General features: G+C 39.6%; 2 protein-coding genes and 3 long non-coding RNA genes across 5 annotated transcripts; 2 read left to right on the forward strand and 3 right to left on the reverse strand.

The window, feature by feature from the left end:
* Positions 1–2,840: 2,840 nt before the first annotated feature.
* Positions 2,841–38,499, reverse strand: LOC120745034 (basement membrane-specific heparan sulfate proteoglycan core protein-like). The gene is made up of 19 exons (XM_040049641.1): positions 38,203–38,499; positions 37,885–37,917; positions 25,826–26,086; positions 24,673–24,939; positions 21,812–22,084; positions 21,426–21,686; positions 20,955–21,227; positions 20,585–20,845; positions 19,340–19,612; positions 19,113–19,196; positions 14,913–15,089; positions 13,143–13,442; positions 12,420–12,680; positions 6,503–6,757; positions 6,172–6,291; positions 6,013–6,037; positions 5,811–5,887; positions 3,944–4,006; positions 2,841–3,830 (listed from the first exon to the last, which is right to left on the reverse strand). The coding sequence occupies exons 1-19, from the start codon at positions 38,237–38,239 to the stop codon at positions 3,706–3,708; spliced, it is 3,426 nt and encodes a 1,141-aa protein (XP_039905575.1). The 5' UTR covers positions 38,240–38,499; the 3' UTR covers positions 2,841–3,705.
* Positions 38,500–43,086: 4,587 nt separating this feature from the next.
* On the forward strand, positions 43,087–69,534 carry LOC120745038. Its single transcript, XR_005698545.1, has 4 exons — positions 43,087–43,097; positions 45,962–45,973; positions 49,732–49,737; positions 69,438–69,534. It is a non-coding gene; the product is annotated as an uncharacterized LOC120745038 (long non-coding RNA).
* On the reverse strand, positions 43,288–76,377 carry LOC120745035 (obscurin-like). Its single transcript, XM_040049642.1, has 14 exons — positions 76,310–76,377; positions 75,978–76,010; positions 72,002–72,274; positions 69,488–69,754; positions 47,600–47,884; positions 46,938–47,228; positions 46,184–46,441; positions 45,683–45,931; positions 45,400–45,519; positions 45,086–45,148; positions 44,946–45,005; positions 44,555–44,617; positions 44,284–44,346; positions 43,288–44,172 (listed from the first exon to the last, which is right to left on the reverse strand). Exons 1-14 carry the CDS (start codon positions 76,344–76,346, stop codon positions 44,165–44,167), a joined length of 2,070 nt encoding a protein of 689 aa, XP_039905576.1. The 5' UTR covers positions 76,347–76,377; the 3' UTR covers positions 43,288–44,164.
* Positions 76,378–88,576: 12,199 nt separating this feature from the next.
* LOC120745037 lies at positions 88,577–92,044 on the forward strand. Its single transcript, XR_005698544.1, has 3 exons — positions 88,577–88,859; positions 90,498–90,653; positions 91,083–92,044. It is a non-coding gene; the product is annotated as an uncharacterized LOC120745037 (long non-coding RNA).
* Positions 92,045–98,878: 6,834 nt separating this feature from the next.
* LOC120745036 lies at positions 98,879–131,305 on the reverse strand. The gene is made up of 3 exons (XR_005698543.1): positions 131,236–131,305; positions 125,159–131,071; positions 98,879–99,037 (listed from the first exon to the last, which is right to left on the reverse strand). It is a non-coding gene; the product is annotated as an uncharacterized LOC120745036 (long non-coding RNA).
* Between the last annotated feature and the right edge of the window lie 12,874 nt (positions 131,306–144,179).

The raw sequence follows: 144,179 nt of genomic DNA on the forward strand, positions 1-144,179 counted from the left end.
GTGTCCCGTCCCCCGCCTCATGTATTGACTCGTGTGCGGTCTCATCTAGCGATATGTGGCCCTGACAGGAGCTTCCCTGTCGTATGAGGCAGGTTATGGTGCGGTGTGGAGGGGACCGACGTCCCCTCCAAGTTTAGTAGTATATATAGATGCATTAGTAAGATATATATATCGAATGATAACAGATATCATATATCATTACACAAATATAATACAGTATATTTATATACAACACATATTGATATCTATATATACTACACTATATATTATCCATATATATACTATCTATATATATTATATACACACACCAACACAACTATTCTATATATCACTATATATATATATATATATATATATATATATATATATATATATACTATATATATATATAAATAAATAAAATGTTCTTCCTCCCCCCCCCCCCATTTTTTGCACGTCGAGGAGCGTGTCAGGCTACATTTCACTGTGTGTTATACTTGTATAACTGTGCATGTGACAAATAAAGAACCTTGAACCTTGAACCTGTTCAAAGATGGTCGCTCACAGTGGATATAAATGGCTTCTTTCACTCCTCTTTCAAACCATCTGTCCTCTCTGTCCAAAATGTGAACACTGGCATCCTCGAAAGAGTGACCTTTAACCTTTAGATGCAGATGGACAGCTGAGTCTTGTCCCGTGGAGGTGGCTCTTGTATGTTGTGCCATGCGCTTATGAAGTGGCTGTTTGGTCTCTCCAATGTAGAGGTCTGGGCATTTCTCGCTGCACTGCACAGCATACACCACATTGTTAAGTTTCTGTTTAGGAGTTTTGTCTTTGGGATGAACCAGTTTCTGTCTGAGTGCATTGCTGGGTCTGAAGTAAACTTGAAGAAGCTTCTCGGATGAGAGGTGAAACATCTTCAAGCAACTTAAAGAAGTCCAGATGCTTTCCTTTCCAAGCTCCTTAGACTACAAAGACCTGGATAACTGAGAACCTTCACAGACAGTTCAATATGTAACTTTTTTACACTGACAGAAAGGGGAGTTTCACTGGTCTGGTCCGCTTAAGATCAAAGTAAGCTGTATGTGGCCCGCGATGTAAAATAAGTTTGTCACCCCTAGTATGTATGAGTTAATGTACAATAGGGCTGCCAAGATTAGTCGACTAGTAGCGATTACGTCGACTATCAAAATTATCGACAGCTAATTAAATAGTCAATGCGTCGTTTGAAGCTTTGAAAGATCCTGAAAGACGCAGGAATAAGTAGTAGGTTTTAAGAGTGTAATAATGGACTGAAACAGAAGATGGCAGCTGCCGTTAAACCCCGAAGAAGAAGAAGCAGCCTCCGGTATTGTAGCTATGTCCAAATTCAGGGGCCGCATCCTTCGGTGGCCAATTACGTTACAGCGACACGACGAAGGCTGTCCAAATTCAAAGACTCCTCCAAATGCGTCCTCCGTTTCCCCAGATTTGAAGGATGGGTCGGGTGTAAAACCTTCGTGGCCCAACCTATCCCAGGATTCATAGCGCGGCCCAGCCAATTCCAGTTTCCAACAATGGCGGTGTCATTGCAAGGTAGGTATCACCGACAGAATTTGTTTCCCCTGTGTCGGGAGCACACGCTGGGCTGTCCAAATCGCGGACAAACCGTATCCCACATTGTTGATTTTTAGTCCACACATACTTCTTATAATGAATAACTACTGAAATTTTATAGATATTAGGTCTTTATACAGTAACGTTACAGTGGGATACAAATAATATCAGGATGATCCTGCCACAATTTGTTCCCCCTGTGTAAATCACAGACAAACAGTGTCCCGCATTCTTGATTTTTAGCTCCCAAACACTTCTTATTATGATGTATTACTCCTAAAACTTTGGAGGCTTTAGCTCTTTATACGGTAAAGTTACATGGGATAAAAATAATTATCAGGCAAAATGTTCTTGGTTTGTTCAAATAATCCTGTCCGATTCCACGTGAAAACAATAAATATAGAATTTTCTGTTGGAACCCTCAAACTGAATGGTAATGTAACAATACTAATTTTTCACTTTTTCAAAAAATGAAAACATAATTTCTTCCTGCGTGCTTCCGATGCAGGGGAAACAAATTCTGTCGGGGATACCTACTTTGGCACAACACTGGCAGGAACAGCGAACTGCTGGCACATTGTTTGCAAACCCACCGCGGTCTTTCGCTACTCAGGTTAAACATGAAAAATAAGTCACTTAGATAACTTAAAAATGTTATTGTTTGGCTTTTTTCAGTGTTTTATTTGTTCCTCAGTAAATCCGTTTGGCAGAGATTAAAGTTCTAGTTTTCACATAGCTGAATAAACGTCAAACAGAAAACTGATTAAACAGAAGTGTGAATGGTCGAGAATTTACTCCAGTGTCCTGTTATATTTTAGATAGCCAAGGAGCAGACGGCTGAGTTTATTAAACTCCACCGAGACAATCTGCAAATTTCATTAAAAGTTTAATAAACTATCACCTTGTCTTTATTTTTAGTTAGCACATACATACAACACTTCAAGCTGTAAGCTAATTATAGTTATATGAGAGCAGATGCATGCTGGTTGCAATAAGCTGTACGTTTTATGTCCAATGGATGCATGATCTGATTAGTCAACTAATCGCAAAAATAATCGTGACTAGTCAACTATCAAAATAATCGTTTGTGGCAGCCCTAATGTACAACCTGCAAACATAACGCAAAAACATAATAGTCCCTCCTAGATCTGAGGACATAATGTTAAGAATATGAATAGAATAAAGGGGAGAAAGCCATTTAACATGGGATGAATACAGCAGGTACAATAAGTATTGAACGTGTCAACAATTTTTGAACTAAATATATTTCTAAAGTTATTATTGGCATTAAATTCTCACCACATGTCATAATAACCCATCCAACCTACATGCAAAGAAATCAAACTGTAGACGTCCATAAATTATGTGTAATAATGAGAAATGACACACGGAAAAGTACTGAACATGGTTACTAATATTTAATTAAAATTAATCAAAAAGCCTTTCGTGATGACAGCTTCAAAATGACTTCTGTATGGAGAAACTAGTCGCATGCATTGCTCAGGTTTGATTTTGATCCATTTTTTCCACACAAACAGTCTTCTAATCCCAAAGACTTTATAGTCCCCTTTTATGAACTCTGAGCTTTAGTTCTTTCCATAGATTTTTAGTTGGACTTTGGTCAGTGCTCACTGGAACTTTCAGTATTTTACGAATTCTTCTGTAATCAATGTCATCAGTATCTCTTGCAACATTAAGGTTTCAAAAGTCTTAAGAGACCTCAATGGTTCAACCCATAATAGGTATGGCACCTTGGCAATGAGACACGTTTTTATAGTACATCAGTTGGGACTGAACCAACTGATATTAATTTTCAATAAGAGACAGGATTGCTTTCTGATTACTGATACATTACAGCTGGTGTCATAACTTTTTGCTCCACTCTTTCGCCTTGTGTCCAATACTTTTTCCCTGTGTCATTTCTCATTTTTCCACGTAACTTAATTTCTGGACATCTATGATTTATTTTCTTTGCATGTGGGGATTGGCTGGGTTGTTCCTGACATCAGATGAGAATTTCATCTCAATGGTACCTTTAGAAATATATTTACTTATAAAACTAGTGACTTTAATAGTTATTTTACAATTACTTATCAACTACTGTGATTTCTAGTAATAGTATGACGTGGTTTAGCTTGGTAACTGACTAGCAGACATGAAACTACATGCAAGAAAGAGACTTGTGACTATACCTGTAGCTCCCGCCTTCACCTCAGAGTAAATGGTATGCTCCTCCTGTGATTTATGATGCTTCCCTGTTTAGATAATCATATAGAAAAAATAGAAAAAAATGTTTTTTTGTTTGTTTTTTAAATTGCAAAAATATTTCTATATTCTAAACTATATTCAATTTGTTCAACATACTCACTCTTATTTCCAACATTTTTAAGCTCAATCACAGAGTAGGTAACATCATGTATCTCATCTGCATCTGAAATCCCAATATATCACATGGAATTAGTCAAGTTAAAAGGTTGTGTGCTTTTCAAAATATATATCATGTCATTTTCTCTGTCTTCCACATGAGCGATTGATTAATAGAGGTTAGCATTATTTAAATAAAACAGCAAGATAGAATCAAAATAACCATGTTAAAGCATTAAGCATTACTATTATAATATTTTTAAAGGTGAGTGCAAAGATGGAAAATCCTTAAGCCTTTTTTCGGTTTGGTTAATAATGTAAAAACAAAGATTATTGATATTCTCATACATCGAACTCATAATGATGCTTTAATGCGTGTTTTTAATATATGGAGTGATAACATTCGTAAATTCTGTAAAGAATACAATCATGTATGTAGAAATCTGGTTTAACAGGTTTCTGAAAGAAAAAGTTTCAGTCTTTCAGTTTTGTTTTTTTTTTCTCATTTTTAAATAATTTCTTTTTAAAACAGCTGACCAACACCTGAATGAAAGAAGTACAAGGGTTAATTGATATACCTTTATTAGTCCCACAAGGGGAAATTTCATAAGGCTGCCGACCTACTGCACGCAATGGCGGCGCCATCTTACCCTCCGACCATACATATATTACACAAAACATCACATGGGGAAGACAGGTCAGAGAGGTATAACAATGGAAAATGCACCACATGAGGAAAGATAAAGAGAAAAAAATAACTCCCCCCAGACTGAGATCCAACAGGGAGATCAGTTTGAGAACAGAAAAAAACACCTCTGCACATAGCACATGAAAAAACTCTTAATACACCAAAGAAACACATGACAAGCATGTGGGGGGATGAGTGTGTGCATATCAGTGTATATGTGTGTGTGTGCATGTCCAGAGTTCAGCTGAGACAGTGTCCTTCTCCCTGTTTGGCTAAGTAAACAGTCTTCCAGCCAACCCAGGTGGCCTTGCATGGAATGGGAAGGAACAGACTAAACACAGTCGTTATCGGGGAGTTTTTGTTCGGCTCCAGCCTTGAGACCGCAGCTGGCGCCGAAGGGGTATCCGCATGAAGTGATGGTGCTTTTTACTTTAGTGCGAACAGCTCATATGAATTTCAAAGCAGTTCTACAGTCCAACACTGGTCTCTCAATCTCCCATTGGAGAGCCGCGAGCTTCGCCATACTTGCGTTCTGTGATGTTGTCATTTCTTGTGCTCAAGGAGCCGATTCTGAGAACTCACGGCAGTGTGCCTCCCCGAGATGTCATCCAATTTGCGCCCAGAGATGTTATTCCGAGCCAGCCCTTCGGAGATGTAATCCAGTCTGCAGTCAGAGATCTTATTCTGAGTATTCACAGCAGCCGTAGCCTCTCCAAGATCTTATCCGTGCTGACTCAATGAGCCCATTTTGAGAAACTCACGCCTCTCCCATCGTTCCAATCCCAGCGAGCAGCCTTGTGGGGGTTTGAACAGCCGGTTCCGCTTTCTTAATTCTTCGATAAGTCAGGGCCAAGCCAGCTCCGATCAGCCAGAACCCTGTTATCATGGTTCCAAATAGGTAGATATCTTCAGCACTCAGGCTCACCCGAGCTCAGACTTCTCGTTGAGAAAGGGGTGTCAATTGCATTTAGGGACCAGTTGATCCAATCCATAATTCCTCTTTTAGGTTTTAGAGAACAGACTGTGAGAGAGTGTTCCAGGGAAAAGTAATACAAAAAACACGAGACTAGACAAGGACATAAGAGGCTAAGCAGGGAAGCTAAGGGAGAGGAGGAGGAGGAGAGGAGAAAAGTGCGACCGCCTTTGTCAAGAGCAAGAGCAGAAAAGTTAATGGAAAACTGACCATGTTGAAGAGAGTTGTGTTCATGAATTTCACTCTGGTTGGCCCCTTGATCTGTGGTGGTCCCTGAACTGTATGGCCTAATGAAAAAAAAACAAATACATGCAAACAACCTGATGAAAACATACATTGCAAGATAACAATACAGTACATTTAATACAGTAAAGCATATAATAAATCAAATTAAATAAACCAAAATGCGAACCTGATCTGTTTATTACCATTTGAATCTGTAAAAAAGACAATAGTTTGCCTGTTAAAATAATTTGTTTCATGGCTATTTTTCTTAAAAATCATAAATAAAGTGATAATGAGCTTTACATTTAAATTATTTAAGAGTTTGTAGCAAGGGAAAAAGTCTCACCCTTCATCTTTCTATAGCGATATAAGGAGAGCAGAAGAATAATAAGGAAAGAGATTCCACAAACCAATCCAAGAATCAACCACACAGGAAATGAAGAGCTTTCGGGACTTAACACAGCTACTGTAATAAAAAAAAAAAGAAGAAGAAGAAGAATTAAAAATTATTCAATTACTAAAATTCTACATTACAAAAGTAGAACCAGGTAACTTTAAAACAACAAATTCTGTATGGACAACACATAACTATATTCTATTATAACTGTACTAAATCATACTGAAATATCAAAATGGTTTACAAAAGAACATAGATGAAATGTTTTGATCCTGCTCACCTTTAACTGACATCCAGCTCTGTGCTGACTCTCTTCCTGAGTACTGACACTTGTAGAAACCTTCATCAGACTTTGACACTGCAGAGATCTTCAGCTCCCCTCGGGTATCATTTTGAATAAGTTCGTCATTGTGATAGAAAAACACACTGGAAAGTGTTCTTTGTGTTTTTGTCTTCTCTGTGCAGCTCAGACTCACAGACATTCCCTCAGTCACAGGATGAACAGGACTCATCAGAACAGGACCATAATATTTATCTGGAAAATAATCAAACAATATCTTTTTCAGTCAGATCAGTTAATGCGGGTTTTGAGAAAAGAAAAGCTTATGTACAATAACAAGAACACATTTCCCAAATGCTTTTTAATATAGGTTTGATTTCTGATCATTAATCATTAAAAACTATTTTATGTTAAAATCTTTACCTCATAAACAGCTGTGATACCAGTACACAGTGAATATCAAGCAAGTACATTAATTTACAGTAAGTAAAGTGGTATCACTTTATAGTTAAAGCTATATACTATTAAGCATTAGTATTGTTTTAGTTAAGACTTAATCACTTTTAAAGCACTACGAAAGCACTATTCTGTCATGGTCCTGGGTCGGTGACCCAGCGCTTTTAGTTTGTTATCATTTTCTAGATGATGATTGTTTAAGTTCTACGTGTTATATTCGGTCTGCCTCTGAGTCTGCGTCTGTATCTGTCTGTCTATGGTGTCACCCCATCTGTTTGTGAATCTGTCTGTTTAGTTCAATGTCTTGTGTGGTTCCATGTGTCTGAGTTTCCTGTTTTATTGTGAAGGTCCGTGTCGTATGTGAGTGTGATCAGTTTACGTTTCCCCTGTCCCGTCAGCCCAGATTCCTCCCAGCTGTGTTGCCCTCCTGTCTCTCATCCCCTGATTACTGGTGTGTGTATTTAAGCCCTGTGTGTTCTCCTGCCTGTTGCCGGTTCGTCTGTGTTACTCGGTGTCCTGCTCGTGTTACTCGGTGTCCTGCTCGTGTTACTCGGTGTCCTGCTCGTGTTACTCGGTGTCCTGCTCGTGTTACTCGGTGTCCTGCTCGTGTTACTCGGTGTCCTGCTCGTGTTACTCGGTGTCCTGCTCGTCTCTCTGCCTCGCATCCCTTTTTGTATCTTCTCAGGTTTGTCATTTAGCTTTCCCAGTTCAGGTCTTTAGTTTTGTCTTCCCTCTTGCCTGTTTTGCCTTCTCACCACTGTGTAAATAAATCATCACCAGCGTTATCATCTACTGCCTGCGTTTTGGGTCCTTTTTCCCTTCAATACCACACGGCTCGTCTCAGCAGCCGTGACAGTACGAACCGGCCAAACATGGACCCAGTGGCATTCGCACCTTCCAAGGAGCTTCGGGAGGAATTAACCGATTCAGTTTCCAGATGGACTAATCTGTGGTTAGAGCATGAGGGGGAGGAATTTCGTCATGCTCTGGAGGCCCGAATACAGCGGCTAGTTTCCAATCACCTCTGGCTGCTGGATTCACTTCACCCACTCCTACAGGACTTCATCCTCAACACGCTTCATCTTCACCCTCCAACTGCGACAGCTGACCTGCCTGGCTTACCGGAAGATTCTCTCCCCAGTCCACCAGAGGACTCTCAGCCGGACACAATGCCGCCCGATCAGTCGGCTTCCCACTCCTTCCGGGCAAAACGGCGGTCACGCCGCCGTCATCCTTCGCTTGCCAAACCAGCTCTCGGGGTCAGTGAGAGTGACTGTTTCATGTACATGCAGCACCCCAGTGGCCAGCTTACACCAGCCCAGGCTTTTTACAAAGCACTGGGAATCATCCTCATTCCACCCAGCCCATCCACCCCACAGCAGGAACAGCCACTTCAGAGCTGCCTCATATCACCGTCAGCTTCCCCGGCCGCTCTCGCCCCTTCTCCCAGGCGGAAGCGACGTCCGCACGGCCGTCAGTTACCGGCGGATTCCGTGAGTCAGGAGCGCAGTGTTTTTTCTGCTCCATCTGAGCGTGCATTCATGAACACTCTGTCAGTTATTCCTGAGTCTAGTAATTCAATGCCAGTTAACTCTGGGTTATCCAAATGTGAAAAGAGTAATTCAGAAACTGTTAATTCTTTGTCTGATACTCCAAGGTCCGTTAACACCTGCTCTGAGGCTCTAGAGGACTGCTTTCATTTTGCCTCTTCCGAGTCGTGTGTTATGCCAACCCGGACTTTTAAACCGAAATCTGGAAATAAGAAAGACTATCTACCAGAAGCTCAGTTAGCCGCCCGGCCAGAAGCTCAGTTAGCCGCCCGGCCAGAAGCTCAGTTAGCCGCCCGGCCAGAAGCTCAGTTAGCCGCCCGGCCAGAAGCTCAGTTAGCCGCCCGGCCAGAAGCTCAGTTAGCCGCCCGGCCAGAAGCTCAGTTAGCCGCCCGGCCAGAAGCTCAGTCTCCCACTCCACCACCATTGTCATCACAACCATTATGTCAGTCACCCTCAGTCCAGCCTCCTGTTCAGCAGTCGCTAGCCCGGCATCCTGTGTCAGTTGCTCCACCTGTAGAACAATACAAGTCAATTCAACCCAAAAAACACCGTTCCTCGCCCGTCCATTCCAAGCAGAGGGACACATCTAATAATGTCAACATTCCTCAAAGGCTGGCCAGTTCTGAGACTGAGGTGCACTCCAGGGCCTCCCCAGAAGCTGGGTTTCAGCCCCCAGCAGACTCCGGACCCCTGGAGGTTAAGAAGCCAGCTGAGGACCGCACCCGGCTGTCGCTGCCTGAGCAGAGTCGATGCTCTAGGCAGCTGCAGCCTGCTATGTGTTTGCCAGAGGCCACCGTGCCTGCTGGTCCTGTTCTGTCCCTGCCAGAGGCCCGTGTGCCTGCTGGTCCTGTTCTGTCCCTGCCAGAGGCCCGTGTGCCTGCTGGTTCTGATCTGTTCCTCCCAGAGGTCCCCGCACCTGCTGGTTTTGTCCTGTGTGTTCCAGGGGCCCCTGTGCCCACTGGTCCTGAGACTGTTCTCGCTAGAGGGCCCGAGGAGCCCGTCCAGCCTTCGGCCTCGTCAGCTGGAGGGCCCGAGGAGCCCGTCCAGCCTCCTGCTTCGTCAGCTGGGGGGCCCGAGGAGCCCGTCCAGCCTTCGGCCTCGTCAGCTGGGGGGCCCGAGGAGCCCGTCCAGCCTCCTGCTTCGTCAGCTGGGGGGCCCGAGGAGCCCGTCCAGCCTTCTGCCTCGTCAGCTGGGGGGCCCGAGGAGCTCGTCCAGCCATCAGCTGCAGTCTCATCGCCCGCTGCAGTCTCATCATCCTCGCCCGCTGCAGTCTCATCATCCTCGCCCGCTGCAGTCTCATCATCCTCGCCCGCTGCAGTCTCATCATCAGCATCATCATCTTCGTCTGGTCCAGCCTCCGCGTCAGCATCCTCATCAGCTGCTTCGCCTGGTCCAGCTCCAGCATCCTCATCAGCTGCTTCGCCTGGTCCAGCTTCAGCTTCAACATCCTCATCAGCTGCTTCGCCTGGCCCAGCTTCAGCATCCTCATCAGCTGCTTCGCCTGGTCCAGCTTCAGCTTCAACATCTTCATCAGCTGCTTCGCCTGGCCCAGCTTCAGCATCCTCATCAGCTGCAGCCTCGCCTGGTCCAGCCTCTGCTTCTGCTTCAGCCTCGCCTGGTCCAGCCTCCGCTTCGCCTGGGGCTGCAGGGGCCACGCAGCCTTCAGGTCCCCTACTACCACCTCCACATCGTTGGGCATCTCCGCCACCGTGGACGCCCTCCTGAATGCCGCCACTGCCTTCCGCGTGGCCGGCCTCCGGACTTGTTTCCACGCCGCTGTTGCCGTCCGCACGGTCGGCCCCCAGAACTGTTTCCACGCCACTACCTACTGCGTGGCCAGCATCCGGACCTGCCCCGCTGCCATTCGCATGGCCCCTCCTGACCTTGACCATTTGGGCCTTTTTGGACTCTGTCCCTCCGTCCTGGGCCCCCTCCGCCCGCCCTGGTCGGGTCCTTTTCTGTTTTGTTTTGGTCGGTTTTTGTGTTTCTGCTGGGCTGTCTGGAGCCAGCCCTTGAGGGAGGGGGGGGGGGTACTGTCATGGTCCTGGGTCGGTGACCCAGCACTTTTAGTTTGTTATCATTTTCTAGATGATGATTGTTTAGGTTCTGTGTTATATTCGGTCTGCCTCTGAGTCTGCGTCTGTATCTGTCTGTCTATGGTGTCACCCCATCTGTTTGTGAATCTGTCTGTTTAGTTCAATGTCTTGTCTGGTTTCATATGTCTGAGTTTCCTGTTTTATTGTGAAGGTCCGTGTCGTATGTGAGTGTGATCAGTTTACGTTTCCCCTGTCCCGTCAGCCCAGATTCCTCCCAGCTGTGTTGCCCTCTTGTCTCTCATCCCCTGATTACTGGTGTGTGTATTTAAGCCCTGTGTGTTTTCCTGCCTGTTGCCGGTTCGTCTGTGTTCCTCCGTGTCAGTCTGTGTTACTCGGTGTCCTGCTCGTCTCTCTGCCTCTCATCCCTTTTTGTATCATCTCAGGTTTGTCATTTAGCTTTCCCAGTTCAGGTCTTTAGTTTTGTCTTCCCTCTTGCCTGTTTTGCCTTCTCACCACTGTGTAAATAAATCATCACCAGCGTTATCATCTACTGCCTGCGTTTTGGGTCCTTTTTCCCTTCAATACCACACGGCTCGTCTCAGCAGCCGTGACATATTCCTTCATATTACTTTTATTGCACAAAAGTAGGAGAACACGATGGTAAAGTGGATCCAGGATAGAAACATGCATCAAGCTGCTAATACAACTTCAGCTCTTTGCAAGTACCTGCACAGACAGCATGCTAAGACTATAAAATGTTATGAGTAGAATAACTAATTACTTTCTTCTGTACATAACTAAGTAATGTACTACATTACTTTAGAAAATTGTCTAATGTAATGTGTATGTGTAGTGCCATCAGCGTTAATCTTGTTAAAATGACGTTAACGCCATAACTGCATTAACGCAGCAAATCTCCGTTAGCAAGTTAGCGCGGATCTGTTAGGATGCCTTGGTCATTGACCCAGAGTATTGAGTTTTCATTATTATTGTACTTTTTGATTTTTGCCTTTATTTATCATTTCTAGTCTTTTGGTTTCTTTGCCAGAGTTATGCCTTCTGGTTTCTGTTCTGTTCCATAGTTGCTGTATCCCCGTGTCAAGTCTGCATCTTTGTGTTGTTTCCTGTTTTACTTTGAAGGTCCATGTCTTATGTTAATGTATCTGGTTTTGCTTCCCCTGTTTCGTTAGGCCTGATTTGCCCCAGCTGTGTTTCCCTCCTGTTACCCATTCCCTGATTGTTCCCTCTCTGTATTTAAGCCCTTTGTTTCTCTGTGTCCGTGTTGCGATCTCCTTTATCCACCCTCATATATGCTGTGTGTTCTATCTACCCGTATAAGTTATTTGGATTCTTTGTTTTGTTCTGTTTGAGTTCCATATTAAAGCTGTTTTTTGAGTTCACGTCTGTCTCCGGAGTCTGCACTTTGGGTCCTTTTCCTGCCTGCACACAGCCGTTTCATAACAGGATTGCCCCGTGCATGGGGCTGCACGGAGTCAACATGTTAGCGCGGTTTGCTCTTTAAAAATGCTGTCAAATATGTTATATATGAGCTTGCTAGGAGGACTAAACCATTTATGTCCGTGTTTATAAATGGTATGCTAAGAGGAGTAAAGCCGTATAAATGATTAGTTAAATATTATTTATTACTAGTGCTTAATAGTATGTAGATATTATAAAAGGATAGTGGAAAATTATCTTGAAAATATAAAACACTCATTGACTTTTGGCACTGGGTAAAATTTTGATTCAGGTTGTTTTCAAACGATGGCGTGAATGTCGTGAACCAAAAATGAACATTTTATCCATTTTCCCACAGAGAATTAGGTAAAATTCAAGAGTATTGTTGGATAAGTTTCCACTCATGTAATAACATACTCTGTACAGTGATGTTGACTGCACTGCTGAACTCTCCTGATCCAGACTCACACCAGTACACTGCAGTATCTGACTTTGATGTGTTGATGTTACATGTGGATCCAGTCATTCTCCTACAGTCAGAGTACAGTCGGCCGTCCTCAGAGAACTTCCTCACTCTCCACTCAGTGAAGTTTCCCTCACAGGTCAGTGAGACAGAGTCAGAGGTGAAGTGTTGCACTCTGTCAGGACTCACTGTGAGAGAGGCTTCTGAATGAACATCTGGAAACAACATGCAGTGAAGAGACAAAGATGTTAGGGTCAGAGATGTTAGCATTCAAAATATCACACTGCAAATGTCCCTTGCCTATGCAAATCCTACGTTTTTTTTTAAGAAGGGCAATGTTAAATATACACAGACATTTAATTATCATGAGAGAATTTAGATTCTAATCAGCTGAATGTGGCGGGGCATGGTCTGTGGTGCTGCTGCAGGGGAGATGGGCACAACTGCACGGCATCTGCAATCATGCCTCACTGGCTTAAAAGTTTGTACAGACTGTTTAATAATGTTGTTGTTGGAGTGTGTGGATGCAAGCTGGAAAGCTGCATGTATGCTGGGAAGCGTGAAAACGTAGTGGGGTCTGCCGTGGATTTATTACACTGAATTTTGGTGAAAAATTGGTGAATAACAGTTATGTCATACCATCAGTTTATTGAAATGAAAGAGAGACTCAAACAGACCTGCAGACCAGACAAACTTTGGTTGACTGTGATCAGTGTGATACTCTGGGTCTCCTCTTCCAGCTCTGCACACATATCCTGCTGTGTGTGTCTGTCCATGAATGATGTAGGAGTTGTTTGCAGTCCTATTGCCATCAGGTAGCAGCTCATAACTGGAGGATTTCTGTGATAGATCAGGAACAGCTTTATACCAGTAGAAGCTCCATCCTGCAGACGGATGTTCAACCTCACAGTTCAGAGTTACTGAGGCTCCAGGACTCAGCCATGATGGAGACACAGTGAGGACAGGACGGGGTTTATCTGTTCAACAAAGATTTTCTCTCAATGTTTCGTCTCTTAACTCTGAATTCAATGTCACTAAAATGTTGACTCACAAATATTTATGATGAACTTTAAGAGTGAGACTATCTAAACATGTCAAATATCTCAACATGTACTAATAAAAAATAAGTAATTGTCATGTGTGGCTGAAGCAGGCAGGGGGAAGCACAAAGGATGAACTAAAGGCAGCAAATTTATTGCTGGGAAAAAATGTCCAAAACATAAACTCACAAAAACACAAACTAAACTTAGAAAAATGAAAACGAAAAATAAAAACACCTGGAAATGAAAACTAACACCAGGAAACTAGAAACACCGTGAGATTTACACACATGAGGTACAACACAACAAAGGGAAAAGGAAAGCACAGGGCTTAAATATACAAAGGAGTAATGAGGGAATGCGAAACATGAGGGAAACAGAGCTGTGACTAATCAGACACAACAAGACAAGGGGAAGCAAAACTAGACACACTAACATAAGACATAGGGGAGGCTGTAGCTCAGGAGGTAGAGCATGGCATCTACTGATTGGAAGGTTAGTAGTTTGATCTCTGGCTCCTCAAGTCTGCATGCCAAGTGTCCTTGGGCAAGATACTAAATCAAAGTTGCTCTTTGATGCATCCATTGGAATACGAATGTGTGTGAATGTTAGTAAGGAAGCACTAAAAAAAGCTTAGAAGAAAGTGCTTGTGTGAATGTTATATGTTTAGAGTACTCCGGGAGAGTAGAAAAGCACTGTATAAGAATGAGTCTATTTAACATTTTACATGGGAACTAACATAAACATGAACCCAGAACACAAAACACTAGACAAGGAACACAAGGGAGTCACAGAGAAAAAAAACCTAAAGGCTAGAAAATCACAGAGGTGCAAAAATAATAACTAAGAAATGTGAAATACAAAAGCCAAAACCATGAAAAAGAATAAACAAAACCTAACCAAGACCCTGACAGTAATAAGTAATCTAAATGGAGACCATAACAGCAAGAGCCCAAGTTTAAACAACATTAGTTCATTTTACAGTTTTCAAGTGCAGTCAGACTGTTTGAAAATTTTTTAAACAGTCTGACTAAGGCTAAACAGGCTAAACAAAATACTGAGAGTGGCCAGTGGTACCCCTCAGCCTACTAGTAGATCCACCTATGTTATCAATTTGCAAAATCCTATGTCGTTCTTCAGTTATCGCATTCACAAACTTGTGTGTCCCCATTACAATCCGCATTGACTGTAAAACCTGGACTAACTCCATTATAATACCTTTTCTGTAATCCACATATGCAGCCACATGATAAAAAAGTTTAATTCTACTTAAAAGTATTTGCAGATGTTTCAGATGTTTGCCAACTGAAAGGAAAACTATTTACTGTGCAGCACTAGGACCGCTACAAAGTTGTATCAAAAAGAAGTGTTCTTTTAACTCTTATAGATGAAACATCTCCAACTTACACAATACAGTCAGTGTGATGATATCACTCCACTCTGAGAAGAAATAGTCCCTTCTGCCCCGGCAGCTGTATCCTCCACTGTCAGACTCAGTAGCTCTGATGATTCTGTATTCATTGGATGTTGGAGGTGTGTTTAACTTGGCTGCTCTCCATTCATACGTCCACTGAGCTCCTTCACCTCCCTGAATCTCACATCTGACAGTGACTGTCTCACCGCTGTATATCTGAGTCCAGGATGGCTGCAGGGTCACAGTGGGCTTACTGGGAACTGTTCACAGGAAAATATCCAGTTAGACACAAATAGAAACATGAAGATAGAAAAAATTAGATGGAATAAATTCTTATATTTGTCAGGAGGTGTCTCTCATTTCAGGGAACCCTCATGTGACCCTCGTGAAAAAACCCCATTTGGGTCCCTTTGGATTTTTGATTCTCAATATATCAGTCATTTTAAAGACTAGTTGCATGAAACTTGGCCAGGATGTGTGTTTTAGAATTATTTTTAAAATTCATTGATCCCTTCCATGGTGTGGTGCATAGTAACGGAGATTCACATAAGTGTTACCTCCTGTTACCCTTGTACCATTTTGGGCCCCATTGACTCCCATTATAATCACATATTTTCGATATACTGTAATCCTGACATGTGATAATGCTTTTCTCGTGAATACCTAATGGATCTAAGCCTCTGCCTTCAAAATAAAGGAAAAATAGGTTTTGGATCAAATGAGCACAATATTAGGCACAGCACCACCATAGACATTTTCAGTGGTTTTGAATGCAGGACATGGTTATCTTACCTTGCAATATACATAGTAATAATACAGCTAACCACCATAAAACAGTCTTGATGTAGTGGAACTGATATAAGAGAGTGGTGTGAATGTGATTAAGAATATATATATACTGTGTGTGTGTGTGTGTGTGTGTGTGTGTGTGTGTGTGTGTGTGTGTGTGTGTGTGTGTGTGTGTGTGTCGGTCGCAAACAAAACGGCCCGTAGAGCCGCCTCCTTGAAGTGAACAACGGGAGCCTACTCCGTTTTTTTTTTTCCTTTCTCTAAGCCTCTCTCACTGTTTTTTTGCTTCACTCTGCACATGAGCCTTGTGTTTGCTCTGAGCAGCGAGGGGATGGGTGCAAAAGCAGCCACGTGTTTGTTGAGCAGAGGAGGGAGGGGCGGTAGTTGCACTCCCAGTGGCACATCAACGGAGCCAGAGGGAGAGAGAGATCCTTCTCTATCTTATTGGATTCAAGTGCACATTTGAAGTCTGTGAGAATAGTTCGCAGCCTGGTCTTGCTAGTCATTACCAGCAGGACAGACGCCACGAAATGCACAGACGCGCGCACGCACAACAGAAGCGCACGGTCAATTTAGGGGAGGCTTGGAAGCAGCGCTCATCGTGCAAACAGCGCATTATTATCGTAACTGCTGCAAATGGTAGGATATGTCCTGTCTGCAAAATCCATCCATCTAGAGCAGGGGTCAGCAACCTTTAACACCCAAAGAGCCATTTGGACCCAGTTTCCACGCAAAAGAAAACACTGGGAGCCGCAAATACTTGTTGACATCTAAAATGAAGATAACATTGTATATATAGTTTTTTACCTTTATGCTTTGTGTGAAAAACTAAGGTGTGTTGCTTAAATCCATGAAGTGCTACAGAGAAACTTACATTTTATTTATGTAATGAACACATTTTGAACTCTTAAAGAAATATAACAAAAGGAAAGACACCCAGCTGAACTAAAATGATCCATGTAGCAAACAAAAACTGGTGAGCCGCCAGCCTTATATCACCTTTGGGCTTTTGGAGCCTTGACCTGACTTTTAAAAAATAATTGGAAAAAAGCACTATGCTGCTAAAAGATGAAAAATAGGTATTTGCAAAATTCTGCCTAAATATGTATTTTACCTGGTCAATGTGTGTGGCGGGGCGTGGTCTGAAGCGCTGCTGCAGGGGAGGCGGACGCACCTGAGCGGCACCCGCAATCACGCCTCGCCGCCTTAACGTCTGTGCTCTCTATGCTGTTGTTGGTGTGTGTCGGGCTGTGAGCTGAAAAGCTATAGCCGGCTGTATGCGTACAGCAACCGTGTGTGAAAAGTGGTCAATAAAGAGATGCTGAAAAGCGTGTTCATGCAAACATCGTCGGGTCTGCCGTGGTATGTTTACAATGGGACTTCTTGTCCTGAACCTCTCTGCACAGCGTCTGCAAATCGGGGCTGTACGAAGTCATTTTCATCTTTACGCAGGACTGTAAGCTGTCATCTGTGAGGCGTGAGCGGTGTTTGTTTTTAACATAGTTCACGGTGGAGAACAGCTGCCGACATAATGTGGATCCGAAGATCCATAATTGGCCTACCTGGGGTTAAAAGTCTCGATAAATGCATGTCGTTTCAGCGGGTATACCGGCTTCCGCGAGTGTGACGCTTATTTTGAGAGACGAAAAATAATAGGATATAATTGTATTTTTATATTTCAAGATCACAATAATCTTACAATTTAGAACTACAAGTTAAAAAAGAACTAACATAAATAAAATACACTTCAATTAAATACTTCTAATTTATTTTCCCAAACCACGCGGAGCCACAAAGACTAATGAGCCGCATGCGGCTCCGGAGCCGCAGGTTGACGACCCCTGATCTAGAGGTTCGTGCTATAAAATGTAAATTACATCTTTGTTGAGTTTGTTGGGGAGTTTGTTCAGTTCAGTTCAGTTTGTTTTTTGGAATAAAGTGTTATTGTTCCAAAAATAATAATGCATCCAAATTAATGTTCTTCTCAATTATTGACCTATTCAAGGCTGTAATAACCTCATGCCAAATAATCTATTTTGCAACTAATTTTTTGAAAATATTGCAGATTATAGGTTTGTCCCATAAAAAACAGGGGTCATTATGACAATAAGGGCATAAAAACATAGAATTATGTTTAAAATATATATATATATATATATATATATACCTGTGGTTAGGTCTGAAGTTGTTAAAAAGCCTTGAATTGAAAAAAATGAAAAATGAATTCATATATGATATCGTCATATCACCTGTTGTCTGGGAACCCGTTTGAGTCCCGAGGGTAAACAGTGGGTGTAAATTTTAAAAAACTCATATTGCTCCAAAAATAATAATGCATCCAAATCAATGTTGTTATGAATTATTTACCTATTCAAGGCTGTAATAGCTTCATACCAAATATTCTCATTTACAACTAATTTTTGGAAAATATTGCATATTATGGGTTTTTCCTCCCCCCCCAAAAAAAACAGGGGTCTTTATGACAATGAAGCCATAAAAACCTAAAAAATATTTAAAAAAATATTGAAAAACTTTATATCTATGGTTAGGTCTGAAGTTGTTTAAAAGACTTGAAAAAAATGAAGAATTAATTCATATATGATATTGCTATATCACCTGTTGTCTGGGGAACTGTTTGGGTCTCAAGGGTAAAGGATGGGTATGAATTTTGAGGGATGCTCAAGGTTAATAAACTCACAGTTGTTGAATAAAGTTGTTACCACAGAACACATAATGACCTCTTACTCTGGCAGAAATAAAATAATTAAACTCACGTGTTTCTTTAACTGTGACGTCACTGCTGTCCTCTGTGTAGTAAACTGGATCTCCTCTCCCTCCTCTGCAGTGGTACAGACCTCCTTGTGAGACACTAATAACTCTGTTTGCTTCATTTCCTCTCATGAGCTGAGCTTTAGAAGAGACTGAATCACGTCTGAACCAGTCAAACTTCCAGCCAGCAGAGCCCTCCACAGAGCAGCTCAGTGTCACACTGCCCCCTGCTGGTATGACTGAACTTTGTGCTGTCAGTGTGGCTCTGGGTTTACTTGCTGTTGAGTTTACAGGTAAAAGTGCATTGTATTTTTAAGTGTTTCAAGAAAAATAATGCAAATCTAATTAATTAATTAACTAACCAATTAATTAATTAATTAATAACAAAATAAAAAGAGCATTAAACAGATGTAAACATGAAAACATTAAATGTCAGCATGAATCATGGTCCAACTCACATGAAACTGTCAGTCTGAAGGCATCACTCCATCCTGTGAAGAGATAGTCACTGCTACCCCAACATGAGTAGTATCCACTGTGGGACACTGAAACTCTGCTGATCCTGTATTCACTGGATGTTGGAGGGCTGTTTGTGTTGCGTGGTGCCCATTCATATTTCCACACCTTTCCTTCACCTCCCTGAATCTCACATCTGAGAGTGATTGTCTCACCAGTGAATATCTGAGACCAGCTGTGCTGCAGTTTGACAACAGCCCAAACTGTTCAACAAACAAACAAAAACACACATTTAAAAACAACTCCAACAGAGAACAAAAAAAACCAAAAACATAGATATAAAGTTTTTTTTTTCTAATTTAATCGTGAATGTTTTTTTTTTTCCAGAGCAAAAGTCAACCCTCACCTTGTTTGTAAATTGTAATTGGAGTGCTGTCCTCTGTGTAGTAAACTGGATCTCCTCTCCCTCCTCTGCAGTGGTACAGACCTCCTTGTGAGACACTAATAACTCTGTTTGCTTCATTTTCTCTTATGAGCTGGATTTGAGAAGAGACTGAATCACGTCTGAACCAGTCAAACTTCCAGCCAGCAGAGCCCTCCACAGAGCAGCTCAGTGTCACACTGCCCCCTGCTGGTATGACTGAACTTTGTGCTGTCAGTGTGGCTCTGGGTTTACTTGCTGTTGAAGTTACAGGAAAGACAAATATTAGATTGTCACTCGCATATCGGTTCTTCCACTCTCACCGCGGTCAGCTGATTTCAGTTCGTGCCAAAGGAGGAAATTGGTTATGCAGTCTCCATCGTGAATATGGACATTAGTTTTATAATTATTGCACAAAGGATGAGAGCGATGATAAAGTGGAGACTGTTCTAGGACAGAAACAACTGCATTAACTTAATTAACTGTTAACACAACATCGGCTCTTCAAAGCACCTGCACAGACAGCATGCTAACGCTAAGCTAGCCAAGAACCTAGAGTGACGTTAAAGCTGAGTGAATGCTGACCCCAGACCAGCACTGTGAGAAATTAGCCGTCATTTACAGTGAAGCTACTGCTTAACGTCAACAGGTAACAAACTGATGAGCAGTCAGGCTGCAGCTCTGTTTCTACCTGTTCATGTTTCTACAGCAGAATCACCATGACAACCACTTTAAACTCTCTTTGTGCTGGTTTTGTGTAAGAACTTTTTTGCTTTACTTTTTTTGAGTAATGATCCCAACACTGATTCCAACAAAGAGGGGAAATACCTCCAACATGCACAAACATTTGACCACACAGCTTCTAATCTGCATGAATGTCTTTGATATTCTGCTTAGAGATGGTGGCGACTCTCAAAGTGGAGCCAATGAGAATCAATAAATTCTTATCAATTCCCATCCCTACCTGCATGTGACACATTAGACTGTCTAACAAACTAGAGATTTCTCTGATTTATCATTCTCTTATCAAACTGTCATCTCTGTACGTTCCTCTTTAAATTGCTGATATTTTAAGAGCCTCCATGGTGTCTCTCCTTTCTGTTTGCACAGTGAGAAAAACTGTTGTCCTGAGCTGCCTGCAGACAGCTGGATCATTGTTGGAGTTTTCCTGTTAAGACAGATGTAAACATGAAAACATGAAATGTCAGCATGAATCATGGTCCAACTCACATGAAACTGTCAGTCTGAAGGCATCACTCCATCCTGTTAAGAGATAGTCACTGCTACCCCGACATCTGTAGTCTCCACTGTGGGACACTGAAACTCTGCTGATCCTGTATTCACTGGATGTTGGAGGGCTGTTTGTGTTGGGTGCTGTCCATTCATATTTCCACACCTTTCCTTCACCTCCCTGAATCTCACATCTGAGAGTGATTGTGTCACCAGTGAATATCTGAGACCAGCTGTGCTGCAGCTTCACAGCAGCCAGAACTGTTCAATAAACAAACAAAAACACACATTTAAAAACAACCCCAACAGAGAACAAAAAAAAAATAGATATAAAGTTGTTGTTTTGTTCAGAGCAAAAGTAAACCCTCACCTTGTTTGTAAATTGTAACTGGAGTGCTGTCCTCTGTGTAGTAAACTGGATCTCCTCTCCCTCCTCTGCAGTGGTACAGACCTCCTTGTGAGACACTAATAACTCTGTTTGCTTCATTTTCTCTCATGAGCTGAGCTTTAGAAGAGACTGAATCACGTCTGAACCAGTCAAACTTCCAGCCAGCAGAGCCCTCCACAGAGCAGCTCAGTGTCACACTGCCCCCTGCTGGTATGATTGAACGTTGTGGTGTCAGTGTGGCTCTGGGTTTACTTGCTGTTGAAGAAACAGGAAAACATACATCATGTTATCATTTACTTCGTGGAAAATAACAATAAGAAAATTAATTAATTAACAAGAGAATAAATATTCAAACTTCAAATACCAGTTCAGTTTTGAATGAACACCAATGAGTAGTAGACAGATGTGAACATGAAAACATTAAATGTCAGCATGAATCATGGTCCAACTCACATGAAACTGTCAGTCTGAAGGCATCACTCCATCCTGTGAAGAGATAGTCACTGCTACCCCGACATCTGTAGTCTCCACTGTGGGACACTGAAACTCTGCTGATCCTGTATTCACTGGATGTTGGAGGGCTGTTTGTGTTGGGTGCTGTCCATTCATATTTCCACACCTTTCCTTCACCTCCCTGAATCTCACATCTGAGAGTGATTGTGTCACCAGTGAATATCTGAGACCAGCTGTGCTGCAGATTCACAGCAGCCAAAACTGTTCAACAAACAAATAAACAGAAACAAATCATGTGGGAGCAAAAATACATTTAAATATATTAAGTCTTACTTTAATTTAAACATGAATTTGTTGCATTTCAGAAAAAAACTATAAACATTCACCTTGTTTCTGAATTGTAACTGCAGCACTGTCCTCTGTGGAGAAAACTGGATCTCCTCTCCCTCCTCTGCAGTAATAGATGCCTCCTTCTGAAATACTGATAGTGCGCTCTGATGTTCCAGCTCCTATTTTCTGAGCTCCAGAAAACTCTGAATCACGTCTGAACCAGTCAAACTTCCAGCCAGCAGAGCCCTCCACAGAGCAGCTCAGTTTCACACTGCCCCCTGCTGGTATGACTGAACTGTGTGCTGTCAGTGTGGCTCTGGGTTTACTTGCTGTTGAGTTTACAAAACAGTAAAACATTAAAATCATTATTTTGTCTCAGGGTGAAACACTTTTCACATTTTAAACATTTTTTAAATTCATAAATTTGAATACTTGGTTATTAATAAATTCAGCTCATAAAGAGCAAGATCAATATCAAAGAGCTGTTTCTGGTAGGCACATATCTGTAGTTATTAGTAAAACTGCTGATGCTCTGATCAAATGCTGATTATCAACTTTTTACAGATGTGGTATCCTTGCTGAAGTAAAAGTACAAAAATCCGTATTAAAATATACTATACTACTACTATTACTACTAAACTATATAATTGTTGAGTCCTTAAATTGAACACCACAGCTGGAACCAATTTGCTGTAGCTAAATCATGACAAAATTTATTAACTGATTTAAATTTTATCCAACCATTCTCTCCCTCTTACCCTTCTGCTTATATTATTTAAAACTAAATGGTGTTTACAGTAAATTATTTGTCTTTGTGTCGTGCATTTTTTATGAATAAATCAAGAAATCCATCAATTCAAAACCCCAGCAGCTGTCTATAGAAATTTGTGAGTGTCCACTAAAATAAATATAAAAGTGTTCTAACATCTCACCTGTTTGTTTTTATTAAGGCATACATGTACATTATTTTTATTAAAAGAGATTTTGCTACTGAGGTTAAACATGATATATAAGTCACTTAGATCACTTCTAAATGTTAATGTTTGGTTTATTTCCGTGTTTTATTTGTTCCCGAGTAAATCGGTTTGGCTGAGATTAAAGTTAAGCTTCATAACATATTATTAATCACAGTTAAATTAAGAGGGGACGGCAGTAAAAACTCCGGACCTCTGACATCATCAAGTACGCTGGTGTTCCAATTGTACAAATCGCAAGTCTGTTCTCCTGTGCATTCTCGGCGAGTCCGGACTTGCCGAGAATGCACAGGAGAACGCGAGTATGGACTCGCGTTTATTTCTCCTACACTTTACTGCTCATTGTGTCAGATGTTTAGTTACTCTTCGGGCTCGTTTAGCAGTAATGATACTTATAATATATGTAGAAACTCTGGAAGCCACTGAATTGGAGACTCGGTTACACCCGTAGCTAGCCAGGCCCCTGTAGCCGGTGCAGCCGAGGTAGCGTAGGCCACGCTAGCTGTTCCCCGGCAGACCCCAAGCAGCTGGGTAAAGAGGACAGCTGGTAGATGGTGAGGAGGAAGCATAATCTTAAACAGAAGCTCCAGGTACACCACCAACCTGTTCACCTGTCTAATTGTTTTCCCCACTCGGCGACACACCCGCTGGGGATCAAACTCTGGTAATTGGCAATTCTGTTCTCAGACATGTGAAGCTAGAGACGCCAGCAACCATAGTCAATTATCTTCCAGGGGCCAGAGCAGGCGACATTGAGGGAAATTTAAAACTGCTGGCTAAGGGTAAATGCAAATTCAGTAAAATCATAATTCACGTCAGCAGTAATGACACCCGGTTACGCCAATCGGAGGTCACTCAAATCAATATTGAATTGGTGTGCAACTTTGCCAAAACAATGTCAGACTCTGTAACATTATCTGGTCCCCTCCCCAATCAGACCAGGAGTGACATGTTTAGCCGCATGTTCTCCTTAAATTGCTGTCTGTCTGAGTGGTGTCCAAAAAAAGATGTGGGCTTCATAGTTTTTCCTTCCCACTGTCGCCAAAGTGCTTGCCCATAGGAGGTCATATGATTGCTGGGTTTTTTCTCTGAATGTATTATTGTAGGCCTACCTTGCAATATTAAGCACCTTGAGGCGACTGTTGTTGTGATTTGGTGCTATATAAATAAAACTGAACTGAATTGAATTCAATTGAATAGAACATGGTATATCATGTTGAGGTGGAAACTAGCGAGTTAACTTCCTGCTAACTTCCAACTCCGTTAAATTTCATAAATTCTGTTTTCATGGATGGCTGGATGTTAAACTTAATTGTTACACCTGGTAGGGCAGCCACACTGATCATTTTATTAAAGATAAAAGAATGTAATCAGTTTGTAACTCTCAGTGATGCTGCAGTATTCTTTTGACTTTGGGACATGAAGCTGAAGTTGGACCCGGAAACGACTAATTACGTCAGACTTAAAGACTGGATAAAAGAGTTGTTCTGTGCTACACATCAGTAATTTGCAGTCTTGGTTATCTGTTGATTTATCAAAAGTGACATTTGTCAGTGTGGCTCTAAATTTACCTGCTGCGTTTAGAGGAAAAAGAAAAACATTGTAATCATAATTTTGTCTCAGGACAAAATGATTATCAACCTTTAAAGTTTAACAGCAAACAGAAATTAATGTTTACTGTATTTGACACATTAGACTGTTTAACAAGCTAAAGATTTCACTGATTTATCATTCTCTTATCAAACTGTCATCTCTGTACATTCCTCTTCAAATTGCTGATAATTTAAGAGCCTCCATGGTGTCTCTCCTTTCTGTTTGCACAGTAAGAAAAACTGTTGTCCTGAGCTGCCTGCAGACAGCTGGATCATTGTTGGAGTTTTCCTGTTAAGACAGATGTAAACATGAAAACATTAAATGTCAGCATGAATCATGGTCCAACTCACATGAAACTGTCAGTCTGAAGGCAGCACTCCATCCTGTTAAGAGATAGTCACTGCTACCCCGACATCTGTAGTCTCCACTGTGGGACACTGAAACTCTGCTGATCCTGTATTCACTGGATGTTGGAGGGCTGTTTGTGTTGGGTGCTGTCCATTCATATTTCCACACCTTTCCTTCACCTCCCTGAATCTCACATCTGAGAGTGATTGTCTCACCAGTGAATATCTGAGACCAGCTGTGCTGCAGTTTCACTTCGATCCTGTTACGAACTAAGAAAGAAAAACATCACCATTTCCAGCAGCAACTTTTTAAATAATTATGTGAAAGAATGATTTGTTGTGCAGCAATCTTTAAAAATAATTCAAATATTAATATTTGGATTAATTCAGTGTGCAGACTCTCAGCTGTTTAAGTACTTTAACATTCTGATAAGCTATTGCTGACTCTGTGATGGTCCCTCTGCAAGGTGATTGCAAATTGTAAAAGACAAATGGTTTCTATGGAAGAGGATTAGGGCCACCGGGGAAAAAAGAAAAGTGGGTACGTCTTTTTTTTTCTTCTTTTCCAGAATTCTTAGAAAAACTGAGTTTAATTTGAGAATTCTGACTTTTTTCTCAAAATTCTGAGATTAAAGTCAGAATTCTGACTTTAATCTGGCTATTCTGACTTTTTTTCCTCAGAATTCTGACTTTGTTTCTCAGAATTCAGGAAAAGAAGAAAAAAAACCGACATACCCACTTTTCATTTTTTTCCGGTGGCCCTAATCCTCTTCCGTAGTTTTCCATAACACTTATTATTATATATTATTTTATTAACTTAAGATCTGATGCAGGGATCTATAATGAATATGTTATTTTTATGTTTTATTGTATTTTATTGATTTATTTACTTTTCTGTTCAGATCAATACATGTATACATTGTTAATTCAATGATTACACTGGATGATATATGATTTAATGTTTTTTCAGTAACAAGAAAAGGTGTATAAATACTTTATGCAATCTTTCTACACATATAACAAATGTTTAAAAAATATACTGAACAAGAATAAGACAGAAAACTTAACTCCTCCATCTGTGCCTGTACAGACACAGTTTCAAACTGAGCTCTTCAAAACTTTGTTGTTTTATTCCAAATGAAATGTTTAAACTCACCAGTTTCCTGAACCGTGACTGAGTCACTTTCTATTACGGTGACATTTTTCCCTTCAGCTCTACAGGTGTAGTTTCCTCCTTCAGAGACAGAGATCACTCTGTCTGATTTATCAGTTATTATGGACTTCTTTTCAGATGAGGTTTGTCTGAACCATTCATATTTTAAGTCTGCAGATTCATTTACATCACAAGTCAGTGTCAAACTGCCCCCTGCTGGTAGGGTTCTGTTGACTGCTGTCAAAGTGGCCTTCCCTCCAAATTCTGCAAGTTAGAAATGCAACAAAATACAACATTATTTTCCTGTTTAATATAAAATGTGAATAACGTTATATTACTTTTTCAGTGTCAGTGATGGGAGGCATATCCATGAAGGGACAAACAGAACTCTAAAGGCCAGGCAACAGACCCTGTGTGGGTGCACCTTGTCTTGGTTCCCGTCTGGTGCACGACAGTGATTGACTTCCTGTAGTGAGCCTATACAGGCAGTTCCTGGAGGATGAAGGAATTGATTGCCACCCAATCGATGGAATCACATGATCTAAATTCAGTCGATCGAATGCTAGGTTGCATGTCAGACTGTCAAGGAGCTCAGTAAGAGAACCTGCATTGGGACTGGAGTCCCACGGGATGCAAAGTAGTTATGTAAGTAAGTAAAATTTTATTTATATAGCACCTTACAAAACAAACATCACAAACTGCTTCACAAGGCATTTAAAAGAAAACAGACAAAAAAATTAACCAACGCAATTTCAAAAAGATGAGTTTTTAGTTGTTTTTAAAAAGAGACTACTTAGTCCACAGATCTTAAACTCAGAGGAAGAGTGTTCCACAGTCTGGGAGCCACTGTGGCAAAAGCTCTGTCTCCCTTAGTTCTCAGCCTTGTATGGTGTATAACAAGTAGGCCCTGATCACATGACCTCAGGGACATAGGTGTTACAGGCCTTCTATGCTTTCTGTTTTATACAGAAAAGTAGAAACAGGAGACGGAAGTTGCATTTGGTCTACAGGCTCTTCCTTGTCTGTTTTATTAAACAGAATTTCACACCATCCTTTTCTGTTCGTTTAGACAGACACATTCCTCTTGTAACAAAAAACATCACATTCAATCAGATTCACAGGTTAAACCCATTGATTAACTTGTTTTTCTCACAAGTATACATCTACAAAATAATTGTCTTATATCAGCCTCCTTATTTACAATACATCTGTAACTAAGTTCTGCTGCTGTCAAGCTTCAACAATATTTCTGAGCAGTAATGCCAACACTGCAATTAACCTGCTTATCAGTCCCATTGTAAACTCTTTATGCCTTAACAGATTCAACCTTAAATTGCATTGGCAAACAATAAACAAACATTCCCCCTTTTGCCCACAAAGCAGTATACATTAGACTACTTACGTTTAACAACATGAGTAAGAAATGGGTTATGTTAAAATAATCTTTATCAACTTTAAACCTTCCAGTAACATCAGGATAAGAGAGGTGTGTCTCAGAGCTACATTTGTAACAAAATAAAACATATGTAATAAGACCAGCTACCTTTTTACACTACAGGTGGAATTGCAAGTTCCATTACAAATGGGGGGAGAGTTTGCATCCTTTTAATTCCAACATTTGTGGTCTTTAACCCTTTAAGACCTACCATAGAACAAATCCGCCAGAGCTTATCTTTATATTTTACATGCTGTAGTGCCATTTTTTGGGAGCATTTCAAGTGTCTATACATCAATACAACCGTTATAGCCCAAATTTTAATAATATGTATGCATTAAGTTCATAGTAACTACATAAATTGCAAAAAAGTACAATAAAGTACAAAAAAATTGAAAATCATTTTTGTTTGTTTTTTTACATATATTTCTAGTTAACCCTTTAAGACCTACCATAGAACCAAGTCCGCCAGAGCTTATATTATATTTTTACATGCTGTAGTGTCATTTTTGGGAGCATTTCAAGTTGCTATACATCAATACAACCGTTATAGCCCAAATTTTAATAATATGTATTCATTAAGTGCATAGTAATTACATAAATTGCAAAAAAGTGCAATAAACTACAAAAAAATTGAAAATCATTTTTGCTTTTTTAACATATATTTCTAGTTAGAGAAATTTAAGAGGCTTATCCCTCAAAACTGTAAATACAAAAAAGTTGCACAAAATAGTTTCCTACCACAGGAAATTTATTTTGAGTGTCTTCATAGTTTTATTTTTGAAATACACCAATTTTTATATACTGCAGGAAAAACGAAAATAAATATTATATGCATATGCTGCAAAAAAGCAGCATATGCATCAAAATAAACTATTTCCAGCAGTGCAATATGAGTCCTAAGCATCCCAGAAACGACACAGAAAGTCATAAAGTCAAAGATAACTTTTAAAAGCACCAGTATAGGCCCTGAGGCCCTGATGGTAAAAAAAAAACTACATTTCCGCGAAAATGACGTCACTTCCGGTTTCGGGCAGGTAATGGCGGACATGCAAAAGTTCGCGCTGACGTCTATTCCAACGTAGGAAGTGTTATGAACAGCTGATCGGATCGGCAAAGCTGTTTCTGGAATATTATGTTTCTGTTGCTGCAAGTGCTTTTTATGCAATTTTTGCAAAGCTATACAGTGGGGCAAGAAAGTATTTAGTCAGCCACCGATTGTGCAAGTTCCCCCACCTAAAATGATGACATAGGTCAGTAATTTGCACCAGAGGTACACGTCAACTGTGAGAGACAGAATGTGAAAAAAAAATCCATGAATTCACATGGTAGGATTTGTAAAGAATTTATTCGTAAATCAGGGTGGAAAATAAGTATTCGGTCAATAACAAAAATACAACTCAATACTTTGTAACATAACCTTTGTTGGCAATAACAGAGGTCAAACGTTTACTATAGGTCTTTACCAGGTTTGCACACACAGTAGCTGGTATTTTGGCCCATTCCTCCATGCAGATCTTCTCGAGAGCAGTGATGTTTTGGGGCTGTCGCCGAGCAACACGGACTTTCAACTCCCGCCACAGATTTTCTATGGGGTTGAGGTCTGGAGACTGGCTAGGCCACTCCAGGACTTTCAAATGCTTCTTACGGAGCCACTCCTTTGTTGCCCGGGCGGTGTGTTTTGGATCATTGTCATGTTGGAAGACCCAGCCTCGTTTCATCTTCAAAGTTCTCACTGATGGAAGGAGGTTTTGGCTCAAAATCTCACGATACATGGCCCCATTCATTCTGTCCTTAACACGGATCAGTCGTCCTGTCCCCTTGGCAGAAAAACAGCCCCATAGCATGATGTTTCCACCCCCATGCTTCACAGTAGGTATGGTGTTCTTGGGATGCAACTCAGTATTCTTCTTCCTCCAAACACGACGAGTTGAGTTTATACCAAAAAGTTCTACTTTGGTTTCATCTGACCACATGACATTCTCCCAATCCTCTGCTGTATCATCCATGTGCTCTCTGGCAAACTTCAGACGGGCCTGGACATGCACTGGCTTCAGCAGCGGAACACGTCTGGCACTGCGGGATTTGATTCCCTGCCGTTGTAGTGTGTTACTGATGGTGACCTTTGTTACTTTGGTCCCAGCTCTCTGCAGGTCATTCACCAGGTCCCCCCGTGTGGTTCTGGGATCTTTGCTCACCGTTCTCATGATCATTTTGACCCCACGGGATGAGATCTTGCGTGGAGCCCCAGATCGAGGGAGATTATCAGTGGTCTTGTATGTCTTCCATTTTCTGATGATTGCTCCCACAGTTGATTTTTTCACACCAAGCTGCTTGCCTATTGTAGATTCACTCTTCCCAGTCTGGTGCAGGTCTACAATACTTTTCCTGGTGTCCTTCGAAAGCTCTTTGGTCTTGGCCATGGCGGAGTTTGGAGTCTGACTGTTTGAGGCTGTGGACAGGTGTCTTTTATACAGATGATGAGTTCAAACAGGTGCCATTCATACAGGTAACGAGTGGGGGACAGAAAAGCGTCTTACAGAAGACGTTACAGGTCTGTGAGAGCCAGAGATTTTCCATGTTTAAGGTGACCAAATACTTATTTTCCACCCTGATTTACGAATAAATTCTTTACAAATCCTACCATGTGAATTCATGGATTTTTTTTTCACATTCTGTCTCTCACAGTTGAAGTGTACCTCTGGTGCAAATTACTGACCTCTGTCATCATTTTAAGTGGGGGAACTTGCACAATCGGTGGCTGACTAAATACTTTTTTGCCCCACTGTATGTGGATGGAAACCGTGACCTAGGACAAGCTGATGGCATAAGATGTAAGTACAACTCCTCTGGTTTCATATGCAAAAAAAAATTATTGTGCTAGCTTACGTGGTTCCTGGTTCTACAGGGATTTAAAAATAGTTACGGAAAACAGAGCGTGCCCACTCCGACCGGCTTTAAAGGGTTAAACTAAGTCAGAAAAAGGTTTCTTTCCTTTATATGCGCATCGCAGTTAGCTAACTCGAACTACTAACCTGTTTTATACAGAAAAGTAGAGACAGGAGGCCATGTCTCAATATGCACACTTGTGTGTTCTCGTGCACTTGTGATACTTCATCAGTCGCAGACCAAGTACTGTTTCAATTCAAAGTACTCATCAAGCCAAGTACGCTCAAAATTCACGGATGTGTCCTTGCTCCTCCCGTTTTATTGAGCATACATCAGTGGTGACTTGTGTGGACCTGGTGCAGCTAAATATCCCAGAATGCATTTCATCCAAAACTCAAATGCGGCAATGGTGGAGGAGAGTGGCTAAAAAGTTTGAAATACTACTGTTTCTGGGAAACAAAATAAACTGGTCGGTCAGAGCTGTCAATATATTTTGAGTTTCACACGTCATATCCGCTGATGTAAAATTATTTAAACAGCTGAATTAAATCTAACATTAAAATATTTAAATTCAATACAAAACATTTTCACTGGGAGCAAAAACGACATGTTAATACATTGAGATTCTGAAGGCTGCTCCAAAAATGATCAGATTATATTTTAAATATTTGTTCCATTATCTTCCAAACCCCACCAGTTGTCTATTGTAATTTTTGACTAAAATAAATATAAAAGTGTTCTAACATCTCAACTGTTTGTTTCTATTCAGGCATACGTGTATACTATTTTTATTCATAGAGAGATTAAGCTTGTGTTTTAGTCATGTAGTGACTGTGCTTAACTGTATGAAGCCTAATAGACATTATGAAACAGATGATACATAAAAGCAAATTTTGCCAAAGTGCGTAAGATACTTTTCTAAATTATCTTTTTTTTCTTAACAAATGTACTACATCATGTAAAAATTTTTTTCATGTTTGCACTCCCGTGCAAACTTACAAAGTCCGGACTAGCAAGAACGCGAGTATGGACTTGTGTTCTCTACTTGAGAATTGAGAAACAGCCTCCGCTATGAGTTGCTTTTGGGCTGCAGGCTTTTCTTTGTCTGAGGTACGAGAGCGTTGCAATGGCCTATTGCACTCATAGCTACTTCCCCCTTGTGGCGATCCCATGCAATTACATCTTCATCACTTTAACTTAAAAGGGCAATACCACAATGCCTTTTACATTACTAAATATTTACAACTGATTACTTGTAGGTATCACATAGGATTGTAGAAGTTCAATAATGTAAGCTAATGCTTGTCCAAGAAGAGCAGTCAGAACCTGAATCTTAAAATGGACTGAATTCAGTAGGGAGCCAATGCAGCTGTATTAGCAACAGTGTCACGTGTGATTACTTAGATCAGGGGTGTCAAACGTACGGCCCCCGGGCCGGATCAGGCCCACAAACGGGTTTAATCCGGCCCGTGAGATGATTTTGTAAAGTATAAAATTTGAGCAGCAATTTTTCAATAAAGAAACTGCTGTTCCAATTGTGTCCATTGGATGGCGCAATAGCAATTGTGAGCTACTTTGTTTTGCCCGCGAAATTGAAACCTGATGTGCTTTGGCACCCTCATTGCCCCAATATGTCTCTGTAAAAAAAGAGAAAAGTGGATGCAGAGTGCAGAGTGTTCCAAGAAAAATGGTCATCCTCCTATTTATTCACGGAAGTGAATGGGAAAGCTGTATGTTTGGTGTGTTCCCAGCATGTTGCAGTGCTGAAAGAATATAACCTCCGTCACCACTATGTGAGTCTTCATGCCGACAAATATGACAACTTTCAAGGACAGCGGAGAAGAGAGAAGGTGAATGAACTGTTGGCGGGTCTGAAGAAACAGCAGTCTGTGTTTACTCACAGCCGAGACATCAGTGATGCTGCAGTGAAAGCTAGCTACCTCATTGCTAACGAAATTGCACTAGCTTCAAAACCATTTAGTGAGGGTGAATTTGTAAAAACATGTATGATGAAGGCATCGGAGATTGTGTGCCCTGAAAAGCGCCAGTCCTTTGCAAATATCAGCCTGACAAGAAACACAGTTGCCGACAGGATTTCTGACCTTTCAGCGGATTTGGACAGCCAGTTGAAGCAAAAAATAAAGTAATTTATTGTGTTTTCAGTTGCAATTGATGAAGGCACGGACATTACAGATGTTGCACAACTGGCAATTTTCATCCGCGGAGTTGATGACACATTGACCGTCACCGAGGAGTTCATGGAGTTAGTACCGATGACAGATTCAATGACCGCAGCTGATATTTTCACCGCACTCGTCGTCGCACTGGACAGGGTCGGAGTGGACTGGTCCCGCGCTGTCAGCCTGGCTACAGATGGTGCGCCCTCAATGATCGGGAAGAAAGCAGGCGTTGTAAAAAAGTTCAGAGATAAAGTGCAATCTGCAAATGGAGGGCGTGGTTTTTGGACTTTTCACTGTGTGTTGCAAGTCACTGAAAATTGATAACGTTATGAAGGTGGTCATCCAAACTGTTAATTTCATCCGATCCAGAAGCCTCAATCACCGTCAGTTTGACAGTCTTCTCAGAGAGAAAGACCACATCTATGTCCTGCCATACCACACTGAGGTAAGATGGTTCAGCCGAGGTGCTGTGCTGAGGCGTTTCTTTGATTTACGAGAAGAAATTGAACAGTTTATGGAAGAAAAGGGCAAACCAGTGTTAGAATTTCATTCCGCAGAATGGATGCAGCACCTTGCATTTATGGTGGATGTTACAGAGCACCTGAATAACTTGAACAAACAGCTGCAAGTTGTCACGCAGTATTATGACAGCATACGTTCTTTCAAGTTGAAGCTGTTATTGTGGGAGACGCAGCTCGCTGGTGGTGATGCAGCTCACTTCCAAAGTGTGGCAGATATGAAGCGGTTTAAAGATAAAATAACGGGACTGTTACTAGAGTTTGAGCAACGATTCCAGATTTTTGGTGAACTGGAGAAAGACTTCAAAGTTTTTTGCTCGCCGTTCACCGTGAATCCCTTTGATCTGCCCGTCCGGATCCAACTTGAAATAATAGACTTGCAGTGTGACTCGGATTTGAAGGGCAAATTTGCCGCAGCTGGCTTGAACACATTCTATCAGAATCTCTTGCCAGGTTACCCCAACTTGACATCCCTCGCTGCGAAACTGTTGTGCATGTTCGGAACCACATATCTTTGTGAGCAAGTTTTCTCTGTAATGAGCATAAATAAAACAAAACTGCGCTCAAGGCTCATGCACAGGCACTTGAATCACATCCTGAAGTTAGTTGCCGCTCAGGATGTGAAGCCTGATATTGATGAGCTGGTGAAAGCTAAAAGATGCCAGGTATCAGGAGTCAAATAAACTATGCAACCTCACTGAAAGTGCTGCATGAGACACCCTGATGTAGTTCTGTGATCTGTGATATACTTCTGTGAATCACTGAGGCACTGTGTGTTTGTGTGTTCTTTGTCCTCAGAATTTTCAAATAACTTGAGATGTTTTATGATTAATAGCTATGTTGTGCCTGTACTATTTTGAACATACTGTCCACAGACACTAGCTTTATTGTTATATTGATCGTATTAAAACAAAGAAAACAATCTGAAGTTGTTGTTTTTAAGTTGTATATACAATGATTTGTATATAGAGGTATTTTGTAATTAATAGCTATGTTGTGCTTTTGGACACACTGTCCTCAGCCTCCAGCTTTATGTTTATATACTTTTATCTTGATGTGAGACTGTTTCTAATTGATTATATTTGATTTATATATTTAACCTATTCTGTGGTTCTTGTACTTGTTTGGGGAACAGGATTTCATTATTTTTATCTACATTACTGCCTGCGAAGTGACACCCTGATATAGTTCTGTGATCTGTGAAACAGTTTTGTGAATCACTGAGGCACTGTGTGTTTGTGTGTTCTTTGTCCTCAGAATTTTCAAATAACTTGAGATGTTTTATGATTAATAGCTATGTTGTGCCTGTACTATTTTGAACATACTGTCCACAGGCACTAGCTTTATTTTTATGTTGATCGTATTAAAACAAAGAAAACAATCTGAGGTTGTTGTTTTTAAGTTATATATACAATGATTTTACCAGTCCGGCCCACTTGAGAATAGACTTTTCTCCATGTGGCCCCTGAACTAAAATGAGTTTGACACCCCTGACTTAGATGATTTGGTCAGAAGCCTTGCTGGAGTGTTTTGAACAACCTGCAGACATTCCAGGGAGTTTTTGCTCAGACATATAAACAGTAAATTATAATTGTCCAAATGTGATGAAATGAATGCATGTATAACAATCTCTAGTACAGTGCGAGATACAATAGGATTTAATTTACCAATGTTTCTTAAGTGATAAAAGCAAGACTGAATCAGAGATTTTACATGAACATCCAAAGTGAGAGCAGAGTCAAAAGTTACCCCAAGCCTTCTGATAGACGATTTCACAAATGTTGCAAGGGGACCAAGAGCTTTCATTATCTTAGGTACAAATCTGTCAGGAGCACATAGATGGACTTCAGTTTTTCTTTCATTACGTTGAGAAAGTTGTCAGTCATCCAACCTTTAATAGAGTCTAAGCACTTATTCAGAATCTGCAGCTTGGAAACATCTTGGGGCCTAAAAGAAACGTATAACTGAATGTCATCTGCATAGCAGTGATAGCAAATGTCCTCAAAATATGCTGAAGAGGAAGTAGATATATTAGAAACAATAAAGGCCCCACAGAACCTTTTGGCACACCATAGTGGGACATTACCTGTACTTAGAAACCACCACAGAAAAGCATTGTTCAGACAAATGAGGAGAACCACTCCAAGGCAGATCCAGTTACACCGACCCAATATTTCAGCCTTTCAAACAAAATGTGGTGGTCAAATATATCAAAGACCGACGTGAGGTCCACCATCAGCAAAAGAGAACATTTTCCTGCATTGTTTTGCATTAAAATGTCACTGGAAACAGCATGAAGGGCCCTTTCAGTACAGTGAGCTCTACGAAAGCCAGACTGAAGTATGTCAAGAATGCTGTGTTTGTCCAAAACTGCTGTAAGCTGCTTAGCCACAACATTTTCGAATATCTTAGCAATAAACGGCAATTTTGAGATCAGTCTGTAACAGCTAGAGAAGGGTCTAATTTTGGTTTTTTAAAGGGGGGTGTATGGCAACATTTTTAAAATAAGCAGGGACTTTGCCAGACACCAGTGGAGTGTTGATTATGGTGAGCACACAGGGACCAATAGAAAGCAAGACATTTTTGAATAAAGATGCAGGTAAAATGTTCAGTGAATAGAAGAATGCTTTCATAGAGTTCACTAATCTTACCAGCTCAGGTAGAGAAATAGGTGAAAAATGATCTAAAATAACAGGCCAGGACTTCCAGTCAGTGTGTGACCTGAGTAGACGCAGGAACGAACTGCTCTGGTGAATTTAACTCCACTTCAACCAGTTTCACCCCTCCAATTACCACCATTAAGTCGCTTACACTCGCAACTACTTTTCTTGTGTTTTGAACACTTTTTATGCTTTCCAATGGCTTTTAAGTGTGCAAAAAGCAAATAAAAAGGAGGACGCTCGCTTAACACTGAAGGCTATCACCACCCTGCTCCAGCAGCACCAAGATGAGTTAGCATCTGAATTTAAATCCTCATTTAACACCCTCGATTCAAAACTGGACCAAGTACGACAAGCCCTAGAGGAAAAGGTCGAGAGAGTTTCGTCCTTGGAGCTTGCAACTGAAGACCTGAGCCAACAAGTCGCTGACCTTGAAAGCACGTGTGCCGCTGTTCGTGAAGATAACAGCCAGCTAAAGAAATCAGTTACGGACCTGGAGAGCCGTAGTAGGCATCAGAACATCCACGTAACTCGTGAGTAACCACGTGAGTAACCACGTGAGTTATTGGGCAAAGAAATACTTCAACCTCCACTGGAGCTCAATAGAGCACACCGTTCCCACCTCGCCCGGTGATCATCCACCTGCACCGATACCAGATCAAGGACCTCATCATCCAAGAAGTTAGGAGGAGAGGGAAGTTTGACTACCGAGGTGTGCCCATCTAAATTGTGGAGAACTACAATCTCGAAGTCCTCAGTCAGCGGGCGCAGTACAAGGACATTATGTCAGAGCTCTACGGGCGAGGCCTGAGGCCGGCTCTCCTCTTCCCAGCACGGCTTTGCATAACACAGGCCAGCAGCGCCAGAAAGTTTTTCAGCTCCGTGGACGAGGCTCAACAGTACATTAAAAAACCTGAATACTGGTCAGTTTTTTAAAATCAGTATACTGAGTATCATTGTGATTATAAAAATAAATATACATTCGTATGTACTCAATCTCCACATCTTTAAAAAAAAAATGTATGTGCATTATATGTCTTGATTCATGCTCGATCATCCAGATATGTAAATCCCAAAAGGTTGATTCTGTTCATCTGGACACAGCGTTTTCAGTGGGAGCAACATTTCGTCACTCATCCAATTGAATTCTTCAGTCATATGCACATCATAGATGCATAAACGATGACATTTTTTGTAATTCTATTGAGAAGTTGGCAAAACAGTTTGTACAACTGTGTGACAGTACAAAGTGTGTGAAAGATGATACTTGAGCTTGGCTTAGTCCATCTCCTAACAATTAATTACAAGCATTCAAAACCAAAGACTAGTCTGCTTCCTTGTTCTTTTGTCCTATCTGAGCAAATGTCAAGCATAGTGTTGGAGCTCACCTCTCCAGGATTACAGACAATTTGACATTAATCAAACAACTGCAAACAATTTATTAAATCTTACTTTATTGACCCTTTTCTTTTCTTTAAAAATTTCAGGATGCGTGGTTCAGCCCTGGCAGAACTCATAGGCCAGCAACTGGATTTCTGGAGGAATGTCTAAGCAATGTCAGGAAAATGCTTTGTTCTAACAGGGAAATAAATTCAGCACCAAAGGAACCACAAGAAAATGTTCATCTTGCCTGGTACTAGAAGATAGATTTGTTTCTGCTTTTTTGCAGCAATCTAAAGGCCTGTTGATGGCTGCTTCGAAGCATTTTTTGTTTTTGATGCAAGTTACCCAAAGCCATGTGCCCAGGAATTACTTCACACTGTCATCATCCTGGAAATAGACGAATCCCAGGACATGAATCAAATACGATCAAATTAATGAGGTGTCCTTTAGCTATGATGTAAGTCTAAAATGTTGCTCACGAAGGTGCATGAAATGATCTGAGAGAGAGATTCCCTCTTGCCACTTTTCCAAAGTGTTGATGCATGTTAAGTACTGAAAAAATCATAAATTCTTCAGTTTTTTAAAGTTAAGAGTTTTTACATGTAATTTGTTCTAAAACATAGCTGACTTTACATAGCATGTCTTCATGTGTATTAACATGTACATCTATGAAGCGCCTTGAGGCGACTTTTGTTGTGATTTGGCGCTATATAAATAAAATTGAATTGAATTGAATGTGCTGTAACACACACACACACACACACACACACACACACACACACACTATCACAGTAACCTATTTGTCTCAGTTACTAGTATCTTTAGAAACATACTGCCTGATAATTTAAGTTCTTGGTTGTGTTCTGTTTCTGGGTTTTGGTTCAAGTGTGACAAAAAAGTATAAAAATGAAGAGTAATTTTGAGTGCTACAGAAGATAGAAGATCAATACTGTTAATATTCAATAAAGAGGAACAAAAGAAAAAAAACACATCTTACCTTCAGCATTTCCATAGAAGAGTGTACTGAGCCCTAAAATCAAGATTGAAACATCATTAAAGTGACAGAAAATCATCTCATTATGAACTAAAACATTTATAAAAAGGTGAATTTTCAGATGACACAGCTCATGCTCATTCTCCATTTTCTTTGCTTTCTAGACTTTAAACTGGTAGTGTAAAACAATTGAACACAATGTAGCATCAAATTCTTAGACAAAGTTGTTCCCCCACTCAAAAACTCTAATTTACACAAATGAAAAACAGTTTTTTATTTAATCAGTGCCATATAAACAGTTACAATTAGTTATGTACTTACAGAATAACTCCAGCACGCAGAGCAAAGAGCGCCTCATCCTCACATCCAGCTCTGCTGCACTCTGATGCACAGCTAAGCTTTAAGTGTTTCGGTTTTCAAAAATAATTAAGCAGAAGAAAGAGATGCTGTGCTTAATATAGATGAGACCGTAACTTCTTCTTCTCAGTGGCTTCCATGCTTCCTTCCCTTTTACTCTGAGCTCAAACATCTGCTGTAACTTCAACCGCAGCAGAGTTTGCATTTCCTGTCTGTTCAGAATATACAAGCATGTTTCTTGTGTTGTTCCCTTTCTCTGTGTTATTAAAAAAAACTGTTCTCAGGCAACATTTTCATCCAGGTTATAGATTTACTTCTTTCTTTTTTTGAAACTCAGATTTTTGCCGTGACCCATGGATTGTTGTCATACTTATTTGTGGCTGAATGGCAGCATGCTATTTGACTCTGACAGTCCTGAGAGGGTTCATGCAAAACATGCTCTGGCCTAGCTGAAATGAACACACTTGGTTTGGTCTTATCTGACTAAAGAATGCTCCCATTACGCTGCAGAAAAAGATTTTGACTTTTTGCTCAACTCTTTTTTTTTTTTTTTTTTTTGGCATTATTACAATGGAAAACATCCTTTCACTTCTGCTTTGATATGTAAATGTTTTCATCTTGTGATTGGATTTTGGTTAGAAGGTGGTTGTGACCGGATTATTCATGTGGCTGAACTGAACCACTGATTTTTTTCACTGACCAGAGAGCAAAGATATCACACATATATTGCTATAAATTGCATAGCTACAGCTTCTGTTATAAATTTGGTGGGAAAATACACCAAATAAAATGCAAAAACACAATACTCAATATGTTTGTGTTGAAAACTACATTTTGTCAACTGAATCTATTGAAGAGCAAAGAAGCCGATTGCCATGCTTCTTTGCTATTCTACCATGTACCATGTGTTCACGTGTTCCTTGTTTGCACTTCTAAGGTAGTTTCTAGTACCAGGTTCTCGACTCTAAAGCAGCCACCAAAAATCAGGATTTATGTGTAACAACTTCTGGTTCCAGCACTATTATAATAATTGAAGTTTATTGAATAGTATGTTTTTCTAAATTATATAGAAGCAATAACTTTAAAAACTGAATACATGTTGAGAAATATATAAAGCAAAGCAAAAACCATGTATTGCCTCATTATGCTAAACGGTTCACTTAGACTGAATTTCCTGGTAACACAAAAAGAGATGTAATAGCAGATCTCACTGTACAATGATCTATCTCTACTATCAATTAAGTGTTCTCTGGAAGGCTGCACACATTCAGCTTAAATTTTTCTTCCTCATTTTAGTTGAGTAGACCAGAGGAAAAATGGCAAAGTCACTGTGTTTTTAACTTAGGAGATACACAGATAAGCCTGTAGCTGTCAGTGCCTGTGACAATTACTTTAAGTTGCACTTGAATTTATTTTCACAGGCATAATAACTCTGTGAAAGGCCTGTACCAAATAAGCACATTCATTTATAAAATTCCTCAGCCAACAATTATGTTCAGTGGAATAAGTGGTAGCAAAGTTTCAGTCCGTGGTAGTTGGGTGTGGTTTGTGGTTCAGCTGCAGGGAAGGGGTGGTGCAGTGGGTTCAGGGGGAATGCCAGAGGAGGCTGAACGGAGAACTGCCAGGCATCTAATTCTGTCCATCCTGGTTTACACAATAGTATACCCGGACTGTGGTGTGTGTGACTTCTGGAGTGAAACAGACAGAATAACATTTGTATAAACACAGTTAACTATATAAAATTGGAAAGCAAAACTATAAACTGTGAGAACTGTGGACAACAGTGTGAGACTGTGTGTACAGTGGGAGATGTGCTACAAACAGATTGGACCTGATTATAATCACAAGCCAAAGAAAGCTTATTCACCACAACAGTGATTCATTACTGACTATGCTTAAATAAACACCTAACTTTCTACTAAGCACATATCAGAGTCAATAATTACAATGTGTAATTATGTCTGAGCAGCACAATAACAATGTGCTGAACTACATGGCTCAAACCAAAGAAGTCAACTTTTGCCAAACTACCACATTACAGACAGAAAGCCAACTGCAACACAAATCTAAACTGCAAAAAACAAGTCCTCATTTATTACACCCTGGCCCATTGGCTCCAACAAGAGAGGGAGACTGACCGAGGTGATAACTAAGTAAGAATAGATTACTGACAATATAAATAAAGAGAACACATTTGTCAGTAGGTCAGTCGTTTAAAGCATGGATGGATATGTGGCTGTCACGGTTCTGGGTCCGTTGGACCCAGTATTTTGAGTTTATTATGTTTTGGTTTATTTTTGCATTATGGATTGTTTTCTGATGTTCTGGTGCTTTGTTTATTATTATCATTATAGATCTGTTTCTGTTCTTGGTGAGGGATCAGTTCTTTGGTTTTGGGTTCTCATGTGTGTTGCAGTTTCTGTTCAGTGTCTAGTCTGTCTCTCAGTGTCATGTCTGCATCTGGTTTAGTAATTCTTGTTTCCTGTCTTATTGTGAAAGTCTTTGTCTTATGCTAGTGTGTGCAGCTTAGCTCCCCCGTCTCGTTAGCCCTGATCTCCCCCAGCTGTGTCTCCCTTCTGTTGCCCATTCCCTCATTACTACCCTGTGTATATAAGCCCTGTGTTTTCCCATGCTTGGTGTCGCGTCGTACCATCAGATTATGCCTGTGTGTTTCTGTTCGCCATATTCCATGTTCACTTCATGTTTTGCTTTCGTACCAGCAATAAAGCTGAGGTCTTTGAGTTTCAAGTTAGTGTCTGAGTCCTGCGTTTGGATCCTCCTCTCCGCCTGCCCGCACACAGAGCCCTGACAGTGGCAGTGTATAAATACCAAATAACTCAAGAAATCATGCTGCAGTTAAGCACGATCAAGTAAGGATGTGGATGCCAAAGTCAGGACAGAGAGAAGCCTTCATAGGCTTATACATTATTATACTATTCACAAAAATTACAGTTTATTGTTTAACTGTTTAAAGTGAGATATTTAACTATTTCATCTTACTATCTTGTTCAAGTACTTGCACAGTCTCTATGTCTTGGACACAGGGTTTAGATTTTCATAGGATTTTTATGGTTAATCTAGTTTTGTATTTTTTATAATCTTTGTATAATGGTACTATGTTCTGTATTATTGATATATGCTGATAGACAATAGTTTTTGGCTTTCCTTATCCATTTGTTAGCTTTAGTTCCTTGACTCATTTAGCTAAAAGTTTGTTTATCACTTTTTATATTCCCATTCTGTCCCTCCAGTCTTGTCTCCTTGTTTGTTTATCTTGCATCTCTGTGTAAAGCCTATGTGTCTTAGTCTAATATGTCTTGCCGGGATCTCATCTTGTCTTACTGCCCTCTTTACTGTGTCCAAATTCAGGTGTAGCGTGCTTCACATTTGTAGGCAATTATGTCACCGCGACGCAACAAAGCCTGTCCAAATTCGATGGGGCCAACAAATGCGTCCTCCTTTTCCCTGGATTTGACGGGGAGTGCATCCTTCGTGGCCCAGCCTTTCGCAGAATTCATAGCCTGGCCCAGCCAATTCCAGTTTCCAGCGATGGCGGTCTTTTGTTACTCAAGTTAAACATTATATATAAGCAGGGGTGCACATAAGTGGTCTGCAGGTGCGCATTCGCTGTCAAAATAAAAGACACACTCCAGATAAGATGTTGCAACGAGCGTTTGCGTCCATATAAAAGGCACTGTTTTTGTCCGCTAGAGTGGAATTTTCACGCCATATTCCGCACCACATCTCTGTGCGTTCATTGTTTGTTTGAAGCCAGCTCACCTCCTGCAACCACTTTTCCGAGAATACGCGCTTCTTTTGTGGCTCGGACTCCTTCTGACATTTCTTTGGAGGTGGAGGAACACCAAAGTAATTGCTTAAAGGAGCTGGCTTCTTCAACATCTTTAAGAGTTCTAAACAAATGTCTGTCCTCCTCCAGAAAATCTTATGTACGCAAACGCGTGTTTCAACTTCTTATCTGGTGCGCATCTTTTATTTTGACATCGAATGCGCAGCTGTGGACCAGCTGGTGACGGAAAACCTCCGGCCTACCCGGCCAGCATGCTACCTCTGAATTTGGACACAACACTTTTTTGTAGAGTGCTTTGTGTTTAGTTCTTCGTCCCCTGTCTCGTCATCTGTATTTAGTTTCAGCCTTCCTCCCCTATGTTGCATATCCCCTCATTATCCTGTGTCTACATATTGCCAGTCTTCCTTGCCCTTTGTCGTGTTCTCATTTATGGTTGTGTCTGTCCTTGTGTGTTTGGTCAGAAGAGGTTTGGTTTCAGATTATTTATTTATTTATTATTTATTATTACAACTAATTTGATTAACTGTTGACAGTATCTTGAGTAGGCATAAAAGGAGAATATTTAAGTGGCAGAGTTTCACCAACTTGCAACAAACTATATCTACAAAATGTGGAACGATTCCAGAGTGATAATTGATCATTTTCCTCAGCTTGAAATTGTGAAGACTGTGAATGTCTCATTATAACAATACATGTTTTTTTTTTTTTTTTTAAATTGAGAGGCTGTAGAAACTTCTGCATACAAGGACAAGACTGAAATCTGGCATGAAAATCACAGTATGATTGTATTAACAGGAAATTTTCCAGGTTAAAAGTAGAGACACCTCATATAAGATAGACTCAGTTTGCATTTCACTGTGGTGTTCTTTTTTGTCCTTTTCAAACACAAATTCAAAATGATACTTCACTGACTTAAATGCTATTCTTGCTGGCATAATAATAGCTGAGCTATCTGACACAACCTGCAATCCAGCTGCCAGAAAGTAGGGGAGGGAGGGAAACATACAGATTTTCCAAAGACTGATTTTTGCTGTTGGTGATGTTTGAGTTTGTTTTTTGGCAACAATAGAAATGGGGAAATACATTTAAATGTAACCTGCTGTTTATGGTATATTATTTGTTGTTTATATACTGCCTATACAAGTTTCAATAGCTATTCAGCAGGGTGGCTTTGACATTTAAAGGTTTGAAAATAAAAATAAAAACTTGAAACATGGGGAAAATATTATTTATTTTTTTCGTATTTATTTTAAACAGACTCATACAGGCTGTTTCAGTGTGAGGAATTTCAGTTTTACGACATGTCACATTTTTTGTTGCTTTTTTTCCAACTTCCATGTCTCAGCACCACAATGACCACAATTATTTGTCATTGCTTTTCACAGTGTCTTGCATACTTAAATGTAACAGTGATAATTATCAAAGTGATTTTTCCACTGTGCTTTTTGCCTGAACTCCTTGTTTACTCTCTGCTGTGTGCTGATACCATGAAAAAAGACATCTCATAAACAGAAGGCTTTTCGCTGAAACCACATGCTTAGTTTCCCCATTTTGGGGAAATCATGAGGCTTTTCAGTTGATAAAAATAAGCCAGAGGCAAAATAGAAAGTAACCAATAGAGGTCTTTTACACCCAAAAGAGTAGCAAATAAAAACATTTATTTTATTCACAATATATAAAATGACTCTAAAAAGAGCTAAAAGATAAATCCCTCTCAAATAGAATAACAAAAGATGATAAAAAATAAGACAGGACAAACAAAATAACTAAAGTAAAATGGACAGAGCAAGCTTGAAGTCCAGCAGTATCCTGTTTTCATAGCAACAAAAGTCATGGCAAACAACTCTGACTTTAAGTTGCGCTGTATAAGAAACTAAATATATGATCACACATTTCAAACTATTTATTTATTTATTTTGCAGCTGTTTGAACAGGATACATTCAAAGTTTTATACAAAACCTTTAACGATGAATATATATATATTTTTTTTAAAAAGTGTATTTTAAAAATATATAATCTTCATAAAAATGAGAGCATAGATTTAAATTAAAAAATATCAGAGGAGCAAGAGTGGCTTCATAAAAAGCTTCTTCTTGGCTTTGCTGCTACAGCTCTCCTCACTGACCTGTAAGACAAGCACAAAAAGACAAAGTGATTTCCAACATGTAAAGATATTATGAGCTGAAGACATTTAATAATGTGAAGAATAAATCAGCCTGCATGGCAGCAGAATTACTGAGAGAGCTTCCTGATGTGACTTCAGAATAAACTGCTGCATCAGCTGCAGGACTTGATGTTCCTGTGAATGAAGAGAAGATCATTGAAAACAATAATATCATTAACCAGGAGGAAACTGGATGTCTCCACTAATGCAAAGAGTAAGATAGATTTTATAATCCAAGTAATGAATACATAAATATAAATATTAAAACAAACAGATTTACATTTTAAGAGCAGATAAACATGATGAACAATATTCAGTGGAGATGATGGCAGACTTTGCTCACCTTTGTTTTTCTTGGCTTTTTCTTTTTTGGGCTGTTTGACCTCAGCATACATCAGACTGTCCTCTAAAAGAGACGTCAGAGCTCAGGACACATTTGTTCAGCACAGATATGATACAAACATGTTGGATACATATGGACTTTAAACTTTTTACAACTACAGTGAAAGAAATGAGAGTGAAATCATTTGTTGCCTGTGACACTTCAGCTTTGCATGTGTGTGTTTTGTGATTGAGGTCTGGGTCAGAATCTGTGGATGCTGTGATTCAGTAAAGCTGAAACACTGATTAGTAAGTGAATAACTAAACTCCATGTTGACCTATAATTACCTGCAATATAATGATGTGATGACACATTCAAGTACAAACACTGAATGAGACTGTTGTGACTGTACCTGCAGCTCCCGTCTTCACCTCAGAGTAAATAACACAGTCCTCTGGTTTGTGATGCTTCCCTGTTAAGATGATCAGATTAATTCACAAAAGAAAATAATTAATACAATTTTTTCCCCCACACAATGTGTGCTTTGCATACTCCTCTTTTCAAAATCTTTAAGCTTAATGAGAGAATATGTGACATCTTGGGTTTCATCTGTAACTGCAATAAAAAAAGAAAAGAAAAAGAAAAAGTTAAATGTTTATAAACATATCACGAGATAGTCTTCTTAAATCTCACACCTTTTTCATCTCTAGGTGTTGCGTGCTTTTCAAACTGGAGTACACCAATTTCACTGTATTCAACTTGTGTGATTACATAAAGATAACAGTAGTATTAGTATATGTATGAATAATTAAAGTGTATGTAGTAAATAAACTCTCTAATACAGAGCGAAAAGTAGAGGCTCTTACACTTGGACTGTCTGCAGCGATACAACAAGAGCAGGAGAATAATAATGAGAGAGACTCCACAAACCAGTCCAACTATCAACCACACAGGAGATGAAGAGCTGTCAGCTCCTGACACAGTTACTGTGACACAAAACAGAAATTAATTATTAATAAATTATAATCTTATGAATAAATACATTTATAAAATAGAGCCGAGTGACTTTGAGAACTAAATCAGACAATCTAATGTTCCTTCTCAGTCATAGGTTTATAAAAATCCATCGCATGTTTTGATCCTGCTCACCTTTAACTGACATCCAGCTCTGTGCTGACTCTCTTCCTGAGTACTGACACTTGTAGAAACCTTCATCAGACTTTGACACTGCAGAGATCTTCAGCTCCCCTCGGGGATCATTTTGAAGAAGTTTGTCATTGTGATAGAAAAACACATTGGAAAGTATTTTTTGTGTTCTCAAACTGCAGCTCAGACTAACAGAAGCTCCCTCAGTCACAGGATGAACAGGACTCACCAGGATAGGAACATTACCATCATCTGTGACACAATCACACACAATTGTTTCAGTCACATCAGCTGGTGCACACTTTGAGAAAAAGCTGACAAACAATAATAAGAACAGATTGTACAAATGTTCATCATGAAGATCTGATCTTGTATATTTAAAAACTTGCTGTATGTGTTTTATTTTTCCCACATGAAATGACTTCACATACAGCAAAGCTGGGACAAATGTTCATGTGACATTTAAATCATTCAGATCCAAGAAGTAAATGTATAATAACATACTCTGTACAGTGATGTTGACTGCACTGCTGAACTCTCCTGATCCAGACTCACACCAGTACACTGCAGTATCTGACTTTGATGTGTTGATGTCACATGTGGATCCAGTCATTCTCCTACAGTCAGAGAGTCGGCCGTCCTCAGAGAACTTCCTCACTCTCCACTCAGTGAAGTTTCCCTCACAGGTCAGTGAGACAGAGTCAGAGGTGAAGTGTTGCACTCTGTCAGGACTCACTGTGAGAGACGCTGCTGAGCGAACATCTGAAAACAACATGCAGTGAAGACACAAAGCTCACAGATGTTAGGATTTTTTTTAATTTTTTTTTAATGGCAACGATTATAATCTCCTTATCTGTCAGTGTTTTCCTCATATTTGTCAGAGCCGTTAACTAGTTAGCATTCTCTGTTGATCTTTTTTCTTTAAATTTCGTATTTTTGGCTGTTTTATCTGTACATGCACTTTTATCTAAGTGAAAATAATTACAATTAATAAACACAAAGTTTCTTACTTTTTTTGATAGTGACAGTGTAGAGAGACAGGAAAGCAGGGAGAGTGAAGGGGGAAGACAAGCAGCAAAGGGACACAGGTCGGACTGCTGCCTAGCCATACGGCATATAGGGTCACCTACCTATTTCACTGAGCTAAACATTAAACAAGTTTTAAATAAAGACTTTAATCACAGTCAGAAATGAAAAGATTCAATTCTCCTTTGGAGGTAAACAACAGCTGCACTGGTTACAAGAGAATCAAACTGACCTGCAGACCAGACAAACTTTGGTTGACTGTGATCAGTGTGATACTCTGGGTCTCCTCTTCCAGCTCTGCACACATATCCTGCTGTGTGTGTCTGTCCATGAATGATGCAGGAGTTGTTTGCAGTCCCACTGCCATCAGGTAGCAGCTCATAACTGGAGGATTTCTCTGATAGATCAGGAACAGCTTTATACCAGTAGAAGCTCCATCCTGCAGACGGATGTTCAACCTCACAGTTCAGAGTTACTGAGGCTCCAGGACTCAGCCATGATGGAGACACAGTGAGGACAGATCCTGTTGGAAAGTAATGAATATTATTTCGTCAGGCTCACTCTCCATTTTTTCTCAATGCTTTTCTCAGTGGTTTTTTTCCCCAATATGTTTTCCTTTTTTATGTTCTGTTAATCTGATATTGTGATATTTAAGTGGGTTTTATGTTTCATATTTGTATTCTTGTGAAAATTAATATATTTTACTTGACTAGAGAGCACTTTTAGTCAGTTCCCATGGACTCTACATTTTACATGACTGTTCATGTTCAACAATTTCCAATAAGAGCATTATTACAATGCCAAAGAGGTTACCATGAAATATAATTTTGTTTTTCCTTCATAGTAATCCTCAGTCATCAATCTATTTAACATTGTTGGTGAATACAAACTCACCAGTTTTCCCAATCCTGACTGACTGGCTGTCCTCTGTGTAGTAAACTGGGTTTCCTCTTCCTCCTCTGCACCTGTAGAGTCCTTCCTGTGAGACACTGATTTGTCCATCTGAGTGGAAAACTGCATCTTGTGTGGTCAGGGCTTCAGAGGATTTCTCATCTCTGTACCAGTAGTATTTCCATCCAGATGATGATGATGATGGGTTCACAGAGCAGTTCAGTGTCACACTGCCCCCTACTGGTATGATTAAACTTTGTGCTGTCAGTTTGGCTCTGGGTTTACTTGCTGTTGAGGTGACAGGAAAAAGTACATCAGTACATCACAAAATACAAATGTTGCACAAACAAATTGCTTTTAGATATTTTCTGTCCTGTGTTGGATTTTTCCTGCCTTGTGAATAGCATCTGATGCAGACCCATGTATTTATTTATATATTTGTATAATAATAATAATAATAATAATAATAATAATAATAATAATAATAATAATAATAAGAAGAAGAAGAAGAAGAAAGTTACCATTAATAGTCAGAGTTCACAGATAGTAACTTTCACATTTAGCTCAAAAGTGCAGCTTTCCAAGTCTTAATGCAAATTTGCATCAGACAAACGTTTTAAAAGAAGGCCCTTTCCAGTCTGAATCTGTCATTCTTATCCATTTTAGATCGTACTGTTGTACAAATGCATTGTGATGCAGACCCAGTTTTCTGTTCCATTACAGAGCCTATAACACCTTCAGACAGACCTGGATCAGTGTCACAGTTATCTGGGTTGAGACACTGATATAGATGATTTTCAGTGAAAACATGTTGAGATTCTGAATTAATGTAAAAGCACTTAATAAGTACACAAAATGGCAAACTAATATTGAATTCTGATTTTCACGCTTTTAAAAACACAAACTACTGCAGATTAACTGGCTCCACTCTGAGGTTTGATTTTGTGAATGAGGAAATGAAACCCAGTGTTAGTCAGCTGGTTCAACTGGAGCAGAAGAGGATGAGTCAGGGAGAAACTCTGAGTTTGTTAAAGAAAACCTGTCAGAAGCCTGTTACCATGGTAACTTGGTAACCTAACTCAGAGTTAGGGTAAGTTAACTGTCTTTCTGGAACAGAAACCCAGGGTCTCGCAGCTTACAGAGAATGTTGTTAGCACAGATCACATAATGATCCATTTCAGTTTAACATAAAACTAAAAATTCAACTCAGACCACTCTAGAAACAGAACAAACAGATTCAGGTCTTTCAGTTTGTCACTTTTGGAAATTACCGGTTTCAGTAATGGTGACTTCATTGCTCTCTTCTGTGTAGTAAACTGGATCTCCTCTCCCTCCTCTGCAGCGGTACAGACCTCCTTGTGAGACACTAATAACTCTGTTTGTTTCACCTTCTCTTATGAGCTGGATTTCAGAGGAGACTGAATCACTTCTGAACCAATAAACATTCCAGCCAGCAGAGCCCTCCACAGAGCAGTTCAGTGTCACACTGCCCCCTGCTGGTATGATTGAACTTTGTGCTGTCAGTGTGGCTCTGGCATTTACTTGCTGTTGAGGTTACAGGAAAAGAGAAATATCAGATTTTCACTCGGTTCAGGAAGAACTTTGTTATAGAAATAATAATAACAACTTATTTTTAAAAGTGCCTTTCAAACACCTAACGACACTTAACAATAGAATAAAACACATAAGAGAACAATGACAAAACGAAGAACAACTTCGAGACAGAGAGATTCCCACAGCCTGGGAGCAGATCAACTGAAAGCTCTGGTTTCCATGGTGCTGAGATGGAAAGAAGGCACAACAAGTTGGATGTGAGCAGGCAGAAGAGGTGGTGCTTATCAGGTTAGAAAGTTAGGGAGGAGCGAGGTTATGACGGGCCTTGAAGGTGAGCAGAAGAATTTTGTTTACTATTCGGAATTTCACAGGGAGCCAGTGAAGTTTGTGAAGAACAGGAGTGATGGTAGGAGGGGGTACTGGTAATAATGCGGGCAGTGGAGTTTTGAACCAGTTGAAGCATATGGAGGGATTTTTGGGAGAGATGCAAGAGAGAATTACAACAGTCAATGTGGGAGGTAATGAGAGTGTGGACAAGACTGGGTGGAAAGAGAAGGACATAATCGATTAATGTTGCATAGATGTAAGTAGGCAGAATGAGTGAGATTATTGATGTGAGATTTATAGGATAATAAACTGTCTAGGAGGACACCAAGGCTCTTAACCTGAGGTGAAGGGAAAAATGTGGAGTCATCAATAGTGAGTGAGAATAAGTGCGTCAGAGATGCCAAGAGAGGAAAGTCTGTTTAGAAGGATGGCGTGAGAGAATAGTGTCGAAGGCTGAGCTCACATCCAAAAGGACAAGAATGTTGAGAAGACCAGAGTCAGCTCTGAGTATTCTGAGAAAAGATCACACTTTACACATTCACTCAGTCATTTAGCTTCTAGCACCAAATAGAAAACATTTACTTGCATGTGACACATGTCTTCATGCAAAAACTACAGATTCCCTCTGATTTATTCTTCATCTATTCAAAGACAAATGCTTACACAAACAAATTACTTTTAGATGTTTTGTGTCCTCTCTACATTTTCCTTTAATAACACTCAAAGGTAACATGACACTGAATGGTGTCTGTTATTTCTGTGGGGGCTGGATCATATTTACACAGAGCCTACTCTCCCTTTGCCTTTGTCATATGGAAATGACAGTAACATCACATAAAATACAAAAACAGTATTTCACACACTGTTTGAAAACAGGGAGATTCAGAACACTGTAGGTACTATTTCTGTTATTCTAGGGTCTTTACCTTACTGACTGTTAACTGAACTGAATTGATTTAAGTGGTCTATGAATAGACGAAGAATAAATCAGAGGGAATCTGTAGTGTAGTTTTGTATGAAGACACTCAGTCTAATGTGCCAGAAGCACCAAACAAATCACTGAGTGAATGTGTGATAATTTCTATGACAAAATTCTTCTTACAGCAAATGTTCACATAAAAATATTCAGTTACAAATCCAAATAGAAGCATAAAAACTTTGTTGCTTGTATTTATTTATCTGTGTGTTATGTGTTTTATTTATTTCCCCACAACTAAAGAAAATACCGAAACGACACTGCACAGAAAAGTTAAATATGTAATATTTATGAGCCTGTTCAAAATGGAATTTAATTGGTTCTGGACGTTTAAAGTGTTCCAACATTTTAACATAATGAAAATTTGTATTTAATATTATTTGTTATCTGTCCATCTCATGTATAGTCTTTTTTCCTGACAATTTTGGCAACTGCATCAGATTTTAGTATTTTAAAATGTTATATAAACTGTTAAAAAATGTGTTAAGAAATCATTTAGAGTGGTACAGGAGGTGTGAATCTGGAAAGAAATATCATGCATATTCTATAAATGCAAAGCAAAGAAAAATAAATTTCTCACCGTCAGCATTTATGTAGAAGAGTGTACTGAGCACTAAAATAAAGATTGAAACATCAGAATCAAACTGTCAGAAAATCAAACAAGACGAGCAATGAAAGCAATAAAAACAACCATGTATCCAACATAATGCTCCACATTAAACTGAGCAAAGGCACCAGCAACGTTTTCCTTAAGAATCATAAAATTAAACCGTTTTAACCAGTTATAGACTATAATGCTCACAGATTAGAAGCTTTTTTTTAATTAACTAGTGCCATTCAAACAAAGCTAGAAATGTACTTACACAATAATAAGCCCGTTATGCAGTGCAAAGTGTATCCCATCTTCACATCTAGCCGTGCCCCACTTGGATCCTCGCCAATCTCAATCTGACTGTTTACTTAATATAAATTATATTTATTATAAATAAAAAATGCAGAATGATGAGAAGCTGCATTTAATACAGACAAGAGCAGAGCTCTCAGCTTCTTCTTCTGGCTGTGGCCTCTCTGTGCTTCCTTTTTTTATACAAACCTCACACAGCTTCTGTAGCTTTGACCACAGCAGTTGTGTGACGTGTTTGCATTTCCTGTCTATTGTAAGCATAAACATTTGTTTCTTGTGTTGTTATATTTCTCTATTTTTGTGTTGCCAGCTGACATATTTCTTGTCTGACCTGACACTTTTTTTTCCTAACACTGATAGATTAGTATGAAGTTTTCTCTCTCTGTTTCAGAGTTGGATTGACCTCATATTTACATTGTCCTTGGGTTCATTTTTATGAGTATGGCGTATTATTGATGTACCACCTGATTTGCTGTTAGTCGTTCACAAAATGCTTCTTCTTTTTTCCATCTTTCTGAAATGTGTCAATCAAATATTTCAGTCATTTGGAATAACAATAACAATAGCACCTTTGCTAGACTGAGTTTCTACTTTGGAGCCTGTATTTTCAGTGAAATATGCAAATATGTATGCTTATATTGTGTTTCACTGTGAGCTCAGGTATTATCATGCAGTACTGTAGTGAACAAAGCTCCCTTAACCTCAGCATAGATCTGTAAATCTTATCATGTTGTGGTTGAGTTCCTGTTTTAAATTTGTTTGTCACCCCAATCGCAGGAAATAACAATTTGTGTGGTTGAACTGAAACAGCAGACTTTCATATTTCACAAACTTAAGGCAACATTTAAATTCATAGTTCAATTTCTAATTTCTAGTTTAACTTATTGAAGGAACATATGGCATTAAGACATAAAATCTAAAGACAGCCTGAAAATGACATGAAAAAAGTCCAAAAAACGTTACAATTGGCAGATGTTTACACACTTTTATATACATCGGCATGACTGTGATGGTAATTTTGTCCTTTTAATGGTTTATGTGAACTGTTCTTATTCCAGGGTGAAATTGTACAGCATATATCTTTCATGACTAAAAAACAGGAACTTGGTGCACATGTATGACTTCTTGATTAGAGACAATCCAAGATTCAAATATTTGCATCACAATGGTAAACATGGCTCTGTCCCAGCTTTGTGAGAAATTCGAAACAAGTCAATATTTTTTTTCTAAAAAATGGTACATTTAAGATGCTTTCTACATTTTATTTTGAACATATGGATTTATGAGATTTGCAAATTACAGCATTATGGTTTTTTTTTCTCAATTCTATTTTAACCAGTGTGCTGACATTTTAAGAACTGTGTTTGTATTTTGAAGCTAAGAGTTGTACACTAACAGGAATGTGACACAACATGAATGTGAAAGCAGTTTTATGTTTACATAAAAGCATTTCAATCAATCATCAATATTGTGAAAATAATTTTGACCATAATCATGCAACCCTAATAAATGAGAAGACAATTCATATAACATGTTTTTAATAAAACTACTTGCATGCGGGAATGGTTGGTTAGAGTTGTTTCATGTGTGCAGCAGTCGAGCTCTCTCTGATAACAGTCATCACTCTGAAGCAAGTTATCTGATTTTTTTTTGCCTAGTGAAGAGATGGTACAGATAAGCTTGTAGGTATGTGGTAACTTACAGTTATACCACACAAAAATATTAGCACATTAGTTTATTTGGGTGATACTGAGTGTAATTCTTACCATCTTATCATGGTTTCAAAACTTGTGAATCTGAAAGGACAATAATGTGCAACAAGGGTCTATTTTCATGTTCATAAATTATTCAGCGATGCTTCTTGTTTTGATTTCATTAGTTCAATTAATATTTTTTTAATAATAATGTAAACAATGAGAACAAAGCATAAAGAAATATATTTTTTTTACTATTGCTAGAATACTATACCTATACCTTTATTTTTTTTAAATAAAACAAATTCTGATTGAGTTTAGATATTAGTTTCGATTAAATTATTTATGTTATTTACAGTTTTATTTCCTAATCATACTACTCAATCTCTTTTTTGGGACCTTTGTCCAAACTCAAATAAAAAAACTAGTCTTTGTGGTTTCAGAGCTGCAGCATCATTGTCCTGTTTAAAAGTAGTTTAAAAGTAGAGACACTTCATGTCAGCCAGGCTCAGTTTACATTTCACAGTCAGTTGTTTTTGTCCTTTATAAATATAAATTCAGAAAAATCATTAATATTATTCAAGTACAGGCAAATCATATACAAATGTGCACAAAAAGCAAAGTCAAATTTCCACTCTGCTCTTGGCTTGCGTTCCTTGTTAACTCTCTGCTGTGTGCTGATAACATAAAGCATGACATCTGCTGAACGGAAGACTTTTGACTTGAACCACAAGCTGCATTTCCTCTTTCCTTGGTGGCCCGCCCAGAAATCTTAAAGTAGATAAAAACAAACCTGTGACAAAAAAACAAAACAAAACAAAATAAAACACAAAACAAAACACGTAAGTTCTACATGTAAGTCTTAAAGGCTAGTCGGGCCAATATAGAATTTTTTTTATTCCTTCTTGGAATTTATTAGATTTTTTTTTGTTTGAAAAATGTTTTCAAAGTCTTACATTTGTCAGAAATTGTACAACATTCTCAATTTTCAAAGAAGTTTATTCAAAGACATCAACATATGTCAAAAACAATCTGCTGGGCTTCATTCAAGAGCTTTAAAGTTACCAAATCTTCTACTGATGTTTTTGTTGAGTGTGCGAGTTGATATCAACAGCAAATTTCTCCATCATTCAAAATATGACCTCACATTTTAAAAACCCTGATTTTGTTCCAGATTTGTCTTTAACTCTTTCAAGTTTGAATCATGAAATTAATTGCCACAAAATTATTTTTTATTTTAAATGGAACATTTATTGAACCTTCTGATATATTTTTTTAAAACATAAACATTAATTTGTATTTAAGTTTTATTTTATTTATTTTTTATTTTATTTTAACTTTTTTTGCAATTTATTGCTTAAAAGAGCATTACGACATTTATTGTGTTTACTGTTTACTGGATTTACATCTTGATTAGTTGGTGAAAGGATAACAAATAAGAATAAAAATTAGAATTATAATCATCATTATCTGGTGGCTGATCATGAAGGAGAGAGGAGTCAATCTGAGAGTCGCTTTGGATCTCTCTTTTGTGTATAGCCGAGCTTTGATTAATGTGCAGAGACTGAGTGAGACCAAAACATGAAGGAAATACTGTCGGTTTAATAAAGAACATGTAAAGTGAGGTTTAATGTTCAAAAGGAGGGATGAGTGCTGCTGTACCAATGTGCTAAATAATGGATCAGTAAAGATAAAAAGATTAATTTTATTCCATTGTTTTGTGCTCTGTTTATTAAACATGTTATGAAACAAGATCAAGTCTCATCCTCTCACTCTGTGTATCAACACAGCAGCAGAAAAAGAATAAATAATACAATTCTCCAAACGACTGATAGAAACTGCTTTCAGTTTGAAGCACAGTGCTGATCAGGCAGGCCACAAAGCTAACCTCAGGCTTTGTGTTGCGGATCTCGATGTCATCCCGCACCTGCAGATGGCGGACGTGAAACTCTCCTGCTGTACATATCTGAACGTGAAATCTTATGTGCTGTTTAACCTTGTTTGGCCTGCCAGCACCTATTTGTATTTTTACAAATAGCCACCCATCGCTGAGTTTGCACGCTAATTTTGTCTCAGATTATGTCATAGTGTTTGTCGCTGCTGTCTGTTGTGTTGCTGCTGCAGGTTTCCCATGAATGCATGTGGTTTTGTGTTGTCAAAACAGCAACACACCACTGAATATCAATAGCTTGAGAGTGTCTAATCTAGGGCCTCCATCCTCAAATCAATTTATTTTGTATGCAGTTATTAAAATGCTGCCTTTAGACTGTGTAATTAAATATATCTGATCAGAAGATATAGCCATACAGCCAAAACATAGCCGGTTACATGCAGACTTAGAGGATGAACTGTACTGTGCAAGCCTTTACAGTATATTTATCCACATACTATTGAATCCACAGCACACATGACAGGCACAGTGGTTTTAAGAACACTGGGCATAATCTGAAAATAGTTACAGAAGCATAATAGGATATGGTTTTATTTTAAACGTCTGAACAAGAAAAAAGCTGATATGTTTGCGGTGTACAGCTGAGTGTAGCTTGTAGCTGCTGACTTGAGTTTAAAAGGAAGGAAGCCCAGAAAGGGTGTAGTAAAAAGAAGACAAACTCTGAAGAAGAGCTTCAGTTATGAACCACACTGCCTCCTACTAACCATTCTTTGCATTACACCAGTGACAAAAAAATATCTCCATATTGCCTGTATGTATGTGTTCAGCCCCCTCTCAACAAAAATTATTGTGCAAAAGCTTGTTTATACACTTAGATTCAATCACGAGCCCTCAGTTTCTCACAGACATTGAAAATATGTTTTACCTCCTCTAACACACAGGCCTTCATTTTATACTCGTGGCCACCTTTTAATGTCACAGATGGGTCGATGCTTTCTCTTGATGAATCAAACTGCAGTGAAGAGGTGCAAACAAAGTCTGTACAGTGATGTTGGTGCTCACACAGTCCAATCATAACCATTCTGTAAGGATTCAGTGATACTCTGTCAAAATAATACTTCACTTAACAGACTTATCACACTGCAACATGCCATGCTGCAAATAATACATTCTGAAGTCAAAGTCTTTATCACTTACCATCAGAGGTGTGGGAAATATTTAACACCCAGCCAAGTAGATGAATGTATTATTCCTTAATCCATGCATCCATCCAGCCTCTTCCACTTATCCAGGGCTGGGTTGCAGGTGCAACAGCACAAGCAAGGATGCAAAGACCTTCCTCTCACCATCTTACAATGCTGTGATTGCAGCCATTCTCCGACTCTCGGTGAATGGTACTGATAGCCATTGATCAATGGTCTTTGATCAGTGATTGTTGAGCAATGGTCATGTCAATTTGCATATTAACGATCAAGGAACTGACCTTAAAGCCCATTGTTCATTCAGTGGGCTGGTTTCAGGCATTATGCACATGTACTGTTTATAATGTTAGGGAAACCTGGTGTCAGCTGAGACTGAAGACGCCACTTGGATGAATGACCAAATGTTTCTCCCACTGAAAACATTAGATCCAGATGAAAATAACAGCTTTGTTCAGCTTGCACAGCTTCCCATCCAGTGTGATACTCAGCCTTTCCAGCTTTCTGCGTTACCTCAAGTGGAGTCCTGTGCTCAAGTCGGTGCTAATTCAGCTGTCTGCCTCCTTTGGTCAGTTACTGGGTCATACAGACCGTCAGCCTGTCCCCTCAGGAGAACACACCAACCAAACAAAGGCACAAAGCATTAGGGGCTCCAACTTATCTCTCAGCTCAGTCTTGAATCCTCCTCACCTGATTCATCACTGACCCCAAACAGCAAAGGCATCTGACAGGATGGTGTCGCATGTTCTTCCATTAGTGCATTAAACATGTATCATATGATAAAAACACTCCATCAGTTTGACTAAGAGAACTTCGACCGCTTACCCCTCACATTTATATTTGGTTTATATCCAATTTTGCAGATTTCGGTATAAACAACTGGCTCTGCTTCCCTGTATTTTGAAGGCCTTCTGTAAGCGTGACTCAGAATCTGTTGTCTCCAGTCTGGCACTTGACAGCAACTCTGCCAGCGAGCATTTCCAATCCTCCTTTCTTCTTTGCTCTGAAACCTCGGGCAAGTTATTAAGAAACTCTTCAGTTGACACGGAATCTTCTCTAAACTCACTAAAATGCAGCTTTGAAAAATAATCTCCAGCTCTTTTCCATCCTCAGATTGAATACAGTGAATAAGGTGATTTTGTCCATTTTTCGTCTCCGTACTGAAGAAGAACTTAGCAGGAGCATCTATTTCAGCAATAGTTTGAAAACAGACGTCAAGACAGGAATTGGCTTACCATCCCGATTATCTCCGTTATTTTCGTAGGTAGCCAATAGCCCCGTGATTATCAGCAGTTACCACGGCTGACTAGCCGCATCAGAGCCAGTTCTCTCAAAAACATTTTAAATCCAGCTACAGGCACGTGACTGGGCAGACGTCACATGCAGTAAATTTGGGCCCATGTGCGGTTTGGCCTTGCAACTTCTGATTGGTTGCAGTGACCCGAATGGGCATCATTACTGTGATTCTATTGGCTCAAACAATTAAAAAGAGGTGTCAATCATTCACATTGGACAAAAGAAACCAAAGTTACAGCCCCTCAGAGGCCAATTAAACGCTCCATGCGCACGGCACAAAAGGCCCATTGCTATGTGAATGTGTGGTTTATTCTTTAAAAATATTCAAAAACATGCATTTTTAGGCCTGTTAATAAAATTAAATCATTTCTGCTCTTTAATATCTAAAAAATTCAATATGGTGTCCAATGTGTGCCAAAATTGGACATTTTTGTACGACTGGATATTTATGTATTGACAGTGCTGTAATTTTTCACTGTTTCAGTTTAGAAACCTAAATCTTTGCATAGATGATGTTTACATGTTGGTTATCGAATTTCTGGAATAAAATCTCAACTAAAGCATAATTTAAAAGAGTTATATGCTAAAAAAAAAATAAAGAAATAAATTAGGAGAGGAAAAAAGTCTACTTACTTTTTCTGTCTTCCAGTCTCAGTAACTTTGACACAGTAATATCTGTTACAATATTTACACCTCTGATTAATTTTCACAAGTGTTAGCTTTATTTTGATACCAAGATTGTATACTCAGGGTTTGTAATTGCAGATAAATAGTCAATTAATTTTGGGCATTTCATTTTCGAGCAGGAAGCTCCGAAACCCCTTTGGGGCTTAACAGGCCAGACAAATCACAAAGGACCTTAAGAGACAGTGAGTTAAAGTGGACAGTATATCCTTAGTTTCTTAACACAAAATTCATTGTTGCAGGCAGGGACAGCGACAGTGATCCCCTTAAACAGATTTTTAGTTTGCTCATATTGCACCGAGTTATTGGTTCTGTTATTAGTTAACTAACATAAACTAATGTATTAGCAGCAAGCACCCAGTGATGTCATGTTCTGTACTGACACAAGATGGCACAAGAGGAACTGAAATAAGGATACTAAATAAACATTCTGAAGCCCAAAGCTACATAAATGTTAGTCAATCCCCATGCAAATCTATCTAGTCCTCAGACACATTCTGCAGACATAATGTATCAGAAACAGTAGTGCTGAGATGATAATAATAACAATGATGACAATGATAATCTCCTTAGCCACAAATCTTAAAAATATAATACAACATAGTAGAAGTGCAGAATAAAATAAATGTTGCAATTCATCATAGCCTGCTACAGTTTCACAAAATACATATTTTGCATCTTTATACAAATGGGATAATGTTTGTTTGTTTGTTTGATTTTTCACTGATCACAGAATTTCTAACTCTAACTTATGAAGGATTATAAGTGTTTTGTTGGCCTGAGTTTCTACTTTAGACTCTGTACTTTAAGTAAATTGTTTTTTTTTTAATTGATTTGGTTTTTCTTTTCATTATTTATTAGAGGAATTAAGTTCAAATGTTTCCTTCAGGCTACATAAAAACATGCATATCTATTTTACTGTTAGCTCAAATGTGTTTAAAATATACAATAGTGAAATGGCTCCTTTGACCTCTACATAGATCTGTTAATGTTCTCATTTTGTGATGGATTTTTATGTTTGACCCCAAACACAGGAAATGACTCATTGTGTGGTTGAACTGAAACTAAAGACATTGTATGTAGAGTTACTTGAATATACACTCAAGGACCGTACGTGCCATCAACAGCTCTTTCAACAGTGCTCAAAATCATCAGTGCTGAACCAGAACAATAGATTTTAAATATATTTTAGAAACTACAAAAAAGCATATATATATATATATATCTATATATATATATGTGTGTGTATTCTCTCTCTCTCTCTCTCTCTCTCTCTCTCTCTCTCCCTTATATATATATATATATATATATATATATATATATATATATGTATGTATATATGTATGTATGTATGTATATATATATATATATATATATATATATATATATATATATATGTATGTATACACCACCACCACCAGCTTTTTGTAAATTCCTTGGGTAAAATCTTGGTGTCACCTTTTACTACTGTTACAGTAATGGGATAATATTCGAATGAAAGAAAAGCAATAAATCAGATACTGCTTCATTGTATAAAACACTTTAAGAGTGAACTGGACCAAAGCTGGCCTATAAGTGGCCGGCAGAGGGAGTGTCTGCTTCCCCTATAATCAGAGGAAGCCCAGACAGCACAACATTGACTTTCTATCTGTTTTCACACTGTGTCATGCATACTTAAATGTGCCGGTGAAAATTATTACTATTATTTCAATATAGTGCAGATCATATGAGCATTTGTCAAACACAAACAGAACAAAGTCAAATTCTTCTCACTGTACTCTTGTCATCATTCCTTGTTAACTCTCTTCTGTGAGCTGATAACAGAAAACAAGACATCTGCTACACAGAAGACTTCAGGCTGAAACCACAGGCTGCATTTCCTCTTTACTAGGTGGCCCAAACAGACATCGTGAGGCCTTACAGTGATAAAAATAAGCCCGTGGGAGAATAGTCAGTAACCACCAACAGTATTTTACACACATGTAGGCTGCTTAAAAGAACAAATACTTAATTCTGTAATGCCATCATTGCAGTTTGATGTTGTGTTATTCTTGCTTAAAGTTGCTTCATGGTGAAAATGTATCACTGTATTTCTTTGCAGATTTGAATAGAATATAATTGTCAAGAATGTTTTGCATCTATCAACAATGCAATACCATCTGGCAAATTTTCCTTTTCACTCTTGCTGCAATCCTAGCCTAGCTTCAACAACTCTTTTCCATTTCTTTATGGTGGCTCATCAACCGTATCTTTGTGGAGGTATCAGAGCTATGCACATCACCCTTTTCTTCTCCATTCTTCATACATCCCCTCACTTTCTAAGATTGTCTAAACTATCATTTTCCCCGATTTGGTCGATCTAAATTTTTTATTAATATGGGTCAAATGTGACCTGGAACAACCTCAATATATCTAAATTTTAACAGGTCAAAAATCAGTCAAATTTGAACTTAACAATATGTTAAAAGCTACAAAGCACAGAGAGTTTATGTTAAAAAAAACAAAACAAAAAAAACACATACACATATGATCTTACTCTTACTTAATTTAAACAGCTCTCTCAACTGTACATTTTTTCTTCTTTTGCTTTGTACTGATGTCAGCTCATGCAGCAATTTACTTGATATGGTTATGGTCATCAAATAGCCATCTGTGTCCCCAACCCCCTCACAGTGTGTGGGTGTGGGTGATGCGCCGTTCACTTTGTGGTGGTTTTTTAAGGTTTGCTGTGACACTAAACACAGGAAATGACCCTTTAGATGGTTGATCTTAAGCAAAGCAAAATCCTTTGAATGAAAAAATAAACTCTAAAAACATGTGTTTATTTATTGATTTATTTTCACCAGTAACTCTAAGTGAGCTCAGTTTGACAAGAGGATTTTGCACAGACATGAGATTCGAGTTGTGCCTATGCCTCCTCCCCCCTGCAATAACAGACCAGCAGATGTCTGTGCCTGGAGATTAGATTTTTGTTGCATATAATTAACATAAAAGTAAATAATAATAATATATATATATCTATACACATATAAACATACATATATTTTGTATTGTATGTTTCGGAGTTATAGCTCCTGTTGCTCCTATTGCTGCTGAGACTACTTTCGACTTTATATTCCACATCTACTCCAGTTGCTCCTTCACGCCCTGGTATTTCTCTGTTTTCTCGTGCTCCTTCTTCCTACTGTTGCTGTCTGCTGGGTAGCCACATCTACCACAACTGCAGTCTACTGTTCCTTGTCTACCACCACAAAACTCCCCCATAAAGTGCACTGATGATTCAGTTCACTTATTAGCCTATTAGCTGTGACAAATAACAAACACACACTCATATAATATCAAATTAATTGCATGTTTACTCCTACAGAACTGTTCATATTTGGTCATTATCCATGAATATGTGACTAGCACTGTAAAAGAGGTTGTAGGATATAATATAATATAATATAATATAATATAATATAATATAATCTTAGTCTATCATGATAAGTAAATGAAGTCTCTGCACATTGCTTTTCTCCCCCAATACCTACAGGAAACACAAGCAGTATATTGCTGCTTACAATAAGTTTTGAAAGGTTCTATCACATATTAAATTCAGTTTACAAGGTCTGGTGTCTACTGGTGTTTTTTCATCTTAACAAAAGAAATAAAATCTAGTATAGCCTGAAAAAAACTTAGCTGAGCTGTCAAGAACATGTCAAACCAAAATGCAACTAATGCCTCAATTATACAGTCTCTCTCTGTGACGGTACACCTTCACTTTATTTCCATGGCTTCAGATCACACCAAAAGTGTTACTGGGAAACTTTTTTTCACACTAAATTCTATTAAACATTTGAATGCATGACCTCTGCCCCTTTTACCTGCTCTGTGCATCTTGACAAAGCTTGAGAGAAGAAGAGAAATGAGAGACACAGATGCATCTGATGTATTTCAAGAGTTCCCTAAAACAGTGGTCCTCAACCCCTGGGCCTCGGACCGGTACCGGTCTGTGAGTCGTTTGGTACCGGGCCTTGAGAGTTGAGGCTCAGGTGTGAAATGTATGGTTTTCAGTGTTTTTATCAATAACTCAGCTTCCCTGGGTCTTTCCCCATGTTGTAGTTGTGTGTCTTATTTTGAAAGAAATGTTTACGTGTTACCATAGCGACCAGAGAGCATTAAGGGGCAGAGAGAAGGATGTTACTCTAAATGTAGTTGGCACATTTCAGGAGGATGCTGCTGATAAAGTTACACAATTACACAGTGAATTCATGTTTATTATTATATTTGCAAAATGCCACAGTTTTTGTCTTGGTCGTATCATTTTATTTTGTTGTATTTATCGGCGACACCTTAATCGCAGGTCCGTGAAAATATTGTCTGACATTGCCCTAAAACCATGTTGACCAATCAGAAGCTTGAAAGGAGATCATGTCTTATGGAAATCTGAAACACACTTATGTACATATAACCAGGTTGTCTTTGTTAGATTTATTAAAGTAACCAGTAAGTAACAAGTAATCAAAGAAGTAAAACAGACCATCAGATAAAGGCAAAAAGGAAACCTTGTGCTACTCTAAGTGGTCTGATGTGAAATCAGCATCATACTTAAAATTTACAGCATCTAATGAAGTAAACATCACAACACACATTTCTATACATGCATATATATATATATACACTCAACAAAAATATAAACGCAACACCTTTGTTACTGCTCCCATTCCCCATGGGATGGACGTAGAGACCTAAAATTCATTCCAGATACACAATATAACCATCCCTCCCAAACAGTGGTCACAAATCAGTCCAAATGTGTGGTAGTGGGCACATCTGCTATATTGAGATAATCCATCCCACCTCACAGGTGTGCCACATCAGGATGCTGAGCTGACATCATGAGTAGTGCACAGGTGTACCTCAGACTGCCCACAACAAAAGGCCACCCTGGAATGTGCAGTTTTGTCTCACAGCAAAATGCCACAGATGCCACAAGCAATGAGGGAGCGTGCAATTGGCATGCTGACAGCAGGAATGTCAACCAGATCTGTCGCCCGTGCATTGAATGTTCATTTCTCAACCATAAGCCGTCTCCACAGGCGTTTCAGAGAATATGGCAGCACATCCAACCGGCCTCACAAACGCAGACCTCGTGTAACCACACCAGCCCAGGACCTCCACATCCAGCAGGTTCACCTCCAAGATCGTCTGAGACCAGCCACCCAGACAGCTGCTGGAACAATTGGTTTGCACAACCAAACAATTTCTGCACAAACTGTCAGAAACCGTCTCAGGGACGCTCAACTGCATGCCCGTCGTCCTCATCGGGGTCTTGACCTGACTCCAGCTCGTCGCCGTAACAGACTTGTGTGGGCAAATGCTCACATTCGATGGCGTCTGGCACGTTGGAGAGGTGTGCGCTTCACGGATGAATCATGGTTCACATTGTTCAGGGCAGATGGCAGCTGAGAATGTCCCAGTTCTTGCATGGCCAGCATACTCACCGGACATGTCACCCATTGAGCATGTTCGGGATGTGCTTGACCGGCGTATACGACAGCGTGTACCAGTTCCCACGAATATCCAACAACCTCGCACAGCCATTGAAGTGGAGTGGACCAACATTCCACAGGCCACAATTGACAATCTGATAGACTCCATGCGACGATGTGTTGCACTGCATGAGGCAAATGGTGGTCACACCAGATACTGACCAGTTCTGGGTCCCCAGACCCCCAATAGCGCAAAAAACTGCACATTCCAGGGTGGCCTTTTGTTGTGGGCAGTCTGAGGTACACCTGTGCACTACTCGTGATGTCAGCTCAGCATCCTGATGTGGCACACCTGTGAGGTGGGATGGATTATCTCAATATAGCAGATGTGCCCACTACCACACATTTGGACTGGTTTGTGACCACTATTTGGGAGGGATGGTTATATTGTGTATCTGGACTGAATTTTAGGTCTCCACGTCCATCCCATGGGGAATGGGAGCAGTAACAAAGGTGTTGCGTTTATATTTTTGTTGAGTGTATGTTCCCACCCTATTTAATATACAAAATACATTCAACAAAAATAAAAATAATATGGACTAATACAAAGGTAGACTCTATTAGTTCAATAAGAAGTATAACTTGGAGGAATTGAACATGATTTATTAAGATTGAGAAATGAATTAATGCCTTTGGCAATTCAACTTCAATGACCCATCATGGCAGAACAGAATCCAAACAGTGATAGGACTTAGGAGAGTTTCCCCTGGAGTCTAAACTCTGGTGGTGGTGAAGATGAAGACTGAGGCTTGGATGGAGCTCTGACTGAGGTGTTAGTGAGGTGGAGATTGGGAGGATGTGGGTGACGCGAATGAAAGTCTGCAAGGGAGAACGATATAAGAGCACTGACATCCAAAGCATGCACACATATTTTACTTGTCATCAGTTCCTATTTCAATTTCAGAATAAAGGCTTCGTCAGATTTAGGACACATGTATCCAAAGCTCTGTAGCTTTAACAGTAAAAATATATCTTTTTCTCTAAGTGTCATTTTATAGCATCATTGACTGGGATTCACATTATTGTGGTCAAAGCTCTCTGTAGTGTCACATTTCCATATAAAGGTGATGGTATTAGTACATGTACTAACCCATACACCCTGTTTCCTCTGACACTGCTGATGAAAAGTTAAAAAAATAAAAATAAAATAATTATATATTTTATTTTATGTACTTACTTCTCTTATCAAGAATAATAGTAGATGCTACATTAATGTATTCATGTGCTGGTCTCTCTACACCGTTAACCTCTAAGAAGTCTATTAAAGTTTATACTGTACCACTTCGAGTGATTCCAGAGTTTCTGATCGATTCATAGACAGAAAGATCACCTACAGCAGAGTAAAATACAAGAAATAAAGTAAAATTAGTTTTCTTTTGTTTGTTTTTGTATGTCTGTATCTTTAGTGGTAAATGACTTTTAATAGTTACAAAAGTTATCATTTTTAGCGCTGACCGTGGAGAAGAGAGGAGTAAATCTGAGTGTCACTTTGGTTAGGAGTTTGGGGTGCAGCAGAGGATTGATTGATGTTTGGAGACTGGATGAACCTAAAACATGTCGTGTAAATGTAAAACTCATGTGTAACATTGTCATGCTTAAAAAGAACAGAAACAGTACTATACAAACCTGTTTCTACAGCGATCTGTCAAAAAAGGGAATGAAATGCTTACTGTAATCCCTTTAAAGCACCAGAATGTATAAACCCTTCAGTCTAATATAAATATGTGGTAGTCTCACCTCTTATCCTTGTGTGGCAGCATATACAGCACAACAACACAGGAACAGTGAGTAAACTTCCAAAAACAAGTCCAATGATGAAAGGCACAAGAAACGAGTGGCTTTCACATCTGAAACCTTAAATTATAAAATATAAAACAACATAAACGATGGAATAACATTTTGGATGTAGAGAGCACAAACTCTGAGTGGTCAGTGACAGAAAAGCATAGATTACAGCTAAAGTCAGACTAAAATGAAGAAGTCAAACTACATGTATCTTTTAAAGACAAGAAATGTGATAAATACTACTGAGTAAGAGTAAGTTAGTAACTTAAAGAAATATGAACATAAATCCAAGCAGGATGTCCTTAAAACTCCCTGAAAAGTCTTCAGTTAATCCAAATTGCTGCAGCAAGAGCAGCAATCTAGGGACTAGATTAATGACAGGGACTAGAAAGAGAGAACATATTTCTCCTATATTATTGGCTTCCCTTCATTGGCTTCCTGTTAAATTCTGAATTGAATTCAAAATCTTGCTCCTCACATACAAGGTCTTAAATAATCAGGCCCCATCTTATCTTAAGGACCTTATAGTACCATATCATTCCATTAGAGCGGATCGCCCCATGCGTGGGGCTGGATGGCGCTAACGCGTCAACGAGCTAACTGCGCTAACGCGTTGATGCCGTGCACCCCCACGCACGGGGCTAGATGCTAGATGTTTCTTACTGTTAAAAAGGAGTTTTTCCTTCTCACATTTGCTGAAGCACTTGCTCATAAAGGGTCATATGATTATTGGGTTTTCCTCTGTTTTCTTTGTATTATTGTAGCGTCTTTACCTTACAATATGAAGCACCTTGTGGCAACTGTTGTTGTGATTTGATGCTGTATAAATAAAACTGAATTTTAATTTTTACAATTTTTTTGAAAATATATAAAATGATTTATTAAATTAGGAATTTATATTAGATGCCTGAGTTAGCTTTTGTTGCTTGATATTTTTCATGGCTGGGCAAAAATTTTCACAAGCAGGAGGTTGAGGAAATGCAGTAGCATGCAAGGACCTGGAGCCACACATATGAAAAATGCTGCAGAGACAGCCATCATTGGCTTTGAGGTATGAACTCTGAGTTGGTTAATGTGTTTCACCACACCAGACGGTCATAGCATGGTTTTGTGTGCGTACACCATGCCAAAATAAATAAATAAATAAAAAGCTGTGAGATGCCAAATTGACTCCAAACCCACAGGTAGCAGGACCTGGCTATCATTGGTGTATTAAAATGTTGAGCGATAGTAATAGATAAATAAAGAAGAATCAGCCCCTTCATCAGCAGTATGAGCTGCTGGCATCTAAATATTGTTTTGTTAACAGATTACTTTTATTTATTACTTAATTCTTTTGTTGCTGGTACCTATATTCATCTTTTGAGAGCGATAAACAGAAAAGTTGTATCTGGTGTTCTATTCCTGTCAGGATTTTGCTGTAAATTGAAACAAAAGTAATTCAGATCTATTGTACAACAAAATATAACAGATTCTCATTTTGGCTCCCCAGGTTTTGAGAATTTTAGCAGTTTCACAATCAATTATATATATATATATATATATATATATATATCCCTTCTTTTGACCAAGTAGTTTAAGACATGGGACAAAAATAATGAATAATAATGAATGAATCAATAGCAAAGAAAATTTTTTCAGCTGTTAATTTGATGTTAATTATGGATTTAATTTGTTTTATATCTGAACAAAATACAACACTTACCATTTGTCTCAATTGTGACTGAAACACTGTCCTCTGTGAAGAAAACTGGGTCTCCTCTTCCTCCTCTGCAGTAATAGATGCCTCCTTCTGCGACACTGAAAGTGTGGGATGATGTTCCATTTGTTATTCTCTGGGCTGCAGAAGACTCTGAGGTACGTCTGAACCAGTAATATCTCCAACTTGCAGAGTCGTTCACAGAGCAGTTCAGGGTCACGCTGCCCCCCAGTGAGGCCTGAGGTTTTTCAGTTTGTGCTGGTCAGTTTGGAAAACACAAGTAAAGCATTAAGGTAGAAAAAAGATGGTTACTTTATTACATCTTTATAGAAAAGAATGTCAATATTGTTAATTATTATACATGTAATCCATAACATCGATGCAGGACATGCAAATGTCATAAATGCAAATTTTATTCACAGTATAAGATAGAAAACCTATCAAAATGTTTAAAGTGATAACATGTACAATTTAAATAAAAATATTTGCTAATTACTTATCCTTATCAAGGTCATAGGGGGGCTGAATTTCTATCCCAGCTACCACAAGTCAAGATGCAAGGTACACCATGGAGATGTCGCCAGGCTGATGCCCTGGAGACCGACCTGGGGAGGGTGCACAAGTTGAGCACCTACTTGCTGGGCCTTAGCCCAAAAAAAGGACATGGGACCACCCACCTGTAGACCTGCCATCCACAGGAGGCAGGCAAAAGGGCGACTGCAGTGTGTGCTTGGTGGCAGTCAATGGCATAAACCGTGGCAAACAGATCCCTGGCAAACCGATGGTTTGTTCTCTGCACCTTCAGGTTGGGGAAAGGGTCCTGACTGTGATCTGCAGTTATGCACTGAACAACAGTACCTGCCCTTGTTGAAATCCATGGGTGGCTTGCTTAAGAGTGCTCCACCTGGGGACTCTGTCGTCTACTGGGAGACTTCAACACTCATATGGGAAACTACACTGAGACCTGGAGGGGTTTGATTGGGAACAATGGCCTGCCTGACCTGAACCTGAGTGGTGTACTGTTACTTACTTTGACAGCATTCTAAAGGGAGACTGAGGACATTAAGTCTGAATGGACCATTTTAAGCACCTCCATTGCTGAGACTGCTGCACTGAGCTCCGGCTGCAAGGTGGTTGGTGCCTGTAGTGGTGGTAACCCCCGAAACAACTGGTGGGCACCAGAGGTGAAGGGAGCCATCAGGGAGAGGAAGGAGTCATGTTGGGCTGTTCAGCTGAGTTTAAAGTGGCAGAAATAAGAATCAGCACCTCCAAGTCTGAGGCTTGAGGTCCTCAGCTGGAAAAGGGTGGCATGCCCACTCCAGGTCAGGGATAAGTTGCTGCCCCAAGTAGAGGAGATTAAGTATCTTGGGGTCTATTTCACGGGTGAGGAGAGGAGGAGGTTTGGAGATCTGCAGTTACTGGTTTCCTTTTATACACTCCACCTTAGCACTTTGTGACTTTGTGTCATGGTATCCGGTCAGGTGTCCCAGTATTCTGAGTTTTAAATGTATTCCTACCTCAGGATTCCTCCGTCGAACATACCCTGACCATTATTCTCATCACAGCCATCTGTTATGTGTTTTTTAACTTTTTGAGTTTACTATTAGCCATTTATCATCACCTTATCTTTATCAAAAATAAAACATATAACTGATAGATTCTGTTATTTCAAACATATGAGTGTACTGGTTGGAAAACAACTAGCTAGTTAATAAACAAACTGGAAGACTGAACAACAAGATAGAATCAAAATATAATGGAAATACGTTCAATTGGCTTTGAAAGTATTAAAGTATAGAATGACAGACAAACAGTGCAGATCACAAATACAATGAGTCACTGTGCCTTGTCAGAAATACTGTAACAGTTAAACTCACAGGTTTCCTCCACAATGAATTCACTGCTGTCCTCTGTGTAGTAAACTGGATCTCCTCTCCCTCCTCTGCAGTGGTACAGACCTCCTTGTGAGACACTAATAACTCGGTTTGCTTCATTTCCTCTCATGAGCTGAGCTTTAGAAGAGACTGAATCACGTCTGAACCAGTCAAACTTCCAGCCAGCAGAGCCCTCCACAGAGCAGCTCAGTGTCACACTGCCCCCTGCTGGTATGACTGAACTTTGTGCTGTCAGTGTGGCTCTGGGTTTACTTGCTGTTGTAGTTACAGGAAAACATACATCATATTATCATTTAGTTCAGGGAAAATAACAATAACAAAATTAATTAATTAATAACAAAATAAATATTCAAACTTCAAATATCAGTTCAGTTTTGAATGAACACCAAAGAGTAGTAGACAGATGTAAACATGAAAACATTAAATATCAGCATGAATCATGGTCCAACTCACATGAAACTGTCAGTCTGAAGGCATCACTCCATCCTGTTAAGAGATAGTCACTGCTACCCCGACATCTGTAGTCTCCACTGTGGGACACTGAAACTCTGCTGATCCTGTATTCACTGGATGTTGGAGGGCTGTTTGTGTTGGGTGCTGTCCATTCATATTTCCACACCTTTCCTTCACCTCCCTGAATCTCACATCTGAGAGTGATTGTGTCACCAGTGAATATCTGAGACCAGCTGTGCTGCAGTTTCACTGTGATCCTGTTACGAACTGAGAAAAACAAAGACATCACTGTTTCCAGCAGCAGCTTATTATCATAACTATTTGAATGATTAGTGTTAGAATTAATTTCAGTGTGCAGACTATGTATTGGTTGCAATGATAAAAAGTCAGCGTAATGAGGTTTACTCTGTCCTTTCAGGCAAATTCTTGCATTGATGTAAACGAGGTCCTGATGATGCAGATGTTAATAATAATGCAGTTTCCAACCTAACAGCCCCAGGTCAGTGTCTGAGTTTTACTGCAAAAAACCTTTATATTTATAATTGTAAATATTAAAGCATTTGTATTAATATTTTGTATTACTTTATTTTAAATTGGAAAAATAATGTAATGAAAGCCTTGGTATAAATATGGTCATGGTACAGCCCAAGCCCCCCTTTAGACTCCTCCCTTCTTGCTGCAGTTATCACTGGTATAAAATGTTGGAGAGCTGCTGTGAGCCTTCTTTGAGCTGCCTGATTTAAACATGACACCAGGCAAGTTAACAGTTCATCTGCATATTTTAATGTGACTTCTGCATCTTTAATGCAGATTTTTTTTTTCCTGTGCAAAACAAACAGCCGTGGATGGAGCAGCTAAAAAGTTCACTTTTCCTCAAGTCAGAGTTCATTGATCAGGTGATGAAGGACTTCTGAGCTTTTTCCCAGGAAAGGTTTTAATGGTGAAGACAGGGACAGCGCTCCTGTTTTACACACTAGAAACACATTTTCTTTCACTCAGCTTGAGCTCACCATCTCTGGAACAGCTCCACCTCTTTGCTGCATGTGTGCAGACTGACTGCATGTTAAACTGTGTCAGCATCATCATCACTGCTGCTGTTTTTTATGAGTGTTTTTGTAGGAAAACTGGGTCTGCATGCGTTCAGTGTTGTCATACTTTTTATCAACAGGCGTGCTTCTTAATATGTTTCTATTGCAGGTCTATTTATAGATGCAAATGTGGGTGAAACACTCGAGTTCACATGGTGACGACTGAACTCTACAGAGCTGTTTGTTAAATGAAGCATCAAAGCAAAAAACAGTGAAAGATTTTTTATAATCGTTTTATGAGAATTACTCGATGAACAGTTGCAGCCGTAGTGCTCGAGTACTTTGACATTTTGATAAGCTGTAGTTGACTGTGTGTGTGTTGGTTTCTCTGTGAGCTGATTGGAAATGTCAAAGCAAAATGACTTCTATAAAAACATGTCAACGTCAAAGTTTAAACTATATTACATTTTAAATCTTAAAGAAAGCAGATTTGGCAACCTGAAATGAATGTGCTGTTGTCACAGTCCTGGCTCTGGTGACCCACTGTTTGTGTTTTGGTTTAAGTTATATTCTTTGAATTATTGTTTTCTGGGATTTTTCGCATTGATATTTTCTGGTTTCCAGTTCTGTGCCTTTCGCTGTGTTCTTGCTGTCATGTCTCTAGTGAAGGTTTTGTTCTGTATCCTTGTTTTCCTTTTGTCTCCATGTGTTAAATGCTTGTCTTGTTTCTCTGTCTCTACGTCTTCCCTGTGTTTCATGTCTCAGTGTCTATTCTGCATCTTTATGAATGTCATGCTACATGTTTTTTGGTTTTTTTGATAGCCCGTCCTGTGTGCAGTGTGTCTAGTTTTGCTTTCCTCTTGCCTCATTATCTCTAATTATTCCCAGCTGTGCTTCCTTCCTGTTTCTCACTCCCTCATTACTGCCTGTGTATTTAAGATCAGTGTTTTCCTCTGTTTTCTTGCTGGTTTGTGTGTCTGTTATCCCACCTGTCTTTCTGCATTCCAGGCTCCCTGTTCCATATCTCAGGTCTTTGTGTGTCATGTACTGGGTTTATGTCCCAGGTTTTTTGTTCCTTTGTGTGATTTTTAGTTTTCCCAGTTTAGGCATTTCTTTTGTCCCTGCACTGCTTCTGTTTGTATCTCACGACTGTAAATACAGCTCTCTCCCAATAAGTCATTTTCAGTGCCTGCTCTTCGGTCCTTTCTCTCACCTTCCACACCACTGCTGTTGCAGCCTTGAGAGTTATATAAAAATTCCTGTTCAGATCAATAATGTTAGACATCATTATCATCACTGATTACTCTGCAGGACACTTCATTTGTTTTCAGTAACAGAGATTTTTAAGTATTTTATTTTAAAAATAATTATTTTGCATTAAAAATCTGCAATCATGATAATAATGAGACGGAACTATCTCATAATGAGTCTGGGTTTTAAACTTTAGACTTCATTTTTTTACTCTAAATGGGGTGCTTAAACTCACAAGTTTCTTTAACTGTGACGTCACTGCTGTCCTCTGTGTAGTAAACTGGATCTCCTCTCCCTCCTCTGCAGTGGTACAGACCTCCTTGTGAGACACTAATAACTCTTTTGGCTTCATTTCCTCTCATGAGCTGAGCTTTAGAAGAGACTGAATCACGTCTGAACCAGTCAAACTTCCAGCCAGCAGAGCCCTCCACAGAGCAGCTCAGTGTCACACTGCCCCCTGCTGGTATGACTGAACGTTGTGCTGTCAGTGTGGCTCTGGGTTTACTTGCTGTTGAAGAAACGGGAAAGTAGAACAGATTGTCCATTCAGGAATAGTAATAATAATATAAATAAATAAAGACTGTTCACAGATTGAATCATGTTCCAACTCACATGAAACTGTCAGTCTGAAGGCATCACTCCATCCTGTGAAGAGATAGTCACTGCTACCCCGACATCTGTAGTATCCACTGTGGGACACTGAAACTCTGCTGATCCTGTATTCACTGGATGTTGGAGGGCTGTTTGTGTTGGGTGCTGTCCATTCATATTTCCACACCTTTCCTTCACCTCCCTGAATCTCACATCTGAGAGTGATTGTCTCACCAGTGAATATCTGAGACCAGCTGTGCTGCAGTTTCACAGCAGCCAAAACTGTTCAACAAACAAATAAAGAGAAACAAATATTTAAAATAAAAAATCAAGATGGAATAATATGTGTATATATAAAATTGACAGTTATCAAGTCTTACTTTTAATTATTTGTGCCTCACCTTGTTTCTGAATTGTAACTGCAGCACTGTCCTCTGTGGAGAAAACTGGATCTCCTCTCCCTCCTCTGCAGTAATAGATGCCTCCTTCTGAAATACTGATTGTGTGCTCTGATGTTCCAGCTCCTATTTTCTGAGCTCCAGAAAACTCTGAATCACGTCTGAACCAGTCAAACTTCCAGCCAGCAGAGCCCTCCACAGAGCAGCTCAGTGTCACACTGCCCCCTGCTGGTATGACTGAACTGGGTGCTGTCAGTGTGGCTCTGGGTTTACTTGCTGTTGAAGAAAACAGGAAAAGTAGAACAGATTGTCCATTCAGGAATAGTAATAATAATATAAATAAAGACTGTTCACAGATTAACTAAACTTTCAGCAATTTGCACCAAAGAGCAGTAACCCTATAAATCACATCTAAACTTTGGACTTCAAAGGATTCAGTGAGTGTAATAAAGTGTAAATAGTAATCACATTAATTACATCCTGGTGACAATATGAGCTGCAATAAATGAAAAAATAAATAAATAAATGCAAGAAAATAAATTCATAAATGTATAAAACCTGTTGATGTTTTGATATTTAGAAAATAACAGCCGAGTAACTGCAAAACAGCTTTAAATGTAAGACTATTTGTGAATTCATATTTTATTGTTTACATTTGGGTTGAGTGATATGTAAAAATTTTCCAAGCAACATTCATCAGTCCAGTAAGTAACAAGAGGCGATAAATACACACAGGTGACTTTTTGATGGGCCGAGCAATTAATCATGCACGGACTGATTTGTGCATTTAGGACACAGAAGAAGTCTAAACATGGAGGAACTAGTTGCCAAAAAAATACAAAGTGGCTGCTGCATTTGGGCACTCTGACGAGAGTGCATTTGCTTGCAGCTGGAAGAAGATGCTGTTAAAACAGCCCTGTTATTTTTTTCTCCTGTTGACTGCTTCTCTTAGCTTTAACCAACATTATTAGCAAACTCACTCATGGGCAGATAAATAAATCGCTCTTGTAAAAACGAGCAGTGTCAGCCTCAGCCTGTCGTCGATGGTCGATAAATACTCGCCCAACCTTAGTTTACATGAATGATCTTTTTTATTGCATGCTCATTTATCTGCCGTTTCATAACAACTCTGTTAAACTCTCAAAATACAAAGTCTCAGTGTTGTAAAAGATGTCAACAAATGTATTTTCCAACAGTCAAAACCAAACTGAAAAACAAAACAATTTCTTTCATAAAAATATGAACCTGAATGATCGTTTTTCTTTGCTCCACCTGCTCACTGTGAAATGTGGTTTGATAGCTTTAATAAAACACTGTGACATGGAACCAAACTTCTACCACACCTGAGTTTGTAATTAAGCGATTGCCAGAGTTGCACTCCCCTTCATTTATTGGTACCTGTCAGGTACAGGCTAACCAAACACAATAGGACTGCTATTATTTTCACATACAAGAGTCTGATTCTGGAACAGGCAACAACCATCTTGTTTTCCCCAGCTCTATATATCCACTCCAGCAATGGAGGTGCAGAATAACAGCTAAATCCTTCTGTGCATTTTAAAGATCTTTTCCACCTCTTCATACCTTTCTTCACTTCCTCCACCTGTCCTCGTCTCTCATTTTTGATTTTCTTTGTTATGCAGATGATACACAGTCCTATCTCTCCCTAAAACCAGGTGTTGATAGCACATTGCAGAAAGTTTCAGATTGTCTTAGTGACATAAATTGCTGGATGTCTTTGAACTTTCTCAAACTAAACCATGACAAAAGTGACATTACAATTTTTGGCAAACAAGACTCTGTTAGTCTCACAAGAAATGACTTGGGCCCACGATCAGCTAATCTACATCCCCATGTTAAAAATCTTGAGGATTCTACCTTCAAGCTGTACAAACAAATAAATTGAGTTGTTGTTGGCAGTTTCTTCCAGCTCAGGAGCATTTCTAAACTCAAAACTATCTTGTCATCTAAAGATCTGGAAACCGTTATCCATGCCTTCATTTCATCACATCTTGATTTCTGTAACTCTCTCTATTTACGCGTCTGTCAATGAAGCCTGTCCCGCCTGCAACTTGTTCAAAATACAGCCGCAAGGCTCCTGACGGATACGAGAAAGAGAGACAGTATTACTCCGATACTCACATCTTTACATTGGCTGCCAGTTAAATACCAAATTGATTTCAAGGTTTTATTATTTGTTGTTAAAGCCCTCCATGGCTTGGCTCCAGCTTACATTTCAGATCTCCTTAGCCTGCACCTCGAACTCTGCGTTCCTCCAGTCAGATGTTTTTACTGGTTCTATGCTCCCAGATAAAATCCAGAGGTGACAGGGCTTCCTCCATTGCTGCTCCGAGACTCTGGAACAGTCTTCCTCTTTTATAAAATTGTCTTCCTCTTTGGAAATCTTCAAATCAAATTTGAAGACCTATCTATTTTCAAAGACTTTCGGATCTGATGCCGCTTTTGTTCCATTTTAGCTATTCTGGTGTTTTATCTCATTGGATCATTTATGCACGTGTACTCGTGTGTGTGTGTGTGTGTGTGTGTGTGTGTGTGTGTGCATATATGCATGTATATGTGTGTGCATATGTACTGGTACATATATACTTGTATAAACAAATGTATATAAGAGTCTGCTTGGGTGTGTGTATATATTTGGATGTTTTGTAATGTTTTTAACTCATTTATTTTAATTATTTCTTTTATTTGATTACATCATCCCTGTTCAGCACTTTGGCCGATACTTGATGTCTTTTAAATGTGCTATACAAATAAAGCTGACTTGACTTGACTTTCCTATACTTCATGATTCCACTGCTAAGTCTCCTTGTCCTTTTTTCTTCTGTCGAGAGAATACATTGAATATGTTCCTCATGGTTTCCCTCACCTCTACAATTGTACTTTCCCAGTCATCTGGTAATTCTTGCCTACCACCCAGATCTATCTCAACTCCTCCCTGTGCAGCATTCTTCCTCCTTCAACTTTCACCATTTAATTCTTCCCTTTGCCTTCAGTCGCTTCCTCTTCTTCTTGATTTAAAAAAGTCTCGATTCCTCTTCTTAATATTCAAAGTACTTTATATGTGCAGTATCTCATTATTAGGACATTTGGCAAATTCAAGAGATTCATTTCATTCAAGAGGTAATGGCAATAAATACGAAAATAAATAAATAAAGACTGAATTACATTTGAGGAAAACAAGAAAGAAAGAAGAAATCTCACCTGTAGCATTTCCATAGAAGACCGTACTGAGCACTGAAATGAAGATTGAAACCTGATCAGATTTTGTTAAACCTGTTTTTGATGAAGTTAAGGAATCACTCAATATAATTATATTGAAATAAACTTTAAATGTGCTACATTCAAGACAAATTGTATTGTCTGGAAATTTACTGTAATTCTCATAATTCAGTTCAGTTTTATTTATTTAGCTTCAAATCACAACAACAGCCACATCGAGGCACTTTACATTGTAAGATAAAGACCCTACAATAATACAGAAACATGTTCAATAATTTGTGATACTCATAAGACACAGTTATGAATGTACTCACATAATAAATCAAGCATGCAGAACAAAGAGTGCCTCATTGTCACACCCAACCCTGCTGCAGTGCTAAAGTCAACGTGTTCTAATGGTGAAGCTGTTTCCTTGTAAAGTGTCTTTGTGCTTCCTTCCCCTTTATAATGAGCTCATAGAACTATAAACAGCTACACAAACCACAGCAGCACTGTTCCACTGCTGACATTTGTTGTCCACATCAGCTTGCTTCTTGTGCCAAGAAAGGTTAAAACACTCACATTATGTTCTGCATTTATTTATGTAATTATCATTCACAGTGATCATAGCACTACTTTCTGGTTGCAGTGGTTCCCATCATTGGTAATTCACTATGAAATACATGCATCATCTACACTACTACGTGGACTAGTGTGATTACATTTGTTTCCTCGTTACAATATTAAACATCAGTCAACAATGAGGAAAAATTGCCATTTGTTTGCCTGACAAACGCACTCTTTGCAGCTTCTCTAGACACCTACACACACATGCACGCGCACGCACACACACACACACACACACACACACACACACACACACACACACACACACACACACACGCACACACACACACACACACAAAGATATGTGTCATGGCCATAGTTACTCCAGTTCTCTCAAATTTTTCATAGCCTTGCATTAACACTATGGGTAGTGCAGTACAAAAGGAGCACCATTAAATTCCCACTGTGCTCTTCTTGACTAGATTCCTTTTTTGATCGTCTGCTTAAACATTTGGTGAACATAAAAGCAGTTCTAAGCTACAGCCTGCATTTCCTTTTCTCTAGATGATGTAATTCATCAGGTCACTTTCAGTACATAAAAATAAGTATAGCTGAATGGACAGAAACTACATATGCACATATGCAAAGATGACGCAAAGAAAGTAGTACAATTTACTGTACTGATTATGTTACTTTTATTAAAAAGAATACAGCATTTATCATCTGCAAAGTCTTGAACTCTACAGGTGAAGTTGTTGTTGCTGACATGATCACAGTGTATAGTGATACAGTGCTCCCATCAAAAGTCAGAGAGTGCAACACTGTCAAAACAGTAACATCCGATCAATTGTTTAACCTCTTTTCTAATTCAAAGTGACACAGGGACAAAAAGTGGTGTACATCTTGGAAAGGTTGCCACATTATCAGAGGGTCAACATAGAGAGAGAGAATCAGCCATTCTCAAGCACATCTTTGGTCTGTCAGAGTAAAGTTTATTCTGGCTTACTCTGTGGGAAACTCCACAGAGAAATATATGAGCAGGCTGTGGTTAGTACTGCGAGCCAAGTGTGCTAATCATTGATAGACATTTAATTTTAAATATAAAAAAAATGTGATCCCACACATAATTCTCTATCATCTTGATGAAGATGTTGGAAGGGACTGGGACCAGAACAATGAACCTTAGGTGCCTTGGTTGGAGGTCAACTGTAGCAGCGCAGGAACACAGAGGCCCTTGGAACTCGGTGGCAAAAAATCCATGGCGTCTGGTCCCGGTTGCTCAGGGCCCATGGGCTCTGATTCTGTTTGTATGGGATGACTGGTGACTAGAGCAGCACTGAAGGCTTCAGAGATGACTCGGGAAGCTGGAGCTGCTCAGGAGGCTCTGGTAGCCTGGGTTTCTAAAGCTTGAGCTGCACAGGGCTCACAGATTAGCAATTATCCTGGGCAACATAGGTGGGAGCTTCTACCTGGAAGAGGGAGCTCGAAGAGTTATGGTTGCAGATGACTCAGACTAACTAGGTGCAGAACCACCAATGAACGGCTTGGTATCATCAAGCCAGAAGAGCTGGCCAACATTGAGTCAGGAATTTCCAGAAAAATGGGCAAAGGTGAGCTCCCCAGACATGCTGCAGGTCTTGGGCTGGTAACTACTACTTCAGCATCAAGAGCTTCTTCATCGTGCGAGATGCAAGTACTGGCAGAAAAGAAGAAATGGTGAGCATGGAGGATGAAGAGTGAGGGGCTGGTGAAAGGCTAAGCCTGAGCAGAGGAGAAGTGGTGGACCAGGACATCTTTCTACATTGGTGCTGCAGTGGTGGAGAGAAGCTCTGTCAATGTGTCAAATCTTTTCGTCCATTTGCTTCACCAAGGACAGATCACACAAAGACCCCTTTAACAGCTCATTTGGAAGTACAGAGATATGCTGGTCATTTGATGTAGGGCAGCCTACGTGGATATGTAAATGATATGTCAATTACAGATAGGGTTGCCAACTTTTAAATATCAAATAAGGGACACTGTGGCGTGCCAGAAGCACAGTGCACAACAAGCTGGGCATAGTGTAAAAATGCACTGTGTGTGACATTGCGGGTAACCATCAATTTTCATGATATTTGGTAGAATAAGGGACAAACCAATTTTGCTCATTATATGGGATGTGCCAGCTGAAATGGGACAGTTGGCAACACTAATTACAGAATAACCATATGAGGTCCTATACAGGCCCAGACTGAGTGTCATGTTGTGCTGTTTTTCTGTTCCTGTCCCTGAATCCTGGTTTGTCCCTCCTGGGGACAACTCTGTTTCTGCCTTTCTGCTCCCAGCAATTCTCCGGACTCCAAAAAGAACATAGATTGGACATTTCAGTTTCTCACTCTTCCACTTCTTCAGCCGGTGAGTCACAGACAGTTGTTCTGTGTCTATGCTCTCTGTCTACCAGCTGTCAGAGCTAAAATATGTTTTCCATAAGCTTGCACACATTCAGCTTAGATTGTTCTTTGTCATTTTAGTTCTGTAGTCAAAGAGATGAAGATATGGTCTTTCATGACTCTGTGAAAAGCCCCGGGCAGATATTATTTTTGGGCCTTGCCACCACACTGAACTGGAGCAAACACAGCATCTCACATTCTGTATGTTTATATGTATGTATCTCTCTCTCTCAGACACACACACACACACACACACACACACACACACACACACACACACACACACACACACACACACACACACACAACCACAGACACACATATTATAATATGAACGCATATTTTCATGGAGAAAAAGCAAATTATTCCATAATTGACATCAACAGGTTCATTAGTATTTTGCACAAATACAGTCAGATATATATCATATTATATCAGTCTTCTTTTAATAATGTAGAAGATTATTGCATACAAAAGTATACCGTGTTTATTTCCCAAACATTAATAAACCATATGTAACACTGAAAAAGCTGACTGTAAGTCATGCTGTTATTATCACTGAGTGAATTGAGAGAGCATGAAACTAAACAGAAGCACACCAGTTTGTACTTTTTTGTGCTAAAATACAGTAATATGTCTACAGTTATTAATACAGATATTGTATTTCATAATGATGATGACCTATAACTCTTATACTTATTGGGTGTGTATGACACTTGGGTAGCAGAGGAGCAACAGTGGCGTCATAAAAAGCTTCATTTTGGGGTTGCTGTTACAGCTCTCCTCACTGATCTGTAAAGCAAAGAAGACAACAAGATTTCCAATATGAAACAATATTATGAGCTAAAGAACAAGAATAAATCATCACATCATACTCCATCATGTCAGCATAAATACCTAGAGTGCTCCCTCATTTGACTTCAGAGTAAATTGCTTCATCAGCTGACACAAGACTTGATTTTCCTGTAATGGAGAGAAGTTTACTTAAAATACTTGTGTAGTCTCATAACAACAACAACAACAACAACAACAACAAAAACAACAATAATTTTCTTAAACCACAGGTTAACAAAGTTTTCTTTATCACCGTTTTTATTAGTGATATAAACAAAAATGCACACACACACAAACAAACAGATTTACATTTTCAAATGTAATCGTAAATCATTATAATAAATTATCCATGTCATCACTGTAAATGATTGCAGGCTTTACTCACCCTTGTTTGTCTTAGTATTTCCTTTATCCCGGCAGTTGACCTGAGCATACATTGGACTGTCCTCTAAGAGAGATATGAGATCTCAGCATACATTTGTGCAACACAAATATCACATACAGCTAATGGATCAACGGAAAAAGGTGGATGGAGGTAAAATATAAGAAATTTACAACGGTCTGAAGATAATCTCACAAGTGAAGAAAGAAAGTGTAAGTAGCTTGGACACAGCAGTACCTAAATATTACACATTTTTTTACATATATCTTTGCAAAAATGTGCAAAATCTTAACTTTAAAGCTCAAATACTAAATATGACATATCTAACTTTTGCCTTCAAAGTTTTATGCAAAAAATGTTAAGTGAGGATATAGTTAGATTTAGATTTAATAATTATATTTTCATATTACCTAGAGCTCTTTTTAATTTGACTTCGGAGTAAACTGCTTCATTGGTTGATTCAGGACTTGATTTTCCTGTAAGTAGAAAGACAATTATTTAAACTTCTTCATATTCTCATAATTAAAATCAATAACTGTTTTTTTTATATCGTAGTTGTCCAAAAATTAGAAAATAAAACAGCACAAAAAAATAAATAAATAGAAAAAAAACAAACAAAAAAAACCATGGGCTTTTTTTGTTTCATGGAAGAGAAATCAAATCAAAGTTTTATATAGAAGCCTTGAAATATAAAATAAATTAATAATTAAAACAAATAAAATTTAAAAAAATGATTAGTCATTAGATATAAATGCACCTGATTTTACTTGTGCTGAAACAGAGAATGGAATTGATTCTTCGTCTTCTTCTTCTTATTACTATTACTACTAATAAAAGTGCTTCCTAATGTGATTATTTATGCACTGCTACTGCTAAACTGCTACAACAGTAATGTATAAGATATATTTTATACTTAAAAAAAAATCAATGTACTTGTACTTAGACGAACAATTCATGCAAAAAAGATTATATCAATTAAAAAAGATAAAAAAAGAAGCTTTTTATTAAATTATGTAAACTGTGAATAGAAATTGTAACATAGGAAGATTTACATCTTTAAGATAAGAAACAGACTGAACAACACTGAGTGGAGATGATGGCAGACTTTGCTCACCTTTGTTTTTCTTGGCTTTTTCTTTTTTGTGGTGGTTGATCTCAGCATACATCAGACTGTCCTCTAAAAGAGAAGTGATATTTATTCAGCAGAAATATGATATGTAGCTATTCACTGAAGGGACAAGAGGTTGACTGAAACTGAAATGAAAATCAACTGTTGTCTTTATGTATGCTTAGCTGTCTTAGACAAAAGACATACAATGTGTTTTATATTTAAAGATACAGATATGTTCTGGGTATGGTTGTAACATGGGGAGAGTTGTAACGCCACTAATCTCATCCTATCTATCTCAGGGATGAGATAGGAGTCAGATGATGATTTCAGTTTTTACCCACTTCCATCCCTAATTTCACATGGTGCTTGTCATGGTTGCAAGTGTATGCAGATTTTATTGAGAACAAACTGGTTGTGACATACAAAAGTTTTTTTTGTTTTGTTTTTTGTAGCAAATTTGACCCATGCACAGCTACCAGTCTCCTTTTCTGGCCCTGGCAGCTACTGTAAAAATACTGGATACATGAGTATGATGATAGGACCATAGCTAGACTGGCCATTGGGCATACCGGGCATTTGCCCGGCGGGCCGATGGTCATTTTTCATCTTTATGGGTTTTTTTGTTGTTGGGGTTTTTTTGTAATGGTATAATCAGATGCTGGCTGATGTGTAAAAATGAGTCAGTTGTTTGGTGGTGGCTATGGCGGAGCTTCCACGGAGGCCAGCAGGTGGATGAGGGAAATGGGAGGCAGGAGGAGGAGAGACCCAAGGCGGCCACCGGTCCCAGTGTCAGGTGAACTGAACTTCAGGTAAGAAGTTATGACCTGCAGTCTATCTGGGTCAGATATAAACCAAGTTCAGGTGTAGTTTATTTTCGTTATGCTTACTTTTTACAGTCAGTTACAATAACTCGTACTGTGTACTAGCTAGCATGACGGAGTTTTGTCCCGTATTCAGAGAAAATATTACCCGTTTAGTATTGAGCTGAAAAGGAAGCGATTTGTTCCATACCTTAGCTGAAATTAAAAAGACACAAAGCTGGAGTTATTATGTGTCTTTGCTGTGCAGTTGCCTCTTCTTCTCTCATGCTCAGACCACACTCCACCACACAGACTTGCATTGTACTAACTTTTTACTAAGTGTCCGTCGTATTATGAAAGTTTGCTCTACTAAACTAATGTACACAGCCGCACATGCCAGGGTGTATTTGAGATATGGTCAGTCACAGAGAAATAGAGACAAAAACTGTTCTTTTATTCCAATACATCACTTTTTTTGAAGCACATTCTCTGGTGTCGACTGACACTTCTCCCGAGCATGTGTTACAACCCACCCTGATTGTGGAGTAGGTGATAACAAAGGAACGCCATGTATTTAACATTAACACACAAGGTCTGTGGTATTCTTGCAGGGCTTTGAATGGTTGACATTTATAGGGGGAAAATGGGTAATTTGTGTAAAGGTTTGTGACCTCTAGCACAAAAATTAATTGCGTTATGGGTGCTGGAGCAAAATGTGTTACAACCATACCTGGTCTCCCCCAAAACACGCAAACTAACAAAACAACAACAAAAAAACCCCAAAAACAAATATGGGGGAATATCTCTAAGAAACAGCTGGAAACCATTTCTAAAATCATACTTTAGAAGCAATAAAAATAACATACTTAAAACAAAGTAGACTTCTTGTTTTTTGGATATGAATTTCCACATGTGCGCAAGATTCAACTCTAGTGATCAGTACTACTACACGCAATGACCGGATCACTGGATGAGACTGTTGTGACCTTACCTGCAGCTCCCATCTTTACATCAGAGTAAATGGCACTCTCCTCTGCTCTACGAAGCCTCCCTGTTACGATAATGAAATCCACAAAGGAAAAAAAAAAAAAAAAAAAAAAATATATATATATATATATATATATATATATATATATATATATATATATATATATATATATATATATATATATATATATATATATATTAGGGGTGCAACGATACACAAAATTCACGGTTCGGTTCGGTTCGATACTTTGGTGTCACGGTTCGATATTTTTTCGATACAAAAAAATGTTCATGCATTTTTAATTTGTCATTTATTAAAATTATAAATATATATTTTAACTCAAAAGTACAGTTTTTAAATTTAACCCTAACCCTTGTGCGTGTTTTTTATTTTGACAGCGAATGCGCACCTGCGGACCACTTATGTGCAGCCCTGGTTATTTAGCTCATCATATTGCAGCCACAGAAATTCTTTTGTCCATGAAACCATAAAGCTGCACTTTCTTTTTGCCTTATAGTCTGATTTGTCATAACTTCTCCGTTTTGTGGTAAGCTTTTCTTTGGCTGTCACTTCTTCACCCTGACCTGTCTTATTTGGCTCAGCAGAACTGAAATGCTTTTACACGCTCACTCACATAAGCTCAGCGATTCTCTGCGCGATCAACCTCTCACATGTTTAAGCTTGCTGCGGGAGATTTCACTTGTCATGTTTGCATAGTAAGCTAACGATTAATAAGACGATGTCAGAGGAATTGGTGCACAAATTATCATCACTCACAGATCAGTGCTGTTGCTCTCTATACACAGTTCGCATGATTGCAAAGTGAAAGCAAAAAAACAAGCGCAAATTCAAACACGACTTCAATATGTCACATATTGACAGTGGCTCACCGATGCCAATGACATAATTACCCAGCTACATTTCTGAAAGAATGCAAAAGCATTGACATATATTTTTCCTACAATAGCCCGATGGGCAGGGAAGAGATAGATTTTGGTAGCCCGACTGAAAAAATCGCTAGCTCCGGGACGTCGGGCTAGCGATATTGCAAGCCCTGTATCTGATTGAGGAATCACTCATCTTTGGAAAAGAGAGTTTATTACAGAGAAATGTCTCTTTCCAAAATAAAAGCTATACTATCCGCTTCTTCTGGGCCATATTCTCAGCAGCATAAGGAGAATCATGTGCTAACAGCTGTCTAAATGACTCGGCTAAAGTTAGTAGCATGCTTGTTGTTTTTGTCTTTGCACTAGGATGATGTCGGCGTAAATGTGCAGTCATATTCGTTGTGTTCCCACTAGTGCTTTCAGGTTAATCTCGTTGAAATGACCTTAACGCCACAACACGGCAAATCTCCGTTAATGAGCTACCGCCGATCGCTCCGTGCATGGGGCTAGACGGCAAACACGTTAACGAGCTAACTGCGCTAACACACTAGTTCACACCAATGTAATTGAGCATTGCATGGCACATCCAACATACTGTTTTACTTTAGTCCATGACTCGCTTACCTTCAGGGTCATACGTCACATGAAAACCAAAATAATTCCAAACGCCAGATCTGAATGAGGTTCAATTTGCCTGTTGCAAGTAGAGCTTAACTTCTGTCTCGCTAGCTTGCCCTGCGCTCTTCCTTCTGACTATGCTGTCTCAGTGGATCTGCGCTCGACAGTGCAGCCTAGGCGGAGTAGTCGAACGCAGATTCACTGAGCGCTCAACACAGACAGCATCGTCAGAAGGAAAATTGATAAAATAAATTACAAATGTTGTATTGTTCGATACATATGCGTACCGAACCGAAAGCACTGTATCGAACGGTTCAATATCGATACGAATATCGTTGCACCCCTAATATATATATATATATATATATATATATATAAAACACCCAGCACGCCCCTGCGGGCGGTTTATCCTTCGAGCTCGGGTCCTCTACCAGAGGCCTGGGAGCTTGAGGGTCCTGCGCAGTATCTTAGCTGTTCCCAGGACTGCGCTCTTCTGGACAGAGATCTCCGATGTTATTCCCGGGATCTGCTGGAGCCACTCGCCTAGCTTGAGAGTCACCGCACCTAGTGCTCCAATTACCACGGGGACCACCGTTACCTTCACCCTCCACATCCTCTCGAGCTCTTCTCTGAGCCCTTGGTATTTCTCCAGCTTCTCATGTTCCTTCTTCCTGATATTGCTGTCATTCGGAACCGCTACATCGATCACTACGGCCGTCTTCTTCTGTTTGTCTACCACCACTATGTCCGGTTGGTTAGCCACCACCATTTTGTCCGTCTGTATCTGGAAGTCCCACAGGATCTTAGCTCGGTCATTCTCCACCACCCTTGGGGGCATCTCCCATTTTGACCTCGGGACTTCCAGGTTATACTCGGCACAGATGTTCCTGTACACTAGGCCATTTGGTTCCATGTATGCCTTGCCTGCTAGCATCTCTCTCTCTCTCTCTCTCTCTCTCTCTCTCTCTCTCTGCCAAATAAAATAGAAATAGAAGTTTAAAATCTGAACTCAATGGAATTCTCTTAATTTCTTTTCTTCTCCTTCTTACTGCAGCAAAAAAAAAAACAAAAAAAAACAAAACCCACAGTTTGGCCATTTAAACAGCTTCTGAATGTGTTCTGAAAAACTCAACAGACAGAACCCATGGATGTGAGCCACACAGGATGAAAGCGGCTGAGACAGTTCCAGTGTCACCGAAAGGGACAATAAGACATTAGGTTCCATTAGGTGGAAATAAAAGAAAAAAACAAACAAACAAAAAACAGTGTGTCAGTTTCACACAACATAAGGGGAACTGAAACGTAATCTAAAATGTTCAACGTGAAACCATAAGTATGGAAACCAGTATCAGCCTGCAAAGTAAGACTGTACTACTTACAGCTGAATGTAGCAATTGCTAATGATCCCAACCACGCCACACAGTCGGGCTATAAAACAGCTGCCACATTCTGCCTGCCTGGGAAATTCCCTGACAACAGCACGAAGTCCCGGTCACACCTTCACTAAATACTGTCACGAGTGCACAGATGAAGGGACACTAGCCAGCATGCTGAGTAACATTGCTTAGAGGTTTCAATGTATTGTACCATTTATCGCAAGAAGTACTGACGTGTAAACTGCTAACGAGTCAGAACGTTTTAACAACAACTGCAGATCATCACCAAACAACTGCTACTACACCAACAACAAATGCACCAACAAAGACTTTTGTTTTACTAAAGCATACTGAATCTCTGATCCACCTCTTAGTGTGTGTACAGGTGGCATTATTTCAAATGACAGCATCTGGGCCTTAAAACTGAAGCCAGCATAGAAACGCAGAGAGGAGGTAGCGGATCCAAAAGCAGCTCAATTCCCAAACACTTAGTAAAGTTAAAACTTTAAAGCATTAAAAAGCAGGGCACCAGTCACAGCTTCTCTATATAATCGAGTCTGTGCATGAAGTATGTCAGGCCAGTTGATTGTGCAGCAAATACAAACAGACGACTAAATTATTGCAAAATTTGACTCTGCGCTGCGGTTGATGAAAACAATTCTGTTTTTCCTCTTCTCTCTTGGTGCTTAAATTTGAACCAATGAGTCTTTCACAGAAAAACCCCCTCAACACTTTTAAAGTTCATCAAAGCTTCAGTGCACCAACTTCCCACATTTAACATAAATGAAAGCAACTTAACTGTTTGGAGGAGTTTGGACTGTCCTTGGTGGGACTGATCTGGAGACCGCCATCCCACAGGACTTTAAAGCTGTGCTGATTAAAGAGTGAACAGTTCACCACATGCTTCCTGGTGCACAGACACTCACTTTACTATTCTGCAGAAGAGGAAGCCCAGCTGTGTGTCTGCCTTAAAATATATATATATATTTTTAAAAAGTTTCAGCTTCAGCGAACTGAGATATGACAAATGGAAGAAATGAACACAATGTACGCTGCTTCAACAACACCTCTCCTCTGACCTCTGCTGAGAACTTAAAACATGTGACCTCACACAGCCAGAGTATTAATTTGAGGGGTTTTTTTTGTTTGTTTTTTTACATTCACTGTATGAACAAACATCTCCCTCCAGCAAAATCAGCCATCCAAGCAGCCGTCTCTGTGCACTTTCGTCTACTCAACAACTCTTACAGATGCTGCACTGAGTGCACAAGTTTGAATTTATTTAGGATTTTTTCTAATCCACAAAGGGTCACAATTATTGGGTGGCTGTGGCTCAGGAGGTAGACAATCAAATCAGAAGGTCGATGGTTTGATCTCCGGCTCCCATAGTCTTGCATGGCCAAGTATACTTCAAAATACTAAACCCTAGGTTGTCCCAATCAATCATTGTGTGAGTGCATGTGTCAATTCAAGGACGCATCCGGGCTTAAAAGGAAGTGCTGGTATAAATGTGTGAATGGGTGAATGAAGCATGTAGCAGAAATCGAGTAGAGTAGAAAAGTGCTATAAAAGTACATTCCATTCAACATTATACATAGATTTGGTAATATGCATACATCCACACAAATATTTAGTTTGACCAAAGGCTTTTGCTAAGCATCAAGTTTCTGACAATTCTGGCTGGATATCTGAGCACTCTCCTTGGCTGCACTCAATTAAATTGGAGGCCTGGACCCCAACTTGTAAGTATAGGACGCAAATGTTGAAAAAGGTTGAGGTCGGGGCCTTGGGAAGATGATTCCAGAAACCAGTTTTGATATGCGTTTGGAATCATTGATGTGTTGGAATGCCCCAGTTATGTACAAGTTTCAACCACCCCTCTGTTAATTTCAAGCAAAGTTGAAGAATTGGAAGGTAGTCCTCCATTATTCCATCCACTCTGTGCAAAGCAAAACAGTCCGAGAGCATAATCCTACCACCTCCATGCTTGACAGTAAGTACAGTGTTCTTAGGTCTGAAACCCTCCTATCATTGTTTCCAAATAGCTCAATCTTTGTCCTGTCTGAATATAAAACATTGCTCGAGAAGGCATTTGTCTGTCTATGTGGGAAATTGCAAATTGTTGATTTTGGAGTAGAGTCTTCCTTCCTGGACGGCAACCCTCAGCCCATGGCTATGAAAAGCTTCCTCAATATGCAAACCAATTTCCTCTCATCTGAGGATGACAGTTTTCCAAAGTCTACAAGAAGACCCAAACAAACTTTTACTTATGTCCAGTTGTTTGAACGGATAATCTTGCAGTTGTTAGAAAATGCCTTTGAAATGGCTGTCCAAAAGCCCCAACCTCAATCCTATTGAATATTCCTATGCCACCAAACCAACCAATTTAAATGAACTGTGTTAATTTTTCCCAAAACGCGTAGTCAAATATCCAACCAGCATTATGTCAAAAGCTTGTCGATGGCATCTGATCAAGTTGCAACTTGCAAAGGGACATTAAACCAAATATTACTGGGATTTAAGTATATATTTGACCCTCTGCAATAAATAAATTCTAAGCTGTGAACCCACTTCTTGGTTTTTTTTAAATCATTAAACATGTATACACTGAAAAAAGATGCAATAGGGTGGTTGTTGAATCTGCATAGAATTACTTCATATATCCAGCATGACTAATTTAAATTTCACATCTAAACATATTTTTGTCTTTTAATTTTCACATATTCTTTAAGAATATTCATTCTTTTAGAACAAATCATGTTGAAAAGAAACAAGTTAGTCGTGTTTTATCCTCAAGCTCCGCCCCCTGGAAAGGAAAAATCGGCTGCACTGTCCGCCATTTTTGTCTCTCGCTTTGGAAAATCTACTACCATCTGGAGTTTTACACTTGAAGGTAAATAAGATTTTAAAGCTAACACACCAGTGAGAAAGAGTGTAGACCCTTTATATATGTGGAATTTTACTGGGGTATTGTTATTTTACAGGTATGTGGGCTGTTTATCGAAAACCATGAAAGGCCAATGTTAGGCTCCAGTTAGCTAATGGTAACCGAAATTATGCGATAAGCAAATTAGTAATTAACATATATAATGTGAGTTAATATTGTTTGTATACTCTTTCAGTCTAAATTAACAGACTATTACAAACTTGCATCGGTGTCTGTAGTAAGTGGTGGTACCTGCAGTGTCTTAACCATTAAACAAGCTAATGTAGGGCCGGGATATGACTAGTTTGTTGAAACATGTCTGCTGCCAATGTGACTGCTCACACACAGTAACATTACCAGCACATAGCCACAGCCGCTATAAACATGCTGAAAGGGCAATCTAGCTTCTGTAGTCAGCAGCTGGAAGACTCAACACAGACCCAAGATTCAGTGTAACGGTTATCTAAATGTTGTGTGTCCTGTTTGTAAGCCCAGAAAAAGAAATAAAATAAAATGACGACCTTGAGCTTCAAGCTAATGTAAGCGTAATGCTATAGCATAAAGCGACTAATGCAATGATGAGGTTGTTAAATTAGTAAAAATACAGTAAATATATCCAACATGAATCATTTATCTTTTTGGTCTAAACATAATTAAGTCTCACGCCTTTCACTTGTTTTAGAAGGATGTTCAGTCTTTTAAAACCAGTCATATCAAAATAACAGAAAATAGTTATGTTTTCTGTTGAAACTCCACCCCCGGGTGTGTTCTGCGAGGGAAAATTCACTGTGGCGGTCCGCCATTTTTTGTCTTCGCTTCGTTTACATTTGGTGCTGAGCTTTACTTTGTCGAGGTAAACTGAAAACTACATGTTTGAGAGGAAACGAAGAGAACATCCATTATATGGGGAAGTTTTTCTCATGATTTGCTGTTGAGCAACATAATGTAAAAAACAAGTCATTCCTTAAGTTAATTAACGATAATGCTAGCTTAAGCTGAGGGACAATATTATGTCCATTAGCTTTTTTTCAGTGTGTGCCCAGTCACATTCGCTTTTTTTTTCTCAGTGAATACAGACTAACAAACTTGTGTCCATTTAGTTAACTGGTTGTACCTAAAATGTTTTAGTTAAACAGTTAAATAAGCTAGTTTGCCATGGGGTGGGCTCTGTGTGTGTGTGTGTGTGTGTGTGTGTGTGTGTGTGTGTGTGTGTGTGTGTGTGTGTGTGTGTGTGTGTGTGTGTGTGTTGGGGGGGTGAAAATTTGCATATGTTATCTTACATTCTGTAAGGTAAATTTTCTGGAAAGGTCAAATTAACTTATTTAACTAAGTATTAATGAAAGACCTCGATGTGTATATGACAATAATAGATGTAGTTTCTGGGTCATTTGGCAGAACTGCAAAATGGCCAGAAGGAGGCAACTGCTGTGGTTGCAAACAGGCTTTGGGTGGTATGGAAGTAAGCGCAACTATGGAACTGCTCAGCAACATGGGACCCATAGCTAATAAATAGTAATATGACAAAAAATAACAACTTTGTGTGGATGTAACCTTGTGAGATTTGAGATTTTGACAGTATTTTTATGTGACAACTTCTCTTTTTAGATAAATGCAGAGTTTAAGCGCATTACCACCATGCCACTGCAGTCCAGATTACTCTCGCAGATGGATGTGCTATCTGACAAACTAATAAAGGTCTTCAAAAGGCGAGGAGGACAAATAGGAAGAAGACTGCAGAACATTCTGGAGCCCACGGCCCAGGTAAGAAAATTTTTTATTTGTGTATACACTTTAGGGAAAATAATAATTTTAACAAAATGCTGCTTGTCACTCTATGCCAGGAGTATGTTGAAAATCACCTGGGATTTTCACAATTTACCATGGGTGCGTTTTTTTTTTTGTTTTTTTTTTTACCTGCATTAGAACTATGTGTGGAGTTCATAGTTGAACACCTCTCTGTGCTCTGACAGTATTCTGCTTCTTTGCATGGAGATTTCACTTCAGAAATGCATTACCTTTTTAAGCATTCTGAGGACTCAAATCACATGCTGTAATGAATCCATTTTTGTTCACCTAATGTGTTAATGTTAACATTTTTTGGAATAGTGACACAGATTAAAATAAGATTTGGTATAATGTTCTTTGACCAGTGTTCTGTTTAATTAAATTTTGGAATTCTGCATTTTCTAGGCCACAGATGAAGCCATTATCCAACGATCTAATAAGGAAACAACCATGGGAATTTACATCATAAAGTCAAGAGATGCCAATGGCAGCCCTGAGGACATCGGGATAGTCCTTGAAGGCCAGAGAGTCTGGCAGGATTTGGATAACTATACCCTAGCAGCTGCAATGCTGTTTGGACTAATGTACACTTTGAACCTCACCTACCCACTGGAAAAGTATACCTTCGAGGTATTATAGAAACTGGTTATGGAGCTCAAACGGAACAGCCTTTCAAAGAAGGCGCAGGTTTTCAGGACCAGACTGTACGATTGAACAGTTTTCCAGTTATGATGTGGGAACAACATGTTTACCTCTTCGAATATGTACCATCCTTTCTTTTAAGCCAGCACTGGTAAAGTTGCAGTACATAGTGAAACTTATTTTTCTGGCACTTTTCAACTTGGGGCCTTTATTACTGCAGTTTTCACTTTTCAAGCCATTGCTCTTTTTAAAAAAAATTCTAACTTTGAATGTCCATTTTTCTCAATGGAAATGGTGCCTTGCACCAATTTCACCAGTTTGCAATTTTTTTCCCAAGGTGCACCACTACAAACAGACATCGTGTAGTATTAGTGGTTGTGATGTTTAGTGATAGAAGCAAGCCAATACTAATCAGTTTAGGTCTCTTGGTTTTGTGCCTGTGGGTTATAATGTTATTTTAAGTCTCTTCTTTGTGTCACTTTAATAATTACACCCCTGTTGCCATATTACCTTATGGCTCTTACATTTAAAAAACTATTTTTTACATAAGTGCGATGTCATAAGGCCCCACAATGTTGAATTCAGGTTACAGCAGATAACTTTGAGGAATGTTGTGGAATGTTTTTCAAGAGATGCATTGTACAAATATGACTCATGTATATTTTGGAAGCCTGAATTGAAAGTCCATTGTTACAACTGTGTAGTATTTTCAAAAATACAGGTCATTGTTCAAAAATGTTTTGCTTATTTCTTTGATTGAGAGAAAGTGTACAGTACATACAGTAAGATCAGCCTTAATTTAGTTTTATTTATTGAACACTCAATTATATATTAGATTATATATTATATATTAGAAATTTGTTATAAAATAAAATAAGCTTACCATAAAATAATCTTGTCAATATAACACATAGTAGTCCAATACAATTAACACAAAAAGTTCATGTCTGATAAACAAGTGGTTTCTATAAATATTTGACCGGAATGAAAAACATAACAACAACATAAAAAAGTCATGTTCGTGTTACCAGAAAAATGTGTGCAGGTATAACATAAAAAACTAAGGTTAACCAAACATAACTTAATTTTGTGCAACCGCTTACAATAATTTTTTTATGTTTATCCCACTGATTATTTTTTTCAGTGTACTGTACAATTAATCCACCCTGACGGGGGGGGGGGGGAGGTAATTGAAAGCCCAAAATTTCCATGGCATTCATGCCTGTGACGAGTGTACATAGAATTTTGAACTTTAATTCTCAGCTGTAGACTGTCAACAAATATTTTACATTTCCTTATACAATTGACTTAAAAACAAAAAGAATGCAAAGATTGATTTTAACTAGAAAAGGATTTCCTGATTGTGAAATTCATAGATTATGTTAACATTTTAAAAAGGAAAAAGAAGGAATCAATGAGTCTATTTGTTGTAAGTAATCGTTTTTGTGTCAGGAAAACAGTGTTTTTAATCTATGAGCTGAATTTAAATGACTTTCAGCTCATTATCAGACAGTCTTAACGCATTTATCCAAAATGAAACCATTGCTATCAGTAAATGTTACAGACACTTGTGACCATAATTGACTGTCAATAAGTCCTTCCCAATGAAGACAATGAGTTTCAAAAAAGTTAATATTGCGAGAAGCTGCCAACAGATAGGTATCAGCTAGCTAGTACAATGTAACCTAAAAGTCTGAGACCATACAGTTGTATTCCATTTACAAAAACACAAACACTTTCAGAGCCTGAAACATTTAAACCAGTAAAACCAGGAGAAAGTGAATAACTGGAAGAGAGATGCTTCCAAACCCTCCACTACCCATACACAAAAAATGATCAATTACAAAATTCCTTAAAGCAATCCCATTATTGTGAGAGTCTTTCATTTAGCCAACTTCCTTACCATGCCTCAGTTTCACATCCCTCCGATCACACAAGTATGACTCCAATTAAAGGGAGGAGGAAGAAGAAATGCAATAAGTCATACCACTGTTATGTCATAAGGAGCAAAGTTCAACAGCCAGCAGGCTCCTTAGAGGATTAAATACCTGAGCACAGTGACTAGACCAGGCTGATTAGCAGATTACCTATCACTACATAGGACTGTGTGATGGTGGGGAGAGGAGAGAAGAGGGCAGCAGTTCAGGGACTCATTTTCAGTGCATTAGCTGTGCAGAAGGAGAAGCAGTCAGATGCAGACAGCACGAATAAGTAATAAAAGGTGAGTGAGCTACATTAAAACCACAGAGCTGACTGACGGCTAATCCACAGCTGTGAATTAGCTGTGCGTGAATGTGTGAATGACTGAATGTAGTGTAAAGCGCTTTGGGGTCCATAGGGACTAAGTAAAGTGCTATACAAATACAGGCCATTTACTACTAGTAGCAGCATCACCCAAATCCAACAGCAAAAGGTTGACCACTAGCATTAATCAACCAATTTAAGCCCTCGCTAAATCAGAGGCCACTTTCATCATTCACAGTCCAAGCTCATTCATAATGAGAAGCCACAATAGGAAATTCTCTATTGGAAACCAACTGTATCCGGGCTGATCACCCTAATTTGATTCAGCAATGTAAAGTGTGCCAAAAATTGGCTCAAAAAGCAAGTTATCCCAATACATAGTAGGTGGGCAGAAAACAATACTCGTGGCTCTCCAGCCATTCTTTAAACGCCTCTGAGTTTATCTTTGCCAAAATGCCAGAAAGTTGCTGTGCTATCAAATGCACTAAGCAGCACTTGTTTATTGGTGGCTGTAAATTCATTGGCTCATTCAAACTGTGGGAATGATTTACCCGACCACTGGAGAAATACTCAGTGAGCTTTACTATTATCATGCGACATTAATGTAATAAATTAACACTAGTGGAACTTTCCAGACACTACACTGTGAAAACCCAAGTCAAGAAAATGTAAGATCATTATGTGGCAATTTGTTTAAGCTATCTATGTAGCACTTTTGCTTTATTTCTATATTAAAATGTCTAGTTTTACTGCATTACGAAGCATCTTTATAGCCAAGTTTTAGCCTCCATGGAGAGTCCCTGGCCCCATTAGCAGTTGTATGATGGGTACATTTTGTAATTTATTATTTACCTTAAGATTAATTTTGATCCTGTCAAAAGGCTTAAAGGCAAGGGCAGAGCCGTTTAGAGTTACAGGATTGCTAGTGGAGGCCCAGATAACAGTTAGCTGTTCACTAGACAACTTAACTGTGTTCGACCCATTGGCAATATCTTAGAAATATTATGGCTACATACTATTTTATATTGCAGTATTACAACTATCTGATAAACACCACTAATTAACAGACACAAGTATTGTTGTGTTACAGAAACGGTTTGGAAAATGGTTGAGGCTGAAAAAACTGGTTACATTGTATCTTTTATATACAGGTTATACTGTGTTATCAGTGTGTGCTTTAGATTTGAAGTAGTGTTTACGCTTTAAGAATGACTTTGCAATTGGCAGTTCCTACATTTCACTGTTAAAGCAGCACAAAATTATCTCTCAAAGAAAGGTCATCATAGACCGGACACAGCTTCACAGTTTCACTCCAGAAAAAGAAAAAAAAGTCAACACCCTAATCCCGATACTGCTCCTCTACATTTGTTTCTATATCAGACTGTTTGGTGACAGACTGAAGTACTTCTCAGTCTTATTTTTATCTTTTCATCTAAAAAGGAACCTTTGTAAGGGTTACAAATCATTAAATTAGTATTGCAGTGTCGATAGCAATGCTTTCAGCTCAGTGGTATCTGTTCCTTAGAGGCTAAGGCCAGACACATAAGGTACAACAACAACAACAAACTTTTTTTATAGAGCACATTTAAAAACCAGCGGTATACCAAAGTGCTTAACATAAGAGACAGAAGTAACACGAGAGGACAGAGATGCTTTTAAATACAAGATACCTCACATCCAATGTTCCCTCTAAGCTGTGCACGTGCGCAATTGCACACTGCTGGCACGGTCTCTGCGCACAGAAAATCTGCGCACAGAAAATCTGCATTGCGCACAAAAAAAATAAATAAATAAATTTAACCTGAATTGAAATTAAAATTAAAACTTAAACAATTCTGTTTTGCAGTGTTAGTCAGTAAGTGACTGGCTGCTCCCGTATGGGATAACAACGATGCCAACTTATCCCATAGTCCAGCCAATAATGCGATTCACATTCGTATATATGCAGCTAATCAACGTCGTTGACAAGCTATGACAGCGTCCTTATGTGCCGACACCAGTGTTTTAGCTAGCAAAGCAGTGTGGCTGATGTGAAGTGAAGCCACGTTAATGACAACGTGTACAACCATTAGATATGTGAGCAGGACAGATGGAACAATTGACGGAAAAAGTGTGGACTTTATACCAGTTCTTAAATTGTGTTGATAGGCCACGTAAAACCAGAGTTATGATAAAAATATATGCAATGTTTGGTTTGCTTCCTGAATACTATTGTTGTTTATATTTGCGGGAAGAAACAGTAAAAACAGCGTTTTATAAGGAAAGCGCTTGAAAGCACTCTCCGCCTGTGAGCAAAAACAAAACCAAAAAGCCCCCACCCTTTCCTATCCGATTGTTCAGTCTGACGTCACTAGCCGTGTCTGGGTCTAAACTCCGCTGCAGGTCCATATATCAAACGATCACTATGGCATTACTGAGAGTTGAAAAACTGTCTAAAGTCTTTCATCTTTAATAAAATTATCAGCGTTCTGCTCTACCAGGTGTAACAATTGAGTTTAACATCCAGACATCCATGAAAACGGAATTTATGACATTTAACGGAGTTAGAAATTAGCAGGGAGTTAGCTCGCTAGCTTCTATCTATATACAATATAGCATGTCCTGACTGCGGGGTTTTGGAAACAAATTCAAACGTACAGCTGTGTTATCACTTCCAACATAAATGAAGACAGAAAACTAAACAGCAGTGACGTTTGTAGGGTTACTGAAGTTTGGCTAGCTGGTATATAATTATGTGCTACGTGACCGCTAGCGACACAGCTATGTTAGCAGAACAAGCTAACTTTTTTTCCACTCGATAAAAGTTAACGTGAGTGTTCTCGGTGGTCAGGAACAAATGTAATCGCATGGCAGGATGCTGTATAAGGACCAAACTTCAGCCAGGAGAACAAATGAGATAATCCATCCACAATACGAGATTAGTCATTCATATACTGCTGCATGGGCTGGGCTGTAGTTACATCAGAAGTTTTTAAAAACTGAGCTTAAATAAATGATTAGCGGTAATAAAAGCCGAGGGAGGTCAGCAGTGATCACTGACTGTTTTAGGAGCTTTTTGAGATCAAATAGAAGAAAATACATAACATTAAACATGTTAACAACACAAAAGCCATATTAAACGCAGACTACTTTAGACCCGGAAGTAGGATTCGTCGCGTCATCACTGAACAACCGGATTGGTCGAAAAATGTATCATGTCGCCCAATCAAAAAATGATATGCCAACATAGCATTTAGTTGTTTAGGAAGGGGGGGAAGTTTTAGGAGTGACGGCGGTGTTTTGAGATGTGAGAGATTTACGACGTTTAGCGCAAATCTTGTGTTAGTGTGTAGTGTGGTCAATAGTTTTGTTGTGTGTGTCAGAACAATGAGGCGACTACTGAATGTTACAGGTGTTACAGGAGTGATACATCTCCTGTTGTCAGGCCTGCAGGTATCAGGCTGTTGTTCTCCTTTATCTCATAGTGGACAGAAATTATTTTTGGAGTGGCACAAATAATTTGTGTGGCATCAAATTTGATGCAGAACACCTGATTGTTCTGTAAATAGTTTTAAATGTTTATTTAAAAAACTGCCTTGGCTGCATTTTTAGATAAACAGCTGCAAAAAACTTTGTAATTTGCATAACTCAGTTACTTTGTTGAAGAAGTAACTATATAATTAATTGCCCAACATTGGTTATTACAGAGTTACATGACGCTCTCCCAGACCACAGACTCATACTCATAATACAAGTCAGGGCTTTATAAAAAAGAAAAAAAAGAAAGAAAGTTGTGTTTTCAAAATTGGAGTTGAAGTTTTTTTTTGTTTTTTTTATTTTTAAACTTCCAATAGTGTTAACATTAGTGGTGCAACGGATCACAGTTGATCCGTAATCCGAACCGATCCCACTCCACGGTTCGGCACGCACGTGATCCGAAGATTCGAAAAAGAAGAAAAAAAAAAGTATGTGTCTGTTGCGCGTGGTGGGTCTGTCAAGTGATAGTTATGGCCAGCGCTAGCGGTCCAAGTGGAGGAGCAGAGGCGTTTGCGGTATTTAAGCAGCCCATTTGCTGCCCAATCCGACCGGGCTAAAGCTATTACAAAAGCTATTGGGGTGTTTAGCTGCAGATGGGAGGCTGTATTCCATTGTGCAAAACAAGGGGCTTAAACTATGATGAACGTGCTTATGCCATGCGTTTGTGTTCGCGTCCACTTTAGTGGCAAGATCCAAGCATGTATGAGCTAGAAAAGATTTAAGTTGTGGCTGAACTGTCCCAGGCATCTACTGCTGCCCCAACTACTACAAATGGGTGGACCTCCAGGGCAACGGAAAGCTACATGACCGTGACAACTCATTATATCACAGCAGAGTGCGATATAATGAGCGGTATGTATTATTATAGGGTCTACCTTACAATATAAAGCGCCTAGAGGCGACTGTTGTTGTGATTTGGCGCTTTATAAATAAAACTGAATTGAGTGGTAGATACAAAGACCTGTACTGCCCTATATTGTACCATAATTTATTTTTTTTTTTTATAATTGCGTGGAATGAGTCTTGAGTTGAATGTTTTTAACAGGCAAAAAATACTTCAATAAGTAAATAAGTAAATGTTAAATTTTTGTCTTTTTTCGCTGATCCAAAAATTTATCCGATCCGTGACTCAAAACCGTGATCCGATCTGAACCGAGAGATTTTTGATCCGTTGCACCACTAGTTAACATACTACACAGGTCATGAACAAGATTTTTTTAAATTTTCATTGTAAGTGGGCTAAAGCAGTTAATTAAAAGTAGTCTATCATAAATGCTGTCATTTGATTATTTTAATAAACCACGTAACTTGGATGGATTCGATGCTGGCGTGACCACAGTGCACACGTCTGCTGTTGCTCACAGTGGTCCAAGGGACCGCTCAGGGAGTTTGTGTGTTCGCTCAGACACATGAAAAATTAGAGGGAACATTGCTCATGTCTCTAAAATAATCCATCAAAATGATACCAGGTCAAGTTACCCCTTTAAACCTTTATTCCAATAAAAAGGTTCTGCTTTTCCAAAACACAAATCTAACTTCGCAAAAGGAATTCTGTAAACACTTTCTGATCTTTAGTTCTATCCTTTCTATTCTAAAATGTTTACATCATTCATCAAAGTAATATTAAATATAAAGCACAGAAATTCTTCTGTGTAGCAGACTGCTATACTCTGATAATGCTCCCAGTTTCAATAGGATTATCACTAACAGTATGATAGACAACAGGGTTAGCTCTACTCCAACAACAAGCTGCAATTTGATATAAGCCAGTTGATAGATGAACACTAATCTATCTCTCACCTTGACAAAGTTGTCGGGAAAGAGGCCCCTTTTCCCATTGAGGTCCCCCTCCATCCAACCATCCTCCTCTATGTAGCGCACGTTTTTGATGATGTCGCCAGGTCGCAGGGTCAGCTCGTCATCATGGAGCGCGTCATAATCATACTCCACCACAACCTCTACTCCAGACAAGGATGATGAAATGATAAAGAGGGGGGGAAAGGCAGGGGGGGAATGGATGAGCCAAGATGAAGTCCAAATTTAATGAAAAATTGAAAATTAGATACTTTTGTAAAATTGTTTATTACACGTAAATCTCTTAAACACCCTTGAGTGAAATATTTAACTGATACATTTAAAGAATTTTAAAGGAAAATATCACTACTACCCCATAACACACACACACACACACACACACACTCTAAAACGTTTAATCTCAAAAGTTAAAATTCTTATTTTGAGAAATGTGGCGAAAATAACGATGGCTAACAGTCGAGTCTTGTTTTTTTTTTTTTAAACGTTTAAATAAAATGGTAAAAGTCACAATTATTAGCTAAATGTTCTCACTAGAAAAGGGGGGGGGAAAAAAAAAAAAAAAAAAAAAGAGTCCAAAGTTCATGATTTTACATCATTTCGAGGGGGGGGGGGACAAACAAACAAACAAACAAACAAAAGAAAAAACAAAACAAAACACCCACACTGGCACAAATGGGTTTCAGAAAGAATGTGATTCTATGAATGTCTGGTCCTACCAACAATCAGTTTAATTGGCAAACTAAATGATTTATGCAACTTCAATGTTTCTATCTACATCTGTAATTGCAGGATAAGCAAGATTTTTCAACAGAAAAATACTACACATTAAAAAGTTTAGTCTGAGACCAAACTGAAATATATGAAATATGCTCCACACACCACAAAAAAGACGAAAAAAAAAAAAAAAAAAAAAAAACAATAGCCACAGACTGTACAGACTTCTACCGTATACTGCAGCGTATTTACTGAAATAACAAAAAAAGACAAAAAAAAGACAAAAAAAGAAAAAAAAAAAAAAAAAAAAAAAAAAAAAAAACACACTCATGCTGACACATGAATACATGTTTGATTATACTGACTGAGTGAAAAGAGTGCTCTTTCATAGTCAAAACCAAGACCTTTAACAACTTGCCTTACAAAGCAATTACTTTGTATAATATGGAATAAAAATATGGAAAATATGGTGCTGACAACTGAGCTTCCAACATCTGTGCACAGCTAAGCTAACAGAGTTTTTCACAGATGTATATTCTAGTTGTGGCAGATGATTAAATAGACAATCAATGTCACCCTTTGGTTAGTGAGGTCTTGTTGTGAAGCCTTGAGCAGAGCAGATGCAACACTCATGGGGTAGATCTGACATACTTTACACTCATAGTTTAGTAACTTGTATGTCCACTATAGCATACAATGCTTCATCCCCCTTATTGACTCTCACAGGATTGTGTTTTACTAAATAAACACCACAATGTTTCCACTAAGAACAGAAACTAGCAACTGAGCCCATGAACTCATCAGAAACATTTACCCAGGATTGAAAGAAGAAGAAAGAAAGAAAGTGTACTTTATTGATCCCCGTAGGGAAATTCCTCTCTGCCTTTAACCCATTCACTCAGTGAAGCATTGGGCAGCCACTGGGCGCCCGGGGAGCAGTGTGAAGGGACGGTACCTTGCTCAGGGGTACCTCAGGGTAGCTGTTCAGGGGAATCGAACCCCCAACCTTCCAATCATGGAGCCACCACTCTACCTACTGAGCTATCCCTGCCATTTATAACTCAGCCAAAGGCCATCACTCATATGTAACCAGGCTTCGTTATATAACCAGGGGGGATCTCCTCCTTTCTTGCCACACAGAAAGAATGCAGATTTGCCCATCTTTTATATACAGTCTAGTCAGTTCAAAACGTCATACATAACCGTTACAGTTAATGTTTCTCCTCTGCAAATATTTTATTGGCTATATAACATTTAATATCTGAGTAAAATAATTAGCTCAGTTTCTTTGATTAACTCCAACTTCACAATCATCTGCTAAAGATGGTGATGAAAGTAGTTAGATGGAGACATTAGTCCTCTGGATATCTGCTACAAGCTGAAGGGCCACTCCAAGTCCATCAGAACACAGGAGGACATCGTCAGTGACGCAGGTCCACAAAAACCACAGCCAGTGACCCAACCAGGGGGCAAAAACAGGTCCAGGGCTAGCAACTGAATTTTAATGAAGTTCTATTAAAATATGAGTGTACAGTAAGGTTTAAAGGTAGACGTGTGGCCACTCTGACGCTGCTGTTAGTTTCAGCCTCTGAAGTAGACCTCTTAATGGCAGACACTATGGCTTGCGCTGTGCAGCACAGACTGTACAAGAGGTTACACTGCCCTTAATAGCAGATATGTGGGTCTGTGTATAGCACTTCTACAGTTTGTATGCAATACTTTTGTATTAGTTTTGGACATAGCTTGTCACTAATTTAACTTTTGTCAAGATACAGTCACCTCTGGCCCCAAAATGCCAATATGGCAGCAACCAAAACACTAATACTAACATACAAAGTTTCCTTGCAGAAACCAATGATGGATATCACAGTGGTTACAGACATTTTTTTATCTTTTAAGTACATGCTATGACTGGTCCCTCCAATTGCAGTATTTAGCAACAAACTGACACGAAAATGCACAATAAGTAAAAGGAGGTCAGAAAAACAGATACTGAGAGGCTGCCTGACTGAATCCAGCACAGCAGGTTGAACTGCTTCCGACAATAAACAGTCTTAGGAGGAGTGACAGGTTGTGAGGTATTCCAGCCACACAGGGTGGCCTTTTAACTCATGACTCATAGCGGAAAGGCTCCGCTGACACGGCTGAGTTCGCACCAAGCAGAAACAAAAACATGCAGAATAAGTAGAGTTTCCTGACCAATGATCTCACAGCAGCTTTTCCCCTCAGCATCAAACACCAAGCAGAAGAGGAGGACCAATGAGGTAGGTACGATCTTCTTAAACGCCTGCTGGACAGCCTCACTGATGGAAACACTTACATTGCACCACAGAAACCTAACCAGGAATTTTTAAGGCTGATCACCAACAGATATGATTCGGTTGTCCATTTACTGTTATGGAAAATGGTCAGACAAATGCCAGATTCACATCAGCCTCCTACTGATTTGACTAAAAACAGCAGGGACCATACTGGTAGATTTTTGTTCACTATCCCCAGTTAGAAGAAGTTTATTTCCTGTTAGGCCTGCTCTGCTGACACTGCTAGAATGACACTAGAAAGGCTGATGAGACTTGTTTCATGAGACTGCAGTATCTCTCCATGCTACATCTTATTTAGTCACAAGAACAGCTGTAGGCCACACCACCCAAACTAATTTCTGCTGCAGTTACCTCACTGCATTTTCTGCTTTGTTAAAACCCAAATAGTTTACTTCCATGCATCCCATGTGGGTCTGTTTTGCTTTTTCCACATGACTTCATGCTGCATTCCTATTGGCTGGCTAACAAAAGTGTGTCTACCAGCATTAACCATGTGGATTGTTATCATAAGTTTCTGACATTACAATTCTTCTACTGTACATTTAGAGTGCCCCAATTGCCTGCTGACCTCTCACTGTATTACATGGCAGCACAGTTTTTGAGCCACATCCCGAAATGTCAGAGTGATTAACATCAACCCTGACACCAGAGTCACATCAGCGTTTTCCACACATAGAACTTACTTGAGCAGGAAACACTGATGTGCATCTTTAACTTTAGCATCTTTTAATCTACTCAGGACGACGACATCATCCACGACTTACTAGGGGACCATCCCTGTCCTTTTAATTTGATATTTCAGATGTTCCACCCCTCTGTGGGTTCTTTCCTCTAGCCAGCTCATTGGCCAAATTGCTTTCAAGTCACTCAGCTGTTACACGTAGGATCTCTCACTGTGGTTGCCATACTCCAGCTCCACTGTCTCTGCCTGCACTGGTTTACTCTAACCAGAATCTACACCAGAAAAATTACTGCTTCATATCCTGCTATAAAAGAAAATACAATCTACAATTGTATCAACAATCAATTGCCTTAGACTGCCCGTAAAAGCAACAATATGGCACCGATCATTCTTTTTGAAAATATTCATCCATCTCACTATAGCTAAAAATAAATACCACCTTTACTGAATAATCTGTTTACTTGTAAATACAATAATGACTCAGTGTAATTGCAGTTACACTGAATAGAGTTTCTGTCAGCGTGTTGCAAGCTAAGTTAATGGTAACTAGGGCAGGGCAATACGGCCAAAAATATTTATCACGACATATATTTGAAAATGTGCGATAACAATATAACTGACGATATAATTGACGCGAGACAAAATACTTATGTGCATTAAAGCTATTTAAAAATTTAACTGTGCAAAACTGCAGAAGTGGATGTAGCTGTGTGTAATGAGAAAAGATGAAAAGAACGATTGATAACTTTTATGTTAAGGCCCGATCTTATCTTTCTTGTAGAACTGTGTTCCAAACAGTGTTGGTCAAGTTACTTGAAAAAAGTAATCAGTAACTAATTACTGATTAATTCCCCAAAAAAGTAATCCCGTTACTTTACTGATTACTTATTTTCAAAAGTAATTAATTACTTAGTTACTTTTTAAAAACACGATTTACAACCTGAATAGGTGATAAAGCGATAGATCTTTCAGCCCAATTCTACTTTTTCTACATAATCCATCATACAAAATGTAATCAAATGGAAAGGTCCCTTTTTAAAACTTGTTTTATTAGTTTTAATCTTTTAACTTTATGCATCAAGCAAAAATTTAATTATATGCAACATTCTCTGACTGGAAGAAATTTGTTTAATATTTAAACCTATTTTCTGCACATTCCAGCACATAATTTTTTTTTTGTGTGTTTACACTCACTCTTTCAAATAGATGCAAGTAAAACACAGCAGAAAATAAATAAAATCAAAGACTCAGCGGTCCTTTTGCTCTATTTTCACCTGTAAAGCAGGAGTAGGGTAGGCGGAGGTTTACCCTGGTGCAGGTGTGCCGCGGCGGTCAGTGGAAGAATCCGCGAGTTTCTCTGTGAATTTCCCATTACGTCGTTGCGCACTCGGTGCTTGCTTGGAAGTTTAGGGGGGGGTTTCGCTGTAAAAAGAAGTTTTCTTCCCACGCACAACGGATGCTAATGTTTTTGTCACGTTTTATGGAATCAAACTTAAAGGAAGGTCAGTACTTCCACGTTTTAAACGCTGCACGCTCATACTCTCTCCCGCACTCCATATATTATCCACTGTTGATCTGCACACAGCTGTTGTCACAAACATCGCACTTGCTTACGTCACTGTCATGAGACATTCTCGCAAAAAAAAAAAAAAAAATCACGGTTTTAGTAACGCAGTAACGCAGCGTTCCTACAGGAAAGTAACGGTAATCTAATTTTTTTTTGCAATAGTAATCCCTTACTTTACTCGTTACTTGAAAAAGTAATCAGATTACAGCCCATCTCTGGTTCCAAATAAAGAACTTAGTGTTGTTAATCATTTACAAATCAATATTGTCTGTATGGTCAGCAATTACTCCCCAAAAAAACAACAAAAAAAGTGAACATGTAAAACTGTGGTGTTAAGCGATGCAGTTGAAAAAATTGGGTGCACCTAACTTTTGTGCTGGTGTGCCTAAGAAAAAAAACGTTAGGTGCACCAGTGCAACCATGGCAAAAAGTCAGTCTAGAGCCCTGGCACAACTGTGACTTTATGCAGTTTACCGTTGGCTATTCAACTGATATCCTTCCACACATGTTAGCTAATTACATTCCTTCCTCTTCATGGAACTAGACAATAAACCACACAGTGTTAGCTTTTATCAACATTTGTAATTTAACAAAAGCCTATAAGAAATCTAGTCTGCATTTACACTGTAAACGACAGTCTAAACACATTAAATGCATAAAAGAAGCACAAGCCGAGCAACAAAAAAATAAACAGCTTAGCCGAGGCCCCAGACCATAATTTAGGAATATCTGTCTGTGTAACCACAGGAAGAGATACGAACTCCGGTAGTAAACAAACAATGGAGAGCTCCGATAGGCAGAAACCTACCCTCAGTTAATTCAATACACAGGGCACAAGACTAGATGTGGAGCAAAGGGACTTTAAAACAGCCCCTCAGAGATCACACAAATAGACCCTGGCTTAGAGCAGCACAGCTCCTCAATCAGTCTGACTCAAATCTCTTCTGAACACCACTTATATGCCAACGGAAGTCAGCTTAAGATAATTATTGCTTTCATAGTCTTCAGTGGAGAGAACGCAACCAAGACACTGTTTTATTTTGCATCTTCTTTTAAAATGTGTGTTACTGTAGGGTGAGATCAACAAAACACAGGGCTATCAGGTTGTGAGTTAAGCCCAGAATACAAGTTTTTCTGTCAGATGACCAAACACGTACAACATAAATTTAGCCTGTGATGACAAATGACCACTCACTTCCAAGCTGTTCCTGTGCACTGCTAAAACACTGAGAATCCTCTCAGCATGGAAATATCAGCAGGAGTCCCAATTTAAAGGGTTTTTCCTGCGCAGAAGACAGACTCCTTTTTTCGTCAGACAACTGTAACAACAAAACAGTCACACACAAACAGCATTTGAAGTCAGTATATACAGGAATTTACTCCAACCGTCTAAGAATGTCCATGTGTGACTGTTTTACTAGTCTACAGTTTGCTTGCTTTTATTTCTAAGGTTTAATCCATTCCATTTAATCCATTAATAATGTCCAACTAGCTGCAGCCCTGCCCACCTTGTATTTCAATACAGATAAAATAAATACAATAAATTTCAATACAAAGCCCATTTCTCACAGTCCACCATCATTCAACTGCTCGTACAGCGAAGACGCCATCCTACAATCAGACTGCCTCCATCTTCACCACCTCTGACTACAGCTGATACTAGCTCTTGTTCTGATCACCCCCTGCAGCAGGTGTCGATCATACTACACAGCAGAATGATGACTGTCATCACAAACTAGAGCTAAAGTCTGTGAATTCAGAGCTAATGCACATGGTGTGATGGAGAAGTAGGGCAGTATTCAACATATAAATGGCAATGATATCAGCTATAAAAAAAATACTATAGTATAGGATAGTGGAGGACTATCGCTGCAGTCAAGATTACAGCTATTTCTAAAATATACCGTCTAGGGTTGGGCCATATTATACCATTCACAGTAATACAGTGTTAGGCAATGATAAGAAAATGAAACATCGCGATAGAATATGGGTAAAACGCTCATGCGCAGTGCCTTTGTTTTTATTAGGCACATGGCGGAAAAAGCATGGCGGCAACAGAGAATGAGAAGGACAAAAGCGGATGGTCGAATGAAACAGATGAACCAGAATTGGTTTGTAAAAATGGTGCAACTTCAGTGATGTGGAACTTGTATGGTTTTTGTCCGTCAGATAGCCACGATTGTCGGAGCATTACGGCTACCGTAGTCAAGAGCCTCGAGCAGTAATATGTACTGTGCTTCAACATAATATTACCGTGGACTTCCGGAAGAGCTTTGATGGAGTAGGACGCGAGTCTGGGAGCTGCCGCCGATTTCGATTAAATTGTTATTCATTCGCGCTTTTCGGCTATATTTCCAGTCCTGTTTTGGTTTGTGGATTGTTTTGTTGAGAAGTTTTACTCGGGCCTGCGTAAAATGGCAGCAAAAAATGTTAAAACTACTTCTATTCAAACACAACTGAGGCCTAGTTTGCAAACCGTGACCACACCCTCGAGTGAGCCGTCGTCTCCTGCAAAGCCCCCCTCGTGCCAAGCTAATCCTGATATTGAGGCTCTCAAGGTCGAGCTGCTGGTAGGGCTAGGCCATATTATACCGTTCACGGTAATACCGGTATAATGTTAGGCAACGATAGGAAAATGAAATATCGCGATAGAATGGGAGTAAAACGCGCATGCGCAGTGCCTTTGTTTTCATACGCACATGGCCGATTGTTGAGTGAAACAAATGAACCAGAATTGGTTTGTAAAAATGGTGCAAGTTCAGTGATGTGGAACTGGTTTGGTGTTTGTCCGTCAGATACACAACAAAGCACATTTTTTTTGCAGAACATGCAAGCGGCCGTCGTTATTGTCGTATTTGTCCGACTAAGATGCTCTTAAATCTGTGAGTAATCTGGGTCCTAAACTCCGTATTCTTCAGGTCAAACAACACTGCAGCATCACTGAGAGTTAAAAACTGTCTAAATTCTTTCATCCTTAATAAAACGATCAGCATTGCTGCTTTACCAGGTGTAACTATGAAGTTTAACTTCCAGGCATCCATGAAAACAAAATTTATTACATTTAACGGAGTTAGAAGTTAGCAGGAAGCTAGCGGAACTTAGCTCGCTAGTTTCGCTAGTTACCTAAGCATGATATTGCATGTTCTGACTGAGAGATTTCTGAAAAAATTCAAACGTATAGCTCTGCTATCACTTCCAACATAAATTAAGACAGGAAACTAAACAGCAGTGACGTTTGTAGGGTTACTGAAGTTGGGCTAGCTGGTATATAATGATATGCTACGTGATCGCTAGCGACACAGCTGTGTTAGCATGACATAAACAGTGAAGCTGGAGGACGAACACTAACACTTTTCCACTTATAAAAGTTAACATTAAGGTTCCTGATAGTTAGAGACAAATGCAATCGCATGGCAGGATGCTGTAAACGGACCAAACTTCAGTCAGGAGAATAACTGAGATAATCTATCCACAATACAAGGTTAGTCATTAATATACTGCAACAACATGGGAATAGAGCAGCTGCCAGAGAATTCAACATTAATGAATCAATGGTACAGAAGTGGAGGAAGCAAGAATGAGTTGAATAAAGTTTGATTTATTTGACTGCTTTGTTTCGCTTAATGTGCCTTATAATCCCGTGCACCTTATGGTCCGAAAAATACGTACTGCACACTGCAGTTTAATGTTGCAAAGCACCTCTTTTTAACTTCAGTGGATATTATACATGGTTATGCTCAAGATATGTCAGCCCATTTCTACTGGAAACGCCTTTTGGTTAAACTTTCAGCAAGGAATTTGCATTTGCACTGTTACATTTTTATAAAGCTTTAATGTACATAAAAACCAGCTTCTTGTTTAAGTGAAAATAAATGGAAGGTTGTCTTTTTGCGCTAGTAATGTTGTGGAGTTGTATTTTGTCTCGCATCAATTATATCGTCAGTTATATCGTTATCGCAAATTTTCAAATATATATCGTGATAAATATTTTTGGCCATATCGCCCTGCTCTAGCTGCTGGCTTTGCTGAGGAAAGATATCGCCGACATCTTTAAAAAGGAACTTCAGGACACTCTGGGTGATGCTTTGTCTACCATTAAGTTCGACCTGCAGGCGGTGAAGACGTGATCGATAAAGCTGCCAATGACTCTACCGTGTCCGAGCTAAAAGGTACGGTCAAGGAGATGGAGCACGCACTTACTGTCTGCTCTGATGATATAGCTGAGATGAAAAACACTATCAAGGGCCTCACAGCTCATGTAGCCAAGCTGGAAAATAAGTGTGAAGACTTGGAGTCCAGGTCGTGGCGCAACAATGTTAGGATAGTGGGAGTACCGGAGGGCCCTGACACGTGCACCACTGCTGCCGTAGCCTCCTTGCTAAAAGAAGCATTTGATCTGGGGAAGGAGCCGCTTTTGGATCTTTCGCAAAGGACCCTCCAACCCGCACCTAAGCCTGGTGACCGTCCACGAGCCATTGTATGCAGGTTTCATTACCACACTGACTGTGTTGACATTTTACAACGTGCTAGAGAACGCCGACAGATTAAAGTTAGAGACCCGACTATACCGCCAGGGTGGCACGGGCTCGTGCTGCATTCAACACTGTCAGGCAGCAACTCCGTGGCATTGAAGGTGTTCGGTATGGCCTGCTTCATCCGGCGCAACTCCGCATCACATATAAGGGTGTCGAGAAGGACTTTGTTTCAGCAGAGGAGGTCAGTGATTATGTCAAAACTTTGATCTCTGGGTGAGCCTCGATAGCCCCTCAGTTTGATGCTGTAATGCTAATAAGGGTTCACGCTCTCGTTAGGTTTAACGCCATCTGTGCATTGTTTTCTTAGGCCGTTGTGCTAGTTATTGTACTGTTGGTGTGCTGGTTCCTTTTATTTTCATTGTTATATAATGAAACTGAATCATATAATATACTCTTGAACTTCAGACCAGTCCAGCACAATCTTTTCCAAGCTTGCTGCATTGATTTGCACAGGACTGGGTTGTTTTTTGTTTCTGTTATCTTTTTTTGGTTGTTTTTGTTTTAATTTATTTATTTATTTATTTATTTATTTTTAAATTTTATGCACTTTTGGTGTTTTGTTATAAAGTTCTCCATCTGAGGAAATCATATTTTGTACTGTGAGATTTTTTTGTTTGTTTGTTTGGGGGGGGTTTGGGTTGTTTTTTTTTCTTTTTTCCCTTTTTTTAAAAAATCAACAAAAAAAACATGTTTATTGTTATGCGCACACTGTTATACTGTAGAGAAGTTTGGCGAGAGGTTGTTTTTTTTTTTTTTTCCCTCTCTCGCTTTTATTTTTATTCGGACTCCAATTAGTCCAGTCACATTGGTGAATCATTTTTGCTACTTTGGGGTACACTGCTGTCTCCTTTGTTCTGTTCTGTGGAGACTTGGGGTGTATTTGTGTTTAGGGTTGGGGAGGGGGGCTGTCCCATTTCAGCTCTTCATGGCCACTGGCATTTTGGTTTGGTTCTTTTCTTCTTCCTTTTTATGAATGGTTAATGGCAATATAGACCCCAGCATTGCTGGGTCAGGCATGCCTCTTAGATTCATTAGTTGGAATATCAGAGGTATGGGTAACCCTGTTAAGAGATCTAAGGTTTTTACTCACTTGAAACGTCTAAATTCTGACAGCATTTTTACAGGAGACTCATCTTCGCATTAAGGATCATTATAGGTTATATTGCCCTTGGGTAGGTCAGGCCTTTCACTCAAATTTTAATTCGAAAGCTAGAGGAGTGGTCATTCTCATTAATAAGAAAGTTCAATTCTCTTCGACCAATGTTATCGCTGATAGGAATGGTAGATACATCATTGTTGCTGGTACCCTAATGCAGAAAAAGGTTTTGTTGGTAAATGTTTATGCCCCGAATTTTGATGGTGCTGAATTCGCTAATAGTTTGTTGAGTAACATCCCCTTTCTGAATACTCATTTGCTTATCCTTGGTGGTGATCTGAATTGTGTTTTTGATCCAATCTTGGATCGATCTAGTCCTCGTAATTTGACTCCATCATCTATGTCTAAAACATTCTCAGATTTTATGAAACGGAATGATCTTGTTGATCCATGGAGATTTCGCAACCCTTCAATCAAAAAATTTTCGTTTTTCTCCCAGGTCCACCAGTCTTATTCCAGGATTGATTATTTTTTCATCGACAGAACTCTTAATTCGTGTGTTAATTCTTCCGACTATTCTGGTATTATAATATCTGATCATTCACCTCTGCTATTGGATATTCAACTTTCTACCTATAAACGTAGTCCTCCACTTTGGAGATTTAACTCCCTCCTTCTGGCGGATAAAGAATGTTGTGAATTTATTTCAAGCTCTATTGAGGAGTTCTTGTCCTTAAATCAAAATGATTCCGTTTCATATTCTCTGCTATGGGAGACTCTTAAATGCTACCTGAGAGGTCAAATTATTTCTTACTCTGTCCGTGCTAATAAAAAGATTAATGCCAGGCTTAAAGAACTTATAGCTGCAATTAGTAACCTTGATCAAAGTTATACACTGAACCCTTCTCCAGAATTACTGAAGCAGCGGCTTGATTTGCAAGCAGAATTTGATCTTATGTCAACCAAAGAGGCTGAGCACTTATTACTACGCAGTCGTGGTTCATATTATGAATACGGTGACAAGGCTAGTCGCTTGTTGGCACATCAGTTACGACGTCATGCCTCCTCACGTGTGATACCCAGTATTAAAAACTCTTATGACAATATCACTACAGATCCCTTGGAAATTAATTCTACCTTTAAAACATTTTACTCTTTGTTGCGCAAGTCCGAATTTCCCACAGATAAAGCTAAAATGAATGAATTTCTTCATAATCTTTCAAACCCTGTTATTGGTACTAATATTGCCGGGCAATTGGACTCCCCATTATCTGTTGAAGAAGTATTAAAAGCTATTACATCTATGCAGCCTAATAAAGCTCCAGGCCCGGATGGGTTTCCAATTGAATTTTATAAAACATTTATTGGTAAATTTGCACCATTGCTTTTGTCTGTGTTTAATGAATCCTTGGAAACGGGTTCATTACCACCTACTTTCACACAAGCCACCATAGCGCTCCTTCTCAAAAATGACAAGGACCCAACCTCCTGTGGTTCCTACAGGCCATTATCTCTGCTTAATGCCGATGCAAAGGTATTGGCTAAAGTAATTGCATCTCACCTAGAGGATGTGCTTCCTCGAATTATATCTGAAGAGCAGAATGGCTTTATAAAGAGACGACAATTGTTTTTTAATACCCGTACACTCTTTAATGCTATTTACTCAAAGCATCTATCTGAATTTCCTGAACTTGTGATTTCTTTAGATGCTGAAAAGGCTTTCGATAGGGTGGAGTGGGAGTACTTGTTTGCAGTTTTAGAGAAATTTGGTTTTGGCGATAAAGTTATTTCCTGGATTCGGCTTCTTTATTCGTCCCCTAAAGCCAGTGTTCAAACTAATGATGTTTACTCTGATTATTTTGCACTGGGTCGTGGTTGTCGTCAAGGTTGCCCTCTGTCAGCTTTACTCTTTGCCATTGCCATCGAGCCTCTGTCTATTACATTGAGATCTTCTTCTGTATTCAGGGGAATCATCCGTAATGAAATTGCACATAAAGTATCATTGTATGCGGATGACTTGTTATTATATATGACTGACCCTGCACGCTCCATCCTTGCTGTTTTAAGTATTCTGGAGAACTTCAGTTCATTTTCAGGTTATAAATTAAATTTAGGGAAAAGTGAATGTTTCCCTGTTAATACGGCAGCACGTCAACTTCAACAGTTGACAGTTATCTACCCTTTCGTCTCAGTCCATCTGGATTTAAGTACTTAGGGATTAACGTGACTCGCTCTCTATCTGGCCTTAAATCAGCAAATTTGTCTCCTCTTATATCAAGGATTACATCTGATATTCAAAGATGGGGTAATCTCCCCCTTTCTTTAATCGGTAAGATTAATGTTGTTAAAATGAACATCTTACCAAAATTTTTATTTTTATTTCAGTCAATTCCCTTATTTTTGCCGAAACATTTTTTTGTTTCACTGGACAGGATTATTGGTTCTTTCATTTGGGGAGGGAAACCACCTAGGGTTTCTAAAACTTTGCTGCAGCGATGCAGATTTAGTGGAGGACTTGCATTACCTAATTTTCTAGCCTACTACTGGGCCGCTCACATCCATAAACTTTGCTACTGGCTAAAATCTTCTGGTTCCTCGTGGTGTAAATTGGAGCTATCATCGTGTAAGGGCTCTTCTTTACCAGCTTTGCTCTATTCCTCTTTACCCGTAAAACCCTCTCTGTATACTGATAATTAGGTGGTTCTTAACACACTCAAAATCTGGTTTCAGTTTAGACGTGTGGTGTGACAAGTAGAGATGGCACGATACCACTTTTTTATGTCCGATACCGATACCGATATCATAAATTTGGATATCTGCCGATACCGATATGAATCCGATATAGTGTTTTAATCAACAAAACTGTTTTTTTAAATATCTTGCTGCATTTTGTATAAGTTCATACTCAAGTTTAAAACAACAACTACACTAAAGCTATTCTGTTATACCTGTATGCAAAAAAAAAAAATTTCATAGTTCAGCAATACTGATCAATCTAATAAACTTAAACCTACACCATCCTCCCTATTCTGGTATTTTAAAGAGTACTTAGCGTAAATATTAAGCAACCTAACTAATAGGGTTCCAACTCCCAGCAACAACAAAAATAAATAAATAAAAAATAGGGAACCACCCCTCACGCTCCACCTCATGATGCTTAATCGACGTAATCAACCTTAATTTGATGCAGTGTGAAAAAAAATGCACAGAAATCAATTATTTTTCAAGAAATATTAAATAGATTCAACATCTTTCTTCAACAAAATTGCAGACTGCACAGATGGTACCTTCCCAAAGGAAAATGTACTATAGCTTACTAGGGTATATATTTTAGACTTAATAGTTACTATATACAGTAATGGACTTCTATACATTATACATCAGATTAAAACTTTGGGTGTAAGATTCAGATAATTATTTAATAACAGCCAGACATTTTAAATGAGAATAAGAAAGAAAAGTATGTCTTTGTGCCCCCTTTTCCGTGTTAATGCCCTATCGGCCCCCCTGGCTAAACTTTGCTAGATCCGCCCCTGCACAGTTACCAGCGTCAGCTACATAGAAAAAGATCCTGGTGTAGAAAGTAATATTAAATAAATTCTAACAACAGCTTATCAAGCTTAAACGTGCTGCTGTTGTTCAGCCGCTGGTTTCCTCTTTCTGGTGCAAAGTGGGCCAAAAACAAAGAAGAGAGACGGAGTCCCGACAGAAAAGCCGATCAGCTGATCATTAAGCAGTTTCATGATTGAAGTAGCAGCAAGAAGAGGCAGTCGCTTGTTAAGCTTAACGCAGGAATGCTTTACAAACATTCAGAGATGGACTTCCACACTTGCTTTACTTCTCTCGGGGATAACTTTGTCGGAGATGAAATGCCGGGTTGCTAGCAAAGCTCCAAATGCTATCCAGACCACCGACAGGTCCCGCATGCCACAGCCCCTCTATCACGTGATGCATACTGCTCCGACGTGCTAACGTTCTGAGGTGAGTTGCGGCGTGTTGCAAGTTTTGTGAGGTGCTTTCGTGATATTTAATGGATTGGATTACATTTTTTATTTTTCTCCGATATCCGATCCAGTAATTTAGGTCAGTATCGGACCAATACCGATACGTAATATCGGATCGGTCCATCTCTAGTGACAAGGGTATAAAACAGTTCAAACATTTATATGTGGATTGTGTTTTCGATAGTTTTCCCAATTTGTCTTCTCGTTATAATCTCCCTATTACCCATTTGTTTCGCTATTTTCAAATTCGAAATTTTGTTGCCAAGTGTTTCCCAAATTTCCCCTCTTTACCTCCAGAACAGCAGTGAGAAACTACGTTATCATTTATTCCTCATCACAGAGGAACCATTTCGAAACTCTATGATGCTATCTTGTCTTTTAGTAAGCACTCTAATGTTAAGCTTAAGTGTACATGGGAAGGAGAACTAGGAATTCGAATACATGAGGAGTCTTGGGAACAGGCTATAGCGAGGGTACGATCTTCCACCTCCTGTGCTCATCTTGGACTTATTCAATTTAAGGTCATACAGAGGGTGCATTTCTCTAAGTCTAGACTTTCTGAATTGTATCCAGAAGTGGAAAATAAATGTGATAAATGCCATGGCTCTCCTTGTCACCTTAGCCACATGTTTTTTTCTGTGTCCTGAGCTAGAAGGTTTCTGGACAGGGTATTTTGCTATTATGTCAACTGTTCTTGGGGTAACTCTTCATCCTTGTCCTCTGATTGCTGTAGTCGGGATTCCTGATCGCTCACTTACACTTGATTCCACACAAAAGGATATTATAGCCTTCACATCCCTATTAGCGAGACGTCTAATATTGTTGCATGGGAAGTCTGTTAAGTATCCTACTATTTCCCGGTGGCTTAAAGATGTCATGTTTTTCTTAAAACTTGAAAAAATTAAATATACGTTGAGCGGTTGCACAGCCAAATTTTTCACAAGTGGCAACCCTTTATCTCTTATTTTACTAGTCTAGAGGTATTGCCTGTTTAAATGTACTTCTGTTACTGTTATATTCCTAGGGCTGTTCGATATAACAATATATATCGGATGACGATATAAAAACGTCTATCGTTTCATTTTATGCTATCGTTTGTTTCGTGGTGTCGCAAAATAAACTGTTTACGGCAATATTTTTTCATCATTTTGATGGTCACTGTAGTGGCTATATTAATTTCTTAAAGTTCTCTATTTCTCTTATATTTAATATAACCACACTACAGACAGACAAGCGCTTTTTTTATGCATTGTCGTTAGCAACAAGGACAGTAAAACCACGGCGTGTCCGCTTGTTTATTTTCCACATAAATCTTTCACAATAAAGCTCAAGACTTTTTGAAATAAACTGAATCACGTGAAAGATGCAGAGTATTTACGGATGAGAAGCAAAAAAGAGCCGTCAGGTGCTAAAAAAATAAACCTTAGACTCAAACGTTAGAACAGGCTTTTCCCCGCAGCACGCCATATAAATAATAATAATGATAATAAATACTCACAAAGAAAATGGCAGCCGTTACAACCTATGTCTAAAAATGTATAGTTTCATGCATCAGTTAAAACACTCGACTCTAGGTCCATGACGCCCAGCTGAAAACACTTCACGGAAGTCGAACTGCCTGAGATTCACAGAATTTACAGAAAATGTTGCATCATTGTGATTTATATCGTTATCGGACGATAGATGTCTTAATATCGGGATATGAGATTTTGGTCATATCGCACAGCCCTATATATTCCTGTAATATGTTTGATGGTTGTGTTGATCTGTGTGGGACTGGGGGGGGGTGTCGTCTTTGTTTTAGAATGCGTTTTTGTTTAGTTGTTGGTGTAGCAGTGGACAAAGTCCTCTTAGTTTGTTCCTTGGAGGAAATGCCTTTCCAAATATGTTAAGCATGGGCGCATTAAAAGACGGCGTACAGGTACTGTGTGTGCGTGGCATCAGCAAACTTCCTGCCTAGTCACTGGAGTCAGGCCACGGGGCAGCAAGACTGAGGCTGAAACAGCTGCAACCTATGAAGTAACATTGAGGGTGAAAGTTAGAGTTTCCTGAAAACTGAAAGTGAAGAAAAGTCTCCTAATAGCCTAAGCTGGACAAACTCAGATCAAGCAGCAACTTTCAGACAAGTACGGCTGCCACAAACGATTATTTTGATAGTCGACTAGTCACCGATTATTTTTGCGATTAGTCGACTAATCGGATCATGCATCCATTGGACGTAAAGCGCACCAGCGTGCGCTTGCTCTTATATAACTATCATTAGCTTACAGCTTGAAGTGTTTAAGGTATGTGCTAACTAAAAATAAAGACAAGATGATAGTTTATTAAACTTTTAATGAAATTTGCAGATTGTAAATGCAAATGTAAAATATAACAACAGGATACTGGAGTAAATTCTCTACCATTTCACACTTCTGTTTAATCAGTTCTCTGTTTGACATTTATTCAGCTGTGTAAAAACTGTAACTTTAATCTCAGCCAAACCAATTTACTGAGGAACAAATAAAACACTGAAAAAAGCCAAACAATAACATTTTTAAATTATCTGAGTGACTTATATATCATGTTTAACCTGAGTAGCGAAAGACCGCGGGCGGTTTGAAAATGATGTGCCCCGGGAGTTCGCTGTTCTCGCCAGCTCTAGTGGGCCTTGAACCCTCTAGCTATCGAGCTGGTGGTTCTCCGAAAACGTCGGAGCACTTTTGCAAATATGTGATGTCTTGATAAACCGAGCAGATATTTGAAGTTTACACAGCTACATTCTCGCCTGAAAATATGTTACAAGTTTATTTTGTGACCCAGAAAGAGAAATAAGAGTAATATTAAAACTAAGTAGCTGCCGCCATTATTGAAAACTGGAATTGGCTGGGCCGCGCTATGAACTCTGAGACAGGTTGGGCCACGACGGATACACCCGACCCATCCTTCAAATCTGGGGAAATGAAGGACGCATTTTTCGGCCGCATTTGGGGGAGTCTTTGAATTTGAACAGGCTTCGCCGTGTCACTGTAACGTAATTGGCCTACAAATGCAGCCTCCGAAGGATGTGGCTGCTAAATCTGGTCACAGCTATGAAACCGGACACTGCTTCTTCTTCTTCAGGGTTTAACGGCAGATGGCATCCCTGGACATGCAGTGCTGCCATCTTCTGTTTCAGTCCGTTATTATACTCTTAAATCCTACTACTTATTCCTGCGTCTTTCGGGATCTTACAAAGCTTCAAACGGCGCGTCAACTATTAAATTGGTCGTCGACAATTTTAATAGTCGACGTAATCATGACTAGTCGACTAATCGTGGCAGCCCTACAGACAAGGCATATCCTCAAGTTCTCTAGTCCTGGCCTCTGCCCCAGAAACAGCTACACTGCTTTACAGTTTATATTCATAACACCTCATAACTGGGCTCTGCCATACAGCACATCTGAACATACACTCACTGTTTGCTAGGCGTTGACAAACAACTTTCAGCACCGAAGCAGGAAGCTGACGGGCCTACAGGTGCCTCGCCATCTTTGTATTGCTGTGTAGATGTAGGTCAGCAGGTCTGCTAGTCCTTCATGGCCAAATGACACCAGACTACAATAGATTGGCTCCGTTACTGGTGCACAGCTATCCTACTGCGTCAATGATGTGAAATTAACTGGACCTTAGTTTGAATCATTTACCAAACTAATGTGAACACAGTATCGATGGTGGTGGTGGTGGGGGTAAAAGCACCTCAAGTTTTTAGAATACATCAATAATGTGGCCAGCGGCAGCCACATCCCTGCTGCAGGAGTGCTTCTACTGTCTTGCTCTAAATGCACAACTGGAACGGAGAGACAAGAGCTCCCAGAAGCACAGCAATTAAATGGTAGGAATAGTCAAAACAGAGGAGCTCCAGCTGATGACAGAGAGCACCTCCTGTTTGGTGCCACAGCTCATAACAGTGTTCATCTCCTCTTAACCACCATTTCCATAACCCTAACCTGTTTCCATTAATTGGGTGTCCATCCCAAACGCCCTGCAAAGTGACCACAATACCAGTGTCGTATTTGGATTCTGCACATCAAAATCCATAAGAAACAAATCCATTTCATCTCCAAAACAGACAACCAACGAGCATAGTCTATGTGTGGGAAACTGTATGTGTGTACTGATATGGGCAACTGCACACTGTCACACCACCTCTCAGCATTCTGTACAGTGGGGCAAAAAAGTATTTAGTCAGCCACCGATTGTGCAAGTTCCCCCACCTAAAATGATGACAGAGGTCAGTAATTTGCACCAGAGGTACACTTCAACTGTGAGAGACAGAATGTGAAAAAAAAAAAAAAAAAATCCATGAATCCACATGGTAGGATTTGTAAAGAATTTATTCGTAAATTAGGGTGGAAAATAAGTATTTGGTCAATAACAAAAATACAACTCAATACTTTGTAACATAACCTTTGTTGGCAATAACAGAGGTCAAACGTTTACTATAGGTCTTTACCAGGTTTGCACACACAGTAGCTGGTATTTTGGCCCATTCCTCCATGCAGATCTTCTCGAGAGCAGTGATGTTTTGGGGCTGTCGCCGAGCAACACGGACTTTCAACTCCCGCCACAGATTTTCTATGGGGTTGAGGTCTGGAGACTGGCTAGGCCACTCCAGGACTTTCAAATGCTTCTTACGGAGCCACTCCTTTGTTGCCCGGGCGGTGTGTTTTGGATCATTGTCATGTTGGAAGACCCAGCCTCGTTTCATCTTCAAAGTTCTCACTGATGGAAGGAGGTGTTGGCTCTAAATCTCACGATACATGGCCCCATTCATTCTGTCCTTAACACGGATCAGTCGTCCTGTCCCCTTGGCAGAAAAACAGCCCCATAGCATGATGTTTCCACCCCCATGCTTCACAGTAGGTATGGTGTTCTTGGGATGCAACTCAGTATTCTTCTTCCTCCAAACACAACGAGTTGAGTTTATACCAAAAAGTTCTACTTTGGTTTCATCTGACCACATGACATTCTCCCAATCCTCTGCTGTATCATCCATGTGCTCTCTGGCAAACTTCAGACGGGCCTGGACATGCACTGGCTTCAGCAGCGGAACACGTCTGGCACTGCGGGATTTGATTCCCTGCCGTTGTAGTGTGTTACTGATGGTGACCTTTGTTACTTTGGTCCCAGCTCTCTGCAGGTCATTCACCAGGTCCCCCCGTGTGGTTCTGGGATCTTTGCTCACCGTTCTCATGATCATTTTGACCCCACGGGATGAGATCTTGCGTGGAGCCCCAGATCGAGGGAGATTATCAGTGGTCTTGTATGTCTTCTATTTTCTGATGATTGCTCCCACAGTTGATTTTTTCACACCAAGCTGCTTGCCTATTGTAGATTCACTCTTCCCAGTCTGGTGCAGGTCTACAATACTTTTCCTGGTGTCCTTCAAAAGCTCTTTGGTCTTGGCCATGGCGGAGTTTGGAGTCTGACTGTTTGAGGCTGTGGACAGGTGTCTTTTATACAGATGATGAGTTCAAACAGGTGCCATTCATACAGGTAACGAGTGGGGGACAGAAAAGCTTCTTACAGAAGACGTTACAGGTCTGTGAGAGCCAGAGATTTTCCTTGTTTGAGGTGACCAAATACTCGTTTTCCACCCTAATTTACGAATAAATTCTTTACAAATCCTACCATGTGAATTCATGGGGTTTTTTTTCACATTCTGTCTCTCACAGTTGAAGTGTACCTCTGGTGCAAATTACTGACCTCTGTCATCATTTTAAGTGGGGGAACTTGCACAATCGGTGGCTGACTAAATACTTTTTTGCCCCACTGTATGTTATCTGGGTGGGTGAAAACAAAGTGTGTAAATGCAGCAGTATGTGTCTGAATGAGCCAGACTGCACTTGGTAAGCCAGGTGTAAATCCAAGACAAAACAGCAGGTCCAGCTGCTGCTGACTCACCGCGCTTACGGACATGTGTGATAAACCCCTTTCCCTCAGGCCTTTTCTTGTCTCTGATAGATATGGATCATGATACGGAATGGCTGGAAACATTAACATTTACAAACCACTTAACGCTGCTTGGCTGTACAACAGACCCACGGAGCCTCACTCTCACAGCCAACAGACGGCATTTCTATGGAGATGCAACCACATCTCTGAGTGGATACAAAGCACACATCCATGCTGCTGCCCTACTGACTACTGAGCACGGCCACACAGGGAAAGCAAAGTCAGCCGTCTCTGATGTGGGTGTGAAAAAACTAGCAAAAATAATGTTAGGAAAGAAATTTTAAAAAAATTTAAAAAAAAAAAAAACAGTAACAGTGACAGTAACAGTGTGATGACACCTAGGCGTGGTGGAGCGGTGCTTAAGGATTCTTGACATATTTGCTGCTGCTGTGACATTAGTGAGAGAGGGAGACGGCTTATGTTTGAGGACTTGATCCACTTTGGAAACACGCACACGGCAGAGTTTGGGACCGCGATATAAAAGAAACGCTGACTCAGCAGGTCCCCTTTATAATTCACTGCATTCAGCTCTGATCTGGGTCTTTAAATATTCACTAATACGTGAAACGACTCCACTTCATTCAAATGTAGCTCCGCTGTATTTGGGTCATTTGCTACAGCAACTGATCCAGCTGAACACTAAAACTAGACTTGCAGTAACAAACATGTATTATTTTAAAATCTGAATATTAACTCAAACAGCTGCTTCTTGTTTGTGTGTCATGTGTATTCAGAGGTTATACTGGAATGCAAAAATTGTACATCTGCACAGCAAAGTGTTGAAGTGGGTCAGGGTTTACAGAGCCAATAGCCACTAGATGCCAAGCTCAGTTCCAGTCCCATGTAGAGGATCGAATTTAGGACAACCATAATGGCATTAATGAATATTGACACCTTAAAACTGAATCCAATGATGATCGAAAGGCCTTGAATTTTACTGCAGTTAACAAGAATTTTTTTAAAATGTCTAAGTTTCTATCTTCTATTTAAATCTTCTCATATCAAGAGACAAGAGCAACACTTCCTGATGGACTAACTGAATGGCTGCTTTGTTACTGGCCTGATCATTTAGTATTTAGTATTTAGTCCCAGCAAGTCAGCTGTGAGTAACTAGTAGTCCTGTAAGCTAGTCCAGTGTTGCTCTTTAAACGTCCAGATACCCCAGTGAAGTGTTCTGAAGTTATCAAGGAGTGTTCACACAGGAAGAGACCAATGCAGATTTAGCAACCAGGAGCCGTGCAATATCAATGAAATGCAGCAAAGCACAGTAGGTGGGTTCAGAGCTCAAGTTCTTCAACACAGGAAAATGACTGAAGCAATTACTACTGGTTGTAAAGTGGTTGCCTATAGAACCAGACACTCATACATCCAACTGTCATTTAGGCCTATATTTAACCATCTTCCCTATGTTTGAAGACTTGTGATTGGCTGTATTACCGTCACCAATATTTTATTAGGTAAACAAAGTGGTGTTCATTGGACGAACAGATCAGCAAATGCCCGAAAATATCATAATCAAGACAGTCAAATGAATTCCAACTCAAGTCTATGGCAACTGTAACAATTCTGCTCTGAAGATCTGCTGCAAGCTCCACATGACAATAATACTTCCATAAATCCAGTCTAGTGCTGTAGGATAAACTGCATTTAACTGTACCATGACACACTGCAGATGGCATGAGCTAACACAGATAGGATATTTGTTTTCTATTCAATAAGGAAGCTGTCCATTTTGCTTTACCTCTAGCAATTTCCAGTTATAGAAGAAGGAGCAGCTACTGGCCACAGCAGGTATTGTCTGCATGTTTTGTTTGACAGAGTTTTTATGGCGGATGTTCTTCCTTACGCAACCCCAAAGGGGATTTCCATCTCCGGCTGGAATAGAACCAGTGACCTTTTGCTTACCAAGTAAAAGTACTGACTTGCAGACTAAAAAAAAATTTTGAAGTTGAACTAAATTAATTAACTGAAATTAAACCACACGACTTCATTATACTTTTTCAAGCATTCATTACAAGGTTTTAAAACATACATAAGGAAAAACATCCCTTAACCCTCCAAACTTAACATAGGTGATAACTGTTACCTGTATATTTTAGAGAAGCCAAAACAGACTGAATAGTTTTCACATGTGCATGTGTCAGAATGATTATTGTCTTTGTTCTTTGTGCCAAGAGAACAATTTTTTTTTTTTAAAAAAGAGGAAAAGAACCCAGACCAGGTGAAGTGTCTGTCCACCTCTGCTGCAACTCTGGTTAGTCATTGCGCATTCTGATTCCACTCAGCTGGGGAAAAAATATTATTCAATCTAAATATACATATCCCAACTACACTCATAGCTATCAAATTCGTAAATGCAAAGAGCAGCAAATTCCCACCATATGTCCTGTCTGTGTGCTCACAATCAACAGACGAGCTATACTGGTTTGACTCTCCTTGCACGGCGCAGGTGAAGACTTTGGGATCTTATATAAGCTGATGACAGAGAGGAGGATGTTACAGGGGAGAGAGAAAAGGGGGGAAAGGAAGGAAGGAGCGAAGGATGTTGGGGGGTACACAAGGCCACGCAAGCGAGCCGACTGCCAGGCAGGCTGCGTGCTTCTCTCAGTCACTCACACACGATCAGTAAGGAGGAAACTCATAACTGCATTCCTTCCCCCCTGATCTGAGAGGTGGCTGATACAAAGAGCAGTGTGCTGCCAGGAGAAAAGACACTCACTGCCTGGATTATCTCCCCATTTAACAGCTTAACAGGTTGTTTTACTGACGCCCTAACACACATTAAACACAAATGGAGTTTAAGTTTCAGTCAACTAGTCAAACTCGCCTTCAGTGGGACCCCTATTTTAAGCTAATATTTAAACAGGTCCTGCTCTATTAGGGACTTAACCAGTAGCTTTATAAGCAAACAGCAGGTATGCATGTCAAACAGGTCCCGGCAGTCTGAGATGGCTTACATCAATGCTAACTATTGATGTTAAAGTGACACATACTGAAAAAGGACTATTTAAACACAATGTAGGAGAGCTTGTTCTATCAGAAACCCCCAACACTGGATTAGAAGCTGGTTGTTAAGTCTAAAAGACAACCAATAAGATTACCTCAGGTCCTTCCAACTCTTCCACGTTAAGATGCTCCTCTTCCACAGCAAGCCCCACTATTCAACACTGGTTGGGTTTTTTGGCTCCCAACAAATTAAGCTCAGTAAAATGTGGGGCTTGGCTGAATAACCAAAACTTTTCCCAGGGGATGGGAGCAGTCACAACAACAACTTAAATCTTATAACTACAAAAAAGTCCCAATAAATATGAGCAGAAGACAATGGATGTGCTATGCGTCTTCAGCTATATTTATGTACAACGTTTGCACTCAAAGAGAAGAACTCTTTTGTTTTTCACTCTCTCTCTCTGGCTGTTGCTCTGCATGGACAGCAAGACATTGTCTTGAGGATGGGGGGGATGTACCACACAGAGTTTTTTTGATAAACCTTAAAAAACAAACAATGCAGTTAGAATTTTGCAGTAAGTTAGCTAGCTAACTGATAAACCGTACTATGCCTGATTTATTTCCTAAAGGGAAAAAAAGACAGAGCACTGCTGGGTATTAAACATCTGCAACATCTGGAGGATCAGTGAAGTTGGACTTCACAATGATGTGTTACATTGCTAGCTAAACAGATAACATTAGAATAGATGTTAAAACTAGCTTTAAAGGCTAAACTAAAGACGCCTCACGCATGAACAGTGCTAACACAGCTGTAAAGACTAAGGACTACATTGGAACAGGGTTGCATGTGCCCTTTTGGAAATCAGGAGACCCAAAGCACGGCAGCACAGTAAAAAGACAAGAGTTTCATCCAACGTTCAGAGCCAAAAACAAGTGGATACCAGTGAAAGAGCACTGATAGTCAACGCTCTCCATATGGCCATGAATGATCCAGTCTACCTTAATCCCTTACTTGTGACAGATATCAGCTGACATTTACATCTGTCTTTAAATGTTTTCAAAGGCTGACAACAATAGCAACATATTTAGACACGGCTCTAGAGAAATGATCGTTCCCAACGCCACCAACGCCAGGGTGGGAGGTCAACACTGACGACAGACTGTTAAATACTGGCTGAGGCCAGCAGATTCTTGTCATAAAAAAGCTAAAAGTTAAAGACCAGGAGATCTGTCACCTTGAGGCTGACTGCTTGTAGCCTAAACTAAGAGAAGGGAAAGCAAACAGTGTGAGTGAGGGGGCTCACTCACATAGCTGGGACATGTTCAAACGCAGCTATGAATGAGCTACCTGATCAAAGGCATAGCAAAGCCAGACACAGTGACTCTAAGCTAGTTAAAAGCCCTGTGGCTGTGGGTCTTTTTAAGCATCTCTGTCACTTGAAAATCCCAAAAAGTCCCAGACACCCAAAGCTGCAAAAGCATGAGCTTAAAACCGGTTTTACAGCATACAGTAAATAAGTAAAATTTCACGCAGAGATAACAAGTGCACACCGCTACACTAACCACAGCCTACAGAGAGCTGCAGTCTGATGATACAACAGGGGAGGTCTGCACTGTACACATACATACACACACATCAGAGGTTTGCTTTGCATGCTGACAGCAAAAGCAGCATGACGGTCACAACAGCAGCACCACACTCTCCTTGACAGAGATGTGTGCAACATCAAAAGCTGCAGTTACACAGTTGTTTAAGTCTGGAAGAATCCACTTCATTTTTTCTATCATATTGAGTCCACCCAAAAGACCCTGGTGTACGATCACGCAAGACGAAGCAGAGGAAACTGGAGGATGGCATGCATTAGGGTGTGGGAAGTCAAGGAGAGTATGCCACGGAAAACTTCCAAATCACATCAGGCTTAGAGCAAACGTCAGAAGAGAAAGTTATTAATAACCTTTCAGAGCCAAAGACGCCAGGTTCACGTCACACGTTTCCAGTCTGTGCACTTCTATCCTCTGTTTGGATAATTGCCTCTGCCGGGTGGGAATAAAATGGGAATTCCGAGCTGCTACGCTATTTTCAGCACAGTGAGTGTTTTCGCGGAGGCCGTGTGGACTTTAGCTCACTCGAAGCTCCTGGTAACATTAGCTACAACCACAGCCAAATCCGTTGGTGGGATGGAGGTGGCGTTATCCAGCCAGGCAGTTAGCTAGCTGGCTAGGCTAGCTTCCAAGGCTGGCTAACTTTAACTCCCTGCTGGTATAAAAAAAAGGGGGAGGGGGGGGACGCTGACAGCGTAATTTAAGACCCTTAATTTGAAGCTCAGTCTGGGTTACGATTGCGGGCTGGGTGGGGAAATAAAAAGCCGTTAACGTATGAACACAAACAGAGACACACAAGCGCCACATCATGGAAACTCACCCATTCCTGTCCTTCTCGGCGCCTCGCGATCAAATGCTGGGATTCTGTCGTCCAGCAGCCTCGCTGCTAGCTAACTACTAACCAGGTAGATGAGCACGGCCAACCGCCAAGAGTTTTCTAGTCGAGTTACTGATGAAAAAGAAGCCACATGAGGGGTATATCCATTCGTCTTCGCTCCAGCAGCGGCAGCAGCCTCCCTGGTTGTGTCTCTCGGTAGTGCTTCTAGAGTTGAGTGCAGGACGTTACCCAGGAGTCTCCACCTTTCTTGGACTTGCCTCCACGGCTCGCTGCTACTCCGCTTGCCTGATTCTTGCTGCTACCAAAACACTACATAGCAGGAAACTTCGCGATGTTTCATTCCCGCGAGAGGAATGGTTAATGGAATGTTGACACCCCAACCACCACCTCCTCCTGTTAACTTTGTGATTTCAGATGTCTTGTGACATTTGGGACCACATCTAACCTACACAACATACGCTGTTATGAATGTCAGGCCCATGATTTTTGGGCCGTTTGAACGATAGCACACCTTCCAGTGCCATAACTTAGCAATAAGTGCAAAAGGTAGCACTGGTAGACCCAAACGCGTCTGATCTGAGTATAATTCTGGGAGACTTAGTAGATTATGTGAACAGAATGAAGTACCAAAGTGAAATATTGTGATAGTGTCTCCCTATAGTATGTGTGCATTGGTTTGCAAGGTGCCACAAAGACATGTAGCATTTCCTGTTTAATTTAGCTTAAACTCGGTGTTGACAGTATGTTAAACAACCCAGTACAGTTTTCAGCTGTCTCAATAGTGCTGGCAATAAAGGGGTGTTTTTTGTTGTTGTTTTTTTAAATAAAGATGACTGCACAGTGCACACATTTAATTGCACTCATCTCTGATACCATACACAAGACAAAGTGCTTGACAGAAATTAAGAATAGTAATAATATTCACAGAGTCACGGTCTCTGACACTCTTCGAGGACTCAAGCTGTAACAGAATAAAATAACTCAACCACTCACTCTGCTGTGGCTCATCGTCAATATTGTGTCAGATGCTTTAACTAGGGCAACGAAATCACAAAGTCAACTTCACAAGCAGCAGCTGGAGACCACTTTCAACCAGTCTTGCATACATTTGCTGGTGATCAGCATCTTTTAGTAATGCAGATTCCTGACACTGCCTGTACCAGGTATTCTCATTTTCAGCTCCAAACCTCTTCCCTCTTCAGAAAAGATCATCTCCCTCACTAACAGTATGTAAGTCCCAACATTTTCAGGTTCTGACAGTGTCATTTTTCCCCAATAGGCCTCTTTTATTACTTTATTTCAACAGGTTGTATCTTTTCTTGTTATATTATTTTTATTCTCTAATTATCTGCTCTGTTTAGCACTGTTTGCTGGTAGATTTACTTGTAGTGTAGCACTTTGTTAATGTCTGTTGTATTTAAATTTGCTGTGACTTGTCACAATGTAACAGCACTGTTGTTAGAGGGCAGGTCAAACAAACAGGCTGCCACTGTAATGTATAAAGAGCAAAAAGCTAGCACAGGAAGTAAGTAATGAGGGCAGCAATTAACACCAGCAATTAAAGACATGTGCAAAGCCGTAATGTAATGTAAGCACTGGGATAAAATGGAAAAATTAGAATGACATTAAAAACAGTATAATATACTATGTGTATGTGTGAACACTACTTCACAAGACTGTTAAAGGAAAAAACAGGTTATCATATTTACTATACTTGTAGGTAATATATTCTAAACAGTTTAATTCAGTTTTATTTATATAACTGCCTCGGGATGCTTTATATGGTAAGGTAAAAGACCCTACAATAATACAGAGAAAAACACTGAACAGTCAGAACAAAAAGGATAACTTCTTACATTTGCTTAAATTTCCTTACATAAATGTAAGGTTTAGACTGTTTGTTAAATCAGATAGTCCAAGATAAAAGTTATTTTACAACAAATACACTGAAAATTATTTGTATAGCAGTACAGTACCTAACCACATGAATACAGGAACTGATTGTGGGGACTGTTGTGGGTAATGCTGAATGTTTGTCTAGGTAATGTGTCGACAGATTTACTGTCCTGTGGGCTTAACACCTGCAGGAGCATTGCAGGGGTTATGTGCATTTGGTGTCGAGCAGCAGTCAGGTAGATGAAGGATGGATGGATGATGGATTGACAAATGGATGAAGGATGGTGTTGTGTAATGAAGTCTGAGACATAGGTCAGTATGAGCATCTGTGGTGGTCTGTGGGTCAGAGTGAAACTCAGAGTTGTTATTTTAGTAACCAGCACTAACCAGCTTGTGTTTGCTGAAACTTGGACATAACTGCTCCACACCTACTACAGTTGGGAAGGACTATTTACTTCCTTCCACTATTTCAACACATTGTTTCTTTACACATGCACGACAACGACTCATCAATGCTTCTGACGTTGATCCCATGTGTTGCAGGAGTTTTGTAAATATCACGGTTTGGCATTTGAGGATGCAATGTGAAAGATTCACACCACAACCCAAACAATGCAGTGAAGGAAATGAAGGAAACATTCTTGGCACAAAGTATCAGTGCGGAATCATTTTACCTTCAGTATGTGCGGGAAGGACAGGAATGTTTACTGCAGAGACTGGGAAATGGGAAACACTTTAGTTTCATATCTGCAGTTTCTGATCATATGATTTTGTTTTTACCTTTCTTTTTTAAACTCTGAAGACAAAACTGTTTGCCCTTCTCTGCAGTCATTGCCTTTGCCATTCTGAGCCGAGCTGTTGCTCCGCAGCTGTGGCTGCAGTGGGACAGTGGCTTTTGCGGCTTACTGTGATCCCAGAGAATGAACTGTTAGGAGAGGAAGTATTTGAGGGTAAATTCATCCTGACTGGAGCCATTTAAGCAAAATGTCAACAAGTTTTCAAAAGGCAGCACAAAACACAAATGCTATGCAAATGTGTCTGACCGCAGAAGCACAACACACACACACACACACACACACACACACACACACACACACCATATCTCACTGTTGGCTGCAGTTGAATGGGATTATGAGCCATAGCCGTCCTCTTTTGTGATCACTGATGTAAATAATTTATCATTTTGGTTTTATTTTCCACATTAATGGAAAACACTTTCTCAGAATAGGAAAACACTTTTATCAAGCTTAAGATATAAATGTATGCATGCTTCTCAACACATTTTAACGAGTACTTACTCACTGTGATTTTTACTTTCTACAATAACACAATAAAAGCACACTTTTCAGTTTTTCTGTGCAACTTGAGACTGTTGTTTTTTGCAGAGCTGGAATGGAAATGTGCCTCTCTTTAAAGCACTTTGGATCCTCCTCTGTTTTTTAAATGGACTGTAGGAAAATATAGACATAACAGTCCACACACTAAGCTTCAGACACTTCTCATAGTGCATATTTGAAGGTATATTTTTCCATTTCCAAAACAACTAATTAACACAAATCATTGGGCTAAATACTGCACTTGGAAAAACAAAAAGTAACAATGTATCTAGCATCTAGTATTATTCTGAACTACTTATACTAGTGCTGGTATTGACACTTTAAAGATGGAGGGCAGAAATGTCAGGTGGCCTCCACCTGTAAAGCCATTTCTGTTTTGGGGGTTGTCTCATTGTTGCCCCTCTACTGCACCTGTTCAGTTCAGTTTATTTAAAGTGAGGTTATTAATACAAAAACACAAAAGCGGAGACTACTGCTCCAGGAAGAAAGGGAGTCCAAACATCCAGTTATTCACAACTAACACTCTCTTTCCAGCAACACACCAGGGAAGGGAATCCAGGAATCTTAACAGAAGAAGCACATGGTGAGTATCCAGGGAGCACAGAAACAGTGTGGCTACATAGCAACAATGCAACCAGGGTTTCACTGACAGTAGCTCAACCTTCTAGAAAAGACTGGCTGCCAGCCATCGCCTGACGAAGTGGCCTTGATGAGATCATCGGAGACAGGTGTGTGATTACTGCAGGTCTATCGGGCCAGAGGTGGGAATCCAGGATGAATCCCGCCCACAAGCACAGACAATAACAACTGACATAGGAGAGAGAAAGAAAACCAAAGCAGAGGCGAAACCTGTTATTCATGTCAGTAACACTAAAGCAGTAGAAACTGACTAACAACGCCCTCTGATACTTAACTGACCACATCAATATACTTTTCATGTTTGAACAACATAAAATCACGTTATTACAATATACATAATTATCACATTCGTACAATATAATATTTAATATTTATTTACTTACTATGTAAGAACGTGAAAGGTTTTTTGTTATAACGTGATAATTATGTATATTGTAAAGTGATTTTATGTTGTTCAAATGTGAAAAGTATATCGTACCAACATGATTGTATATTGTTCAAACATAAAAGTATATTGTTAGAACAATAAACTTTTCATGTTATAACATAATATATCTCTATTTTTCTTTTGCCTGGATAGCAGCTCTACGCTACTGTAGTTTCCTGTGTCAAATGTTAACAAGTTCTCATTCCTGAGAAAAGGCACCTTGTCCAAACTGTTGTAGTGAGGCTGATCAGTGCCCAGCATGAGTGCAGTGCAGCTAGCAGGTGCTAGGTGTCACGCTGTTGGCCACAAACAAAGCCAAATCAGCTTAAAAATGCATTCTCCTGTAACAATGAGGTTAAAAACCTGTTGCATGACATAGTTTGGCTACACTAATGGGAGATTAGAGCCACCGTGTGGTTAGAATGTATAATTCCACTATTCTTAGACCATAATGTTTTCCGTAGGGGGGATGCCTCTGTACACCACTGCAGCACATTTGAAGTCAGCCTACCAAGCTGAGACTGAAGTGCAGACTTACAATTTTAAGAAAAGTACCACATTAACTATTCAGGAATTACAGACACATTTATACATATATATTTATCTCTGAGTGGCTGAACAGTTAATGCAGTACTTTTCTGTGGTAAAAAATGAACAGCTTGGTGGCTCACAGTTTGTGTTCAGGAGACAGACACCCTCTCTACTTTCAAGATTAGAGTTCAACTTTCCCTTTTGATAAAGCATATAGTTAGGGCTGGATCAGGTGACCCTGAACCAAGACCCATTGAATAGAAGAGTTATGTCATTTCTAGCCGCCTTTTAAGTTTGGCGTCAGTTCCCAAAATTCAAACAAATCCCTGAGAATTAAAAACCATCTACATTCTTTCATAAATAAAAACAAAATGATCAGTGTGGCTGCTCTACCAGATGTAATAATAAAGTTTAACATTCAGGCATCTATGAAAAACAGGATTTATGAAGTTAGCTCTTTAGTTCTCTAGTTAGCTCTCTGAAGATGATACACCATGTTCTGACTGAGGGACTTCTGAAAACTTTAAATGTACAGCTCTGGTATCAGTTCTGACATAAAGAAAGACAGACAAAATAAACAGCAGCAACATTTAGTGTAACTGAAGTTGAGCTAGCTGGTATATGATAGCATACTGTGTAATGGCTAGCTAAAGAGCTATGATTAGGAAAATATAAACACAGAAGATTCACTGAAATGGACAATCTTTTTTTTTTTTTTTACAGCAATGGCAGATACAGAGTCTGAATTCAGAAATAGAGAATAAAAGTTTTAGTTGTGTTTATGCAGAAAGTTGAAGTTAAAGCTCGATAATTCATTTTACTGAATGGCTCTGGGTAACAGTAACTGTTCAGACAAATCCTCTCATATTTTACTGTTAAAATGCATGTATTATTCTGTCCCCTGCGTGCGTGGTTCTGGTACACGAAGTGACAGATAGCTAAACATATGCCGTAAGCACTGAAAGCGTTGAATGATGAGTCCGACGTGAAAGTAAAGTTGAGGGCTGTTTACTTGTTTGTCTTCATAAACGTACAACTTACAGTGATTTCCCAGAACTTGTGAAACTACAAAAAATACAAAAAGAAATATGCTCAATAAAGAATTATGCATTTGCTTCACATGGCGAACAGATCTAGGCATTTATATATAAATCTCTCCAAATATGCATAAAATCAATAAAATATACAACACTCACTACTTATAAAGATGAAACACAATTCAAACTTACAAACAATGGTTCTCCATGGCATAACACAGGTGGATGCTTAAGGATTAAACAGGGAGACTTCTGGTACGCCTTGTCACTACCCGATCCGTACCGGAAACCCGATCGGTACCCCGCATGCGCAAATCTTACGTCACTTCCTCTCTTTGCCAACATTGCGACATTCAATATATTTGAATGATATGGTTAGCGCCCAGTTAGCTCCTAGCATTTCTCAACAGCTCTGCCTCCTTTTCGACTGCCCGGGACATTTAAACAATGGATAATCCGTATACAAAGAAATTCATGCTTTTCTCCTCAACAGAGAGCGTCCCCAGATTGAGCAACAGCGCCGTAAAATAAGAAGAATGGCGCCTAATTACAGAGTTAATAATGCAGACTTTGTAATATCTCACGTGTAGATTCATCAACCAGATGAAGTGTTTACTGACAATTGACAGTGATAGCGGACATCATCATCACTATTCCAACAATCCTCTCCTCACAGACAAGCATAAACACACTCGACTATCGCTAAATCAAATTTAACACACGTTTGTAATTACGCTAATTCAGTTTATAATAGGGTTTATTCGCTCGGTCAGCAGGTGGCGGTATCCTCGTACACTGGGGAGTACACTGCCATTAAACGAACAGAAGAAGAAGAAAACATCTGCACATGCGCGGTACAGATCGGGTAGACCCGATTTGTACGGTCAGACTTTACACATGCGCAGTAAGGATCGGGGAGTCCTGATCCGTAACTATCTTTTTATTTTTCGTTTTTGTCTACATTGTACTGAAATGCTTCATTATTGCAAACATTTTAAGATATACTTGTTATTCTTAACATCTTAACAGATACTCTGACCCATAACTATCGTAAAACCCTACGACCGGAAGTAGAAACCTTTCGCGCATGCGGGGTACCGATCGGGTTTCCGGTACGGATCGGGTAGTGACACGCCTCATTGTGCAAATCCCAATACTAAAATGGCTTCCTGTATCACCCCACTCATGTGACTCTAAACATCCAATAGGAATACAAGCCAAACCACATAAAAATTCACTTGACCGCAGTCTCCAAGCTAACCACTAGGAGATGCTAAAATTCTCAATGTGCACATAACATTACATGTATATTTGTAACTGTATAAACAATTGTATGTGGTATGTAAATATTGAAAATGAATGCATTTATAGATTAATAATTCCTATTTACTGAAGGGCTCTGCCTGAACCGTCCCTCAGTTAGGCTGCCAAAGGCTCAGCCTGGTTCCACCTGACGTTTCTTCCTGTTAAAAGTGAGTTTTTTCTTCCCATCATCAGCAAGTCTTGCTCATAGTGGATCTTCTGATTCTTGGTTAAAGTTACCATCATAATCTGCTCTCATTGGACTTATTGCTCTTTGCACTTCTGATCAGATACAAGCTACCCTGTATTTGGGAGCCTATCTCCCCCTACCACATTCCCTGATGGTGGCCTGGCACCTGTGGCTCGGTCTTTCTTTCTTTCTTTCTTTCTTTCTTTCTTTCTTTCTTTCTTTCTTTCTTTCTCCTTTTCCTATCCCCCAGTCATGTCAGTAGTAAGTAGTAGTTAGGCATTTTTCTTGGCCTTCAGACCAAAATTCCGATTGCTAGAGAACCAAATGGGACAGATAATAATAATAATAATAATAATAATAATAATAATAATAATAATAATAATAATAATAAATTGTAAAATTGCACTTTTGAAAATGATAGTCGGGATATTTGAATTGCAATGACAATTTCTGTCCAGTAGATGTCAGGCAAATGTTGCTACTGGAATTTTGCCATTGCAGGAGATCCTGAGCAGGAGAGCAGAGCAGGAGATGAAGGAAAGCTGCTGATGACAGTTAACAGGAAAACGGGAACACAGAATTTCAAGTGACAAGTTTGGTCTTGCAGTCACCCTGACACATTGTTTTGTACTAAATGCTAAACTCCTCATTTAGTCTGCAGTGTGTTTATTACAGTGTAGGAAGACTGTCATGTTGTCGATTTAAGTCATCAAAGGAGTTTATTTTTTTTATTTAAATGCTGTTTCTGTATCACTTCACACTAACAAATGACTTACTGTGCTCATTAAAAAAATCCACTGCCACTTGCTGAAGGAACTAACATTTCAAATGCCACATTATATCACAGTAATGACCATAGGCAGCGTGTCTGGCCTTTTACTGGGTGCATCCTTTTTTTTAACAATATTTTTATTGTTTTTGCAACAGCATACAAAGATTTGTTTTCACAGTAATATGCAGCAGTAGTAACAAAAAATGTCCCACAGGCTTCTCCACATTTAAAACATGTATCTGGAATTCTGATGTTTTAATTGTTCAATTTCACCGGTGTTACATATGTTTGCAGGATCCACTTGTATTGTAATAGCTTTAGGTTGCTATTAATCGATTGTTTTTGTAATTTTAAACAAACTGACTTCCATGTATCCTCAGAAATGTTGATATTTAAGTAATTTCACCAAGATTCTAACTTAGAAGCTGATGTTTCTGGAAAGGCAGTGACAATCCAGTTATAGAATGATGAAATTATGCCTTTGTTACAACATTTTTTTCAACATTAACTCCTCTAGATGAGTTAACCGTTTTTTTCTTCTTCTCCAATTCACCACATCTGTAAAGTTCAGTATGACGTTGTACATGATACAAAAGAATACAGTGGGGCAAAAAAGTATTTAGTCAGCCACCGATTGTGCAAGTTCCCCCACTTAAAATGATGACAGAGGTCAGTAATTTGCACCAGAGGTACACTTCAACTGTGAGAGACAGAATGTGAAAAAAACACCCATGAATTCACATGGTAGGATTTGTAAAGAATTTATTCGTAAATTAGGGTGGAAAACGAGTATTTGGTCACCTCAAACAAGGAAAATCTCTGGCTCTCACAGACCTGTAACGTCTTCTGTAAGAAGCTTTTCTGTCCCCCACTCGTTACCTGTATGAATGGCACCTGTTTGAACTCATCATCTGTATAAAAGACACCTGTCCACAGCCTCAAACAGTCAGACTCCAAACTCCGCCATGGCCAAGACCAAAGAGCTTTCGAAGGACACCAGGAAAAGTATTGTAGACCTGCACCAGACTGGGAAGAGTGAATCTACAATAGGCAAGTAGCTTGGTGTGAAAAAATCAACTGTGGGAGCAATCATCAGAAAATGGAAGACATACAAGACCACTGATAATCTCCCTCGATCTGGGGCTCCACGCAAGATCTCATCCCGTGGGGTCAAAATGATCATGAGAACGGTGAGCAAAGATCCCAGAACCACACGGGGGGACCTGGTGAATGACCCGCAGAGAGCTGGGACCAAGGTAACAAAGGTCACCATCAGTAACACACTACAACGGCAGGGAATCAAATCCCGCAGTGCCAGACGTGTTCCGCTGCTGAAGCCAGTGCATGTCCAGGCCCGTCTGAAGTTTGCCAGAGAGCACATGGATGATACAGCAGAGGATTGGGAGAATGTCATGTGGTCAGATGAAACCAAAGTAGAACTTTTTGGTATAAACTCAACTCGTTGTGTTTGGAGGAAGAAGAATACTGAGTTGCATCCCAAGAACACCATACCTACTGTGAAGCATGGGGGTGGAAACATCATGCTATGGGGCTGTTTTTCTGCCAAGGGGACAGGACGACTGATCCGTGTTAAGGACAGAATGAATGGGGCCATGTATTGTAAAATTTTGAGCCCAAACCTCCTTCCATCAGTGAGAACTTTGAAGATGAAACGAGGCTGGGTCTTCCAACATGACAATGATCCAAAACACACCGCCCGGGCAACAAAGGAGTGGCTCCGTAAGAAGCATCTGAAAGTCCTGGAGTGGCCTAGCCAGTCTCCAGACCTCAACCCCATAGAAAATCTGTGGCGGGAGTTGAAAGTCCGTGTTGCTCGGCGACAGCCCCAAAACATCACTGCTCTCGAGAAGATCTGCATGGAGGAATGGGCCAAAATACCAGCTACTGTGTGTGCAAACCTGGTAAAGACCTATAGTAAACGTTTGACCTCTGTTATTGCCAACAAAGGTTATGTTACAAAGTATTGAGTTGTATTTTTGTTATTGACCAAATACTTATTTTCCACCCTGATTTACGAATAAATTCTTTACAAATCCTACCATGTGAATTCATGGATTTTTTTTTCCACATTCTGTCTCTCACAGTTGAAGTGTACCTCTGGTGCAAATTACTGACCTCTGTCATCATTTTAGGTGGGGGAACTTGCACAATCGGTGGCTGACTAAATACTTTTTTGCCCCACTGTAAATACAGAAGAATAAAAACTTTATGTGAATATCTTTACTCTTCTTAAAAATAACTCATAAAACAAGTAAAAGTACAAATGTGTACAAGTTACAGACTTCCTCAGGAAGTTTAGACTCTTTTGGAGTGATTTTAATTGTGTGTTAAAGGAGAAAGAGATAAAGTAGAGGATGCAGAGTCCATCATCACTGAGGCTGTCTCTCCTGCATGACGTCCAGGTGCTGGTTTTCCAGTGTGTGCGTCTGATGGCCCAAAGCTGACTCAGAGCCGTAACACCATCAATGGCTGCAGTATGGAATAGAGATGGACCGATCCGATATTACGTATCAGTATCAGTCCGTTACTGACCTAAATTACTGGATCGGATATCGGAGAGAAATAAGAAATGTAATCCGATCCATTAAATATCACGAAAGCACCTCACAAAACTTGCGACACGCCGTAACTCGCCTCATAACCTTAGCACGTTGGAGCAGTAGTGATGGTAAATTTGATTCTTTTTACTGAATCGAGTTTTAATGAGTCATTCACCAAAGTGAATCGGGTTTTTGAGTCATTTGATTCACTGAGTCAGTGGACCAGAGAGTGCAAAAAATTTACATTTTCACTCAAACTTAATTTGTTTCTCTTTTCATGTAAATCCTACTGCTAAGATGAATGATTCTATAAAAAAACAACTATTTTACAGAGCAAAAAAAAGAGCAAAAACATTTCTAAAATTAAGCAATTTCTGTTAAAGAAAGATGTTGAATCTATTTAATATTTCTTGAAAAATAATTGATTTCTGTGTATTTTCTTTTCACACTGCATCAAATTAAGGTTGATTATGTCGATTAAGCAAAAAAATAGGGAACCACTCCTTATGCTCCATAAGGAGTGGTTCCCTATTTTTTTTTTTTTTTGCTGGGAGTTAGGTTGCTTAATATTTACGCTAAGTACTCTTTAAAATACCAGAATAGGGAGGATGGTGTAGCTTTATGTTTATTAGATTGATCAGTATTGCTGAACTATGACATTTTTTTTTTTTTTTGCATACAGGTATAACAGAATAGCTTTAGTGTTGTTGTTTTTTTAAACTTGAGTATGAACTTATACAAAATGCAGCAAGACATTAAAAAAAACAGTTTTATTGATTAAAAAAAACACTATATCGGATTCATATCGGTATCGGCAGATATCCAAATTTATGATATCGGTATCGGACATAAAAAAGTGGTATCGTGCCATCTCTAGTATGGAACAGATGTGGGTGTGTCCTCATCTCCCAGAGGAGTTCAAATCATCATCAAACAGCCCTACAGACACAAAAACATGTGAAAATATAAACCACCAGACTAGCAGCAGTGATTTAAGTACTTTAAGACCTCTGTGAAAATCATTAACAGTATATATCACAGAATTTAAGGCCTTTATAATCACAGAGCATACAGAGAAAAGTAATAAACTGAATCAATTTCAGCTGTCGTTTTTCATGATGTATATTGTATTAATAATTACCTTTCATTATCTGTATCTTTACCACACATTTGCCACACACGTGTAGATACTGTAGGTTCAGTGAATGCTTAAATTGCACTGATTAGAATATACTGGACATTCAAAGCTAAGATTCAGCGCACTGTGTTAGAGGCTGGGATTTGATGAATTCATCATATATACAACCTTTGATCATCATTTACGTCCAGTTGAGAATGAATCTGTGCACTCACATATTAAATGAACTGAAATCAGTAGTGTGATCTCCAGTCTTGATATAAGGAATGAGAGAACTAACAGCTGTTATTTTAATCAGCCTGTCTCAGTTGTTTTAACTCTAAGTATCACAAAGTAATGTGGTAACATCTGGACTGACGAGTTTACTGTCAGCATTTTAATCGCTAGTTTAAAGGCTGCAGGTTGCAGCCATTGCTCTAACTCTGTATAAATGAAACAGGGCCCAGTGCTGGTTCTAATAGTCTGAGCTGCTTCAAGCTTTATTTGTGAAGAGCACAGCGGTTTACAAAACACGTAGCTAGCTCATACAGCTGCGACGTAAGATTTTCTCAATGCTAAGATGACCTTAAGAGATAGCAAAATGGCGACTGAGCGTGTCGGACAATCGGTTGTTGGGCTCCACCTTAACGCTCTTTATTCTGACATTCTCTTTATCGCTATTTTATGCTCTGATTTACATATTACAGCAAACTTTCAGCACTTCTCAGGATGATTTTAAGCAAAGAAAACCAGTCCGCAAGAAGTCACAAGAAGTCGATTTCAAGCAAAGAAAACCAGTCCGCAAGAAATCGCTAGTTCAACAAAAGGCCCGTATGTTTTTATTTTGCTGTCTGCTGTTATTTTTTCCTAGTGGATCATGGTTAAAATCAGCAGAGGACATGGCTACATCAACGTTTGAAGGTTCAATGGGCCCAACCACTGATAACCAGATAAAATGACATTTGTTTGGTCATGGATATTTGGCGTTGTATTCCATCTTTACTCCGATGAGAAGGAGTAAAAATGAGAAAGTGAAGAATACTTCGCAATCCTCAAACCACCATCACAAGGAGCGTGTGCTGCAAACTTTGTTTATATTATTACTATTAGCTGCGGATATACATTTAAATCCCGGACCATCAGTGTTTGAACAGAGAGGAGACCTTGCCTCGACACTGGTGTTTGAGGCTCGGCCGGGGTGTGTTCCGGAGACGCCAGTGGTTGGAACGCGGCCGGTGTGTGTTCCGGAGATGCAGGAGTCCGCAGCTGTGATCGGCGCATTTGGGAAGGAACTACAGCACCCATCCGAAGGGCAAGATCTGAGCCAGAAACAAGCAGCGTTTTCTACTGATTATCTGTTACGTTCCCCCCGAAGGGGTCTAGGCATGCGAGTGAGGGGACCAGTAACAAATGAGTCCAGAACAGAATGAAAGGAAAACAGGTGTTTTTAGTAAATAAAATAGTCTTTATTATAGACAATCTTAACATAAAGAGCCGGCAATGCCATTTTACCAATAACACTTGGAAAAGGGAAAAAAAGGTTGCAACAACAAAGAACACAACAACCAAACAAAAACTCCACACCATGAGGAGGCACTTCCAGGGGCCCACAAGCTCACCCTGTCACTAACAGTAGCTGGCTTTACTGCTGCCAAGGCCCACAAGCCCACACTACTCATGTAAAGCAGCTATACTGTTTCCGCAACTGCACCCTTCAGGCAGGCTAACTACACACCAAGAACACCCCACCCTGCTCACAGCTCATCCCCAGCTTATATGACCTCAGAGAGGTGATTGCTGACTGGGCCCAGGTGGTAAATGAGTCCAATGAGCAGCAGCTGTGTCCTGGGGAGAGAGAAGAGCAAGAGAGAGACAGAGGGGTGGAGCAAGAGAGGAGGAGGCGGAGAAAAACACCACGCCCACACAAGGGCAGTATCAGGAGGCCCAGCTAGGGCCGTAACATTATCTAAAGACACTTCAACTAGATTCTGTAATGCGTCATAATAATGAGTCCCATCATTTGAATGCAGAGAAAGTCACAGAATTGAAGGCTGGGACGGAAATGGAACATGCCATCGTGCTTAATGAAGAATCTACCATGGCTTTCCAAGAAACAAGAATAGAAAAAACTGAGCGATGTGCAGCTCAGAAACAAAAACAGTATCTATTCTTTCAAACTGTTAATCATGCCAAAGTGTTATGGGACTTAAAATCCAAAGCCAAAGGTATTCTTGGTGGCTACTAAAATATTCGGAGTGTTATTCCAAAAATAGATCAGATTTATACTCTTCTTTGTGACTCAAACTTGGATTATCTTTAACTGAAACTTGGCTTCATGTGAATATTCCAGCAAACATGATTGATATTCACTCACAAGTTGGATGTCTTGGTGGCGCTGTCACTTGGTGTTCGCTCGCTCTGTGGTAGAGTATCACTTCCTGTTCCTGCTCAAACACAGTGGTGTTTCTGAGTAGCTTATTTGCTTAGCAATTTAATTAACAACTTTTAAATACATTCTTCTTTCATAGTATAATCTTCACGTGCTTCATCCGAAGCACACTTTCTGTGTACTCACTACCTAATTTATAGCCAAAGTATTCACTCACTGTCTCTGTACTGTCTCGCTAGCTTAGCTTAGCTCGTAGCCGACTCATTAGCACCATGGCTACTTCACCTCTCCCTCCTGCACTTTCTTGCTCATTGTGTCAGATGTTTAGTTACTCCTCGGCCTCCTTTAGCAGTAATGATATCTGTAACAAATGTAGCATATTTGCAGCGCTGGAGGCCAGGATTACTGAATTGGAGACTCGGCTTCGCACCCTTCATTCACCCGTAGCTAGCCAGGCCCCTGTAGCTGGTGCAGCCAAAGATAGCGTAGGCCCCGCTAGCTGTTCCCCGGCAGATCCCAAGCAGCTGGGGAAAGAGGGCGGCTGGGTCACGGTGAGGAGGAAGCATAGTCCTAAACAGAAGCCCCAGGTACACCACCAACCCGTTCATGTGTCTAACCGTTTTTCCCCACTCAGCGACACACCCGCCGGGGGTCAAACTCTGGTAATTGGCGATTCTGTTCTCAGACATGTGAAGCTAGAGACACCGGCAACCATAGTCAATTGTCTTCCAGGGGCCAGAGCAGGCGACATTGAAGGAAATTTAAAACTGCTGGCTAAGGGTAAACGTAAATTCAATAAAATCATAATTCACGTCGGCAGTAATGACACCCGGTTACGCCAATCGGAGGTCACTAAAATCAATATTGAATCGGTGTGCAACTTTGCCAAAATAATGTCGGACGCTGTAGTTTTCTCTGGTCCCCTCCCCAATCAGACCAGGAGTGACATGTTTAGCCGCATGTTCTCCTTAAATTGCTGGCTGTCTGAGTGGTGTCCAAAAAACGATGTGGGCTTCATAGATAATTGGCAAACCTTCTGGAGGAAACCTGGTCTTGTTAGGAGAGACGGCATCCATCCCACTTTGGATGGAGCAGCTCTCATTTCTAGAAATATGGACAAATTTATTAAACCCCCCAAAATATGACTATTCAGAGTTGGGACCAGGAAGCAGAGTTGCAGTCTTACACGCCTCTCTGCAGCTTCTCTCCTCCTGCTAACCCCCCCAAAAACCCATCTCCATAGAGACTGTGTCAGCTTCCAAAAAGACAAAAAACAAACTAAAAACCAGCAACAAACAACTTAAACATAAACAATTACAAAGAAAGAACAATACAGTATCCACATCTGAACCAAAGAGTAAAACAGTGAAATGTGGATTATTAAATATTAGGTCTCTCTCCTCCAAGTCTCTGTTAGTACATGACTTAATAATTGATCAACAAATTGATTTACTCTGCCTTACAGAAACCTGGTTGCAGCAGGATGATTATGTTAGTTTAAATGAATCAACACCCCCGAGTCATTCTAACTACCAGAAATCTCGAAGCACAGGCCGAGGGGGCGGTGTGGCAGCAATTTTTCACACCAGCCTATTAATTAATGAAAGACCAAGACAGACTTTTAATTCATTTGAAAGCCTGATGCTTAACATTGTCCACCCCAGCTGTGAAACTCAGAAACCAGTCTTACTTGTTATCATCTATCGTCCACCTGGGCCTTACACAGAGTTTCTGTCTGATTTCTCAGACTTTTTTATCTGATTTAGTTCTCAGCTCAGATAAAATAATTATTGTGGGTGATTTTAACATCCATGTAGATGCTAAAAATGACGGCCTCAACATGGCATTTAATCTGTTATTAGACTCAATTGGCTTCTCTCAAAATGTAAAAGAACCCACCCACCACTTTAATCACACTCTAGATCTTGTTTTAACATATGGCATAGAAACTGAACATTTAACAGTGTTTCCTGAAAACCCTCTCCTGTCTGATCATTTCCTGATAACATTTACTTTTACAATAATTGATTACACAGCGGTGAAGAGTAGACTTTATCAAAGTAGATGTCTTTCTGAAAGTGCTGTAACTAAGTTTAAGAATATAATCCACCCACTGTTATCATCTCCAATGCCCTGTACCAACACAGAGCAGAGCAGCTATCTGAACGCTACCCCAACAGAGGTCGATTATCTTGTTAATAATTTCACCTCCTCACTACGTACGACTCTGGATACTGTAGCTCCTGTGAAAACTAAGGCCTCAAATCAGAAGTACCTGACTCCGTGGTATAATTCTCAAACACGTACCCTAAAGCAGATGACTCGTAATCTGGAGAGGAAATGGCGTGTCACAAATCTAGAGGATCATCATTTAGCCTGGAGAAATAGTTTGCTGCTTTATAAGAAAGCCCTCCGCAAAGCCAGAACATCGTACTATTCATCACTGATTGAAGTAAATAAGAACAACCCCAGGTTTCTCTTCAGCACTGTAGCCAGGCTGACAAAAAGTCAGAGCTCTTTTGAGCCAACCATCCCTTTAACGTTAACTAGTAATGACTTCATGAACTTCTTCACAAATAAAATTTTTATCATTAGAGAAAAAATTACCAATAATCATCCCACAGATGTAATATTATCTACAGCTACTCTTCGTACCATTGATGTTAAGTTAGAAAGATCAATTGGAGAAAAAGAGTCTGAGTTAACTTCAATAATTACTTCCTCCAAACCATCAACCTGTCTTTTAGACCCCATTCCTACAAAACTGCTCAAAGAAGTCCTGCCATTAATTAATTCTTCGATCTTAAATATGATCAACCTATCTCTAATGATCGGCTATGTACCACAGGCCTTCAAGCTGGCTGTAGTTAAACCTTTACTCAAAAAGCCATCTCTAGACCCAGCAGTCTTAGCTAATTATAGGCCAATCTCCAACCTTCCTTTCATATCAAAAATCCTTGAAAGAGTAGTTGTCAAACAGCTAACAGATCATCTGCAGAGGAATGGTTTATTTGAAGAGTTTCAGTCAGGTTTCAGAGCTCAGCACAGCACAGAAACAGCTTTAGTGAAGGTTACAAATGATCTTCTTATGGCCTCTGACAGTGGACTCATCTCTGTGCTTGTCCTGCTAGACCTTAGTGCAGCGTTCGATACTGTTGACCATAATATCCTATTAGAGCGATTAGAACATGCTGTAGGTATTACAGGTACTGCGCTGCAGTGGTTTGTATCATATCTATCTAATAGACTCCAATTTGTGCATGTAAATGGAGAGTCCTCTTCATACACTGAGGTTAATTATGGAGTTCCACAGGGTTCAGTGCTAGGACCAATTCTGTTTACATTATACATGCTTCCCTTAGGCAGTATCATTAGAAGACATAGCATACATTTTCACTGCTATGCTGATGACACCCAGCTCTATCTGTCCATGAAGCCAGATGACACACACCAATTAGTTAAACTGCAGGAATGTCTTAAAGACATAAAGACCTGGATGGCTGCTAACTTTCTGCTTCTTAATTCAGATAAAACTGAGGTTATTGTACTCGGCCCTGAAAATCTTAGAAATATGGTATCTAACCAGATTCTTACTCTGGATGGCATTACCTTGGCCTCCAGTAACGCGGTGAGGAACCTTGGAGTCATTTTTGACCAGGACATGTCCTTCAACGCACATATTAAACAAATATGTAAGACTGCTTTCTTCCATTTGCGCAACATCTCTAAAATTAGAAATATCCTGTCTCAGAGTGACGCTGAAAAACTAGTTCATGCATTTATTACTTCCAGGCTGGACTACTGTAATTCATTATTATCAGGATGTCCAAAAAACTCGCTGAAAAGCCTTCAGTTAATCCAAAATGCTGCAGCAAGAGTCCTGACAGGGACTAGAAAGAGAGAGCATATTTCTCCTGTTTTGGCTTCCCTTCATTGGCTTCCTGTTAAATCCAGAATTGAATTCAAAATCCCGCTCCTCACATACAAGGTCTTAAATAATCAGGCCCCATCTTATCTTAATGACCTTGTAGTACCATATCACCCTATTAGAGCGCTTCGCTCTCGCTCTGCAGGCCTACTTGTTGTTCCTAGAGTATTTAAAAGTAGAATGGGAGGGAGAGCCTTCAGTTTTCAGGCCCCTCTTCTGTGGAACCAGCTTCCAGTTTGGATTCGGGAGACAGACACTATCTCTACTTTTAAGATTAGGCTTAAAACTTTCCTTTTTGCTAAAGCATATAGTTAGGGCTGGACCAGGTGACCCTGAATCCTCCCTTAGTTATGCTGCAATAGATGTAGGCTGCCGGGGGATTCCCATGATGCATTGAGTTTTTCCTTTCCAGTCACCTTTCTCACTCACTATGTATTAATAGACCTCTCTGCATTGAATCATATCTGTTATTAACCTCTGTCTCTCTTCCACAGCATGTCTTTATCCTGTCTTCCTTCTCTCACCCCAACCGGTCGCAGCAGATGGCCGCCCCTCCCTGAGCCTGGTTCTGCCGGAGGTTTCTTCCTGTTAAAAGGGAGTTTTTCCTTCCCACTGTCGCCAAAGTGCTTGCTCATAGGGGGTCATATGATTGTTGGGTTTTTCTCTGTATCTATGAAGCGCCTTGAGGCGACTTTTGTTGTGATTTGGCGCTATATAAATAAAATTGAATTGAATTGAATTGAATATTCCCAGCTACACTTGTTTTAGAAAGGATAGGCTGTATGGTAGAGGTGGGGGGGGGGGTTCTGATTTTCATTAAAGAAAAGTACAAATGTAGTGAAATACAAATGAATACTCCTCTTGAATGTTTAGCTTT

Source organism: Simochromis diagramma, unplaced genomic scaffold (genome assembly GCF_900408965.1).
Source record: "Simochromis diagramma unplaced genomic scaffold, fSimDia1.1 OVJJ01000732.1, whole genome shotgun sequence".
NCBI classification, from domain to species: Eukaryota; Metazoa; Chordata; class Actinopteri; order Cichliformes; family Cichlidae; genus Simochromis; species Simochromis diagramma.

Excerpts from the sequence above, each read along its gene's own strand:
- LOC120745035 (XM_040049642.1), bottom strand. The coding sequence starts at position 76,346 with ATGAGGCACTCTTTGTTCTGCATGCTTGATTTATTAT. Across the intron at positions 45,932-46,183 it reads AGTCAACATCACTGTACAGA|ATGATGGTAATGTTCCTATC; the intron begins GTATGTTATTAT and ends ATTGTGTCACAG. Across the intron at positions 45,006-45,085 it reads TAAAGATTTTGAAAAGAGGA|GGAAGCATCACAAACCAGAG; the intron begins GTATGCAAAGCA and ends TCATCTTAACAG.
- LOC120745034 (XM_040049641.1), bottom strand. The coding sequence starts at position 38,239 with ATGAGGCGCTCTTTGCTCTGCGTGCTGGAGTTATTCT. Across the intron at positions 26,087-37,884 it reads CTTCTATGGAAATGCTGAAG|AATTTGGAGGGAAGGCCACT; the intron begins GTAAGATGTGTT and ends TCTAACTTGCAG. Across the intron at positions 21,228-21,425 it reads CTTCAGACTGACAGTTTCAT|CAAGTAAACCCAGAGCCACA; the intron begins GTGAGTTGGACC and ends TTTCTTCAACAG.